Below are 144,179 nucleotides of genomic sequence, written 5' to 3'. Positions count from 1 at the left end.
CTGCCAAGTGGAAAGAAAAAAAGTAAAATAAAATTGTAAATAGGAAAGTCAATAATAAGGAAATAATTAAATTAAAAACTCCCAATAAAGATTTATTAGGAAACTTCTCTAAATTATAGTGGTGGATAGAGATTGAACCCAAAAAATACATTGAAACAAGAAACTCTTTAAAAGTAAAAGTTGTATCTTTCAAAGCTAGCTATTCTAATGTAAAAAAAAAAAAATTGAAAAACACTTTCCTTACTAACTTCATAAGATTTGAAATCTTACTAAGTGTTGTTAGGCCAACATGGATTATCACATTGGCAATCCAACACAACATCGTTCTAGATGTCATCGAAAAACATATATCCAAAATTAAAATTAAAATATATACTTTTAAGCTTGATCTAAGGTGTTGAAAATGAACAAATACTGAACTCCCAAAATTTAAAATTTAAATTTAACGGTGAAAAATAATATTATTATTTTTAAATCTTTTTTCCAAAAATTTTAGAATTTCATTCTCTAAAAGCCTATAATATCGGATCATGTTTTTGGATGCCAAGATGTGAGCGCACGAGCATTTTAGGATTTTAGTAGGTTTAGCAAATATTTGTTTGTAAAGTAAAATAACATTATATATCAAGACTTGAGAAAGAAATGCTAAGTTTATAAGAGTTGGGAGCAAATTTTACATTGGCTAAATTAAATTTAGAAACTAATTATAATACTATTCACACTTGAATTTCAATCTCTTATATATAAGCTTAACTCAAATGAATTTCAATTTCATAAAATATTTTAGTTTGCTTTCACTTTTTTATTCATTTTTTTTTTAAATATTCTCTCAAAAATTTATTTGTCTTATATGTTTTTTTTTATCTTTTCATATAATGTAGAAACCTCTAATGAGCTTTAACTTTTCTTTCAACATTATTACTATTTACCTTCTAAAGATTTAGGTGATGAGAAGTTGAAAACAATACACTTGCTTCGAAGGATTCAAAATAGGGGTGTCAATGGTTCATTTTTTGTTCGGTCCCTAAGGATCTTAGAACCATAACCATTATATTTATTTCAATTCCAGTTCCGGTTCCAATTCCAAAACAAATGGAACCAGAATTGGAATCAACAAAAAACACAAGTATCCATTTATTTTGATTATCAAGAATCGAATGAGAAAAAAACTATTTCATATCATTATAAAAAGAAATTTCTTTTAAAACATTAACATATTATCTACAAAATAATTAACTTAGTTATACTTCGTTATACTAAAGATACAAATTAATACATTTTTTCAAAAACAAAATTTTATCTTAGTTAAAATAAATTTTTTTTTTTTTGAAGAGAGAACTCATTTTAAGCTCCAATCAATAATCTATATGAAAAATTGAAGAATTTTATATAACATGCATTAATTTTGAAATAAAACAATAACTTAAAGCATCTATAGTATGAAGAGAAATGACAAAATAAATCGATTTGGGGTACCCATTGGATAGACTTTAACGGTTTCAATTCTGATTCCTATAGGTTTGGTTCCATTTTAGATCTACTTCTAATCGTTTCCAATAAAAAGGGAATTGGAATCAAGGTTTTCGACTCCAATTCCAATTAACACATTGAAACCCCTAACTCAAAACATACAACTTTGACGTCATGGATTCAAGTCCAACTTACCCATCATATATATATAATTATAGGTAGCGTTCGACAAACAACGCTAGAGAGATAACATAGAGAGACATCGTTTGTCCTATATGACTTAAATTTTTTGGATTGGGCTGATTTTTTTGTGAGGATGGTCTTTTTAGTGAGGAAATCATCATCACAAAAAATAGCCTAATATGAGACTTCTAACACCATAAAAAATGGTTTAAAATTGTGAATCGTCAATTTTTCATATTTAAGTTGTAAACTACTTTTGATGGGGTTAGAAGTTTTAGATGGGGCTGATTTTTTGTGAGGATGATCCACCCTCACAAAAAATCAGCCAAATCCTAAACTTTTAAGTCATATAAAAAATTTTATCTCCCAACATTATCCCCCAAACACTATCCTATATATATATATATATATATATATATATGGGTCACATTATTACGACCCCCTTTTGGACCCCCTTTGCGACACACCTTTTTGTCTTATATGGGCAAAAATGTTTGGAATGGGCTGATTTTTTGTGAGGATGATCTCTATGGTGAGGGGATCATCCTGGCAAAAAATCATCCCATTCCAAAACTTCTAGACCGTCCGATTTTTGTTGAAAAATTATAGACCGTCCAATTTTTGTAAATCAATTTTGATGGGGTTAGAAGTTTTGGAATGGGATGATTTTTTGCCAGGATGATCCCCTCACCATAGAGATCATCCTCACAAAAAATCAGCCCATTCCAAACATTTTTTCCCATATAAGACAAAAAGGTGTGTCGCAAAGGGGGTCCAAAAGGGGGTCGTAATAACGTATATATATATATATATATATATATATATATATATATAGGTTCAAGAGACAAAATTCTAGGCAAAGTTCTAGGCAAAGTGTTTTGTCCAATATGAGTTAAAAGTTTCAGAATGGACAGATTTTTTGTGAGGATGATCTTTATGGGGGGATCATCCTCACAAACAATCAGCCCATTCTGAAATTTCTAACCCCAATTCACAAGTTGAAGAATCGTGGATTTTTAATTTTTACCATTAGTTTTGAATCACTTTTCATGGGGTTAGAAGTTTTTGAAATGGGCTGATTTTTTTGTGAGGATAATCTCCTCATCATAAGGATCAGTCTCACAAAAAATCAACTCATTCTCGAAAAAAAAATTTCCATATGAAACAGAACTTTGTCTAGAATTTTGTCCATCAAACGTTGTCCATATATATAGGGAATTTTGGCTAATAATTTCTGAACTATTAAATCTGAGGAAAAAAAAGCATATTTTTAAATTAAATAGCAAATAGGCCATTTTGTACTATTCACAATTTTCTAAGATAAAATTGCCCTTACATTACAACTTAGAAGTTTGTGTCCCTCATATTAGGGGTGTTAATGGGTACCCATTTTCCCGGAACTGAACCGAAATCAAAATCGAAAACCCTGGTTCTGATTCCCTTTTTATTGGAACCGATTAGAGTCGGGTCTAATATGGAGCCGAATCGATAGGAACCAAAACCATTAGGTTCTATCCGATGGGTACCCGCGGGTACCCAAAACCGATTTGTTTTGTTATTTATTTTTACATTATACATGATTCAAGGTAATCCTATATTTTAAAATTAACATATATGATATAAAAATATAAACTAAATATTTGAGTTTAAGATGAGTTATTTCTTTTTTAAATTTATTACTTATAAAGGAAATACAGTTTAATATTTGAAAATAAAAGTCATTAAATCATCATTTTAGTGAAACAAATTATTATTAAGTTGATACTTTACAAATAGTATATTATTTTTTAGTAGGAATTTTTATTATAATGATTTTGAAATAATTTTTCTCATTCGATTCTTGATAATCGGAACCGACGAGTACTCGTGATTTTTTATGATTCCAATTCCGGTTCCACTTATTTTGAAATCGGAATCAATAAAATATAAAGGTTATGGTTCCAAATATCATAGGAACCGAACCGGAATGGACCCATTTACACCCCTACCTCATATAAATGGGTTGTCCATCTAATTCGTCAATCTCTTACCTTGCTGTTATTCACCGCAAAAAACAAATCGGAGTTCTCCAAATCCATCTCTTTCCCGCATTCGAAGACAAAACAAAACTCTTAAGGGAAAAAAAATTAATGTTCCAAATTGAAATGATTGGAGAGAAAATGGGAAATGAGGGAAAACAGCCCGTGTGGATACATGAACTAGAAGTACTTAGAATATAAATACTTCCATAAGTACTCTTTGAAGTACTGTTTGGAGTAGGTAGATAACTGTTGTGTGTTTGGATGTAGGTTCTAAGAAGTACTTTTGATAGAGTTTTGTATTTAGGAACTATTCTGGATTCTATTAAAATAATCAGAATGCCCTTATAAGTATCAGTTACTATTTTTAACATTTATGCTCCAAAAGAAATAAAAGTTATTGTTTTTATCAACACCCAACAATTATAAACAAATGGAAGATATTCTGAGCAAATATATACAACCACTAAAAGTATGAAGAAACTTTTACCACATCAATGGATAGTAAATTTGTGTGTAATTGTTCATATCAATCTTCTCAAAAGAAACTTTCAACCATGGTTGGAACCCTCATGGATAAATCATCGAGTGAATAATTGAGGGAGTTAGAAATCCAAATGCTATACTAAAAGGCTATCACCACGTCAATGGATAGTAATAAAATATTATTTAATTGCATTTTTGAGGGTATGCTTGTAGTTTTCAAAATTTATGGGGGCATACATGTCCCAAATGCTACACCAAAAGGCTACCACCATATCAATGGATAGTAATATAGTATTATTGCAATTAAATTTTGCGGGTATGCTTGTAATTTTCAAAATTTAAGAGGAGTATACTTGTCCCAAATGCTACACCAAAATTCTACCACCACATCAACGTATAGTAATATAATATTATTCCAATTGCCTTTTTTAGGGTAGGTTTGTAATTTTCAAAATTTATGAAGGGCATACTTGTCCCAATCCCGTCATTTTGACAATGTTTTGTGGCTCCACACAAGAGTAGTTTAAAGAAGTAGCACCATCGGTACTCCGTGAAAAAACACAAAAATAACTCTAAAGTAAAGTAGTTCTTTCCAGGAGTTATTTAGCCAAACAACTTTAAAGTGCTTCTGACTCCCCCACAAGAGTCAGAAGCACTTAGAAAAGTCAATCCACACAGGCCCAAGAAGTCTACACTCTTGAAGAAAGTTGAGGATCAGGAATGGGAAGTAGTAACGCTGTAGTTTCAACTTGATTCAGTGCATGCCGCCGAGAAAAACCAATTAGAATTGAAAATTGAGAAAAGTAATGGAGACACTTTAGAATACCAGAAGTCGATGGAAAGCTTAATCTAGAAGTTAGTAGACATGGTAGTGAATCGACAAAGAATGCAGGAAAGGCTCATGCAATGGAAGGATTGGAGCACTAGAGAGAATGCAAGGAGAGCATCTAAGATGATGATGATGATGAGGTTACGGGAACTTTGGATTATAGATAATAGAGTCGAAGGAGTGTGTCCATATGATGGGTATTCCTATTGTCTGATTTGTGATGACGAATATTCTAGTTCATGATCACCTTCTTCTTGCCATTATGTTCTACCAGATGTTATAGTTTTTTCTAACATATGCAGAGCAATGGATTCAACCACATAGATTTGATTACCTCGATGGACCCAAAGATTTACCAGTCGATCGAAATACTTCAAATAAATAATTATAGAAAATAATTCAAATATTAAATGAGAAGTCTGTATGTATTTATAGGAGTCCGTATAAGCCAAATTTTAGCCCCAACACCCTAAGTATAGTTTCAACTATAGAATCACACATTGATCAATTGTTTGTAGTCAGTCTTCCCAAAGAAGATTATTGAAAAGATTGTAACAAAATTTCAGGGGCAAATTAATGAAACAACACCACCAACACAACATGTGGTGACTTCATGGCTTCCAAGGTGGTGGTGGTGGAGGGGTCAATGGGTACAGTGGTGGGACTGCTGAATATATGGTATTTTTGTCGATGCCACCGCCACCACTACTCGTTAGCGATACCAATGCAGCGACTAGCCCTGCATTACCAGCCAATGTGGGCTCGGTGTAGTTGTAATTGGTGCGTACATCATAGAACTTGTCAAACTTGTCAGGCCCGCCAACCATTGCTCCTGTAATGGTGTTAGGGTTTGCATTAGGGCTGTCGCGCCACTTCCATCCTCCAGTACAAGAGTGTTTGGTTTTATCATTGGGAATGGATGCCCCACGATGGTGTACGTGCTTGGGGAATTTGGCACCGTACCCCACTAAGTAGCTCATCTTCATAGGGTTGGCTCCTAGTATGTAATTTATCTGTCACATTGGAATCAACAAAGAGAACAAAGTATTTTTAGTATGTACACATAGCAGTAAATCATACAATCGACAAGAGAAACCAACGCGCACACACACTCACAAAGAACAAAAAAACATAATATTTTATATAATAAAATACAATGGTGGATCCCACTCCAGCTAAACTACAATTATAGGGTATAAATGTCTCATATAGCTACAATAGAGTGGGGTCCACACTACCTCACTTTATTCCTTTATTTTTCACCTCCTTCAACTATATTGTATTTCCCCCTTCCTTTTTCCAATGACATCCTCCAATTTTTATTATCTTTCCTCTTTTATCCCTTTTTCAGTAGTTCTCCCTCTAACTTTACTATCTTTCCTCTTTTACCCCTTCAACCCCAAAGATGATGCCCATGCCTCTTTACTCCCTTTCTTAATAATACCTCTCCAACTTTATTATTTTTTCTCTTTTACCGTTTTAACCCCAAAGATTTTTAATAATAGCCCTCCAACTTTTTTTGTTTTTATCCCCTTAACCCCAAAGAGGATGCCCGTGCAGTGGGCACGGGAGAACTCTAGTATTAGTATACTTCCTATACATTTTGATACTTTTGTCAGATTGTTATCTGATTCTAAGTCTTCACTCATACAAAAGCATGTGTGCATTCTACGTCTAATGTACGTGTCTTCTCTCTTCAGACTCACATTTGTTTTCATTTAGTAATTCTGAAACACATACACAAGCATGCACGCGTAAATATATGAGGGTGAGAGGTAAGGAACCTGAGAGGTGGCAAAGCGGCGGAGAATATCTGATGATATATAGAATGGCCCACAGTTCCATCCCGGAACATTGGTTGCATTCAGATAATCAACATATAGAGAGGCTAAGAAGGCGGCATTCGCCACATACTGCAGAGGCTGGGGACGTCCATGATTCAATTGGATCATTCCTCCTGCAAAGATCAAATTCAACACCACTTTACAATTTTTTTCGTTTTTATATCATAAAATTTTAAGGCCCATGGCCATGGTTTCAGCACTTTTTTTTTTTGGGAGCCCCCTGACCCATGAATGGTTAGAAACCATCGATAAGGCTGATTTTGATGTATAGGTCTATCTAACAAAAAGGGTACAATGTTAAGGGATGATCGATGAAGAGAGAAAAATCCTCACCTTTAGTCCAGTTGAAGACATTAAATTGCTTAAGATAAGAGCACATGTTTAGACCAGTAACATTGTGATAGTTCTTCAACATCTCTTCATAAGGATAACCAGGATTCAAGAATATCCTCAATCTAGTTAACAAGAGTTGGGCTGCAGGCAACTTGTTGTCCCAACTCAGTACACTCAAATCCGGAATACCGAAGAATGCCCTAGCCTGCCGCGGTATGCCCGGGTTTGTTGCAAGTGACAAATAACTAGAATTTCCAGTCGCATAGTACATCCATGCCGCACCCCACATGTACTCGTCATAGTAGCCTGTCGAATTATAGAAGGATTCGATGTATTTGTTCCCACGACTATAAGGGGCCCGCTTGCCTGAGTCCCTTGCAAACTTGAAGAGGGCTGTAGCCCCATTGACGAGTTTCTGGGAGTAGTTGACATTGTCGCGGAAGACAATCGATGCAGATGCCAGGGCTGCAGCCATCTCCCCTGCTAGGTCAGGCCCTTGTACACAGGTTTGCACCGGCCGCGAATAGTTCATGTCTTCGGGCCTCTGCCAACAGTAGTGATCGTCTGGGTTGCTATTGTTCTGTGACCAACCCACCTGACCACATAAAGAGATCAACGTCATTGATCATTTTAACTACTGTAAGTGAATTAACTACAGTCCTTAAACCATAAAAAAAGTTTTGGTTAGAAGGAAAATGCAAATTAAAGATTTTAAGAGAAAGAGGGACCAAAACGGACCTTTGTTGAGGTAATTAGACTGGATATTAATATAATTCTCTTCATACAAAATTCAATGGAAACAATTGCATGTTTCCAAGTGTTACAGTTTACAATGTCAAGGGTTCTTTGTTTCTAAATAAATTTTAGTAGAATGAAGGGCCAAAATGGATAAAATTCAAATTTTGGGTCTGATGGTTTTGTAATTTATTGACATTGTTATCAAGGTATTAGAATAGATCAATGGTAAGGCAACTAGGAAAAACATGATCGAAATCAAGTACACTAAAGCAAATCCAAAATCAATAAGACATAAAACGAAACAATGTCAACTGACATGTACATGGGTTTCAAATGACCACTCTCAGTCTCTCTTTTGTGGGAATAAGAGCTTTGGTCCAAGTTGAACACTCCAAAAAGTGTTAGAAAGGCTGAAAATGATGTGGATTGAGGTAGTAAGAAGAAAAAACCAAAAATACACCCATTGCCCATATAGAGTTGAATGGAAGCAAAATAGGATTTGTGTCGCCATGCCAAAAAAACAAGGTAACTAAAACAGTGTTTAGAAATTTAAGTTACCTGGCTATAAATGTGGTTGATGGTAGGGGCACTAGAATTGAAGGTGAGGAGTAGGTAATCTGTTCCCCATTTGATCAAGTCCCTTACATTATCATACTCCCCTATGGCTTTGTATTTGTGACTATATTCTATTACACTCCAACTAAGCATAGTCATCGAAAAAGACATCGGAAAATGAAACTTTATATTGTCTCCAGCATCGTAGTATCCTCCAACAAGTTTTTGCTTCAAATCTGACAGATCAGACCCATCATTTAGGCCCGAACTTCCTCTCCATTGCACACTATAGTTCCTTGGCAACGGCCCAGCTATTCACCCACAACAATACTAGATCAAACAAGACCAATAAAAACTAAAATTGAAAAAATTTTAAGCCACTTGAAGATGAAAGAGAGAGCTTACACTTCTGTGCTTCGAAGAAGAGAAGGGCTTTGTGGAGGGCATTTGTGTAATTGTCAGGTGGAGGAGATTGGTATTTCTTCTTGGGCAAGCTTTTGGCAATGATGGTTGGAAGGGCGATCACAAGAAAAGCAATGACAATGGACCACAGAGTCCACTTCAAGGCCTTTCGGCTACAAACAATGCAGCCAAAGTCAACATACTTTTTCTTCGAGTTCTTGTCTTGGGGTCCTAAGAGCCAACTCTGTTGTGTCTCATCCAATTGTTGTGATAGGGCCGCTCGGTCCAAATCCGAGTTCCGGCTCCGATCATCATCTTCTATCAAGTTCCCTCCATTGATCTCGAAGGAACCTCCCCAATTGTTTGCCGAATACATGGTCTTTTTCGCGAAAAAGAATAACTAAAAGTTCATCCTAGGAATGAAAACAACCCGGCTCGATACTTGTGGTGGAAACATAATTGAGCACCCTGTCTGATTGTTTCGATCAACAATGGGATCTATGGAAGACAACCCATTTTAGATATTAATAAAATTCATTAAAAAAAACACCATAATTCAATTAAAACAGAGAATTAGAAAATATATAGGAATTTTCATTGCAGGTGCTTGATGAATGCTTCAATGACCAATATCAATGTTCTTTGAATCTGTTTTTCAAAGAAGACCCATTTTAGATATCAAAAGATTTCACATGTTATAAAATAGATAATTTTCAGATGTTTGATTCCAAATTGATAGAAATGATCAATTAGATATAAATGATCAAAGATGATCTTCTAAAGAATATAGATTAAAAAGTTTTAGAAGGAAAACAAGAACAAGTTGAAGAGAAAGATAGAGTTCACCTTTAACTTACATAGATAAAATCCCACTTTTGCAATCAAGAAAACATTCAAACAGATTCCAACTCTTGTAATTTACTCTCTCCTAACTCTTGTAATTTACTCTCTCCTCTCTTGTTGTTATTTTTCTTCTACTACAAATATAATTCTTCTAATATAGAGTGATACAGAGAAGACAGACACAGTTGACTTGGTTGGGGAGGTGAGGGATGTGATGTTGATGTTGTGTATGTGTGTGTGTGCGTGTGTGTGTTTTTTTTTTTTTTTTTTTTTTTTTTGGGGGGGGGGGGGGGGGTGTTTGAAAGAGATTTTCATGAAATTTATTTGGATTATAATGGAGAAGGAGAAGCGGTCTTCTCGGACACGCCAATGGAATTTTGCTGATTTTAATGAATAAAAACTGTTGCTTTCTCACATTCTTTGTATTTTTTTTTTTTTTTTTTCAGTCTAAAATTTAAATATAGTTGAGCTTAGCTATTTGAGTTGGCTTGCTTGGTTTTTCTTCTACTTCTTCAAAAAACTTAGACTAGCGTGCGCCATGGTGCCCTCCACCAAGATTTCATTAATAACAGAGGATCAAAGTTGTCCAAATTACATCTCTGGTTTAAAATCTAACCTTTTTGGGTTGCTTAATTTCAAAAATATAATAACAGAGGATCAAAAATGTCCAAATTACCTTTATCTCTGGTTTAAAATCTTACCGTTTTGGGTTTCTTAATTTTAAAAATGGGTCTTGTTAACTTGTGTCCCAAGGGCACACGTTTGTAATAAATACTCTTGAGAAATTGTATTTTGTACCGAAAATACTTTTAAAATATCTTTTTTTACCAAAATGTCTTTTGAAACTTATTACCAAATGTATTTTTTGCATTTTAAGGTGTGCTTTAAAATAAAATAAAATCTTCCTTATAATGGCATTTTATGCCTAATAATGCCACTTAGGTCAAAAGAATATATTATTTTTGTGCCTTTAGTTCCAAATAACCATTAAATGGTGGTCCAAATTTCAAATCTCTCACATATGCAATGAGCCGAGCCGAGCCAAGCCAAGCCTAACCTAGCCGAGTGTGGTCACTTGGGCAGGTAGCTTTTTTTTTTTTAATAAAATTATTTATATACATAATGAAAGGTTGAACTAAAAAGAGAGAATTTTCAGGCGCGTCGTATGCGTTGGAGGTCGAAGTCAACATTTAATTTATAATTTTGCACTCTCACAACTCTCCAACTAACGCAAAAGCATATAATAAGATATCAAGGCACGTAACGTCCTTGATGGTAGACTCTTTTACATGAATACACCTACAACCTAACACAGGTTACACACATAATCACTTCTCATTTAGAATAGCACTCTCAAAATCTTTTTTTTTTTTTTTCCAACTTGTTTCTAGATTATACTTTAATGTGGTTCTACAAAATATATTAATTATTAAATGACAGAATTACCCTTATTTGCAATAACTTGAGGTTAGGAGTGTCAATCGGTCGATTACACTTCGATCCAGAACCAATATATTTGTTCGATTTTGGTTCTTGTCGATACTTGTTTGGATTATAAAATAATTGGAATTGGAATCGCAGTCGCCAAAAAATGCAAGTACTCATCAGTTCCGATTCTCAACAATTGAATGAGAAAAAAAAAAGTGAAAAATACACTGACTTCCTTCGACATTGTGCTCGATACTGCATTGGTGTCAAGTAAAATATCTATGGATCTCTCAATACTACCATGTCAGCACAGTGTCGAAAGAAGTCAAGTTAGATGGACTTGAAAAAAATTCTTTCGAGTCATTTTAAAACTTTTCCTTTCAAAAATTTAATATATATTACTTACAAAAATATCAATTTAACTACAATTGTTCTACTAAAGATTGGAGTTAATGATTTTGTTTTTTCAAAATTCACAATTCATCTTCTTTACAGTGATAATTTTTTTAGGAAAAAAGGCCCCACTTTAAATTTTAATAAATAGCTATATGAAAAACTAAAGAACTTTATGTAAAATGCATTAGTTTTAAAATCTTAAATAATCTATAATATAAAAGATAAAAATAAAAAATGGTAAAACAAAGCAGTTTCAGGTACCCTTGGGTACCCATTGGATAAAAGCTAACAATTCCAATTCCAATTCCAATCGATCAGTCCCATTTTAGACCTGACTCTATAATCTGTTCCAATAAAAAAGGAACCAAAACCAAGGTTTTCGATTTTGATTAAATAGGTACCCATTGCCCCCTACTTGATTGAAAAGAGAGCCATTTGGATATACACTCCATATTTTGATAAAATATATTAATGAGGTATATGATGTGTTTTCAAAGAGGGGCATTTAGATCATTTTTACTGGTCAATTAGAGAAGCTTGAGGTCAAAGGATGCATGTCATCAACTTTAAACGAAAACATGAAGGAATATGTCTAAATAGCCCTTCTCTTAATTGGCATATCCAACAGTCCCTAAATCTTTCTTTTGAGTGATAAAATATCATTCCATCAACAACAACGTTTGGAGTTTATGTTAGACATTTAATTATCTGGGATGAGTTCTATAATTATCTTTATGAAATATAAAATACAACAATAATTTTAATAATTTATAAATTATACTAAATTTTAATGATGTTTGATGACAATAGTCTCAAAAATTACAACAATCGTAAAGAGACATAATTACCCTTCATGCCTAAATTGGTCTTTATGATAAATGTTGACTGGGGGGTATATTTGTCTTTATGATAAATGTTGATTTCTTTATGTCCTGACTTCACTGGCCCCACCAGTCCTTGGAGTTTTATTAATTTCCCATGGGCGATCGAGTTCCAATATTCAATATTCAAAGCCTTAGTTGTTGTTGTCACCAGTTGGAAGTTGGAACCAGTCAAAGAGAGATGATGTTAATGAAACAACAGCTTTAAAACTAAAGGGCATTTTGGTCGTTCATTGAAGAGGGCATATGGAATGTTCTTCACGTTTAGCTGTGCATTCCCATTAATCCCACCTCCAGCTGTACTTTCATTCTTTTCTATTGAAATAGAATAACTATTGTATTCAAACTTTACATTGGTTGACCAAAAATCCCATCACATATTTTGATATTGTGGAGGATAAAACATGCTCCTTCAACCCTTCTTTCTATAATCTTTCTTTCTGGTGCTTCTGGAATTTCTCTTTCAATCTTTGTGCACTTTTTTTCTTTTATAATCGGTATCAGCAGACCGGCCCGTATCTAGGCTTTGTCCAATTCACAGACGATAGACCATGGCCTTGTCCAAGGACTAGTCCTGGGCACATGCAATGCTCACACATCACACACACCAACTAAGTGAGGGTGCGCCCTCACGGGTGGCCCATGAGGAATAAATGCTCATACTGGGTATCGAACTCATGACCTACGGTCTTTAACCACTTATCAATCCAAAATTGCCATTGACCCAACCCCTCGGGGTTATCTTTGTGCATTCTCCTTCATGTACTTCTTCCAGATACCCCGTGGCTCCTCAACCGTTATGCATTTTTGGTAGGGTCCTTCGAGTGATCTCTTATAGAGTTGTCCTTCGATGAGCGAGTATCTTGCAGCTTTAGTCTTCAACAATTGTCTTTTTTTACAATCCTTGGGAAGAAACCCCTCCATGAGAAAAGTTTTAATTGGGTCCATCCAGCCTAGTGTTCCAGGTAGAACTGGGGCACTAGGGTCTCAGCATAACAAAAGCTCGGCTTTTCTTAGTATAAAACGGGGACACTTCTCCTTTGAATCTAACTAAAGTTGGAAGCCAAGCTTTTGAGTACATCTGCATCTTGGTTAAGGACCCATGACTTGTGTTTCAAAATCTCCTTTTTAAATTGGTCGAACAATGGTCTGGCCATTTCATGATATGCAATCATTCTCTTGTCTTTGGTTTGCAAGCCTCAATCATTTGCCTTACTACGAATTGTTAATCGCTAAAAATTGATAACTTGGTCACACCGAGACTTATTACCATTCTCATTCCAGATATCAATGCTTCATATTTTGCCTCATTATTTGTGGCATCAAACCCGAGATGTATGACTTGCTCTAGTATAGTATTTTCAAGAGTAATTAGTACTATTCATGCCTCGACCCGTTTGAGTTAGCTGCATCGTCTACATATAACCTCCAACCCTCTTCCAATTCTTGCTGACCTATCGGTGTATTCTCTCTTTCTTCAAGTTGAACCGTCTTCTCTCCCTTCATTTCTTCCACTGGAAAATCAGTCAGATCCTTTCCCTTTATTGATGTTTGTGGTATGAAACTGACGTCGATTTCATTCAGCACTATTGCCCATTTTGCCAATCTTCTAGATAGGTTGGGTTTACTCAGTATTTCCTTTAATGGATACTCTGTAATTATTTGAATGGTACGGGAATGGAAATAATGCCTTAATGTTTGAGTTGTGTGGATTAGAGCAAGTCCTATTTTCTCTATATTTGAATATCGCATTTCCACACCGAGAAGAGATTTGCTTGTGAAATAGATCAGCTTTTCAACCCCATCCTTACTCCTTATTAGCACTGAACTATTCACATACGTAGACACTACCAGGTATGCTTGAAGTACTTTGTGCGCTATACTTTTTCAATGATCGAAAGCCTATTCACATTCCTAGGTCCAATCCATCCCTTTATTTTTCCTGATCACCTGGAAGAAGGGATGACATATGTTAAAAGACTTTGATATGAACTGATTTAAAGTTGTTATCCTTCTCGTGATTCATTGTACATCTCATTTAGTTTTTGTGAAGGCATATCTATCAAAGCTCAGATTTGTTCTAGATTTGTTTCAATTCATTTTTTCGTTATTAGATATCCTAGGAATTTTCTGGACGAAACTCCGAACACACTTTGTCAGATTGAGCCTCATCCCATATTTCTTCAAGGTCGCGAATATTCGTTTTAAATGACCAAGATGGTCCCTCTTTTGAGACTTTTGATGATAACGTTGTCTACGTAGACTTCAATTGATTCCCCGATCTGTTCTTTAAGCATGACGGTTACAAGTCTTTAATAGGTTGCACAAGCATTTTTTAGTCCGAATGGCATGACTTGATATCAAAATATTCCTCTCTCCGTGACGAAAACGATTTTCTCCTCATCTTTAGGATTCATTTGAATTTGATTATACCCTGAGTAACTATCTATAAATGAGAGTAGCCAATGAGATGAGGTGGCATTAACTAATTAGTCGATCCTCGGGATGGGGTCTTTTGGGCAAGCTCAATTTAAACTCGTAAAATCTATACAAACACACATCTTCCCATTCTTTTTGGGTACCGTGATGACATTTGCCAACTAGAAGGGGTAGAATACTTCTCTGATGAGCCTTGCTTTGAGTAATCGATCAATTTCTTCATTCACTGCTTATCTTCTCGAAGGCCATAAAACGCCTTCTGTGTTTTATTGCCAACCAAGTCGGATCCATATGGAGATTATGGCATGAGACGTTCAAGTCGATTCCTAGCATGTCTTCCAAAGACCATGCGAATACCTCTACATTTTTCTATATAATAAAAAAAAAAAAAAATCAGCTCAGATCTTTCTTCAATGCTTAATTGTGTTCTTATAAAAACTTTACTTGACTTCATATTGGTACTAATATCAACTTTCTCAAGATCTTCCAAGGTTGGGGCTTCATTTTCGTCTTTTGATCCAGGTCCCATACTTTCTACTAAGCTATTCTTTAATTGTTATGCGTTGTGTTTATTATTTTCCTTACTTCCTTGAATCTCATGAATAAATTTTTGTTTCTTTTGTGGTGGTGGTAGTAAAGTAGTATCATATAGCATCTTCGTGCTAAGAGTTAATCCCCCTTGATTTCCCAAACTCCCTTTAAGGTTTGAAACCTTAAGAGTTAGTAGCATGATGAGGCTACAACTCTCATATGATGTAGCCACGATTATCCCAATATAATGTTATATGGAGAGGGGCTATCGATTATTATGAACCAAGTAAGTGTGGTTTTGGGTCCCACTATCACAGGGAGTATTATTTCTCCTATTGACCGTGTTGTTTCTTTACTAAAATCAACCAAACTACTGGTCTAGTTCTCAATCGCCTCAGTTTCCAATCTCATGTAAGCTAGTGGATCCTTAAAGAGGATGTCAATCAAACTTCCATTGTTGACCAACACTTCTTTTTTGTATGGTTTGCCACTTTTAGGGTAAATACTAAGGTGTTATTATAGGAACATTGCACCTTTATAAGGCCAAAATCTGACAATCTAACTTGATTTGAGGGCTGTACGGCAGGAATTCCACAACTTGGCAAGCTCGATGATTTATCTGAAAGATCTTTTTCATAAGTTTTGCTTTTTTTAGTTGGCTTCTCATCCCTGACTTTACTGATCCTTCAACAGATCCTAACGGCCCTCCATGGATAGTTGTGATGACGTTCTCTAGTTGCTCATTCCCTCCGTATAGTTCTTCTTGTTGGGGTGGCTCTTGTCTTTAAATCTCGATTTGCCCATCTTATCCTTCTAATCCTCAATCGATAAACTCTTTCAGATATCTGCACTTGATAAGGTCTTCCACAGCAAACTCTAAACTTCGACACTACACTGTATGATCGTGATCTTTATGAAAAGTGCAATATTTGTTATGATCTTTCTCGTTCGGATTTCCTTTTACAAAACTCAGCCACTTTAAAAATGGCACGTGGTGTGTAATCTCAAGGATTTTCTCTATAGTGGTATTAAGAGGAATGAGTTGCGAAAATGCTTCTAAAGGTGGGACGACTCTCGGGTTTACTAACAGAATCCTTTGTCCTCCATCCAATCTTCCTTCTCTAAAACTTTGTTGGGGCGCTCCTCTAAGTTTTGTCGTCGAGTTTGGCTGAGTTATTCAATCCGGTTGACTGCTATTATAAATCGGTATCAGTGTTTGTACTTGTACTATCAGAACCTTTGAATTGCTTCGGTGCACGTCGTCCAATCGTGAGTATTTTCGGTTTGAAACAATAACTCATTTATACTCTCAAGTTTTCTCTTAACAAGAGAATCAAAGAGCTTCAACGTTTGAGGGTGTTTCTTTTTTAACGCAACCATTGTCGTTCGGTCATCACAAATTTCGATCTGAATCATTTTCGATCGGAACCATTTTACAAATTCCCTTAATGGCTCTCATGCCCTCTTCTTTACATTGAACAGTGTGTCCGCATCTCGGATTATTCTCGTTTAACGTAGATCTAAGTTTCAAATCTTGAGAAAAAGTTAGGGCTGATATTTTGGTTGGAGAAAATAATAAGAAAAATTAGATTTTTCTTAAGAATTCAGATATTTATAACTTAAGTGGAACGTAAGTGTCATTTTGGGAATTATTTTTTCGAATGTCGATTCGAACATTCTTATACTCTATTTTGAATGATTTCTCGACACGAACCTAATGGTATGATTGGATTCCTCAAATTTCGTTTCTAAATTGTCATTTACCTACTTGATAATTATTTGATGTGAAACTCGAGGATTTGGTAATTTTTTCGATCGACTTCTGATTTAGGCGTGCTTAAAAGCTAAAGTATGTTTCTCGATCCTTCTAAATCTATTGGTGAGGTTAATTTTCCTCAAATATTGGAAAGTAAAAATCCATACTTTTAAATCAACATAAAAATTTAAAATTCTTTCCTTGAGATACATATTAAGATTTTTCAGATCATTACAATATCCTTTAGTTATGTGATGCTCAACCTTCTTTCCTTCAGCCACTCACAAGCAAGAATAGCTGGAAGACCTAGAAGTTTCACCATCTCCTCATCATCAACCCTTACGAAAGGTATAGGTAGTCATCCTATTCCAATCCCGATAATACCAACAAAATCAAAGGGTCGGATTCCAAGCTTTACATTAGGGATATGAACGGTATGAATTTGAAAAAACCATATCTCCATGAGTGCAATGGTCAGAGTTCTATCGACCATGAAGTCATAAATGTTGCAAAAAGTGTACTAGTTATCCTTGAACTATCCATCAAGTAGAGGTAATTTGATGCCGGCATGCATGCAAGCAAATATATAATGGCAAAAATTGAATAGCAGGGGAGTATCATATATTTGAGCAGCAATCTCAGAAGGTATGATCACCCGTAATCTCAGGTTCAAATGCTATTGGAGGAGGATCATGCATTACTTTGTACTCCTTTCCACTATCAGAGGGTACTAGAGGCATCGCCTCATCAGAACTGCTCGAAAAATTATCCTCAAGAGAAGTGACCTTCTTGTTTTTACCCTTACCAGAAGACTTCCCTCTCAAAACTTTGAAGATATTAAATCGACCCATCTGAGAAAAATATAAAGTATGATAAATGTCAGAAGCCAACCGAAAGTCATAACCAACAATCACAAAAAAATTTTAAAAATATGAAAATACCAAAATCCCATGCCTCTGCCAATTCAAACTCCAAGTTATTTTTCCCAAACCCATATCCACCCCGTTATAGCATTTTGCCAAGCACGTGGCGTGCTCAACATGAATTAACTATCCCAAGTCAATAAAAACCTCACCTAAACCATCCAAATCCCTACCTAAGCCTATCAAATACCTTACATATCCATAAACCTCATCATTTCTTCATCCCATTTCATTGAGGCATTTCATCAAACACGTGGAATACTGAAATGAAATAGCCTCTCATGCCATTAAATCATCCTCCAACCCATCCTAATCCATCAATCCAACTCCAATACACTTCCAACACCTATTAAATCCTGAAATTCAACCCAATTTAAAAAAGAATTCAACCCAATCCATAACCCAACTCGAAAACACCCAATCTCCATGCCAATCGACTCCAATATCATGAATTCAAGGAATTAAATGACCAATTTGAAGAAATTCATACATAATTACCACATACTTTATAAAGAAATTTGAGGTCCAAAGGCGAAGAATTAGATCAATTCGTTCGCAAGTAGTTGCGAATCTTCAAATCGTCGTGAATAGAATGTGGCAAATAAAATCAGACTGAGGCAACTCACCACGAGTCAAGTACACACCGTGGGTCAAGCACGAAAGTAAAAATCTAAAAATTCATGGGTCAAAATCCAAACAAACCAAGGAGCAAGAGAGGTTCATTCTTAGAGAAATTCGAGCCAACAATGCTCAATTTTAGTTCTTAAAAGTTGAGAAATGTTCTGGTATGGGGATGTCCTATGGCTAGGCAAAACAATTTAACCTGGTCAAACCTCACCCACGTCGAAGAAAAAATATATAATCAAAAATAAAATAAAAAATTCAAAAAAAACAAAAAAAAAAAAAATCAAATTCAAAAAGCTCAAAAAGTCATACAGACAAAAAAAAAAAAGCTAAAAAGTCAAAAAATGAAGCATAAAGAGTAAAAAGAGTTTTTACTTGGTTTAATGTAGGGACACGCAACTTAGGGAGAATGAAAAATATCCCGAGAAGCTGTTTCGAACCACACAAAGAGCAAAAGAACAATAGAATCAAAAATGAAAATTTCTTGAAGATGAATCGAGCATCATGTTGCACACCTAAGGTGTGGCGTAGTAATATTTAAGTGGGCGTAGTGGTAAGAGCTTGAGGTCTCCTAAGGGTGTGCATTCAAATCTAAGCCCGCCTAAGGTGTGGCGTAATGGTAAGAGCTTGAGGTTCCTTAGGGGGTATGCTTTCAAACTCAAGCCACCTTTTCAAGATTAAGATTCAAATAAAATTTTCTTCACCTTATAATCTATTTGTGGACGTTCAATCATCGAAAACACTCAAGTTAAACCCAGTCTTGAAAATTTTCATCAACTTCAAATGCAAAGTCAACTTTTACCAAAGTAAACACAGTTTGAAATTTTTTACTTAAAATCATTTATTTTATCAAACAGTTTCAAAAGTTCTATATCGTGTCACAAAACTTATTCTTTTCGAAAGCTTCGAGAATTATACATCGAGCCAAGAAGCCTAGAATTTTAGGTCTAATTCTTGTTAGACCTAGTACTTGGGAGGACAATAAATTCAATCTGAGATCACTAAAGTGATATGCAAACAAACAAGCAGGCTCGAGTTCGATCAGACAAAAAGGAGTTTGTATCTACGTCTTTGTGATTCGATGCACACAACTCTCTCAAAGAGGGGCAATTGTAGCCACTTCATTTTTACCTAGGTCAAGCCTGAGAACACCAAAAAATCTTCTAAGAAAGAGCTTGACCCAAGAAAATTCTCAAGAAGGTTCAAAAATCCTATTTTCAAAAAATCACAAGGCCTGAAGGCCATTTTGCAAGATTCTAGATTAAGCATGGCAATACCTAACCCTTGGCCAAGGATGACCCATGGCCATAAACATTTTTACTTAGTCTAAGGGTGACCCACAGTAAGGCTTAGTTTTGTTCACGTCTTGGTTCACCCAAGGCCAATTCTGTTAGGTAGTTACAAGCCCTCGTGAGTTCGAATTTTGTTAAGGATAATTACCATTTAACCCACTCCTCAATGACATTTCCCCCAAGAATATCTCTCTATTTTACTCTCTTGCCCTTTTTTTAACTTTCCAATAAATCTACCATTTTGGTCTTCTCATAATTCTACTATTCTTCTAATAAAGACTCTTAGTCAAATTGATCCCCACAGGAGTATAATTACTACCCTAACCTCATTTTGTTATAACTAAACTAAGGTAGATTACCCTTACCCCCCCCCCCCCAAGTCTATCTTAAATCTTAGAAGAGTTAATGTAATTAGACTAAGTTCAATAGGTTTTGACATTTTTTTCCAACCTATAGAATTCTCTAGAACTTGTGAGCAAAGACTAGATTAACCCTAGGTTGTCAAAGAGTTAACTAAGCTAGATGACCTTAATATCCAAAATCTCAATTTATATTTATATGCCATCTAGCCTAATTCTCTAGGATTTGACCCAAAACCAATGACCTAAGATTCTCAAAGATTTCTCTAAAAATTATGATCTTTTATTATCTTATCTTTTTGATCATCATGATTAGTGAGACCTATAGGTGAGTTAAAAACCATCAAGTCCAAGGAGATGAGATGTAATTTAGATTTTCTCTAAAGATTTTATTGAAAATATTGGGAACCATAAGATTTATGACAAGTTCATCAACAAGAATATTCCAAAATCCTATAAATAGGACCCTCATCCAAGGCAAACGAAAAGAGGAGAAGCTCAAGTGATCTAAAATTCTATCCAAGTCTCTCCTCAAAGCCCTCTAGCCTACCAAAATTCTGTCCAAATCCATTCCCAAATACCTAAAAAGCCATAACTAAGAAAAAGAATAAGAATAAGATATCCAGGTGGGGTTTAATTGTAATCTTTTAGATTTTTCCTATATAATTCCCTTCTAAACCTCCCTCTTCTATCTACTCCCCTCTTTATATTTAAGAAAATTTACTTTTAAGATTTCTTTATTTTAGCAATGCAGATCTTAGTTTACTTTAGATTAAGGCTTGGAAGTAGAGAGTAAAATCTCCTAGAGGTAATCTCTTCTTATAGACAATCAATACGCTCTCGAGAGCATTAGAATAATTATTTTTTTTACTTTCTTAGAAAGTTTTAAATTCCTATATTAATTGTTATTTACTTTCTTAGCAAACTTTAAATTCCTAGATTAGTTATTCTTTATTTTTCTTGCAAATTTAAATTCCTAAAATAGATTTTCTTTTTTTCTTTTCTGATGGCTTAAGAGGTAGAGAGCAATCCATCATTTGAGGTAATCTTTTCTTTCTAAGTCTATTACATGCATACACTATGTGCACACACATCACAATGTTTTCTCTCAAATGACTAAGGGTCAAATGTGGGATCTATCTAGATATACACTTAACTCTCTAAGCTAAAGAAAAATTGTCTCAAAGATGACACGTCTCATGCATAAAGTCTCTAGAATTTCCATGGTGGTGTCCAACTCATGAATACCTATTAAAGGTTAAACTAACAAAAAGATGCTCCCAAGTAAGCACATAACCCTCTAAAACAGTATTGGGATCCAAGAAGATGAAATCCATATAGATTACCACCAAAATCCTAGGCTCACAAAAAATTCTAACAAGCACTTTCTTTTGTTTTTAAATTGCTCATTGTCGTAATTTATTTATTTTCTACAACTAGACTATAGTTAATTTTTCTTAATTTTTCTCTATAATTTTCTTTATTTTAAAAATCCAAAAATAATTTTTTAATCTTCACCTATGGTCATATGTTGATGACCATCTTAGGATGAGATGGACATAATACCATGGTGCAAGGGGTAGACTTCTTGGACTTGACATTAGTACTTTGCCTAGATGACTTTTTTGACGGACCCAAAGTGGCATAGAAAGGGGTTTAGAACATCTAGGAGCAATTCTTACTTGAATGGAAATACACCAAAATTAACCATTGATTCTGAAGGTTTGACTCTTAACCACATGATTAAAATTTTGAAATTAACCCAAGTCTGGTGGGAAATATTAAATCCAAATGCACTATAAGTCTATAGTGACCAAGAAGGTGAGAAAGGTTAGAAATGGGTCTACCCCTGATTGGGATTGAGCCTTTGTTCAGACAAAATAATTTGACCCTAAGATAGAATCTTTTTTGTATAAAATAGTTTGAATCTTTGAAAGTAAAACCAATTGGTCCAACCAGTTTAGTATTGATCAGTTTGATGCATTTGTCGATTGGGCCAATTGATTTACATTTCACATATTAGGTTGGACCGATATTGCGGGTTTAGTTTGAACGGTCTAGACCGGTCCGCCCACTTACCTGTTGGTTTGATTGATCAGAACAATCCGGGAACACCTATAGTCGGTTCGGGTCTTAACCTATAGGAAGGTTCCTAAACTCTAGGTTTACTACATGTAATGCAATTTATCTGGCCACCCTTGCCCAAGTGCACATATATACCTCTCGAGCGTATTCAATCAGACGATACGTGATGAATTGGTTTGATATACTGTATAGGTGATAATCTAAGACTCCAACCCACATCTCTGAAGTCAAAAGTAGCCAATTTAATCCTCAGTTGAGAGGTGGCGCACGATGCTGAGCAAGGGCCCTCTTAAATAGCTCTCATCTAGAATAGATGTTGTCTATCCCCTTCGTACAGTAGGGTACAGCGGGGCAGGATCTCGCTTAGGCACTGATTTTAACCAAAAAGTGCAGCTAGTGAACTTAGATTAACTTTGATATACCATATATGTACGAGTCCAAGGTTGGCGATCGGGACATGTGACTTTGTGGCTTACAATATGACAAAAGGCTCAGGTCGCTCCAGCCTGGGTACATCGATATACCTTTCAGTGTTACCTGATCAAACGATACTAATGCCCCAGTTTTATATACCCTAAGGTACGTGACTGGAGTTGTGATTTTCATGAATAACGTCGCTTCTCCGAGGACACCGGGTCACACACTAGTGCCACGTTGGCTATAAGGGACATGCAAGCATGCAATGTAACAAAATAAACATGCTAGTGGTGTGTGCAAAATAGGGTGGGCTGTGCCCGGGGCGTTTTCAGATGAATGGGCCAGATCAAATTATTACAACATGGGTATCATAGAAATATCAAACAAGATAATACACAAACCCATCATATCAAGATCAAAATAAACATGTCAAACACATATCTCAATCAAGATTATGGCACGTCGAATAGGCAAAAATTATGGCACAAAAATAATCAATCATTGGCCAATCGATGAAATAGGCACAAAAATTTTTATTTTTTATTTTTTCAAAACGAAATAAAAAACAAAATGACTCTTTCTCTATAGTCTAATCAAGGGTTACTTTCGACGATCCAAAATAAATTGAGATTTTATTGAATATTGAATCAAAGATAGAATGATAATCGTTGAGATAAGGGGTGATGACTTTTTTTTTTTTTTTTAGAAACAAATTTTTTTTTTTTTTTTTTTTTTTTACGATTTTTATTGGAATCCTTTCCTCATCACGAACAACATTAAAAAAAGTAATTTTTTTATTTCTTAATGCATCACTCACAAATAATTTATTTGAGAAGAAGATGAAAAATAAAAATCGTTTTCTACTAACGGCACACCATGCATAGAATTTTTTTTTTTTTTTTACGATTTTTTATTGGAATCCTCTCCTCATCACGAACATTAAAAAAAGTAATTTTTTTGTTTCTTAGCGCATCACTCACAAATAATTTATTTGAGAAGAAGATGAAAAATAAAAAATCGTTTTCTTCTAACGGCACACCACACAGAAAAAAATATTTTTTTTTTATTTTTTTATTTTTTTATTTTTTTTTTGAAATTTTTTTCTAGGAATTCTCTCCTCATCACAAACAACATTAAAAAAAGAAATTGTTTTATTTCTTAGCACATCACTCACAAATAATTTATTTTCATAACTTATCACCCATGCATATTAACGTGCTAAAACAAAATTCATCCAATATTTTTTTTTTTAAATCCATAACTCTCATCCCAACCACCATCATTCTGTCCTCAATTCATATGTCAATTTGAATCTTTCATTATTTAGGGTCACCAAAAAGTAACCTTTAATTGGATTAAAAAAAACAAAAATATAATATCCAAAATCCAAGTAAATGATCCACAATTAAGCCATAAAAAAATAAATAAATAAAATAAATCGAACTAAATAATAATAAAAAACTAGGTCATCCTGGCAATGCTCCCATACTTAGGGTTTTTCAAGTTTGATCCTCAATAATCCCCAGTGGAGTCGCCACTGAAAACGCCCTCTATCCGCGGGGTGCGCAGATCCGCTTTTGATTTTTGAGGTTTGGGAGTCACCACCTAGTTATTACGCTCTAGAAATCAAATATTGACTCTAAAAGGCAAATAACACTAATCTACGAAAGAAAATACGAGTCCGGAGATCACGTTACGAGGTTGGAATGTGTTAAGCACCAACCCCGTTCGGCAAACGCCGGTCTCTACTTTTTTCAAATAAAACTACATTGCTAAAAGACCTAAATAAATAATAAAAAATATCTAGATGATCACAACGATAGTTTCCTCAAAGTTGACAGAGAGATTCCTTACTTCGTTTTCTTTACTGGATCCGCTTCGGATCTCCAAGATGAAGTATCTTCTCCTTAGATCTAAGTGTTTCCTAATTTTTTATGGATTTTTAGGTATTTTTAAAGGATTTGTGGGTGTTTTTTGAGCAAAAGTTGGGGGTTGGATGATAGGTAAGGGGTTAGAGCTTCAAAATTAGGATTTTGAGGAGGCTCTTTGACCTACTTTTTCTAGGATTTTCTCTTAGATACGAAAATAGGTTGTTATAGATTTTTTTAAGAGTTTTTTAGATAAAGTTAGAGTTAGATTATGTTTCTTTTAGATAGTTTTAGAGTTGAATTATGTTTCTTTTAAATAGTTTTAGAGTTTAATTAGAATTCTTTTAGATAGTTTTAGAGTTTAATTAGAATTATATTAGGGTTTTAGAGTTTAATTAAAATTTCATCAGGGTTAGGGTTTGACTTTAGTCTTATTAGATTGATTAGGATTTTGACTTAAGTCTCACTTGATTGACTAGAATTTAGGGTTTCGACTTAAGTCTTACTTGATTGACTAGATTTTAGGATTTTGACTTAAGTCTTACTTGATTGACTTTAATTTTAATTAGGATTTTACTCTAAATTAATTAATTTTTTAATTATTAATTTCAGAATTTTTTATTATTAAAATTATAAAATTACCATTTTGCCCTCGGAGAGGACTTTTTGTGTTTTAAGTCGTTTTTCAATGTTCCAAGATGTTTTGGAATCGATTTTTTGTAAGGAATTCAATGAGATTATTAGTTTGTGTCATTTATGAAATTTTTTGTGCAAAATGGTCGTGAACTTTATGAGGGGCATTTTCGTAATTTTGTCGAATTTTGTGAAAATTGGCGAAATGATTTATTTGATTTCGATTTGTTGTTTTATGTGTTTGAAAGAATTTTTTTAAGCATAATGTAGGCTCTAGGGATGTTTTGATGTTAGGGGTATTTTGATAATTTGATCATTTTTTAGTGATTTTTATCGTAAAGCTTCTTTTTATCTGAAAAATGATGATTTCTGTGTTTTTGGAGTTATATTTTCTTAGCGTAGCGTGGTTTCTACAGTTTTGTTAGTTTGAGATACCTCATCTGAATTTCTCAAACATATCTGGTAACAAACAAAGCATTGGAATAACCATCCATCATTGGGAATCGTCATGATCAGGTTGACGAGTTGATTAATCAAGCGAGTGCAAAAATGGGGTGTCTACAGATGAGCTCAAACCTCCCCAAAGGTTTCGAGTCCCACATATCTACATCAACCATTTCGCAATTTGACAACCACAGTCATGAGGTAAAAAATTTCAAAATTTTCCCACGAAAGATGCCAGAAGTGTGGAAAGGTTTTTTGAGCCTTACCACTCCTCGAGATATACCATAATGCGAATGGTTCAAATGATCTTGATCAGAATGATTTTCATTAAATCCTCCTTGTGTTTTTAGATGAAGGGTTGGAAACAGGATTAAGGCACTGGTGTAGTGCCTGCCAACATTCCTCCAAAGATTTTGGTAGTACTAAATTTCATAATAAAGAGTAGAAAATTTAAGTAAATAGGGAAGACGATGGATAGTATATTGTAGAACATCTTTTTTGATATTATCTCCTTTCGTTTTTCTCTTTTTCTCTTTCCCTTTTTTTTCAACCCCTTTCTTTCTCTTTCTTGCATTATTTTATAAACTTTACTCCTTGTACAGGTATCACTACAAGGCTTGCCCATATTATTCAATGGAGATTGATTGATTCTTGAGAATCGTGCAAATATCTTCATTAATGCCCTTCTCTAGCTTGATTCTCAATTTCTCAACCTTATTAATGTGAAGTTGCCATATATCTATCATTTTGGGGGTAGGTGAATCAAAAGAAATATCTAATAAATGCTCACGAAATCCTTGCTTTAATTGCAAGGATTCTTATGGAGAGAAATATATATTACATTTAATTCCTTGTCTTATTAGGGATCCATTTCTAGATTTGAGCTATGGTTATACTGACTTTCAGTGTGTCATTGTGCCTTGTATCACATTCTTTGGTTACTTCGATCTATCTCGGCTTAGTTAATGTCATTTATTTCCTCACGTATCAACATTGAGCCCTCATTCATCCTTTCCTATAATTGATCGTTCCCAACAACCAATTTCGTAAATCCTTGGTGTTATCCTACTTGGATTGAGACCAAGGCCTCGATCGTTTATTGTCATTTGTTTTGGTTCATTCACTTTTTCTCTTTCTTGTTTGCTTACGTCATTTCAGTGTGGCTAATATGGTCCCCACAGTGTCCATTCATATCTTAAACTTTTTAAATTGTAGAGACTTCTAAACCTATTGTAGATGAGATTTATACCTCTAAACTTTGACCAAAATATATCAGCTACACCTCTAATTAAAATTCTAAAGATCTTTGAAACTCTTTCCTTAAGATCTCCATGTATCTTCATATTTCCTTTACAAATACGTTCACGCGGTTGTATTCACCAAAGTGTTTTTCTTATGCCACATGTCACTCTGGATTTGTCCTTTTTTTTTTATCACGGAAGAGTAGGCATGCAGAGACTTCGGCTTAAATCACTAATCAACCGAGTCAATTCTTTTTGAGGATTGGACAACACGTGCCCGTTCTAATTCATCTTTTAGTTGCCGTGTCAATTACGAAGTCTTGTATTTGAATTTTGAAAAGGAAAGCAGTTGGCCTCTTGCCCATGGGTTCTCTTTGATTTGGTCTAAGAGTCATGATAATATGACTCGTCAGGTTGCATATTCAATCGACTCCCTAACATGGGTAAGTGAGGGAGCCGTAGATCTATATGCCTCGGGATACATGACTCCTTTGAGTTACACATTTTTTATAAAAAAATTACAATCATGTATCCCAAGCCATACAGATTTACGATTTCCAAACTTATGACATTAGAGAGTTAATTGAATATGCAACCTGTCAAGTCAGACTATCACGATTATTGGTCTAAAAATCGCAACAGTCGTCTCTTTTAATTTAAAGTCTTTGTATGGGTTTCTTTCTCAACAGATAAATGCACTGGTTCAAACGTAAGCCCTTAGATATATATATATATGGGAGCGGTTCGGCAGCCCTAAAGTTTGTCAAGTTTGGTGTCAAACATTTTTTGTAAATCACTTTTGATAGGGTTAGAAATTTTGGAATAGACTGATTTTGTGTGAGGATGATCTCTACGGTGAAGAGATCATCCTCACAAAAAATCAGTTCATTTTGAAATTTCTAACCCTATTTTATAAGTTGAAGAATTGTGGACCGTCCAATTTTTGTAAATCACTTTTGATGGGGCTAGAAGTTTTGGAATAGGCTAATTTTTGGTGAGGATGATCTCCTCATCATAGAGATCATCCTCACAAAAAATCAGCTCATTCCAAAGCTTCTGACCCATATTTTGAAAAATGTTTGACACCAAACTTGGCAAACTTTAGGGCTGTTGAACCGTCCCTATATATATATAAGTCAAAGCCTTAATACATTGAAAACATATTAGCAATCATATAAAACGTATTAGCAATCATATATTTTCTCAATTTACGTACTCTTTAATATCAGATTACAAGTGCAAATCGATTTAGCACTTCTATCTTGATTCACTATTTTCCTCTTTTTCTAATAATCCCTATTTTCCTCTTTCAAGATTGTCAAACTACTATTATAGAGGTGTAATTATATATGCACCTATTATACAATAAATAATTTTAAAAGTAATATAACATGACTTCTACTAGTAAACTGAGTATATGAGGTTCTAAAACTATGGTTCCAATCTTATATACATGTGAAGATAAAATATGGGAGCACAAGTCATCTACTCATCTTATTATTTATTTTATTCATTCAGGAATTGAGATTAAAAGCTTAACGACAAAAAATTAAGACATTTTATCTACCGTCTATTCTATCATATATATATTGTCATCTTCAACGTTCACACTGTAATCTTTACTATATATTATAATGAGAGGAGGCTAAGTATTGACACTTTCTTCCGTCAATGCTCCCACAAAATATTTAAACTTATTAATGGGATCTTTGGAATCATGATGCAAATCCACATTAGTTCATACTTTCTAAATTACACAAATATGTTTAAATTTTTATCTTTAATATTATAATGAAAGAAGGTTGAGTATTGAAAACCAAAACAATTCTTCAAAAATTGCTCCCACAATACATTTAAACTTACTAATTATTAGGATCTTTTTATCAAAACGAATAAAATTGCAAATGCATGTGATATGGGGGCATTGCACAACAAAAAAGAGAAGCAATGCCAACTAGTTTAGTTGGTGAAGTCTTTGGCTAATAATACTATAGACCTGGGTTCAAATCCTGTCAGCACCGAGTTACTAGACTCATTAAAAAAAATAGGTTTACCGATAAAAAAATATGCAAGTGCCAACTAGCTTAGTTGGCAAAGTCTTTGGGTGATGATACCAGAGACCTGGGTTCAAATCCCACCAACATCTAGTTATTGAACTCATTAAAAATAAGCTTACCAATAAATAAATAAATAATCCGAGGGAGTGCTCAATGGCAATTTCGGATCCAATAAGCAGTGAGAGTCCATAGATTGCATGTTCGATACCCAATATTAGCAATATTTCCCCACGGCCACCTGCGAGGGTGCTTCCTCGCTTACCTAGTGTGTTTGATGTGCGGGCATTGCACGTGACCGGGGGAGTGACCCATACACCTTGGCTCCAACCCTAGCTCATCCGGTCCCCCTAGTCGGACTTAAGTCCGGACCCCACCATTATCAAATAATAATAATTTGCACAAAGATCTCCAATGCATGAATGGGCCCATGCAGGTCTCATAGCCTATTTTAGGCCATTCAGTGATTAAGAAAAGGAAAATTTAGTAATACCTCCTGTAAAATTATCAATATTAGAGTTATCCTCTTACAAAATGCAAGATTTGGTCCAACCCCCTTGGTCAAAAGTAAGCATCGTTGACTGATGATGAATTGACAGGAAGTTTTGATTTTATTCAAAATATCCTCTCAAAGCAAAGTAAATTACTAAAAGGCCATTGGATATTTAAAATATTAAAATTAACCTAATTAAGGTGTAGTATTTGTCTTATTATTTAGGATTTTGTTCATCAGTTAAGAAGCTATTTCACCGATCATTCTTTAAGGTTTTCTCCACTAGAGAGGACTCTGTTGAAATCTTGAAGTAATGGTATGAAATTTGAACTTAAAAGCTCTCATTTCGTACGAGGGATAATTGTAATTCAAAATCTTCATTTCCTAACAAAAAATAAAATAAAATGAGTTAACATTTTAAGATCTGCTCCATGGGGAAGTAACGCTAATTTTAGATTTATACAAGAGGATAATACTAATTTTGTTTTCGATTTATGTTTTGAGAGTTTCACTAACAAAAAAATAAAATTAGTATAACCTTCCTTCATCCTACGTTGAACTAGAATCCCTACAAAAAAAAAATCTTGTTTATATAAATAATTAAATAAAGATTTTGAATTGGAAATATGTGTAGAAATTCATCCATTTAATCTTCATTCGAAAGTTTTTAAACTTGATTGCATGATTACATCAAGATGTCAATGGAAGTCAGTAATTACAAAAATACAAAGAGTTAGATAGGAGATGGAGGAGTAATGGATGAGATGATTCCTAATGAAAATATGGACAAGGAATGTATTTGATTCTATACAATCTAATGAAAAAAACCCTAATTGATGAAATTCGATGACGAAGAAAAGCTTGATTCAATCAAACGAATGCAATATCTCTTCATTTGATCAAACAAAGTAGATTTTTCAAGAATATATTTATCTTTTTTTATAATAATAAAAAAAATAGGTATAATATCATTTTAATAATTTAAGTTATTAGATGATATTTTGAATAAATCAAAACTCATTGTTAATTATTCACATGGTTTCAAATCTCGTCTAAGACTAAGACGATTCACATGATTTCAAATCTCATCTGAGACTGAGACGACTTTGCTAAGTCTTCCTGATATTATTATCTAAATAAAATATGATCTTGTGACTTATCACCTTCTAATCTATCTTATTTTATAAAATAAAATATTATTAAGATTTAAATATACATTAATAAATAATTGCAAATCGAGTTAAATGATTTATCTTGTTCGAAAGGAAAGGAGATGAGTCTTTCACAATTATTTCAGAGGATTTTGGCCACAATACATCTAATACATGCATGCATAATGTCATGAAAAATGAACACAGATTTTGTACACAATAGGTCTGAGAGTAGCTACCTTACCTTAGCCTAAAATGGTTGGACTCATATTTATTTATTAGTAATTAGTAACAATAATAACTTTCCTGGGTGATTTAGACATAAAAACCCCCCTACCCACTATGCGTTTTAAAACTGATGACATCCACCTTGACCTAGGTTTAATCTGAGAGACTGATATAAAACGGCCTAATTAAAAGCCCTCATTCTCAACTTTTGGCCAAAAACCCCTTTGATTTGTCAACCCAAAAAACTCATCTTCAACCTGTTAACCTCTATGATAAACTAAATTTAACGTATTCAAGCTAATGATAAACTGATTTTTTCAACCCCCTTTTTTTTATTTTCCTTTTTTTTTTCTTTTTTACAAATTATAAACACACAGAACATAAAAGATACTTGTTTTAACCAACCCTATAGAAACTAACACAATTACCCCACACCACCCTTTTCCCACATACCTACACACACACACACACACAAAACAGAAAAATGAAAAAAAAAAAACTAAAGTGACTTTTGGCATTGGCATACCCCTCCCCTCTAAAACACCTAATGGATGACAAAGACACCAGCATGGATAGACACATGGGAGCAAACATCTGTTATGTAAGAAGTCATCATGCACCATCAGTAGCGACTGGCTTTCCCCGGCCCATTTTGAAACCCCTTGTGCCATCGGGCATACGTGGCCTTGGAGGTTGCTTGGCAGGAGTACCTAAATGAGTGCCACGATTATTGTGGTACTGCCCATGCACATGGCCCTTACCACGGCCACGACCACGACCTCGACCTCTCCTCGGACTGCCCTCCTCACCCTATCCAAGCAGTGTTAGTTCCAAAGACTAGTAAATGCAGCATATACACTTAGTTACAAGCATACTTATCTCAGAATGAGGAATGCTTACCATGCTCTCATGCAATGTCACATTAGATGGTTGCTGGTGATAATCCAAGTGCTTATCAGTTGGAAGCTCCAATTTCAGCAAGCCGGCTCCCTCACAGTGCCTTTTGCATTCATCTCCAGCCTTTCTACCTTGTGCATGGACAAGTTTTGGCTGTAGCAACACAAATCAAAATGGGTCATCCAGCTCAACAAGTCAACTGAAGTATAGGAAATCAACTAAAATAAGAAATTCAAGTAATACCATGCACTTGAGCAGTATCCGCAGTCTTAGGCTACTTCTCCAATTCCCCTCATTATTTAGCTCAGAAACCTAATCCGCAACAAATGAGATATCGTCAGTCAAAACAGGTCAGTGTGAAAAACATATAACTTCAAAGACCAAAACACGTACTGCTTTCTCAGCTAGCTTAACAGTCTCATACTCCACATACGCATGCACCTGCAGGTGGAACAAAGAGTTGTCAATTTCAAGATAGAACTACTGAACTTATCAAATATACATAATCGTACACATGGTTAGCAACTCAGTAAGCAGTAGTTTTGTATTTCTCTTAATAGTCCATACTCCAACCTCTGTTTCCATATAACCCGTGTTAGGGTCAAACAAGACATCCCTCTGGAGGGCCTAAACTAGAAGATCAATATAGCACCAAAGATCACCTTTCATCAGTCGACCATAAACAAAGAGAGCTACTATTGGCACCCCAACTTTTACTTATTACACCGCATTTTCTTAAATTATTTATCACACCCCAATTAAAGATTAAAACACACTATTCAGATGTTACAAAGGTTTGGCTAAAATTATTTATCTCAACATTGTAACACTCGTTCAAACAATTTCAGTAGTTGTTTACAACTATGATTAGGCTCATATAAAATCCTAAACCCAAAAAAAAAAAAAAATTAACATTAAAAATGAGAGAGCTTCTATTGCCACCCCAACATTGTTGTTTTTCAACAACATTCTAGAGCTCTCTAAACCCTTCCTAAACTCTCTTAACATCCTCCTGATTTAGCAAAGGGGAAAATCCCATGTTGCAACCCAGTACCATGAAATTACCTTTAAAAAAAAAAAAAAAAGACCTAGCGTGCGATTCCTACCATTCTAGGTAAATCGCATTTCCTCGTATTGGAATAAAATGCTGAAGAAGTTAAGGCCCAATGGGTTTTTTTTCTTTGTCCTTTTTCTTCCAAAAGCTTGTTTGTGGCTCTCATGAAATGTGGAAATTGGAAGGTTTGGATGATAAGATGAAGATAGTTGGACAATCCCATTTGAATTGGGTGGAGCATTCAGAAAGATAGGAACAAGCATACCTTCAAAAAAAAAAAGGCTTAGCAACAAAGATTCGGTGGTTAAAAGGCTAAAACTTGTATTCTAATTCGGCCATCATCTTCAAGGAATTCACCATCATCTTCAAGGAATTCAATTCGGTATCTTTAAAGGATTTTGTAAATATTTGTAGGCCTTAGCTTTAGGCATTTAAGTATTATTAAGCCTTCTTTAGTTCTTTCTCTTTATTATTAATAGGCTAATAAGCTTGTCCTTTCTCTTCAACATATACACCCCTTACCCCTAAAAAGGAAAAACAAAAAAACCAAATAACAATTTGGTTATGTATTTAAATTATATCCCTATTTTCTCTACAACCTGCCTACGTGAGTTGGTAATTCATGGACACACCTGACAAGAAACAAAAGTTTGAGTACACAATGAATAACCACCTTACATTTCAACCATAACCAAACTCCACAACCTCAGAGAAATAAGATAAAACCTCAAGAAAGCAACTATTCCTAGGAGTGTCAATAGCTCCGACCCGGGCTGGCTGTTTTCATAATTTCTTATAAGTCCCAACCCAGTTTAAAATTCAAATTCAGATCTGCTGACCAGCGTGGAAGCATATACCTTGTTACCGAAAAGCAAGCTCTCCATTTTTGATAATCTGGATGCTGCAGAAACCCCACCATAAGAGCTCTGAGGTTGACAAGCGCGGATTGACTTCACACTAGCACAAAGAACCATTTCGCATAAGGCCCAATGATATTTGCTGGAAAAATATATATATATGAGAGATTCTATTGCCACACCAACTTTTTCAAATGCCACCCCAATTCATATGTAAATCACCAAAGAATTAGCACACATCTTGAGGTGGCGTTAGCAAAAGTTGGTGTGGCAATAGAAGCTCTAAAAAAATATAGTTCTTCAATTAACAATAAGCTCCCTACCACCCAACTGCAGAGAAAATCTTCATGAGGTTTGCATGGGAATGATCCTCAGGCAAATTTTCAGCAAGAACGATCCGTGACTGCATTCCAAGTACAGAAAAGGTAAATACATGGTCACAAAAATAGTTCTTTCTGTAAAATGTCCAGCAATTAGCATGAAATAAAGTCTGGTTTTAAATTCATTCAAAGCAAAAGTTACAAAATATTGGAGACATTAGACACAGAAGACTGATATTGTCAACTCAAGTGAGACAAACAAGGATGAAAATCAGAAAAGTAGTTCATAAAAACAACCTGCAACTCTTCTATAGCTGAATCAGTCAGTGGATGCTGTCGTCTGACCTTCTTCCCATCATGACTTACAACCTGTAGAATGCAGCATCGAAATAGGTAACACTAATAATAAAGAAAAATAAAATAAAATAGGAGGGCTATTGGTAGAACATAAGGATGGCCTGAAGAAAATTAAGAGTAGATAAAATGAACTCACAAGCTTTGATGAGTTCCTGAGAACAGTAGCAAGCTGAGGATCACTAGTGATGAGAGCTTTAATCTTCTTAAAAGAAGAAACAGCTGATAATGGCACTGTTCAATATAGCAGGGTCATGCCATTTATTAAATGATAACTCAAATGAATAATTGAATATAAAAGAACAAAGGAATGGGCTGAGAAAACAGGACAAGTCATTCAACTCTAATGCAAGATGAAACCCAAATCGGGATTTGTTAACTTAGATGTGAATCGGGCTAAGAGGAAGTCTATGCCAATCATAAGATTCTCAGAGCTCACATCATCTATAACAGGGAATATGCAGTTTTCAAGATTATGAGAAATATTATGTTAGCCTTATATAAATATGGTATGACAGAGATGCAGTTGGAATTCAATACACCACAATCCCTAGTGCTACTCTTGCAAAACTTTCTTCCCACATCAGCATACCAAGTGTTAACCCCTGCTCTTATTCATTAATCCTTGTTTATACTCCCACTTATGAGGCCCATATGGATAACATTTTGGATGTTCTATCTGTATATTGATAATCATTCTCCATATGATTATCAATGTCACCAAAATTGGTCTATTCTAGCATTACTACATCAAAAAAAATTCCTACAGAACAATCTCAATGAAAATACAGATTTTTCAAATTAATGTCAATTTTTCATGAGGTTTAAATTTTTAAGGATGATATCCAAGGTATGAAAAATTATTCACTATACAATTGGATTGTATAATATTAAATCTATATGGACCACGAATGAAGACACTAGATGTTGGGCATGGATCTGGAACAATTTATTTAAGGAGAGAACATTTTATTCTTCTTTGTGCGCTTGTTCCGACTGTTTCTCGGCCTCCATTGTGTGGGATTCAAAAGTTCCTTCTAAAAATGTCTGTTTTTCTTGACATCTTTCCCTTGAAAAAATCATAATCGTCAATCAGTTGATTACCAAAAATTGGACCATAGTCAAATTATCTTCCATGCATAAATGAATCCATGAATCATCTTCTACTCCATCAAACCTCTACACAAGATATCTGGAGCATCTTCTTCTCTTAGTTTAGCATGTATTGGATCATACTGAGATCTGTGCTCCACCTTCTCTTTTAGAGGTCATTGCCTACGGAATTTCTTGCCCATTGTAATTCTTTGGGAGATTTGGAAAGAAAGAAATAGGGGGTATTTGAGAGGTAGAAACAAGAGTCCAAGAGATTGTGTTGTCCATTGAAGGATATTGTATTAGTGGTCATTGACATTTTTAAAGTCTAGATTTAGAGGATTGTGTTTTGAAGATTATTTAGATAAAAGAGTATCGTTAAGGACGAAGAGTAATCTTCTTTTATTTCCCCAAGTAGGTCATCTCAACCACTTGGTAATACAGCTTTTTTTGTTCCTTTAATAAAATCCTTAACAAAAATTTATATAAGAAACATCAAATGGAAAAAAGTATACCTTACATGCAATGGTAAATGTTAATCAATATATTTTTTTTAATAAATAATTCTGATTAATGTCTTGCATGTAAGGAAAAAAAAACATAAATAATTCTAATTAATGTCTTCTTTTTTTGATAGGTAAGTTGGACTTGAACCACAACCTCAAATTTGCATTATAACATGTCAACCAATTGAGCTTTGGGTCTAAGCCCAATTATAATTAACGTCTTGTATGTATGGAAATTTAAAATAATAATAATAATAATAATAGTAAGGAAAGTAACCACCACAATCTATCGCATGTTGAAATCTAACCCAAATCAGGAATATTGCACAGGTACTTTGCCCGTATAGAAGAGTCCATGAAACATAGCTTGAAAATGATTCACTTTTTTCATTGCTAGTATCTCCCTTGGCAAAGGATTTTGTCCTTGTCTCACATTTATAGCTGCATTATCAAGAAGTTGTAAAAGTGACAACATTTGGTTGGTTTAGACTCCTCACATGATTTTAGAACTCGTCTGAGACTGAGAGGACTTGGGAAAGTTCTCTCGGTCCCAAAGGTAATCGAGTGAAAGATTCAATGTGAATCGTCCATCACACTAAATTGTCCGAGATCCAAGATGACTTGCCTGATATTTTGAAAATCTCAACCACGTGAATGAAAGCTTAGTCAAGTTGACCAGTTTGATGTTTTTCATATATAAAAATTGATAATTTAAATATTTATGATCTATATAAAATAAAATTTTATAATTGAATATCCATTAATCCTTCCTATAACAGAGAAGATAATTATTTTTTTAGATATTAATAAATATACATTAATAAAAAAGCATTTAAACAGATTTTGACGAGATGACTCATCCAAGTAAGTCAACTCGGTCTCCACAGGTGCCGAGACTAGAAGAGAAACAGGGTTGATATGTTATATCAAAACAACAAAGAATTTAAAATTTACTATGAATTAGGGAAGGTTCAGGATCCAGTCTTTTGCACTAAGGTTGCATGTCTGTAGCCCATGTCAAATCATCATCACCATCGAGAATCACAAAAACAACAATACACAACCATGGTAGAAAGAGTGCAAATCTTAAGAAATTTCTTTATATAAATCCCACTATGGAAGACTAGCACCACAACCTTTCTTAAAAAAATCAAGTTCTCAGAAACTATAATGCAAAACTATAGTAGAAAATAAGGGAAGGAAATCAAGGAGATATCACTGAGAAACAAAAAATAGCAAATCCATAGAGCATGCCATGTAGCAATTTAGCATAAAATGGAATATATCTTACCAAACCCTTCAGGATCTTTATTGATGAGCCTCATTAGATAGTCAGTAGTAGCCAGGTTGACGTCACTGAAATAGTACTCCACCTGCAAGAATTGAAAAAGATAAAAGAAAAGGAAGGTAAGTTACCACCTACAAGATTTTTAAAAGAAAAGTGTTTGGTTGCATGGTAACAAAGTAGACTACTTAAACTAACAGAACATGATGGCACAATGTGAACTCAAGGTCCAATTAGAGGCCCACAACCAAACTCACATCCCCCAATAGATTGTTTACTTGCAAATTGATTTTTGTCCCATCAAAACCCTTTCACAAATAGGTTCCTTGTTGTAAGAGTAGAATAATATTTTTATCCTTATTACAAAAATTGTTATTTTACTTTTGTCTTGGGGTAATATTGTCATCTCTAGTATCTTTTATTATAAATAAGAAAAGAGCCATGGAACATAACACACAATCTCTCTTTTTCTCTTCCATCTTTTCTTTTTTTTTTACTTCTCTTTTCATCTTCTATTTCTCTTTTTTTCTTCTCCAATCTTTACTTTTGTACTTGGTGTCAAAAACCCTAGAAGATCTAGAACCCCAAAAAACCCGAGCCAAAAACAAGAGAAATGTTAATATTATTATGCCCGTATAAGTCAATTATTATTTGAGACAATCTTTTTCATCCATTTGAACCACCTAAGGCTTGATCCCTATTTGAGTCCGTAAGGCAACCTTTTCAAAATGCAGCCCAAAATTATTAATATTGTGTATTATTGGTAACTAGTTTTGGACTCATAAAATATGAGAGTTTTCATCTTGAGGCAATATTGTAAGTGACTTTGGGCCATGATGGGTCTAGGAGGAAACCCAAATGCATCAGATCCTTACAAACCTCAAATTTTGACAAATATTATAAGGAATAAGTTTGGGACAACTCATTTTTCAAGGCCATGACATGTAGAACCGTGTAAAAGATCCTCTCAGTTTTCCCACTAGATCTATGATTAGTCAAATATATTTTGACTTCATTAAATGAGGCTTATGATGATCATTTTGGGTAAATCCACATTGATTCATTTACCTAAGAATTATATGAGATTCTATGAGTTTTAATTATGATCATTTGATTAATAAAAAGCTTGAGATTTTAATAAACCAATATACTAGGCATTTTCAGAAATGTAGATGAACTCATGAGAATGTCATAATGATGTCAATAAGAGATTTTATAGGATGGCCATACCATGTATTTCCACATCTTGAATCATTTTAATATTTGGAGAAACAAGTAAAATGCCAACCGGCGAGTATTGATCAAATAATTTTTTATCGAATATGTTTTAAATATTATACACACATATATTATATTTTGAAAATACATTTGAAATCTTTTATTTCATAGGATGCTTGAGTGATGCGAAAAGATCACGATGTGATTAAATGTTCGGTTGATTTTTTTTTTTCCAATAAACTCCATATCAGTTAAAGGGTGGAGCACGATGGCATTCTTATCAGCTCGCGTGGGAGTTTTCAAAAACGAATACAAGATGTTATAAGTTTATTAAATAGTATATTTGGACTTCATATTTAATTTAGCTTAAAAGCATTGTACAAAATAAAGCAAAAGATTTTTTTCCAATAAATTTGTAATACATAAGCATGTATTTGTGTGAGGGGAACCCCTCATTATAACCTGTGGCTTTTTTTAGAGAAAACAATACCATATGCATGTAATAAAAATAACTTAGGGATATTTTTTTCATATAAACATAACTACATGCATTCATTTAATAGAGGGTTTCCCAAAAAAATTGAAATTACATTATTTTGTGCATGCATATATATGGAGGGCCTCTTCATTAAACAAGACAATTTAAAATTCATTTCTTTTGTACATGCATTTAATCTTCCTATCAAACGAAAAAACTTATAAAAAATTCTATTATAAATATAAAACCTTGTGCATGCATTCATGCGAGTTCCTTACTAAACAAAACATTATTCGCTTATCTCATGCATGCATTTATGTGAGTCTCTCGTTAATGAAATCACATTTTCCATATGCTTGCATTTAACAAGTTTTCCTTATTAAACTAAATCTACTTCTGAAAAATGTAATATTGAGATTAACTTTACATCTCATGTATAGTATTAATAGAGAGCTTCCCTCTTCATAAACAACACTTGTTATGGTTCCTAGGCGGTTATCTTCAAAATGTATTCTAACAACGGCAAGAATGTTGCAAGCAATAACTACACTATAATTAAAATTGTTGTGGTGGCATTGACAATAACGTTCAACAGTGAAGTAATCGAAAGAAAGTGAGACTGCGTGAGTGGAGTGAGAAATTCTTCAAGATAATCTAACCTTCACTTCCATTCTTGTGAACACCCAAGACACAAAAAATAAATTCAATATGATCTTCCCTTCTTCTCATGACCATCCCAAGATAGCTAGGGCCATGTTGGATGGAACCCATCAATGCCTATCTAAAGGATGGGATTCTACCACAAAATTAAAAAGAAGGTCAAACTTAATTGCGACTTAATCTTTTTAAATAAATTGCAACTTTTGGTTTTAATCGCGACTTTACGAGTAAAAAGCGAATTTCGCATTCAAAATGAAAATGTCACCTCTTATGATTTTTTTTTAGTTTGAAAGAAAACCTAACCCTCCTTCTATCGCCCTTTGATCTATCTCTGGATTTTACCTCCCTCAATTTCAGCACTTGCTTCCCTTCTTTTTCAAGTCTTGGCCCCTAACCCTTTGTATCTCTCTCTTCGGTGAGAAAGGAAGAGGGGTGTTTATACAATATATACCTGGTTATTTTTTGTTCATGTATAAATGATATCGATGTGAGATTTGGTGTTTTATTATTGTAGTTTAATACTTTAATAATAAGAGTTGATATAATATGTGAATACCACATAGTAAGGAAAATTACACAATCCTAACCTTAGCAGGATTTTCTCCTTATTTTTCCGAACTTCCCGAATTTTTCCCTTTGTCCCAAATTTTCCCACTATCAAATTATGTCCAAACCCTGACTTGGTGACTATGCCTCTAATGGGTTGAAAATTTTAAGGAAAAAAATTGGGGATTCTCGGTTCATTCCCATTATTTATTTGACAACTTTATGGATACCTCTCAAAAAATCGAGAAGTCGTCATCACTCTCTTCAAACATGGGCATTATTATCTAGAAAAGACCCGGTGGCAAGAAAAACAAAGAAAAGTGGAGGCTAACATGACACTCAAAATCTAGGAGACATGACATGCATGCCAATATAGTATCTTGAGACCCCAAGATTCCCATCCTAAGCTCTGGAGATGGAATGATTGTGAAGAAAAATAATGAGTTAATCCCAAGCACACACATATCAACTTAGGATACATATACACATCATTTATGTATCCCTACCTAGGATTCGAGTCAATCCCCAAAATTGCATCGTCGGTATCTACCACGGAATAGGGCTGCAACTTGGGCAAACTGGCCAACCCGATTGATGGATGAGCCAGGGCCAAGTTGTATAGAAGATAAGGTGACCCTAGGTTAGAATATCTCAACCTGACCTCAATTTGGGTTGAGCTCAGGTTGAGGGTTTGGGCAACCCAACTCAACCCGAACCCAATGCTATATACTAATATATAAATATTTTTATATTAGTTATATTTTTTTAAAGTATTTTTTAATTATTTCTTCCTATAACTAAGGAAAAAAAAAGACTTTTCTTTCTATTTGAGTGCGTTGTTATAGATGTTTATACATGGATTTCTTAAAGATGAGGAGTCATTTTATTAATGTTATAGACATTAAGGACTAAGGAGTGAAGGGAATCATCATTGAGATTTTTTTTTTTTTCAATTTAGCTTTTTTATTTCATCTTATTATGGCTTGTGGACAATTGGATATTATTTATGTGTGCTTTGATATTTAAGGTTGTCCGACAAGCCCAACCCCCCCAAAATTACCTACCTCGGGCTAACCCGAACACAGAATGATTTTAGAAGCTCAAGCTCGGGTTAATGAACTCAGGCCTGATGGTAGTTGAGTTGAGCTCGGGTTGAGGGTTTTGTCCCTTGGGTTGAGCCTGGGTTTACCCTCCAACCCACCCAGGGTGCAGCCCTACCACAGAGCATGGATAAAAAAACAATATCTTAAGATAAAAAAAGTACTCTAGGAAATCTATAATCCGACAATCAAAGAAGACCCTGAAAAATCCAGGGACCACTAGCAAGGTTAGTTGATCCATGATTATCTATAAATATAAGTAAAGGAGAGGTAAGGATTTAGCCCTTGGGAAATACATTTGAGGGAAATTTGTGTTTTTTGCTTAATTTGGGAGTTGGAGAATCAGAATTCTTCCCCACCAAATACCAACTTCACTTTCGTGGACCTTAGTAGCCACAATGAGAAAACCATACAATTTGTATAAATAAATAAATAAACATTAAAATGTGACTGTAATCCCAAGCATTGAGTTCATTCAATTCATTTACTTCCCCATATACCAACACTTAAGCGTATCAAGAATCAATTTTTAGAAAGATGAAGTAAAAGATACAAGTCAAGTTCACTCTTCTACTACTACTACTACTACTTCATAAGCTGAAACTTGAATTTGATCCAAATAACAAGTCTGATTCAAAATTTCTGATGACTAGGAAAAATAAAAATAGAGAAATCAACATGCCTGATTCAAAATTTTCTGGAAATTTTCCTCAGATATGACATCTCTTTTCCACAGAACATGACCTTGATAAGCAACCTCGTCTTCTGCAAAACCACTGTAGCAGTTCTGATACGGAACATACAATGCAGAATTCGAAATGAGAGGAATGAATTCAGGAGCACTAGCATTGAGATGGCCAGATGAAACAATTCCTTTGAGAGATTGATCCGCAATTCGATCATTTGTTTCATGGATTGAAGATGATTCTAGTTTCTCTACAAGGGATTCTTGAGCCATTGTTTCTAGAGTTTCCAGATAGGGAGGGAGAAGATGAGGGGAGTTGTTGTTCGAATAAAAAGTCCATTAGGGCGGAAACAACGAAGTGAAGTTCTTCACTTTCAGTTTCAGATTCTTTCGAAATCAAGACAAGTGTTAAGTAAGTTCAGAGATGTTCTAAGGACAGTGGAGAAGTGTAGTTTCAACATTGTTTTCAGTCAGACTAACCTGACTCACTACTTGTAAGATTTCAAATCTGCTTAAGCCCACTTGGATTGTAGTTGATTATGGGCCGGACTCAACGTGTCGGATTGTGGGCCAAGCTATGGGAGGATATTAAAGCCCAACCCTGGATCTCCAAATCTCACTTCTAATCTTTCTATCTCTATTTATGTCTCCATATATGTATATTTCTAAGAATTATCCTCTAATTAAATGATGAAAATTCTTTAGAAATTATCATTAACTTCCTTACTTACAATTACAATTATTATCAACAAAATACTCATTCACTTACAATTATTCTAACAAATTAATTAAGAAAAATGTAAATCAACCCCAAGTACATACCAAATATGCAAGTACATTTTTACCCCATAACAATAAAGTCTCACCGATCTTGATCTATCAAAATGAACATCAAGGACCAACACCAGGGTTAGATCAACCTCCTCTGTGTCTTCTCTGACAAACTGATGAATGACATTGAGTCCATTTTGACCTTATAACAATGAGTTAATCAAACATAATGCTTTCAAGTTAGATTAAACTAATTATAAGAAAATGATTTATAAAGAAAGAAAGTTTGATGCATATTTGAAAAGAAAATATTTTTTGTTGGAGTTTGAGAACGTATGTTCTCAACTGTAAGAATGTGCAAAGTTGAACATCCAATGATTAGATGAAAATGTGATTTTTGGATCAATGTGCTATTGGAAAATGAAATTTGGTTGGAATTACAAGTTAAATAGGGATGATGTTGTAGTATGAAAAATTGGACATTTAACTCACACATGTGACACGGTTTTTTTCATAGATTATTTTATATAAATGAGATGGAGTTAAATGGATCGAAGGACTATCCATCTCGATGGACCACATGTCAATATGGTGCCACATGTATGTATAGCATAAAATTTTATGAACTCTCAAAAAAATAGAATTGAAAAAAAAGATTTTTTTCACCATTGAATTTAAATTTTAAATCTATGAGTTCAATGACCGTCCATTTTTAAACTCAAGATCCAACGCCCAAAAATACTTTTTTGAGAGGATTTTTTTCAAGTCCAATCTAAACGACAAACAAGAGGTTGAATTGTTATTTTGACCAATGAAACAGTCCAAGTGGCCCAAATGTGGATCTCGATCCATACTCTACATGGTCACTTAGTCCAAATGTGGACCTTGGTCCATGCTCTACATGGTTCATATATATACACATATACATATGGGAAAGGCGCCTAGATAGGAAAGCAGACACAAAAACGATGGATATAAGTCATTGGATTTCGAGTCATTAAACGATAGCGATCTACGTTTGCAATTAAAACACACTTTACAGTTGTGTCACACGTTTTGAGACTGAATGACAACATATTTAAGTCTATTTCGATCTTCATCCCTCTAAAACATGTGATTTAAAAATAAAATAAAAACAAAATAATTAATTTCTATTATGTCTAAAATCTAATATCATCCTCTACACACACAGACCTAGACGAAACACTTATCTCTTCTCCTCTTTCTTTTTCTCGGCAAAGTTGATTTTTTTTTTAACGATTTTCTCTCTCTCTCTCTCTCTCAATTAAGCATCAACTTCGAAACCCTAGAAGTTCATCTTCTCCAAAGCGTATTCTCCATTTCCATCGTTTTGCCTTAGCATCGTTACCTCGTCATTCTTTGTCTCTTGTGTAAGTTTCCATATTTTTATTTTTTATTTTGTTTGAGAAATTTATTTTCATGGATAGAGGGTTAGGGCTTCTCCAGTATGAATATTTTTCCCAATCAATTTCTTTACAATTTTTTATTCTTACTTTATTTATTAATTTTCAGATTAAGTATCTATTAGTTCCTTCTTGCTTTAGTTTGATTTATAATCAAGAAAAAATACATCAAGATTTGTTTTATCTTGCATTGTTTCCATGGGTTAATCATCAAGTCTAACTTTAGACAACCCTTACCCACTGTGGAAAATAACTAGAATTGATCTAGCTAGTTTGATTTAACTTAAGGTAGTGGGAATAGAACATAACAGATCATGTTCAACTCGGTTCGTGTTTTAAACCTGAATCTTAGGAATATTTTTGGCTCAACTCAAAATGGATAACCCTTGATTTTGAGATGTAATAATGATTCAATGGTCGTGAGGTCACATTTAAAGTGTTGATCTTTATATGCTTCGGATGGGAACAATACAACTCACAAGTTGAACTCATATTCAAAACAAAAGTTTATTATATTCTTTATATTTTATTTATGCATCCTTACTAACAAAATGTTGTTTGGCAAGGCAAGATCATTGTTGTTAGTCGCAAAGATCACTCACTTCTTAATGTAAGCCCAAAACAATGCTCATGGATTAATTCTGATAACCATATTTTACAATTAGTTCTAATATATATTTTTTCTATTTGATTGATTTGAACATCTACTTTCCTAGAATTGAAAACAATTATTTCATGGATAATATATTTTTTTAAGAAAATTACTTTTTTAGTATAAAATTTTATAAATAATCATTTAATGAGGGGAAATTGGAAGCTTGAGAAACAGGGTGGAAGTCAATATGATTGTTGATAAACTAACATTTTTTAAGGGATCTAATGACAATCTTTAAATCTGTTAAAAATTTCATATTATAATTTTATGAACACAGTTGTAACATATTTCAAACCATGGGCACCAAATTACAATATTTTAGTACTCAATTGACCAATAGAACATGAATTAAATCTTTTAACTGCATCTTAATTCATACTTATACTTTTCTTTTTAGCATTCAATAGTATTCCTTAGATTTTTCATTGATTTTGTGAAACCACTAACAATTGATTTTGTCAAATTTACTACCAAAATGAGCAAGTTTTATGTTGTATTCGTAGGGACAAAGACGAGTATTTTTTTTTTTTACTTAGGAAGAATGTCACCAATACATCAATGGCTACTCGTTAACATGTTACAAATCATTTTGATATAGTTGAAGATAAATTCCATGAAGTAGAGGATCAATTTCATAAAGATGATCAATACTATGACGGGAAACAAGAATTCCATAAAGTGGAACATGTGAAGTTCAAAAAAGAATCCAATGAATTGAAGAGACTGCATATAATTTTTATAGTTATTTTCATCTTGCCTTTATTTATGGGTATGTATTTACTTTTAACTTAATAGTTATTTTTAAGGGAATAATTGTATTTTTCCTAAGTTTTGACCTTATATGTATTTATTAGGTGATTTTGGACCTTGATGGGTGAATGATTTTTAGGGATGGTTTGGTTGACCATGATTGTTTATTTTGAAAGTTTCATTCCAAGAATATTACATGAACTAATGTTACATTTTTTTTTCATTCAATTTTGTTTAATTCTTTATTATTTAATTCAAATGCTTTTGAGTATTATATCAATAAGGTTAAAAGAGTCAAACTTATTAATTTGATATGGCTTTAATGTTCATCACTTGGCATTGAGAAGACTATGGGTGGTAGACATCTTTAAAAGTAGCTTAAATTTTATGTTTTAAAATGCAACTCGAGTTCGACTTTAGTATTTATTTGAGATATTTAATTTCAAAGAGTCAGACTTAATGATTTGTCGTAGTTTTAATTGCCTAAAATAACTTGGATGTCAATCTATTCCAATATGACAACTACATTGTCCATTTGAGCAAATCCCATAATTTTCTCAAACTGTGGGATAAGTACATTCACGTAAATTGCTTGTCAAGATGTTGTCAACAACATTAGCCAGATCATATTGATAAGCTCTTAGACACCCATCTAAATCTAACTTCATATACTAAAATTTATCATTTGTATTAGTGAAATAATTCACTGAAATTATATTGCGCGATTCTCTATCAATAATATAAAGTCTTACAATTTTGAAAGATGCAGATTTTTTACTAGGACGAAAGAATCTACCATACATTTGAGGGAGACTAAACTTTATAAAAGCATATAAACCATCATCCAAAAGGTCTCTTGAAAACACAACATATCTCATTTTAGTAATGGATATAAAAGTAGGTTCTTACTAGAAAATATCTCATTTTAGTGACTTAGTTAACTTGATAAAAACAAATTAATCTTGGAAGAAAAATTATATTTCCACATAAATTTTCCTTCATTACATAGTTATCATAAAGGCGTTGGCCCTTTCATGAGATGTTTCTCATAATTTTGTGCTTTGAAGTGTTACAAATAATTTTGATTCCAAGGGTCTCATACCTAGAACTAGAACCAATAAGAATTAAACTAAAATTTTATTTAATTCTCAATCCATCTAAACCCCTCAAGATTATCTTTTACATGGGAAAAATAAAGATATTAAATAGAACCAAATGTTAGATTACCATAATATAATTATTTTCAGGTAAAGTGTAGCTAAGTTACTTCACAGCTAATAAGAAAAAATAACTAAATATTACATACATAGAAGGGCTTGTTATTAGCAGTTGTACATACATATCACCACTTCTCATAGTCAAAAAAGAAAAAAAAGAAAAAAAAAAAAGAATAATTATGGTGAGACAAGTAAGATGGTTAGGGGCAAGACTCAATCACTCTCCTCTTCAACGTCTACCAATGGAATGACAAAAAATAATAATACAAAAATACATGTCAAATTGATGCATTAAAATCATCTAACATTGGAACCATTTATACAATAAGACTTAAAAAAAAAAGAGCAACTAAATCTATTTTTGACAATGCGAATTATTTGATATATTAAATAGGTACCCAATTGGTTGATGCACCTAAAAACAACATATCATCATTACTTAAAACACACCCTTGTCATATCTACTAAAATTGATGATTATGACCTATTTTTAACTCTGCCAAGTTCATCAAGAACTACATTGAAGATAAGTGTTTTATGTATATATAAAACTAAGCTATAATCAAGTGTTTGTCCTGGTTTTACTATTTGTTTATGATGAAGTTGTTCAGTGTAGTGCGACTAATCAACCCACTACTTTTTCTTTTAACTTCTACTCAATAGTAGTTTTTTCCTTGATAAAATAAGTTGATTAAAAACATAAGAATAGATAATGGAATTCCCCCAATGTAACTTACCGATGCACCACTTTAGCTAATAAGTCAACATCTCTGTTTGCAATCCATAACATTCTAAAAGAGTAAGCAAAAAACTAAAAAAGATGTGAGTTGAAATGATAAGAGAGAATACGAACATACTTGAATTATCAAAAGGCATGATTGTAGACAAAATTGAATGGTGAAATAGGATTTGAAAGCAAGTTCATTATAAAGTTTCAATCAAACAAAATATCTTTTGGTTCTCGGGTGATGAACAAAAAAGTAATATAATTTTATAATTTATTTCCTACATAACCTTGTATGAAAAACAATATCAAAATAAGAAAAATTGATAGTCTAATAGTAAGATTATGATCTAATAATCTTAATTACTATTTTGACAAGAATAAATTGAATTTTACAATAAGATTACGATCTAACAGTTCTCAGAAGAACTAACCATCTAGTCGTATTAAATAAATAATTTTATACTATTGGTGATTGATCACATTGTGAACCAAATAAACCAAACAATAAATATATATCAAACTTTCAAAATCAGGATCATACCGAGTACCATTCATCACACTACAAAATAAACGGTCTTTACCGGCGTTTCCAAATCGCCGCCATATGCTAGGAAAGCATCGGCATTACATATCAACGGCGGTTAGCCTTTAGCTGGCAATTATGGTGTCAAGGAAAGCTATAGCGGCGGTTATCGAACCGCCAGAAATAATATATTTTTTCCGACGGTTTTATGACCAACTACCGACTATTCTAAAATACCGAGACAACTCTTTTGAACACGTTTATTTTCTATTATTGGCGGTTATAAACAGCCGGCAATATATACTATAAACGGCGCTTTTGAAGAACCGCCACTGAAAAATGTATTAGCAGCACTATAAAAACTGCCGGTAATAATATTAACGGCATTTGGATAACTGCCATTAAATAAGGTATTAGAGGCGCTTAATAAACTGCCGGTAATATATAATTTTAACGGCATTTCCTAGAAAGCGCCGGTAAATCAGGCATTAGAGGCGGTTGATTAACCGCCGGTAATACATAACTTTAACGGCATTACTGAAAACCGCTGGTAAATAATTCATTAGTGGCGCTTTAGAAACCGTCGGTAATAAAATTACAATACAAAAAAAAAAAAAAAAAATCCCTATTAGAAAATTACTATAATTTTATTACATATATAATAAAATTACAGTTAACCTGAAATTAGAACTATGACTACACGCATTTAAAATCCATTGTAGTATTTTTCAACTCCTAGAGGTACAAGGGTACTTTCAATTCCCACCATGTAAGTCACCAATTTATATTGTTTTCTAGTTTTCATTATGTTTTCTTTGTAAAAAATCCAGCTTAAATTGGTTTGCTGAACTTGAAAATTTATTGTCTTGTATACAACATCTAATTAATTATTCAACTATGAAGACACTTAACTCAAAGGATAAAAAGGCCTGAAACAAATTGGAATGCGTAGAAAGATAAAAGTAAAATACGATAGAAGTTGGGTTCAAACATAAACAAATGAGTTCACAAGAATGCTGGACAAGGATCTTTTAGCATTAACAATTTGTTAAAAAATGAAAAAAAAAAAAAATCAACAAAGACCGTTGCTTAATGATGTTCAATAAATTAAACTCAATACCTCTTTAGGATCTCCCAACATCGAGACAATGGCAGTATCAATAGCATCTTGATTCTCCAATCTTGAAGCTCTAGCAGCCATCAGTACAACCATATCCTTGTCGACACCTTTTGCGAAAACCTGTGGCAACATAATAATTTCTTGCAACATAAGTTCTAATGCAATGGAGCTATGCAAGTAAAAAGGATTTTTATAAGAGTACAAAAATGGAACTATGTAAGAGCAGACAGGTATAAGGATTTTTATAGACAGGTATAAGTTTTAGTTTTCTGAAGTGTGACTCTTGCGGTATTTTCTGTCTATATAACTTTCACATGCATGCAAAAATGATAGAACATTTGAATTATAATCAGTAAAGAAGCAATCAGTTCCCGTAACAAAACATAATTATCATCTTTACCTTCAGTGTTATAAATGGGGTATTAGGAGCCCGAAAGCAAGCTGTGTGGAGGTCTCCACCACATAAACTACAATCTACCAAACATGCATTTACGAAATTAAAAAATAAAGTACGCATTCACGAATATTTTCACTATAAAAAAATAGGCAACTCTATGAATTATAAACAAAATAAGTAACTCAAACATTGATCAATAGTATTTTAAAACCTAATAATTTGTACATGAATATCATCTCTTCTAGTCCATATTTTCTACCTTAGCTACATTTCAAGTTGTTAAGTGGATTGTTCATGCATTAAAGAGTACTCAATGAAAATTCATTAATACACTACCTATAGTTATAAAAAAAAATTAAAAAAAAATTGGTAATGGTAATTTAATTTATTTTAAGGAAAAAAAAAAAAACAAATTACAGGTCACCTTGTAGATTTGCACTCTGAAGATTAGCTCCAGTTAAATTTGCTCCACGAAGATTTGCACCAGTAAATTCACACCTTCCCTAGGCAAGAAACAAATATTAACGAAGAACAAAATCCATAACGGGTATAATCTTACAAGTTACAACACAGAACAAACAATGCTACCACAAAGAAATTCACCACTTGAATAATTACTTTCCAAAACAAGTAATCTTCAACCTCCAATAAATTATTTTTAACTTCATCTTCGATCCTTCATTTTTCAACCTTCTCATACCCTCTTGTAGAAAACCTACCCAAAACCCATCATCTTCTACTTACCCTAAAATTATGTCTTATTATTGAGGTTGAGGTTTGAAGTAGCTAGAATCTCATGTATGAAGACGAGCGAGCAAGAGATTGAAATGACTTGTTTTGGGAAGAAAAATCAAGGAAATAAAATTTTCACCTCTAGAATGTCAACCTTTTGGAGGAAACATGGTGGAGTTTAGCTACAAGTTGAAGATGAGGCCATTTAGGTTATTTTTTGTGTCTCTCTAAAAAAGACCAAGGTATAGGGATTATATGTCATCAGCTTGAAAACACAATGGTATCTCAAATATTCACCAAAATGTGGAGAGGTATATCTAAATCACCCACAACTTTCACATTTTTACTGTCTATGTAATCTTGTCAATAACGCTCAAACCCCCAAAAAGTAAAATGCATCAAGAGAATAACAAAGTGTAGCAAAAACTTATAATAAGGCAGCTAAAATCAAGGTTCAGTCTGAAAACGCTCCAAATTGGCTGCCTCTACAAGGACAAACAGCTGTCTGATAGATTGTTTTTCAATTAGGTGTGACCCATTGAATGGTGGGTCAAGGTCCATATGGGTGCCATCTGTGTGGTTATGTCACTATAGTCCATGGTTACAATCAATAAGAATTGGATCGTGGATGATCATCTTTTGTGATACTCAATTTCATGGCCAACTTATGACTCGAATCTATCTAACCCAAGTCCACCTGAAACAAATAATAAGATTGAACTAAAAGTGCAGAGAAGAACACGAAACATTGATAAATGGGGTAATTACCGACGCCAAGATGGAGAGAACGGTACAACAAACCATTGAAGAAGCTAGAGGACCTCCTGTATGATATTTTCTGTAAGAGACTTGGGAAGCCCTATAACACTATCCGTTGCCCCTATCTGCATAGCAACATAAATCGGTTCATGAGCAGAAAAATACATGGGGAATGTGGAGTAACATGAAATTAAATCGTCACTCTTTTATGGAAATTCTGTCAGCCATCTCTTGTATGGGCCATAATCCCAAAACGATATCTATCGTGAGAAGAACCCATGCCTCGGATGTTAGGATCATCAGATTGAGAATTTTTGGGGTGATTGCCCAAGGGCCCCACCAATAGAATGGTCTAGATTGATCAATCAGTGGGCCATGCAAATCCATGATCCCTGACACCACCATGTTTTTTCTAATAAATATGCATTTGAAAATCATTAGTTACATAATCACATTGAGAAGAGTTAGAACTAACAACTATTTGAACAAAAGGCAATGTTGATGGATGTTCAAGTATTAAGCCCCCAGCAACATTGAGTACAAGTCCTCTTTATGAGATGCCTCAAAAAATGTGTTTTCGTGTAATAGTATGGTTCAGGAAGGAGTTTTGTAAACGAGAGCAGCTTGTGGGGAAATGAACCACAAATACAACTTTCTGGGTTCTTGGGTTCCAGCATGTCCACACAGGTCAGGTGCAAAGGGATAACGCATTGATTGTTCAATGATACCAAATCAGGCCAAAACTTGAGCATTATAGATGTGTGGCTGATCTTCTCAGGTGTAACAGGGCATGAGGGAGGCTTAGTTGTTATCAAGAGAGCAAATGCTAATATGGGGTGGCATAGCTGTTGCTCTTTGAGAGGCTTCCTCGGCCTCCTTGTACTTTGTTCTTCATTTTTTCATCAATATATTACACTTATCAAAAAAATATATATATATGGGGTGGCATAGCCAAATCTTTGGTGAACAAAGCACATGGAATAAAGCAAACTTCTGTGAGAGAAAATAGGTGTTGTCATCCAACATATATGCTGAACAAAGCACATGGAATAAAGTTTTTTTTTTTTGGGATAGGTAAATGCTTGATTAGTGGTCAGTGACAGGTAATATGGTTAGTGGTTAGCATGAGAAGTATGGGTTCAAGGGAGTTTGAACCTAAGACGTGGGAACAACTCTCCACACGTCTTACCACTTAGCTAACTAGCACACTGGTACTTTTTATAGCACATAGAATAAAGTTGAGAAGGTGAGAGTGATAATGAGGAGAAGAGTGTCCTAAAGGCACCAGGGCACAGTATGCTAGGACAAAATTTAAAGATGAAACTAATAAAGGAGCCTTTAATAATAAATGACCTATTTTGCTGTAATAGCACGATCACATAGTTACATGGAGAAAAAGAGGTGCATAAAAATGGAAAGCAATGAGATTATAAGATTAGGTGAAAGAACTATAAATCAAAAAGTATTCTTGATAACTAGCATGTAAGAATTTCAGCGTGTGTTGAATTGATGCATTTTGTTTGGGCTTGGGTTATGCAGAAAATCTCCTAATATGATCATTTGAAGAGGATGGGAAGAATCTTTTAGTTGGCCGAATGTTGATGAGACACACGGGATGGACCAAGCTCTACCTAAGCTTGGCTCGCAACATAAGTAGTTGGGACAAACACCATGCCACCCGTGATAGGCCTTAACCCGGTCCAAGCCTAGAAAAGATTGGGTATAGTGGGTGAGCATAAACTTCTATTTAAAAGTTAGGCCCAGGTCTGGCCAATTATCTAGCGGGCGTTAAAGCAAACCCAGGCCTGACCTAACAGACCAACAAGATGTAGCACAAGCTTATAGAAGGATGGGCCTTGAAGCCTATCATACCAACCCAGCCTATTAACACCCAACAAATTGATGAACATCTAGATCTTACGCATGGCATCCAAATGGCCTAATTAAAATCTTACTCAAATATAAACATGTTCTCTTTGTAATTTGCAGCATGACTGGAGGTTTCCCAGAGTTGCATATTGTACATGTTTGGTGTCAAAACCTGCCAAAGAGAACAAATGTGAGCGATTCAACTACTCAACATCACAAATTTTGAATGGCTTAGTTAACTAGAAATATAAATTCAACCTCTTCATAACCTCTCTCCCTAAATCCCTGAGAAGGATTCCACAATTTATACAATATGTAGTTCATATAATGAATAAAAGAAACAACATGATACTCCCACACTACACTAAAATGGTGCAATATGTATGTAGCACAAACGCTGCAAAAGAAGGCTGAGGAAAATGAAAAGAATGTAAATAAGGACACGACTACCACTCTGTCCAAATAGAATTTTTGCAAAGCTACCACTCCAAATTTTAGTTGGGCACATTTCAGATAGTTTGAATTATAGACTTTGTAGCTTGGTTAAACCTATGATTCAATTGAGAAAATCTTATAAGAGACTTATGGTTTCAAAAATAAACAAAAATACATATAAAACAGACCATCATTTTATCATATATTAAACTATTATATAGTACAACAATTTTATGACAAAATGTACTAATTACAAATGAATGAAATTTGATGTAACAATTAAGTTCCATTCAGCACAAACATAGGGACCAATCCTGAGATGAACATAAAGGCCTGCTTTCTTAACCAACTTAATAAACTGAACTAAATTATATCTCCCCTACTAAAAATATTAAAACAGAAGTATCCATATGGACAAAACTTCAACAAACAAAAATAATGCAGGAAACAAGATGATTAGAAATACCCATTTGTGAAAAATTTCAGAAAAAACAAAAAAATGCATAAAACAATAAAACAATAAAAACAGAGGTGGGTACCCCATTGACCAAAAACTTTAAAAAAAATGCAGAAAACAAGAAGATTAGAGATACCCACTTGCGAAATATTCCAGAAAAATAAAAAATTGCATAAAACCATTCAAGTGCTTTACTAGAAATAATTTAAATAATAGTTAAAGAAGTCTATAAGGCATCATAAGCTAGCATTGCACAAGACAGTGGAATCATTGCTTTAGTCTCCCATCAAACCAATAATAGATTTTAATCTTTCATTCTTGTTCAGTTCATCTTCACGATGTATTATGGAGTTTTCTATTCTTCATGATGGGTATACTAAAAAAATTTGTAGGTAAGTCCTATGGTTTTTCTCCCTTGATTTCTTTCCATGTATTGGCTTTATATTGGTTTGAGATTGGATATAATTATGGTGCTATATATGTGCAGATACTTTTATCCACTGGAGTTGCAATATCCACTGCCCTGGCGACCTCTCTGCCACTAAATAGAAACTGTGCAGTAGGTCTGTTTTGCTGATTTATGTGACATAAAAATTTCACATTTTTTTTCATGGTGTTTGCTTGAATTGACTTCCTTTGTAAAATTCAGATGCACTGAAGCATTTGGTTGTCTAGCTAAAGAAACTCTTTCTTCTATAAGTTGAATCTATGTAGTTTGTGCCTCATAAATTGCCATACATTTTGTGAATGCAAATGCTTTTACTTATTGAAAGGATCACCAAATGGTTTGCAGATTGGTAAAACAAAGGTTTTCTTAAGGGCTGGTCAGATGGCAGAGTTAGATGCACAAAGAGTAGAGGTGCTTAGCAATGCATTATCATTGTCCAGTCTTAAAAATGCCTTATCTTACAGCACTGTAACCTACATATCAATCAAGAAGGCATGGAAGAAAGCTTGTTCAATAACAAATGTTGTTACTTCACATGTGTTCATTTATGAGACCTATGTGTACAGTAACATAAAGTTATAAACAGAAAATAGTAAATCCATGTCAATATTTTGTATGAAAAATATCACTCATAAAGAAGCAAAGACCCTTAAAAGAGAGGAATCATCTAGATCTGGTTCTAGGGAACACTAAGGTATAAGCATTCAAAACAAAGTGCTCCTATTTTAAGCTAAGGTTATTTGGGTGGGAACACATTAAGGAACAATAAGTTGGTGAATTTCAAGGCCATGGAAAGGAAAACCAGCACCCAGCCATCTTATGAGAAACCCACAACTTAAATTTAAAATCCTTTCATCTGGGCTTACCTAGCATATGTTACATGGCAACCTCAAAATTGGTGGTGTATCCATATCAGATACGATTGTTTACAATGGGCTAATTTAATTAACATGTTATGTACCTTATATAACAATGCCATGATAGATCAAACAAAATATCTGTACACATGAAGCTGATGAAAAGTTAACCAGACATTGCAACAACATAAGCCAATTAGATCATTCATTCATTGAAAATCTAACAATGGTACAAAGCACCCTCAAACTTCAATGAGTGGATATCAACTTTGGAGCATACCTCAATTTAGCATTCATTGTCGCGCACCTTTTACACAACTATGTTTTGCTTAATTCATCATATTTCATTGATGAGAAAAGAAAAAACATTAGAAGTTCATCTAAACCAATATATAAGCACAAATATACATGTCAATCAAATTTAACACTCAAACCCATATATAATTAGGGCCTAACCTTTCTTGAGAAAAAGCTTTGAAGTAGATGACTTGAAAGAGTGGCCTTTGTACATGTCATCCTTCCGTGCTCTTGTGCACATTTGAGATACCCGTGTGTTTTTAAAATGTGTCCTGTCTCTTGACCTTTACTATTATTAAAATAGAAACGTAAAGACCTACTAAAACTCAATAAAACCCATGAAGGCAGCATTATTGGTTTTGATCCTGCATATGAGTCGGTTATTCTGAAGGTATTGTGTATTTCAGAACATGGACCTCCTTCATAGGTTTATGATATACTAAACTACTGAAAGTGTTTGTGTGTACTAACAATTTAAGAATATATTGTTATTAGGGTGCTGTTAATTTGTGCTCGGTACACGTTAAGGTGTATTAAATACACCTCCAAAATTTATGTTAGGAGCGGATGGAATTTGGATTTTCTACTTGTGGATTGGCATATACTATGTGAAAAAAGCCCATATTTGACGGTCTTAAAACAACAAAGAAGTCTAACATGAAAAAGGAGATTTAGAATATATATGCTATGCTGATAATTATAAAACTAGTAGTAAAGAAAGTGGAACAGAGTGGCTCATCAGCAACACAAACAAGATGTTGGCCAGCTTGAGTTAGGTGAAAGAGGGGTACTTACCTCAAGAAGTGGTTGGTCATGTTCAGCCTTAGGAAGAATAGATGAGAGTGATCATACGCACTAATGCCGCATCACCCTGCACAACGAATGAGACATTATTTTTCTAATTGTACAAGAAAATTATTGGCTAGCATGTTATTGTCAAACTTTCAGCTTAATTTGGGTTAAAAAAACAGCACCAGGTTCATTTTATCGATATGGGATGATGGACTATCCTTTGTTGCTATCAATCTTGTTCAATGTATTGGTCTTCTTATGAGTGAACTACAATCAGATTTGTGTGCTCTTCTTTACAGGTTTGTCTTGTAGTGGAGATAGCTTTGCCAAGGAAGGCAGCATTATTGGTTTTGATCCTGCATATGAACGCCATTGTTGGAACCTAGAGTAACAAAATCACAACAAAATCAACCCTCAAGAAGTAGATACAAGTTCACGCTATAATATAAACTAGTAAACAATAATACCCAATACAAGTTGGGTATCTTTATATATCAAATTACCATAAACAAAATAAATCCCATAAAACTTAACCCTTAATTATTAATAACAAACTAAAAAATTCCTCCATAAATTTCCTGAAACCAGTATAAGCATACCCAATTCAAGATTCTACACAAAATCCAGCATCGAAGTAACAATTTTACCAAAGAAATCCATAGTTCTATAAAGAAAAATGAACAAAAACTCCAAAATTCATGAAAAAAATTGGTTCAATAATACCCCATATAAGTTGGGTATCTTTAAAGATCAAATTACCAGAAACAAAATAAATCCCATAAAACTTAACCCTTAATTATTAATCAAAAACTAATAAATTCCTCCATAAATTTCCTGAAACCTGTATAAGCATACCCAATTCAAGATTCTACACCAAATCCAGCATCCAAGTAACAATTTTACCAAAGAAATCCATAATTCTATAAAAAAAATTAACAAAAACTCCAAAATTCATGAAAAAAAAAAATTGGTTCAATAATACCCCATATAAGTTGGGTATCTTTAAAGATCAAATTACCAGAAACACAACAAATGCCATAAAATTTAATCCTTAATTATTAACCAAAAATCAAAAAATTCCTCATAGATTTTCTGAAACCTGTATACAAAACCTAGCATTCAAGTAAAAAACATTTATAGTAAAAATTCCTCAAGATTCTACACAAAACCTAGCATTCAAGTAAAAATTTTACCAAAAACATTCATAGTTCTATGAAGAAAATGAACAAAAACTCAAAAATTCACAAAAAAAAGAATATTTAAGACGAAGTAAATGGGATTTATCATAGTAAATGAGGTTTAAAAAGCAAAATCTTTACAAACCTCAAATCTAGAGAGCCTTGGTAAAAAAAACCCAATAATGAGTTGAGCTTCTACGCCTTTCGTAGGGATAAAAACCGCAACAAAGATGAAGAGGGTGTGAGAAGGAGAGATTAGGAGTTAGGGCGAGAGAGTGAGATGGACAGAGAGAGTGCGTTATAGACAGAGAGAGTGCGAGAGGAAGATAGAATGAAAGAGGAAGATGTACAGTGTAAGAGGGAGAGAGGAATAAAATGAAATGTTGGCGCCAAAAATTCGTGATTCTTCGACGATTTCCCGCAAATTGCCGGCAGTGTTGCTGTGTTGGTGGCGATTCACAACCAAAACGCCTCTAAAAAAATAGATAATTCTCTGATTTACATATGAATTGGGTAGCGTTAGCAAAAGTTGGTGTTACAATAGAAACTCCCTTATTTACATATGAATTGGGTGGCATTAGCAAAAGTTGGTGTGACAATAGAAACTCTCTTTTTTTATCCCATTTAAATGAGTTGAGATTCAACTCAATGTAAGGCTGTCAATGGATGCTTATTGGTTCGGAGGTAGTAATATCCAAATCTGAAATTTTTATCTAATATCTGAATTTGAATTCGAATCAGATATTATTCGATATCTGAAAGGATAATATAATTATTTTCATTATTAAAAATAATTATTATTTATTATATTATTTATATAAAAAAATTAATCAAATAAAATAAAATAATATAATATATTATTTTGATTCGGATATTATCAGATTCGAAATGTTAATATCCGAATCCGTATCCGATAAGGATTCGAAATGTTAATATCCGAATCCGTATCCGATAAGGATTCGAATATATAAAACTATCCAAATATATTTAACATATAAGTATTTTTAAAATACATCTCCTAAACAATATATATAGTTGATTAAATTGGTTCAATTTCTAATCCAAGGTGGTTCATTTTTTGGATGACTCAGTCGAGATGAGGAGTTGAGTCAATTGATATGTCGAAAGAAAATTTTTGCCATTTATACCCAAACAAACTAAATGTGTTAACGACGAATCATTAATTACTACCATTCAAAATTGAATTACCGACATTTAAAAAACGATGTAAAACATATTTTATAAATTTAATTAATTAAAAAGAATGATCGGATTAAATTATCGGCGATTATTAAGAAAAAAACCGTTGTTTCATGTGTATTAGTGGCACATGAAGACTGTTCCCATTGCGGTCGGTGCTACTGCAGTTACCACTGCTACAGCACCATTAACCCAACGGTAATACACATTCCACTCAACAGCTCTCTTGTAGTTTTCTTCCCAGCCCTTTAATGAAAATCGATATAAAAGGAGATTGATTGAGTGCCCTATTAAAGAAGGCCGATTGGTAGACCCAATATCTATCAGTACTCGCGATCTGGGGAGTACCCAGGGAACTCATAAGTTAAATCTTTTTTATACATTAAAAATATTCGAGCGAATTAACGGCGTTTCCATAAACTGCCGTTATATTTTAAATATTACCGACGGTTTAATAGAAAAATGCCGTTGCTTCTTGTGTATTAGAGGCACTTTATGCTTGCCGTTAAATCTTTTAATAGATGTATATATAAAATATTCGATCAAATTAACGGCGGTTATAAACACACCGTTATTTATAAGTATTACCCGCAGTTCTATAAAACTGCCGTTGTTTCTTTAGTATTAACAGCACATCACAACCGTCGTTAACTCGTTTTTTATTCATTTAAAAATTAATCTATTTAATTAATGGCATTTGTATAGTTATTTGTTTAGTATTCCCAGCGGTTCTGTGGAAACTGCCATTGTTTCTTATGTATTAACGGATTAACAACATTTTTTAACGCAGTTATTTCTATTGTATTCCCAGCGGTTATTTAGCAACGGCCGTTGTTTCCTATCTATAGCGACACATAACAACCGCTGTTAAATCGTTTTAAATACATTTAAAAATTAATCAAATTAATTAACGGCGTTTGTATAAAACCGCCGTTATTTTGATGGTATTACCAGCGGTTATGTATAAACTGCCGTTGTTTCCTAAGTATTAGCAGCACATCATAACCGCCGCTAAATCATTTTTATAATTTAATAAATCAATCAAATTAATTAACGGCGTTTGTATAAAACCGCCGTTATTTTGATGGTATTACCAGCGGTTGTTTCATGCGTATTAGTGGCACATCATAACCGCCGCTAAATCGTTTTTATAATTTAATAAATTAATCAAATTAATTAACGGCGTTTCCAAAAAAATGCCGTTATTCTTATGGTATACCCAGCGGTTATGTTGAAAACGCCGCTAACGTTCTGCCGCAAAAAGACGCCGTTTTTGTAGTGTCATCAATATGAGGTCATTTAACATCTCATAAATTCAAGAAGAACAAGGGTATGTTTTATTTCTTGATAACTCATAAAATATCACCTAGTAAAACTCTTATATTTGAATGTAACAAACCAAAAGCATAAAAACTAGAAAAATACTCACATTATGAAAAATATAATGGCTCATGGTTGCTAACTGTGTCCTCATCTAATCCTTTTACTTCATCATTATCTGAAACTTTGTTTATAAAGGAAAAATATGATGTCATAATTTATATGATATCAATGCTTTAAAGAAATAATATATCTTACGAACATAAAATTATTTATCTTGGGTAGTAGATTCAACCTTCTTTCTAGTAGTGTTTGTGATAAATGCAAGGGGACCACGTGGTTATGGGGAGCGTTTTTTTTTTTTTTTTTTTGCTCAATGTGTCCCAATGGTGAAGACATCAATAGCGATGACATGCCCTCTCACTCTCATTGATAGCACGCACGACATCGTATCTGCATCATCTTCTACTTCAAACTTTGATTTTAGCCCTTTACAACTTTTTCAGTTCCATCCTTGAGTAGACAACGATGCGCTTGGTACGGTAAAGTGTCTGACCTTTCTTTCAAGATGTTGCTTGCAAATTAAATATAATTGGAAGGGGACGACAACTTTGACTACAACATGGTCTAGGTCGTGGCTTCCACTCGAAAAGGTTTGGGCACAACGTGTTTGATAAGGGTAAGGGTTTTGGTAACAGCTTCTTTGGAAGGAAAAATATAAAAGATAGATGGCGCCATACCCTATGTTCCACTAGATGACGTCATTTCCTCATCAAATGCAATTTACCTCCTTTTGCAATTGTCCGTCACCATAGATGCACGTTGTGCCTTTTGAAATCTTCCAAAGAAGAAGAGGGTATGAGCACACCATGGTTTTTGAGTACCACTAAGGAAAATAAATTTATTGCAGGTACCTTGAAGCTCGGTGATTCCTTTTTAGCAGAACTTAACCTTAAAAAAATAGATGTTTTATTTATTAATGTAATGAAGTTTTTCTTCTCTTTAAGTATACTTTGTATGACCTCGTATCACCAGGGTATGCCTTAAGTATTTTGTAAATTGCCTTGATTTTAATAAACAAAAATATTTACTTCTCAATTATCATATTTCCTCATCATGTTTTCTTTTATTTTTTATTTTTTGTTTATATTTGGACATTTTATATTTTTTTTTTCCTTTTAATGCTTAGAAAACTCTAGGTTGTTGTCATGTTGTAGTGGAGATATTCTTGGTTTACTTCAAGGATATTAGACTTTTTTCCCCTGAGCATTAAACATGGTATACTTTTGGGACTTCGGTTTTGTTTTATTTAGGGTTACACGTGCTTGTTTTGAGTGATATCTCAGTGTTTTTTTCGTTGCTCAGATTTGCCTTTCCTAGATTTTTTTTGCCTATAACAACATGAGTGTGTTATAAATGACCTTGGTGCAATGTTACTCGGATATTTCTTTTGGATATGTGAGTCTATTTTAAACGACCACGGTGTGTTACTATTATCGGGCTTGCCTTACTTAGAATCACACGAGTGTGTTTTAAACAACCTTAGTGTGTTGTCATTATTAGGTTTGTTTTACGTAGAATCACACTAGTGTGTTTTAAATGACCTCAGTGTGTTATTATAAATGAGTTTGCCTTACTTTGAATCACACCAATGTGTTTTAAACGACCTCAGTGTGTTGTTATTATCAGTTTTTTTTTCATAGAGTCACACGAATGTGTTTTAAACGACTTTGATGTGTTGTTATTACCAGTCCTACCTCTCTTAGAGTCACACGAGTGTGTTTTAAATGACCTCGTGTGATGCTATTATCAATCTTGCCTTTCTTAGAGTTGGACAATGCTTCAAGGGCGAGCTCGGTATTAATGTTACTCACAGATATATGAGTGTTGAAAACTACTCGGTATTAATGTTACTCACAGATATATGAGTGTTGAAAACTACTCGGTATTAATGTTACAACATACACATAAACACATTGTTGGAGTTTGAAAAATGAACTCGGTGATATTGCTTTTTCCGAGGGTGTATTTATTATTATGTCTAATTTGGTACATACCCATGTTAAAAATTTACGCAAAAATGTTTATTATCAATAAGACTTCCTGATAGGTATGAGTTGATGGCGCAATCTTGAGGTGGTATTATCGATAACTTCAATTGCATGTGCTTAGATATCGGGCCTTATCTTCCGAGTGGTGCATGCCAATGTTATCCCCATTCTTTTGATGCTTCGAGTACTTCATCATATTGACAGGACTAACTGATGAAGTAGATTAGTCTCTCAACACCACCTAACGTGCCTTACTATACTCATCATCAAGTTGTTTCATCATAACCTCATTGATATCTCCCGATGTAGCTTCAGGTATGATTGAAATATCATAATGATGAAGGCCTTTCTCCTCGAGTTTCATAAGGGAGTAATTCGGCTTGACCAAGCTTGATAAAAGTTCTGGGGTATATACCATATCCGATATTCTTTGTGCTACTGCTTCATCTACGTGGCTTATTGAGGGGAAAAGTTCCCTAGGCCCTAAATCTGTTGCCCATGCTTGGTACTGTGTTTTTGTTGCTGGTGTTCTTGTGGTTGGATACACTGTCTGTTGTTCTTGTAGCTGGTCGCTTGCTAAAGCTTCTAAATGTGCCCTTAGGTTGGTATTCTCCCGTTGCAAGTAGGTTATTTGATCTCCTTACTCTATTAGGTTGTACTGTGGTTCCTTAAGTTGAGTATGAAGACTGTGTGGTATCACCTTCCCACGAACAACGTCAAAAGTGTGGAGGCTTTTTAGGGCTTCCACACCTCGAGATGTGTGGGATTCTTGAAAAAGTTAATTAATCTACGATCCTCTGACTCTACTCTCGAGACTTTTGATCTCCTGACCTTTCTATATGGACGTCGTTGATAAGGTAGATTTCTTATCCTTGAAGGTTGAAAGAAGAAGGGTGAGGCTCACCAAAGTTTTTCTAAAGATTAAGTTAATAAAATATATGAAAAATAAAAGAAATGGTGGAGGTCTGAGATGGGGAAGATGATGAATAGTGGGTTGAAGAGTGATTATTTGTTTCAGGTGTGTGAGGAATTGATTTTTCTTAACCCTCCTTCAATCTTTGAGATAAGGTTTTATAGTTCTTGCCACGTGGGGTCTGAGATGGACGAGTGCTGCTGCTTCTGCCCTTGGTTGTTGTGCCTTATGCCTCATAAATGCTAGCATTCAACGTCGACAAGTAGTGTCTCAACGTATTAATTATTTAGTTGATTTGATTTCACTGTTTGTAGGGTTGGTAAGTCAGAGAATGTTACTGTCATTATTATTCTGATAACTACTTGTGGATATCACATTTAATGTGAAGATTTGACGCATGATCAAGCTTTGACTGTCATAAATTCTTTGTCTCATTATGACCGAGATTTACCCACCCTAACTAATGAAACTTCATTCTGAAATGCTCTCTCGGTTGATCAGACTTGCTGACCTCCGAACTATGATTTTTTACTTTGGCTCGGGTGACTTGATTTCGGGGATAATTATGTGGTTCTTTTGAGTTCGATAGTTTTCTCGACGGATGCTATACTATTCGTCCCATGACAATTTCAGATCCTAGAGTTAACTTCTAATATTTTGATCAGGCCCATTAGATCAAAAAGGACGTGTGTCCTTATCTCGGAGTGTGACAGAAATGGGCTTCACAAGGCCAACTAGGACGGGTCAAACTTGAACTTGATGGATTCAACCCGACTTTGGGTTAGGTTTGAGCACAATTAGCTAGGATTTGAGTTTGGGCAAATATCTTTTTGGCCGCAATAAATCGGGTAGGTTCGGGCATAGAAATTGGATTGCCTGGACTTAAACCTAATATGGTTATAATTAAAAAATATTTTTAAATATCTGTTTATCTTATTCACAATTCACATTTCAAGTTTTAGTTAATCATTATCATATTTTCATGGACAAATAATTGTAAAGTTTACATTTTTTCTACATACCACTTATTTTTAAATAAACCATCATTATTACTTAATTTATCTAATATTAATGAGGAATGAGCCGACCAATCTGATCAACCCCGCCAACCTCACGGGTTGGTGTTTGTCAAGTGTGGTTGGGCATCCCGCCCGAATTTGCAGTCCTAACTCCTAAGGCCAACCCTAGTCAAATTGAACACAGCCCGAGTGAATTAGGGTTTGAACCTGCTGACTCGTTGTAGTTCTAAGTTGGATCAACAGAGTTTTCATGTCCTTTGCCATTTGCCAAGCCCTCTCTCGCTCTCTCGCTCTCATTCAGACTCGAGAGACCCACAAGAAGTGAGAAGACTCCGAACGAACCATGCTCTTCTCTCCGTGTATCCGTACAGTTCGGAAGATGTGGTGTCTTGGTCGTCCCCTCCTCATCCATTCTCTTGTTCCCATTTCTGACCAAACCCTCACTCATTCTCACTCTCACTCTCACTCTCCCTATAAGTCTAGTACTAGTACCACCTCCTTGTACTGTACTTGTTCTTCTGTAACCAATACCAATAAGTTATTGGATAACAATAATAGTTCATTTCCACTTTCGGATAGTGAAGAAATTGTTGGATACACAAATGCGTATGCGGCCATTGAGTTGGCTCTGGACTCAGTGGTGAAGATATTCACGGTGTCAAGTAGTCCCAACTATTTCCTTCCATGGCAGAACAAGTCTCAGCGAGAAACTATGGGTTCTGGTTGTTTATATAATTAATCCTTAGATATTAATTATTCAATCCAACTTAGAATATGTCAACCCCTTTGGCATTTTTTTTTTTTTTTTTTTCTGACTTCATCATCAAATTGAATCCTTTAGACTCTCTCATGATGCATTTAGGTTTTTATTTTTATTTTTAAATAGTATAAATATAAAAATATCTACATCTTGCTCATCACAGATTCCCACATAAATATAAAAATCTTAAAAAATGAATCCTCCAAATTCTTGCACCAATAAAACAACAAACCAAATATGCTTTTGATGACCCAAGGTTTAAAATGTCGAATCGAATGGATGTTTTGGTCAATGAAAGAATATATAGCGAATCAGTAGATACATTTCAATACAATCCAATACATTCCCAAAACATTCAGTGTTTCACGGTCAATGTTTCCTATAAGTCTACCTCTGCAATTCCGACAGGCAACCAATAGTCACCAACCATTATAGGAATGAAGAAAATAGCACCCAACAACTCTAACCTGACTTTGGAATATGGACTTCACTATGAGTGTGTTGTTTGGTCTTGAAAACTTGATTTGCAACACTTTGTCCGGTTTTAGAAGCTGGACAAAGAACATTTTTTCTTGTCTGGTCTCGAAAAACCAGATACCTTGCGCCCAAGCTTGGAATGGCTATAAATAGCCCATTCATTCTCAAAGTTAAGGACTTTTTGAAAAAGTAAAGAAATTTTACCAAATTTCTGAAAACCTTTGATAAAGCAAAGAAAGCCTATTGAAATCTGTGCTCAGTGGTCCCAGTTGGGTAACTCGTTCACCAATTTTAAGCGGACCTTGTGGAGCTTGTCTCTTTTTGCTATAGTTTAGGGAATTTGGTTCGAGCTCTGGGAGAATCTTCGAAGATAAGGAGGGCACGGTGGAAGATACTATTAACTCGATTCTTTACTCTTTGTTCTTTTGGTGTAAATTTTTAAGGAAATGAGAGGGGTTTACTTTGAGGATTTTGTTCAATTGGGATAGAGTTTGTAAACTCACGTGGGAGGATTAGTGTAAGGCTTGCACTTGCATTTTCCCTCCCTTCTTCTATCTAATTCCCATCTTTAATTAGAATATGATTTTGATGTGAGCCGCCGGATTTCCTTACACCTACTTACCTAAATAACTTCGATTCCTCTTTGCGTGTTGCATGCATGTGAGGGTCTAGGCGGAAAGGTGAGGGACGGCACGTTTAGGTTTTAGAACCCATTTTACTTGATTTTGTACATTTCTAAACGCACCCCACCTCATGCTTCGTTCGGAAAAGGCTTGGATGAAGGTAGTGGCTCCAATAAGAGGTTGCACTTCTACTCTCATTTCACACACTTGCCTCACATGTACAATCAAAAAGGAAATTATTCATCTAGCATGGGTTAGTAGCTGATTTTTTTTCCTATTATCCTGCTGGGACAACACTCTTTTAAGATTAAGTTTTCTTAAAAGTTGACCTGTTTTAAGTTTTGGATTTTTCTGAAGGCATTCCTAAATTGGCAAAGTCTAAGGTTACAGTCGAAAGATAGAAAAGAGGAGGGGAGTGCCTAATACCTTCCCCTTCTTTAGGCAAGCCTTCTTACCTCAATCTTTTGGTTCAAGACCAAGTTGGCGTCACTTTCTTTTAAAAATGTTTTTTAAGGAAAAATCTTTTAAGGGTGACTATTCAAACTCAATTGACACTCATTTGAATTCATGAATGGTGGCAACTCCAAATGTAGTAGTCCGGATATGAAAATCCATGTGGCTACAAGGAGGAGAAACACTAACTAGACAAAGACTAATATAATGATTTGGTGATAAAGACTTCATACGAGTCCTGGTCCACACCCAAGCATCCTCATTCGATGGAGAATTTTTCATATCAGAAGTAGCTCTGATGTGTGTCCTCTTTTTTTGAAAACAATCTCATCCTAGTGCTGTCTTATTTAAACTCAATGCCTTTACAATGATTATGCAGGATTTGTTCTTGCTGGGAGAAGGATTCTTACAAATGCTCATGTAGTAGCTGATCATACATTTGTTCTTGTGAGAAAGCATGGTTCTCCTACCAAGTATAGAGCAGAAATTCTAGCTGTTGGACATGAATGTGATTTGGCTATTCTCATTGTTGAAAGTGAAGAGTTTTGGAAGGGAATGAACTTTTTGGAGCTTGGTGCCATTCCATTTTTGCAGGAAGCAGTAGCTGTTGTTGGATACCCTCAAGGTTTGGAATCTAACCTTGGATGAATGAATTCAAAGTTATTTTCAAGCAATGGGATTTCCCTTTTTTCCTCTCTCTTTTATTTATTTATTTATTCTTTTCGGTTCCTTTTCTATTTAGAGCAGGCCATGCTTCATTTAGAAGGTACATTTTATTTTTTGGTTCCAGGAAATGAAGTTGTTTGATCATCAAGGCTTTGCTATTATTTAGTCATTTCTTTATGGTTGAGTTTAGTAGAATCAAAGACACCTATTGTTGCTGTGGGAGATAAAACAAGAATCACATAGTGGCTTTGAGTTGTGACTAATATTTGATGGTAAATTATGTAAGAAATCAAAATGGTTTGGAACTGAATCAGATTGGTTGGTTCTTGTGATTCTTTTTAACCAGAAATAATATATTGATAATTGTACCAAGATCCCAAAAAAATAGGTAAATGATTTCCTTCCATTTCATACTTTATGCTATAAATAGCAACTAGCATTGACATAATGGATGAAATGGAGGAAAAAAATAAAAGAAAATATTGAAAACTGGAGGAATATATATATATATCTATATATATAGTGGTAAGTTGGTAAATTTGTGTGTGGTAATACTACAAGCCTGTGATCAAAACCCACCGCCACCCTTGCTTATCCAAAATAGAAAATGAAGAATGAAAAAGAAAAGGGGCAGTTGAAAAGCTTCACACATGATTAAAGACAATATGATACGATTACAACATTGGCCCTTGCACTTTGATACTTCAGGGCTTTAGGATCTTTAGAAATCTGGATTTCAGTAGAACTTCTGTACTTGGGGGCTTCAAGGGGTTAAAAGGGTATTTTAGTACTCTTTTAAAACTTGAGTAAATATTTAGGAATTTTCCACGGGTTGGGGGTTTGAAAAAAATTAGGATTTTTTTTGGTAATTTCTTAAAAATCTTATGGGTCTCTAAAAATTAATCAAACTTGGAGAGGATTGACTGTGATTGTGTCTTTTGAATTAAAAAGGGGGCTTTAATTTATAGAAGGTTGGGGAGGTGGAATTCTAATTCCTAGCTCCTGTGGGTCTAAAAACGAGCCATAGCAATGTAACTTTTGTGTTATTTACTTTTGGGTTATACTTCAATGTACACACATACCTCAAATCATACACCCTCCAAATTCGGCCCTCTAGGCATGCTTTGATTATGATTGTACTCATGTACTTCAAGGTTGTTGATGGGAGGAGTATGATTTTTTCCATATGCGGGTCAATTTGATAGTTAGATCCTGGTCAAATTCACATTTTAGCTTTCCACCTAAAATTCTAGTCTCTCAAAAAAGGGATTATTGCTTGAGTTTGTCAGAACTGGAATGCAGTTAGATCGTATGAACATTCTTTATATATTGGCATACCTGGATCTGATTTCCATTGCATGGGTGCAATGAACAAGAGGAAAAATTAGGTTCGTAGGTACAGGGATCAGCATATCAGGTGGGTAATTTGTACTCAGGGCTATGATGGAGGATCAATTGATGGAATCTAAAGACGCTACTTGATATATAGAGGTTTTTGACTGTTGGGAGAGTAAGATTTGTCGATCACATGAATATGTTATTCAAATGGTTCGGTGTTGCATGGATGCATTGTGTTTTTGATAGAGGGGAAAATGTAGCCTTTTGGATATGCAATTACGTAATTTGAGGTTTTGGGCCGATCTGGAGATGACGACAAAGTCCATTTGATCATCTGATGAGCAAATTTGGTTGTTCTGATAAAATGGATCCTGAGAAAGTCGGTTAGTAATACAATCGCGATCAGGATCTTGCCGTTCGAGATGAACATGGATACGTGAAGTATGATCCCAATCACCTAGGTATTTAATCACCCAGGTATTTGGGTTCTTAAGGTCTGGGTTATAGAGGTGGTTTTGCTTGAATTTTGGAATTAAAGCTGCACAATTCTAGGGTGTCCACCCTAATGACCACGAAACTGCTCCAACAAATTTGAAATAATCGAAATAGTCATAGTTTCCTTCTTTTTTCCCCAACCCTAAATTTTGAAATGATGATGAAACCCAATGTCGTTTAAATTGACTGGACATTTGATGATCTAGCGTGCATGCACAATCAATTTGTTGAAATGACAGTAGTTGATGGAAAAGGACATTCTCAACTAAAACAATTACCTAATGGATCTTGATCAAAGCTTATCATACATGAAGTTGCAACAAATGCCATTGCTCAAGGACATTTTCCTACGTCGCACCTATGACAAATGATAGTTTCCATATTGCTCTTTTGTTTTCTCTAACTTTGCATTACGCCAAATTGGGAGTCGTACATTTTCTTCTCAGTCTTTAGACTTATGGCATGTTCGCTTAGAACATGCTAATTTCTAGCATTTATGTTATTTATTTCTTGTTTTAAAAACATTCTTGTAGTGAACATAAGTTTCAGTGCTATGTATGTGAGTTTTCTAAACATACACGTACTTCATATATTCCTCGTATGCATTGATTTAATACAATGTTTGATTTGATTCATTCTGATGTGTGGGGACCTTCCCTTATTACTGTTTTTCTTGGTCATCAATATTATATTACATTTATAAATGATTATTCTCGTTGTATTTGGGTCTATTTAATGCGTGCTTCGGTCCGACAACGGAGGGGAATATATCATTGATGGGATTCGATCTCATCTTAATAAGCATGGTATGCTTCACCAGTTGACCTGTTCTTACAGTTTTGAGTAGAATGGGGTGGCGGAATGTAAGAATCGCCACCTTATGAACATTGTCCGTTGCCTTCTTCGAGGAATGCATATTCTTAAGTTAAATTGGAATATGGCGGTCCTCACCACGATTTTTCTTCTTAACTGCATTTTGAGTCGCACCTTAGGGAGTTAGGTACCTCTATATGTTCTCCGTCCTGATGCCACCCTCTTTCCTATTATACCCATAGTCTTTGGGTGCACTTATTTTGTTCAGGACAGGACCCCTCATCGTACGAAATTAGGTGACAAAGCCGTTCGGTGTGTTTTCTTAGGCCACTCCTCTATGTCGAAGGGTTATCGGTGTTACATTTTCTCGATGTAACCTATTTTGAAAATATTCCCTACTTCCTACCACTTCTTCTTTATAAAACTGTTTTTCTTTGCAGCATCCTTCTCATGTAGTGCTACCTTCTCTGGTCTTCTCTCCATCTTCACCAACGCTTCAGGTTTACTTTCGTCGCCCTCGCCCCTCTCTAACCTTGTCAACCCCCTCCTTGGACTCATGTATATTCTCTCCTACCCATGCTCCTGTTCCTTCTGTATCTTACTCTCTTATTGCACTTCGCAAAAGTAAGCGGGGGTAAGTTATTCATCATCCTATTACCTAGTTTGTTTCCTATCGCCCAGTTTGTTTCCTATCAGGAACTCTCATATTCTTATTAGGCCTACCTTGCTGCTACTGATTCTATTCGAGTTCTTCAATCTATTTTAGAGGCTTTACGAGATCCTTAGTGGACTGCTGTTATGACTGTTGAGATGAATGCTTTACAGAAAAACCATACTTGGGAGCTTGTTCCCATTCTCTCTGGGGAGCGAACTGTTGATTGTAAATGGATTTTCACTGTCATGTATTTTGTGGATGATACAGTTGATCAATACAAGGCCCGCCTTATTGTTAAGGGATTTACGTACTCTAGGAAAGGATTTGGTGCTACTTTTGCTCCTGTTGCTAAACTTTCTACTGTTTGCCTTCTTATCTCTTTAATTGCGTGTCACGCATGATCTCTTCACCAACTTTATGTGAATAATTCCTTTTTGAATGGTGAGTTGACTGAGGTTATCTATATGGACCTTCCTCCTAGGTTCCATCTTTAGGAGGAGTATTCTGGGAAGGTACGTCGCCTTCTCAAATTTCTGTATGGCCTGAAGCAATCCTCGCGAGTTTGGTTTCAATGCTTTTCTGAGGTCATTTTATCTATAGAGTTCTTTAGATGCCATTCATATCATACATGTTTATTCGTCGAAGATCAGATGATTGTATTATTGTTCTGGTTTATGTGGATGATATTATCTTGACTAGAGATGATGCTCAGTGGATTGAGAGGGTAAAGATGTTATTTGGTAGTGTTTTTGAGGTTAAGGACCTGGGTTCTCTCAAGTACTTTTTAAAGATAAAAGTAGTCCGCTCTCGTTGTGGTATTTCGCTATTTCAGCGTAAATATACATTGGGTTTTCTTCAGGATACTGTCATATTTGCTTGTCGTTCTGCTTTTTTTTCCTATGGATTAGAATCATCGCCTTCATGCCAAATCTGATGATCTATTATTTGATCATTCCTCCTACTTGAGACTCGTAAGCCGTCTGATTTATCTGATTTACACTAGATCAGATTTGATTTTTGCGGTTAGTGTGATTAGTCAGTTTATGCATGCTTTGCGTACTTCTCATCTTGATTCTGTTTATCGTATTCTTCGTTACTTGAAGTCGTGTCCAGGTCTTGAGCTCTTTTATTCATCCACTGTTCAACCTCATTTGTCATGATTCATTGATGCTGATTATGTTGGTTCTATTATAGATAAGAAATCTACCTCTGGTTTCTGTACTTTCTATGGTGTTAACCTGATCTCGTGGGAAAATAAGAAATAGAGTGTGGTTTTCGGTTCTTCTACTGAAACTGAGTATCGGGTTAGGCCCTTGGTATATGTGAACTCATTTGACTTCGATCTTTGCTGATAGAGCTTGGATTTCCTGTCTCTGGTTCTTCTATTTTGTTTTGTGACAATAAGTCTCCTATTATTCTTGCTTCTGACTCTGTCCTTTATGAAAGAACCAAGCATATAAATGTTGATGTTCACTTTCTTAGGGAGAAAGTTTGATCTGGTGTCATTCAGACAATATTCATATCTTTTTCAAATCAGCTTGTTAACATGCTTATGAAGTCTGTTAGTCCTTCTGTTACTAACTCTCATCTTGGCAAGTTGGGCTTAGTTGATATATTTGCTCTAGCTTGAGGGGGAGTATTGGAATATGTTATGATTAGGTTTTATATCTTTATGTTTAGTTTTTTTGTTTTTTTCCCTTTATAAGGGCATTTATGTCTTTTCACTCTTATTATTATTATTATTATTATTATTATATATACAATTTCCAGCCTTCATTGGGGTTGTACGATTCTCTTTCTATTACTCTTCTCTCTACACCATCTATCTTCTAAAAACGAACCTTGTCCCCTTTCCCAACCTTAAATCTTATTTCTTTATTGAACTCATGCAACACTATTAAGATTCCTTTCCAAACACTACACCCATATGCACCTTTAGCCTCCTCCCCATTCTCCCATATGCACCTTTAGCCTTCTCCCCATTTGGACGTGATTACCTTTCTCCACAAGCTCTCTCTTTCCTCCCCAAACCGCCAAAGTCCTTTTGGCCAAGAGGGCCCAAATGGTTCTTTTTAGAACTCTAATCCCCAAACCCCCATTTCTCTTGAGAGAACAAATAATTTTCCACTTGACCATATGGTACTTTCTATTGCTCCTTTTGTCATTCTAAAGAAAATCTCTCATTAACTTCTCCATCTTGCCTTCCATACCCCTTGGGGACACAAAATGATACTTTGAATCATGCCTAAGGCTAATGGCTAATGCACTACAAAGATCATAGTCCCCCCCACCCCACAAAAGAAAAAAAAAATCATCATCATCATCACCACTTAGCCCTGGAACATAGGATGGCCAAAAGTATTCCATCATCAATTTATGTGAAAGACAGTTATTTCTAAAATAATACAGACAAAAAACCTTAACTTGCTTCCTTTTCCGTGGTGCGTTTAGGCAGGGCATGCAAAATATTGGAATTGAGGGACCTCTGATCTGGATTACATCATGTTTGGTGTTTTCTTTTATAGTTGTCATTTTTATCTACTTGGACACAATTTAAAATTGATAAATCTTTAACTCAATTATTTTTAATAAGCAGATCAATTGTAATAAAAACGACTAGTTGGGATAACTAGCCATGGTATAACATTAGCAAACATTGCAAAATAAAAAACACTTAAGATAAAAATTAAAAAACAACTAATTATCACACATATCATCCCATCTAAATACGAAATCATCAAAGAACACCCGTTTAAAATTCGCCTCCAATTTGCTCCAAAAAACACATGAGGCCCAACACCTCCATGATAACATCTTGAAATATCGTCACCTTCCTATTGAAAACTCTTCTGTTCCTTTCTTGCCAAAACCTCCTAACACACAACAAAGGGGGTAATAGACCATAAGTACCTTTTCTTACCCACGAAAGGATTTTGGTTCCAAATTTGAAAAATAAATAAAACTGAGTTAGGAAACACCCTAGAACATTTGAACAGGTACAAGAAATAAATCCATACCCTTCGCCCCCATAGGGCAATGAATCAACTACTAAGAAATCGATTCCCCACTTTTTAAGCACAAAAAACAAACATTTGGACCCACAAATCCCCTAATCATAAGATTATCAAATGAGAGAATTTTACCCAATGCTGCCAACCAAATAAAGAAATATACCTTTTAAGGAACTTTGTGACCCCAAATGGCCCACTGGGAAAGAATGAACTCCTTGTTGTGAAATCGACTCGCAAAATGAACTTTCCAAAAAATTTCCATTCTTTGTACAAATCCATACCCTTTTATCATGCTTCGCCCTCTCCAATAAGGATTGGTCAAGCTTGAATATCAATACTGCCAACTCTTGAATTTCCAAATCATTTAAATTCCTTTTAAAGCCAAAATCCCAAGCACGCTCGTTCGTAGAGTTGTTCAGAAATTCGGCAATCACTTTCCCATTTTTTAGAGAGAACGCATATAGCCTTGGGAATTGTGTAGAGAGTAATGAATTACCACACTAGCTGTCCTCCCAAAAACGAATTCTCTCCCCTCTTCCCCATTTAAAAGCCACCATTTTCCACTTGAAAGCCCGACAACTCACCAATACTCCTTGCCCTTTTAACCATCCTCCCTAATACTTCTGTCACCAATACAAATAGACAAGGAGACAATGGATCCCCTTGCCTCAACCCCCGTGAGCTCTCGAAATGGCCCGCTGGGCTTCCATTTATAAGAATCGAGTAGGAAGGTGAAGTCACCCTTAACATTATCCATTCAATCTACCTTCCCTCGAAACCCATCCACTCCAAGATGTCTTAAGAAATGTCCAATTGACGTGATCTTAAGCTTTTTGGAGGTCTAATTTGCACACCAATCCTGGTTTACCCTCCTTTTGTCTTGAGTCCATGCACTTGTTTGCAAAGAGTATCCCATCCAATATCTGTCTACCTTTTACGAACGCCCCTTGTTCAGACCCAATAATATTTGGAATTCTTTAAGTCAATTGCTGTTAAATAAGGAATTATTTTTTATAGTTCAGATTTTTATATTGGAAACGGTTAAAGAATTGGAGGCATTTGGTTTATTCTGCAATTTGGAAGACAAATCTGTTTGGGTTCAGCTGTATATTAGGATTCACGAAGTTCTGCCATATGAACTTTCACAGAATTCTTTGAAACATGTGGCAGGGAGAAATGGTGTAAGGGGAAATGCTTTCCTACTATAATGATTAATTATTTCTCCTTCTAGATGACAAGATACCCTCACTGGTTGCAGGTGGAGACAATATATCTGTCACTAAAGGTGTCGTTTCCAGAGTTGAACCAACACAATATGTCCATGGTGCAACTCAACTCATGGCTATACAGATCGATGCTGCTATTAACCCAGGGAACAGTGGTGGCCCTGCAATCATGGGAAACAAGGTTGCCGGAGTAGCTTTTCAAAACCTTTCAGGTGCGGAGAATATTGGGTGAGTTTTAAAGTGAGTTGAGTTTCAGTTTTTTTTTTTTTTTTTTGACAATCAAGCAGGTTAGTGGTTAGGACTTAGTAGGTGAAGGTTGATTTCGAACCGAAGTTGTGGTATCAACACTCAAAAACTTCAACCACCATAGTTTGAACCTAAGAGATGAACCATTCAAACCGTTGATCTCGGATTTGAGTTTTATGTTTTATCGGCGTAAGGGGGCGTTAAGAAAGATTTTTTTACTGACTGGGTTGTTAAGATACTGCCCCAAAAGTCAGAGTGCATTTGGAAAGATGTCCCTATACCAGGGTCTGTTAATTAATTTTCCCGTTTATTTTATTTTAGTATATAATATAAATTTCATTTTACAACAAGGCCAATGCTGAAAACAACAAAGGAATGTTGAGGTGACATACCAAAGAAAAGAAAAGGAAATCTATTTCATTGCTGTCAAATACTCTACATTCTGTTCCTAAGTCCCTTGAAGATCGCAAGCGGACGCATTCTATAGTCTATACATATTCTTTCATCTACCGGATTAGTTGTGTGCCAAACCCTAAAAATTTCCTCTAAAGAGTCTTCTTGTTTGCTTTGATATAACTTTTTGTTTGAACACTATTTTTAGTTCAACAACCCCTTCCCCCCATAACAAAATAACCTGACGTGCTTCGGCCCTGACGGAACTACACTATCAATAAGTAGGCTGAAAGTAGCGCGCCAGTAGCAAGATACGGCCAGAACATGACGGAACTCCACCTGATATCAGTAGTGACGTCAGTTAAGCCGTAGTTAGCTAGTAGCCGCTTAACTGACTACACTTTCTCTTCGGCCCTGACGGAACTACACTAGAAAGGAGTAGGCTGAAAAGCCGTAGTGAATAACTTCTCCAATCATTTTGTTCTTACTGAATCTGTTCTTATATAAGTAAATATAAATATAAAAATTGCAGTTTGCATGTGTTGCACATGTTGCATATATTATATACCATTGTTTCAAAATTAGCTTTGAACAGTGGGATGTAAAAGTAATGTAATTATTGGGCCTTGTTACTATTTCTACATACAAGACAATTTTATATAGAAGTCGACCATCTCTGATTATCTTTTATTTCCGATAAGTCAGTTTAATTGATCTATTTTCTGACACAATGTTTTTTTGTCCCCTAAGAAATATAAATATCAAGTAGAAGAAAAAATTTATGAAACAAAATGAGAATTGCATGTAACAGATGAAGGTTAAAAAGCCAACTTGATCTTGATGATCCAAGCATCTAAACAAGAGGTCTAGTGCCATATCATCATGGAATCCTAGCTGATGCAAAAAATTGCAAGCTTATCAGCCAGGTTTTGCTTCATGATCTTTGTAACGAAGACATGTACCCATGCAGCGATGTTGGACACAGCTACGAAGTGTTCACACAGGGGCACTGATCCTTCAATAATTGACATAGTCAGCCATACCGCAGAACCAAGGTCAAAATCAATCTCTCGTTTTTCAAGGCTTTAACTTTTAGGCACATCAAGTCTTCAGTTCCATTCAACTCTGGCCAGTTCGTTACTGGACTCTGCTGGAATTTCTAAGAACTTCAACTCAGCCAACTTTTTTGTACAATTAGTCTCATATGTTCGAGAAATAAGTATATAATACAGGATGAAACTTTGTTTTTGGATAAGTTGATATAGATTAAAATCATACCAAGAATATAAAAGTAAAATGAAAATGAAGTGCTTTTATAAATTAATGATTTCTTGGTTAATTTGTGTTGTTGTGTGTCAGACACATGGGTACCAACAAAACATCTGAGACGATAAATTCTTGGTAAGCTGAGTGTTTTTGTTGCATGGCAAGCAATGAAAATATGAGTTATGCCTCACTGAGATGGACTCATGGATGTATTTCATCCCTCAAATTTGAAACAGAAGTGTCAAGGGAGTGAATTTTCCCTCTCCCTTCAATTGATTACAAGGGGTTCCCTCTAATTGGAGTGGTAAAACTGAAATGGTTATGAGCTTACCTGGTGTATGCGTATACAAACAATTCCCCCCATGAGTAGTGTTATTTGTGATATTTTGACTCTTGGTAGTACGAATATTCTACCTTGCTTGCTGCCCCCTCTTTGGAAATTCACTTCCGCTCTTCTTCCTATTGTAAAATAGTTTAATCTATAGTTTTTGATGATGCTCTTGCACCCAACATAGAGCCTAGTCCTAGCACTTTTTGGTAACTAGGTTTTAACTTAATACGGTTTCTTACATTTTATTTATCCAAATTTAGTTGCCTCTCCGCATAAGAGATATTATAATTAGTCATACCAAATAGTGAGTCCCAAACTCTTACACAAACATATGTTAGAAGCTTAGGGTTAAGGAGAGGAGGAAACTAGAGAAGAGATGAGTAGGTCATTCTTAATAGGGTTCGACCTCTCTTTTATATTAAAAACATGTGGTTGGTCGTGTGGGCTTAAGTATTGGGCCCACACAATATTAAATAACTCTTAACACTCCCCCTCAAGCTGGAGCATATAAATCTGACATGTCCAACTTGGTGCAAAAACTAAAAAAGGAACACCTAGACAATGGTTTTGTGAGAACATCTCTGAACTGATTTTCTGAAGTTCAAGTTTTTTTTATATAAAAAAACAGAGGGGACAAGATGACCCCAAAATACAAACTTATCAAAAAGAGACGAGGAAAACCCCTAGGCCCTCTAAATTACAAACCAAATCCCACCTAACAACAAAATCCTCAAAGAAGGTCCCTTTAAGTAAACTTTCCCCCCAAAAAATAATTACCCCAAAATGGACATTAAGAGATCTTTAATTGAAAGCTCCTTGTCTTCAAAAGTATGCCTATCACTATATCAAATTTTCTGACCTAATATAGGGAGTAGATATCTTCTTAGCCATTAGCATATCACGAATAAAGTGACAATCAATCTCAATGTGCTTGGTTCTCTCGTGGAATACTAGATTACTTGTTATATAACTAGTAACCCAGTTATCACAATACATAGGCATAGGAGTATGAACTTCAATCCCCATCTCTTTTAGAAGACTTTGAACCTGAAGCATCTCATATGCGGTATGTGCCATCTTCCTGTTTTTTGCTTCAACACTAGAATGAGCTACAACTTTCTATCTTTTACTCCACCAATTCACCAAATTACCTCCCTCAAAGGTACAATACCCAAAGTAGATTTATGATCAGTTTGGCTTCCCACCCAATCAATATCTGAGAAGCTAGTAATGGATATAAGAGGTGAATGTCAGTGTAACAATCTTTTGCTAAGTGAACCCTTTAGATACCTCAATATCCTAAACATAGAATCCTAATGAGTCTTCGCAAAGCATGCATAAATTGGTTAACTATTCCCACAACAAAGGTAATATCTAAGCGAGTGACAGTCAGGTAGATTAGCTTGCCAACTAACTTATGGTAAAGCTTTGCATCAAAGATAAATCTCCCCTTGTTTAGCATCAAGCTTAGTAGTGGGATCCATAGCCCATGGGAGTATCAGTTGGTTTAGAACCTAAAGTACCAATCTCAGATAATAAATCCAGAACATACTTCCTCTGAGACAAATTAATACCTTCTTTAGAACGAGCTACTTCAATACCCAAGAAGTAGCAAAGAAGACCAAAATCTTTAGTGTGAAACCGTTTAGCTAGATGAGTTTTCAAATCTGAGATACCACTAGGATCATTTCCAGTAATGATATCATCCACAAACTATCAACAGAATAATTCCACCAGAGGTGTGCCTCACAAACCTTGAATGATCAGAAGTAGATTTAGCCATAGTCACCAAAGTCAATGACTTTTTTCAAAAAGTTGTGATTAAATCTCGATTTTAAAGACAAGTGATTAAATCTCGAATAAATCACGATTTAAATGAAAGTTGCGATTTAATCACGAATAAATCGCGACTTTTTGAAAAAGTCACGCTTTAAACAAAAAAATGTAATTTAATCGTCCACTTTATAATGGCAGCACATTTATTCTTATAGTTTAACATAGGATTTGATGATATAAATGATAACACCACTTGGTAGAAAAAATTACATTGTCCTAACACTATTTCGATTTTTTTTTTTTCATTTTTTTGTCTTTTTTCCTTTACCAACTTATTTCTAAACCCCGATTTGGTGATTATGGACCTGGCAAATCCATAGGCGAGAACAACTGAGTTAAATTTATCAAACCGAGCTCTAGACGACTGTTTCAACCATAGATAGTCTTTCGTACGCGACACACTAGTCTAGTTTTACCAGAGGCAACATATCCAGGTGGTTGCTCCATATATACCTTATGTAACTCTCCATGTAGAAAGGCATTTTTATTATCCAATTAATACAGGGGCTAAACATAACACACTGCAACAAAAATAAGAAATCTAATAAAACCATTAGAGAGAAAGTCTCACTATAATCAACCCCATAAGTCTGTGCGTAATCCTTAGCTACAAGGCAAGCCTTCAACCTCTCAACAGATCCATCAGGAAGATACTTGACTATATATACCTATCTACACACCACAATCTGCTTCCCAGGTGGAAGTGGAGATAGATCCCAAGTATGATTATGATGAAGTGTTGCAATCTCCTAATCCATGGCTAGTTTTCACCTAGAGGAGGATAATGCCTACGTATAAGAAGTAAAAACATAAATAGCAGACAAGGAAAGTGCTAACTAACGAAGTGAAGGTGACATCCGATGAAAAGACCCAAAATTAGCAATTGGGTGCTTAGTGCAAGATCGAGTACCTTTCCTTAAGGCAATAGAAAGATCACTAGAGGTAGAAGTAGATGCTGATGGATGTGAAGGAATCTCAAGAGTAACTTATGATGGATCTGGGGATAGTAAAGAAGATGTTGGTGCTCGGAAACGAGTGCGTTGATATACTTGAAGAGGCACAGTGGAAAGGTCACTTACAGGAAGAATTGAAAGCACAAGAGATAAGGAAATTGTAAGAGATAACTCCCTCTGACGAGAAGACACAAAATTCAAATCAAATGAGGTAGCAATAAAAGAAAAATAAGATGTAAACTCTGTCGAAGATTAGATTAGGATTTAGAGAAGAGCATAATGGAGAAAATGGGAGGAGTCAAACTTGACTTTCTCACTATGAACCATGGTATATATAAAATTAGAAAATAAATGAAATTACACATAAGCCCTTATGGTACATATATAAAATATCGATATATCTAACATTCCCCCTCAAGTTGGAGAATATATATCATATAATCTCGGCATGTTATATAGAAAAGTAACCCTATCACTTCCCAACGATTTAGTAAACAGATTAATAAGTTGATCTTCAAACTTAACATACGTTGTGACAATTTCACCACTCAAAAGCTTCTCACGAATAAAATGATAGTCCACCTTGATATGTTTCTTCCACTCGTAAAACACTGGATTGGAAGCTATATGCATGACTGCCTGATTATCATATAAAAGACTCATAGGTGTTTCTACTGTGAGACCAATTTCCTGGAGAAAATGACTCAACCAAATAAGTTCACAAGAAGTATGAGACATGGCTTTATATTCAACTTCTGTACTTGATCTGGCCACTACTATTTGCTTATTGCTTTTCCTTGATATAAGATTACCTCTTATGAAGGTACAATAACTTGTGTTAGACCTCCTGTCTGAGGAAGAACCAGCTCAATCTGCATTTGTATATCTTTCAATCCAAGTATGTCCATTAGGCTTGTATAATAAACCACATCCTGGAGATCCCTTTAGGTACCTCATAATACGCTGAACAACTACCCAGTGTCGCATCCTAGGTGCTTGCCATAAACTGATTCACAATGTTAACATGATGTGAGATATATGGTCTTGTAATGGTGAGGTAATTCAACTTTCCAACTAACCTCTTGTATCTGCTGGGATCATCAAACACATCTCCCTGTTCAACTGTAAGTTTCAACTTCCTATTCATGGGGGTACTTACTGGTTTGGATCCAAGTAACCCTGTCTTTTCTAACAAATCTAGCACATACTTCCTCTAAGAGAGATGAATACCACGATTTGAAAAAAGCCACCCCAATACTAAGAAAATACCTCAATTTTCCTAAGTTCTTGGTATGAAATTGTTGTTGAAGATAAGATTTCAACCTTTGTATCCCATCAGCATCACTACTAGTCAAAATAATATCATCAACATAGACCATCAGCAACACATACCCGTTTTCAATTTTCTGATGGAAAATTGAATGATTTAGTTAACACCCATCATCCCAAATACAAGAATTGCATCATTGAACTTACCAAACCATGCCCGTGGAGATTGTTTAAAACATAGAATGTTTTCCAAAGCTTATACACTTTCCTAGTCTCCCCTTGAGCAACGAATTCAAGTGGTTGCTCTATATATACTCTCATGTAAATCATCATTTAGAAAGGCATTTTTAACATCTAATTGATACAAGGGCCAGTCAGACATAACAACTAATGCAATCAATACTCTAACTGAAGTAATTTTTGTAACTAGAGAGAGTTTCAGCATAGTCAATTCCATAAGTCTGTGTGTATCCCTTAGCAACTAACCTAACTTTCAATCTATAAATCTATCAACTGTGCCATCATTATGAAATTTAACAATTTAGATCCACCTACAACCAACAACATGCTTCTGAGGAGGAAGATAAACCAGAGATCAAGTATCATTATGATGTAGAGCATCTATCTCATCAACCATATTTGTCCTCTATCATGGGTGAGATAAGACATCTTGGAGATTCTTTTTTTTTTTTTGAAAAGTGATATCTAGGAGATTCTTAGGAATAGAAACAGAAGAGACGGTGGAGATAAAAGAAGACATTGAAGTAGACAACGAGACATAAGAAATAAAATTAGAGATAGGATGTCTAGTAATACAAGAACGGGTACCTTTGCGAATAGCGATAGGTAATTCACTCGAAGATGGAACAACATCCATTACCTAAGTAGAAGGAGGTACTAGTACAGGAGGTGGAGATGGGTCTTCAGACGTCAAAGAAGTTGGTGTTGGTGGTGTAGTAGTGGACTTCTGTGATAAGTTAGGGAGTATGATTGAGTTCAAAAATAGGAACATGAATAAGAACAGGTAAATGAATACTTTCTAATATAGCATCAACATATGACCTAGTAGAAAAACATTGTGTAGATTCGAAAAATGTAGCATCAACACAAACAAAGTGTTTGTGTAATGTGAGACTATAACACTGCTAACCCTTTTGGGTACGAGAATACCCAAGAAACACACATTTTAAACTCTTGGGATCTAACTTGTCACGACTAGGACCCAAATGATAAACAAAACAGACACCCAAAAACATGAAGATGAAAAATAGGGCGATCAGGAGATAAGATTTGATGTGGAGAGTACCATCAAGGACATTAGTAGGCATACGGTTGATGAGATGACAAGTAGTAAGCACAACTTCACTCCAATAATATTTGAGAACCTTTATTTGAAACATTAAGGCATGAGCAACCTTAAGAAGGAGGCAGTTTTTACATTTAGGTACCTTATTTTGTTGAGGGGTATGAACACAAGATGATTGATGAATGATATCGTGAGACTGCAAATAAGTAATATAACAATCAAGAAAAAATTATTTTGCATTATCAAAATATAAAATACATAAAGAAGTACTAAATTGGGTTCAAATTTCCATATGAAACTGTTGAAATATATTAATAACTCAGAACGATCCTTTATTAAAAATAACCAAGTCATTCTTGAATAGTAATCCACAAAAATAACAAAATATTTAAAACTTAAATAAGTGTGGGGCCATACATCAAAATGCACTAAACAAAAAGGACTGGACTCTCTACGACTCGCACTAAGTGGAAAAGACACTCGTTGGTGTTTGCTAAACTGACACGTTTCACAATTAAGTGTGAAGTCGTTATTTAAAGCAGGAACTAGACACTGTAAAACCTAAGGAGAAGGATGACCAAGTCGACAATGCCACTAAAAGGTCCTAGAAGATGAATGAAGAGTTATTGGAACTGGAGCATTGTCGAGAAGGTACGGACCATCTATTTCATGCCCACTACCAACCATCTTCTTCGTTTTTAGATCTTGAAACACATAGTGAGAAGAAAAAAATGACATTTAACAATTCAATTTTTTTTTTAAGTTGACTCACAGAAAGAAGACTAAGTGGAAATGTAGGAACATAAAATGTTGATGACAAAGAAAGACTGGGTTTGGGTTGTGAAGTTCCAAATCCAACAACTTTTGAAAATGATCTATTGGCTAATTTAATGTTTTGACAAGATGGAGAAAGAGATGATAATAGGTGAGAATTACCTGTTATATGATTTGATGCATCAGAATCAATGATCCAAGGGCTCGTAAATGATAATAAGCCAAGTGGATACCTTACCTGTTTCGACTAAAGTAGCAGTAGCTAATGAGTTAGAGATTAGCTTGTCATACTCCTCTCGAGAAAGGACAGCGAATTCCTTTCTATACTTTGATAATATGAAATAATAGGCTGCACAACAAATTGAGCTGAAGATAATAATGCTTGAGGGGTAACTAGTCTCCCATAAAGATCCCAACAAAAGTCAATAGTGTGCCCATCCTTACCACAATGGGTACACTTTCGGGTTTCATGGGCTCTCCTTGAATCTCTACTACTACCTCTACCTCCATGACCACCACCACGCCCCCCACGACTACCTTTATAACCATGTTCACCACAATCTCCAAATGTAGCTAAAGTAGAGCGATCACTTGTAGGTTGGCTACTATCTGATAGGGTGTTTTCTTTAGCATTGAGAAAACATCTGTCAAGGAAGGAAGATCAGGTCTTCCTAAAGTCTAAGATTTGACTGCATCATAATCTGATCGGAGGGATGAAAGAAGACGAAAACATCCATATCCTTTTTTTGTTTCTGCATTTGAAGGATATCACTAGATATAGGTCAATATTGATTTAGTTATTCACGCTTACACATCAATGAAGTGAAGGTCTGATCCAGAGTTTTATCATCTTGCTGTAAGGAGAAATACTACTAAGTGATCTCATAAATTCTTGTTATATTGTTGGATCCCAAATACATGTGCCTCACTCATTCCCCTATCTCCTTCGCAGTGTCCAAAAACATAAAGTTTACACTTATTTGTGGCTCCATATTGTTCCACAACTAAGTAAAAATCCGAGTATCTTTTTGTTCCCATACCTCAATGACTTTTTCATCAAGAGAATCAGACTTCATCTTGGTTAGATGAGATTTCTTATCTTCTATTAGTCATAAGGTTCTAAAACTCCTCCAGATAAAATTGCAAGGTTACAAAATCCTTTCTAGATAAATCACAGATCTCCAATATCTTTCAAGATGAAGTAGCAAGGTACCTTAAAGGCTAGAAATACAATCTGAAACCTAATCGCTGCACCACAACTAACCATTAATGACTAACGAAAATCCCTTGATCTATGATCACATTAGTGATATCTTCCAACCACAAAGATAAAATCCTCCAAATAGAGGATTTTAATCACCGCGTGGATAATAGGTACAAATCAGATAAGAAAAATCTGGTTTATACCAAGAGAGAAAAGAAGAAAAATATGCGGAAGCAGAGAGAAAATCAAAATCTGATCACCAGAGAAGCTCTGATACCATGTAGAAGATCATATTAGGGTTTAGAGAAGAAAATAATGGAGAAAATGGGAGGAATCGAACTTGACTCTCTCACTATGAACTGTGATATATGTATAACTAGAAAACAAATAAAATTACACATATGCCCTTATGACACATACAAAATATCGATATATCCAACAAACTCAAAGAATGTCACATCACCACTTACATAGTAGCCTTGAGTGATAAGACAATAACACCTACACCGTTTCGTGTACGAAAGTAACCCATAAAGACATTTGAATAATTTGATGGATTTTGGGGAAAGTTTATCCAACGTAGGCTCAAATGAGTAAATAAAGCAAACACAACCAAAGATTATAAGAGTAACAACAAAATGATGAACTTGAGATAAATTAAGAGAAAGGTGATTGACTATTTAAAATTGATGATGCATGCAATTAATGGGATGATGAGCTGTGAGGACATCATCATTCCAACAAGGTTGAGGTACATGCATCTGAAGCATAGTAGTGCGAGCAACATCAAGTAAATGACGATGTTTTCGCTCATCAACACCATTTTGTTGAGAAGTATTAACACAACTGGTCTAATGAATAATGCCATTATCTGAACAAAAAGACTAAATAGAAGATTGTATGTATTCTAAGGCATTATCAAAATGGATAATTTTCACAAGTTTGCCAAATTGGACTGAAATTTATTTATAAAAAGTAAGCAAAACATGAGGTAATTTAGTGCGGACTTTCAATAAGAAGAGCCATGTCATATATTAGAATAATCATCCACAAACTCCGTAAAGTAATGAAAATCAAATAAACTTTTTATTCTTGACGGACCCCAAATATCCATTTGAATTACATAAATAAGACTAGATTGATGACTCTCAGTACGACTAGGAAAAAAATTACGGTGATGCTTGTCTAATTGGCAAGCCTCACATTCTAAAACTGACACTGAACGCAATTTAGGAATAACATGACGTAAATTTGAGAAAAACGCAAGACCCAACTGATAGTGTCACTGAAGCACTTAAGGCAAAAGTAGGCGCATCACGCATTAAATAGCATAATATATCTTTTTCATGTCATAAACCATTCACCTTCCTCGTTTTGAGATCCTGAAAGACACAATAAGAAGGGAAGAAGGTTACGGAGTGTTGCAAAGATTTTGTAAGTTGACTACCGAAAAATAGATTAAAAGGAAAATCAGGGACCAAAAGAGTAAAAGATAAGGGAAGAGATGAGTTTGGAAAAACATCATCTTTCCCAACTACATTACGAGTGGACCCATCGGCTAGTACAATGTGAGAATTAAGAGAATGAAAATTAGAAAAGAGACGAGATATATTAGACATGTGCGCACTAGCTCCTGAATCGATGACCCAGGAGGGAGACTTGCCAACCATAAATGTGGGATTATCTGAAGTAGCCTTGGTAGTTGTGGGTGGAGTAAGTTTTGCAGTCAAGGTAATCAACTTCTGAAGAATTTCTCCTAACTGTGTGCTGATAAGGTTCTTCTTGAGCCTATTTAACCTAAGTAGGTTTACCCCATTTATCCCAACAAAAGTGCTCAGTGTTGCTAGTGTAGCTACAATAGGTACATTACAAATCACCACCATGGCCACCTCTACTACCACCATGGTCCCCCTTCTACCAGGGTCATGAGAAGAGTCGGATGAATCACTAGAAACCAATGCTGATAACTCTTTAGGACTTGTAGAAGAGACACTCCCAAGAGAAGCACGTTGAAGACGATAGAAGGCATTGGCAACAATTGGTAAAGACTCACTAGCAAGAATTGGACCCTCCAAAGAAGCACACTGGATTCAAGTTAGAGAGAAATAGTGCAACCTGAAAATCTTCTCGTTGACTTTTCCGGGTCTCAAGATTCTATAGTCAATGGATGATATTGTTGAAGTTTTTCCCACATACCTTGCAGGGAGCTATAATAGTCATTCAAGGATCTGTCTCCTTGTTTAGTAATGAATATGACCTTAAATGGATTATATACCCTAGAAACATTCTTTTCTTGAGAGTACATCTCTAGTATGGCTTGCCAGATATGTTTTGCTGTATCCAAATACATCACATTGGAGGAAATAGAGGGATTCCATATTATTTCACATCCATGTTATAACTAAGGAATTACCACTTTGCCAATCTTCATACCATTTGTCATGTCAGAGAGGTGGTCCTGCCCCCTTGTGCCTGCACCATGTGTGTGCCTACACAGTTTCTAGATCATAACTACTGTATGGAGTCTAAATCATTATCCTATGCATTAATTATTTAAAATCATGTTAAGAGTCCTTAACATTAACTATGTTGTTATCTCTTTTGCCTAACTTCGTGACTTGTCATCTACTCAATTCTGCAGGTATATCATACCAGTCCCTGTAATAAAGCATTTTATAGCTGGCGTGGAGGAAAGTGGAAAATATGTTGGATTTTGTTCGTTGGGTTTGTCATGCCAGCCTACTGAAAATGTACAACTAAGGGAACACTTCCGGATGCGTCCTGAAATGACTGGTGTCCTTGTGAGCAAAATTAATCCTCTTTCTGATGCCCATAGGATACTGAAAAAAGATGATATTGTCCTTGCATTTGATGACGTGCCTATAGCAAATGACGGAACAGGTAGATCATTAACGTATTTTAATTTCAATGTTGGACTAGAACTTCTTTGAATTTAATACTGGGCCTGCCCAGCTCAACCTTTCGAATTCAATGTGATATTTTCTTTCAATCGGAGGTGAAATCACAAAAATATTCATAAAAGAATTACTAAAAATGGCTAGATTTGTAATGTAAATTTAGAATGACTGATTTAAAGTATGATTTTGTTATCTATTATGGGGCCAACCAAGAAATAGATTCGATCAATGTGGTAATTAATACAATTTTCATAGAAATAATGGAAATATTGCAGAAATGATGAAAATATGAAGAAAATTTCAGTGAAACTATAGGAAACAATAAAATGGATGTAATTGAACTATAATGAACAACCATATGGAATGTGAAATAAAGATCAATAGTATTCTGCTTCACATTAGCATGGTTATCTAAGAGCCCAACATCCATAAACCATAATATTATACATGAAAGGAAAATAATTGTGACATTAACTTCATACATCTTAAAAAGTAACACAATTGGTTAAAATGCATTATTATAGGACAACTGATAAAGATAAAATTAGAAATGAATGCATTCATGAAATGTAAGAATGGCCCAATAGTTGTTAAACTAAGGTAAAGTCTATTGAAATGCTTTGATCATATGTGATGAAGGCTAATACAGCCTTAGTTAGAAGGAATATGCGAGTTGAAAATTCTAAAAAATGAAAAGAAGGCCAAGAAGAAGGTGGATTGATGTAGTAAGAGCGAATATGAATACATAAAATAAACGAGAGAGATGGCGTTCAATATATATAGGACAGCGTTCGTTAGACAAACTCGTAGACAACATTCCAGACAAAGTTTTGTCTTATATGGCTAAAAAGTTTTGGAATGAGCTGATTTTTTGTGAGGATGATCTCTATGGTGAGGAGATCACCCTCACAAAAAATCAGCCCATTCCGAAACTTCTCACCCCATGAAAAGTGGTTACAAACTAACGATAAAAATTGATGGTCCACGATTCTTCAACTTATAAACTAAGGTTAGAAATTTCAGAATGGGGTGATTTTTTGTGGAATAGGATTATCTGGAAATCACATACAAGTTATTTGAAGTCAACCCTCAATGTGATCCACATTGGGGATCTAATAGTTCAAATTCAACTGGATCTGATTATAGTGGTTGCCTATCTGTTTATCCTTTCTTGGCCTGCTTTGTTCTTTGGCTGGTTCTAATGTGATAGATTTGATGGTTGTGGCCATTTGATTGGGTTGACATTTGCAGTAGGAGTTCTCCTTAGTGGTCAGCTGGCTTATGTTCTAGGTTTGTCATTTGTAGATGGTGGTTACCCTCTGCAACTGATACTATGACACATACACACACACACTCACACACACACACACACACACACACACACACACACACATATATATATATTGCTAGGCATGTTCGTATAAGGATATAACATACTGGCCAAGTTATGTATCCTTGGTTTTATTGAAGCTCGGTACTGTCACCGTGTCTTATATGACTTTGACCATGTGTCATCGCATTGGTTGCTTTTTGCAATTTTGAACAATTTAAATTCTTGCCATTTTTTTAGCTTTATTCACTGCTCCTTTCTAGGTTTTGGGTTCTTTTGTTCGTTACTAAATCATAGCATGACGTTTGCAGTTCCTTTTCGGAATCGAGAGCGGATAACCTTCGATCATCTGGTCTCTATGAAGAAACCCAACGAAACAGCAAAAGTTAAAGTACTAAGAGGCGGTATAGAATATGAGTTCAACATTACCCTTCGACCTGTGAGTTTTGGTTTTACATGGTTTTTAAAATCTTATCTTGTAATTAGCTATAAGTTATGTATATTTTATTTGGGAGACAGCTAGCTCCCTTGGAAATACTAATTAAACATTCTATTTTTGTTCTCTTAACTTCGATAATAACAAGGGAATTTGGGGAGTCTAGTGTCTTACAATTCATAATTTTTTTTTATTTTCTTATAATGCTGTACCACTAGTCATAAGAGGCCTTTCTCATTGAATTATGGACTATAACAACAATATTAGTTTGATGATCAGAAACTGCGTCATTGATTAGCTATTAGAATATCTTTAATTAAAGGAAAACAAAAGGTTAATATATTAAACATGGCTCACTATAGAAGGAAGAAGTGATGGTATAGTAGGCCGTGCACCATCTATTTTTCTTAGAATTATCAAGTCTTGTGGTTCTGCACTATGCATAATCCCCGTTTATATTATATAAAGTGGATTGACAAACCCTGTTCTCTCTCTGTGATATATTTTTTTTTCTCTCTCGCTCCTACTTCCACGTGTTCTTTCTATATCAATTTTTATATTTCTGTACTGTTTCTAAGAATCTTAGGCCATAACACATACATATATGTGTTGACAGCCATTTACCCCAAAAGACCGATCTGATGGGGAAAGTGCAACAATGAATATAAGAGGTCATGGGTCGAATTGGGGCCCGATAAGTGAGCACGCTCGAGAGCGGAGGCGGATAACACAACACTCAACACTCCCCCCTCACCCACAAGGGTGGAAGGAGACTCGAACCCTTGACCTTTATGAGCCTAGCACTTTGATACCATGTTGACAATCATTTACTCCAGAAGACCGATCTGGTGGGGAAGGTGCAACAATGAATATAAGAAGGTAATAGGGCTTAACTGGGGTATGACTCACCCGAGAGTGGAGGAAAATATACACTCAACACTCCCCCTCACCCATAAGGATGGAAAGATTTGAACCCGTGACTTATACGAACCAACGCTCTGATACCATGTTAACCAACCAACTACTCCAATAGATCGATCTGTTGGAGAAGGGGAGAACTATAAATATAAGAGGATCACGAGGCTTAACTAGGGTATGACTCACCCGAGAGTGGAGGAAAATATACACTCAACACTCCCCCTCACCCATAAGGGTGGAAAGATTTGAGCCTATGACCTATACGAACCAACGCTCTGATTCCATGATAAATTTGAGGGTCCAACTCAAAACTAATTGGCAGTGTGTGGAGAGGCCCAAGAGCTTATCAAGAGAGAGACAAGACAATGAGTGACCAATGTGGGACTAAACTCACCTCGGCACGTGTGGGTCGGACTGGGCTAAAGCACGTGGAGATATAAATTGGGTGACATGGAGGAGAGAAAGGCCCACTTTGATATCATGATAAGTTTGGGGGTCCAACTCAAAACCAATTGGCAATAGTGGAGGCCCAGGAACTTATAAGGAGAGAGACAAGGCACTGAGTGTCCAATGTGGGACTAAACTCACGTCCCTGCACGTGTGGGTTGGATTGGGCCAAAACACGCGGGGATATGAACTGGGGGACATGGAGGAGAGAAAGGCTAGCTCTTATACTATGATAAATTTGGGGGTCCAACTTAAAACTAATTGGCAATGAGTAGAGAGGCCCAAGAGTTATAAGGAGAGAGACTAGGCAGTGAGTGTTCGATGTGGGACTAAACTCAACAATATGCTCTCTCAAGAACGTGTTATTGGTGAATTTTGTAATGTCCACTAGATTCTTATGCCTCTTTTTGAGAACTTGAAAGTAACAAAACATGTCTATTATGACAAGGAACTTTTATGGACCGGGGAGAAAACATAGGAAAAGAAATCCACCCATAGTAAAGAAAGTCTTCACAGGGTCCAACAGACTTGTCGCAACACTCAAACAATAGTCTTGTTGCTGTCGCAAGTCTCCACAGGATCCAACAGACCTATCACAACTCTCAAACAACTGTTTTGCTGTCGTCACAAATATCCACAGGGTCCAATAGACCTGTCACAACACTCAGTTGCCGCTCCTATAGGCTATTCACAGGCAAAAACTCAAACACGGGCAAAAATCAAATCAATAGACCCATGAAAGATAGAAACCCTTTCGTAGGGTAGAAGCATAGCCAAAAAATATTATCATAGCTTGTGAAAAACTTGATAGAATCCTTATCGCAACATGCAATCAAGGGAAGATGAGAAAAGAAAAAAAGCCGCTGAAGGGGGAGACCTAGTGAAATTGCGGCTAGGTTATTAGGTATCAAGATCTAGGGTTGTTGATGAAGGAAGGAAAAAAGAAGAAAGAATAGTAGAGGAGACTTCAAGATCCCACGAACCAAAGGGAGGTATTTGTAGAAAGGTAATTGTCAAGTCTCATAATGAGAGCTTGGCAAATATATATATATATATAGGAATGGACATAAATGCCCTTACATAGAAATAAACTACATTATTTCCAACACTCCCCCTCAAGCTGGGCAAATATATCGACTAAGTCCAGCTTGACAAGATGAGAGTTAGTGACAGAAGAACCAACATATTTCATAAGCATGTTGGAAAACTGATCTGAAAAAGATACAAAGATTGTTTGAAGAGTACCAGATCGAACTTTCTCTTTGAGAAAGTAAACATCAACCTCTATATACTTGGTTCTGTCGTGAAGAACTGAGTCAGAGGTAAGCATGATAGTAGACTTGTCACAAAACAAAGTGGAAGAACTAGAGATTGGAAATCCCAACTCTGTTAACAAGGATTGAAGCCAAATAAGCTCACATTTGCCCAGAGCCATAACACGATACTCTGCTTCAGTAGAAGAACGGGAAACCACATACTGTTTCTTAATTTTTCATGAGATCAAGTTACCACCATGAGAAGTACAAAAATCAGAGGTAGATCTCCTATTAGTAAGATAACCAACATAATCGGCATTAGTGAAGAAAGATAACTGACGTTGAGCAGTGACGAATAGAAAAGCCCAAGACTAGGATGTGACTTTAAGTAGTGAAGAATATAAAAAACATCAAGATGAGAAGTGCACGGAGGATGCATGAACTGACTAACCATACTAACCGCAAAGGTCAAATCCGGTCTAGTGTTAGTTAGGTAGAATAGATGTCCTACGAGTCTTTGGTAAGGAGAATGATCAGATAATAGATTACTAGATTCGACATGAAGACGATGATTCTGATTCATAGGAGAGGAAGCAGGAAGAAAATCAAGCATACCAATGTCTTGAAGAAGATCCAATGTGTATTTGCGCTGAGTCAACTAAATATCATGGTGAGAGTGGGCCATTTATATCCCCAAGAAGTATTTGAGGGGACCCATGTCCTTAATCTCTAAAGCACGACCCAATAACATCTTAACCCTGTCAATCCACTGTGTATCATCGCCAGTCAGGATAATATCATCCACATAAACCAGAACAATGGTGCAACGATCATCTAATCCTTGACGAACAAAGCAAGTATGTTATTAATGGCATCTAGAAAATCCCATAGATAAAATAATTTAGAGAAACGCTAAAATCAAGCTCGTGAAGATTGCTTTAGGCCATATAGAGATTTGAGAAGGCGACATACATTCCCAAAATACTACCCTTGAAGATGAAACCCAAGAGAGGGGTCCATATAAATAATTTCTGTCAAATCACCATTCAGAAAGGTGTTCTTTACATCAAGTTGTTGGAGAGGTCATGAGTGACAGGCTACTAAAGAAACAAGGAGGTGAATAGTGGAAAGTTTAGTTACATGGGCAAATGTAACACCAAAATCCTTTTCTGGAGTTTGCGTAAATTCCTTAGCAACTAGGCGTGCTATGTACCGGTCAATAGTGTCATCCACAAGATATTTGACAGTGAAAACCCATTTACAACCAACTATCCGCTCACCAGAGGGAAGAGAAACAAGCTTCCAAGTGTGATTCTTTTGCAAGGCATCCATCTCAATAGTCATAGCTCTAGTCCACTGAGGATCTCACAAAGCCTTTGATACAGACCAAAAAACTTGAATAGAATCAATGTCGACAACGTAGGTTTGATAGGAAAAAGAGTCCCTGATTGGAAACAAACTGAGCAATAGGTTGATCAGTAACGCAACTTTGCTTACCCTTATGAATTGCAATAGGCAAGTGAGAGTCAGAAATAGAAGGGATGGGAGTAGGTATAGAAGTGTATATACCTGATTCTAAGGAGGAGGTGGGCAAGGTTGGAGAGGAGCGATGGCGACGAGAATAAACCTGAAGCGATAGTGAAGATGGAAAGAAAATTAGAGATGGTAATATTATAGGAGAATGATCCTGCAAAGTAGAAGTGTCCTACAAAGAAAATGTGGCACGAAAGTAGGGAACATTTTCAAAAAAAGTGACATCCAGAGAGTGACACGATGTGAAATGGGATCATAGTAGCGATACCCCTTTTACAGAAACGAGTAACCTAAGAAGAAGCACCGAATGGCTTTGTCATCTAATTTAGTGCGTTGAGGGGTCTTGTCCTGAACAAAACAAGTGCACCAAAGATTCTGGGTGTAATAAAGAAGAGGGTGATTTTAGGGCGAAGAACATGAAGAGACACCTGTCCCCCTAAGGTGCAACTCGGGCCCGGTTAAGCATGAAGGCCATAGTAAGGAATGCCATATTCTAGTATAACTTAGGAACATACATTCTTTAAAGAAGGTAGCGGACAAGGTTCATCAGGTGGCGGTTTTTGCGTTCCGCCACCCCATTCTGCTCAAGAGTGTAAGGATAGGTAAACTGGTGAAACATACTATGCTCATGAAGGTGAGAACGAATCCCATTAGAAATATATTCCCCACTATTGTCAGACCTAAAAGATTTAACAGTGATGTTATCCTGAATCTGAATCATTTTAAGAAAATTAGCAAAAGTACCTCAAAACGAGAACGCATCAAATAAACCCAAGTACAATGAGAATAATCATCTATAAATGTAACATAATATCGATAACCAATAAAAGCAGTAATAGGAGAAGGTCCTCACACATCAGAGTAAATTAAATAAAACATTGCATTAAATCGATGCATACGAGGAATATATGAGGTACGTGTGTGCTTAGAAAGCTCACACGTAGAGCACTAAAATTTGTGTCCACTATAAGAATTTTTCAAAGGAAGAAATAAAGAACATAAATGCTGAAAATTATCATGTCCTAAGCGAGCATGCCACAAATCTAAAGTCCGAGAAGAAAAAACATGACTCCTAGAGAGGGAGCACAAAAGCCGAAGCAACAGTAGGCTGAGATCCAAACAAGTACAGCCCATCCTTCTCATATCCCTTATCAAAAATCCTCCTCGAAGTTAGATCTTGAAAAATACAATGAGCAGGAAAAAAGGTAATTGAACAATTTAGAGATTTTGTAATATTACTCATATACAAAAGGTCAAGAGATAGGTTATGAACATGAAACACATAATTAAGGGAAAAATCAGAGGATAAAGGGTTGGTACCTTTGCTGTGGATAGGTGTAAGGGATCCATCAGTAAGGCGAATCTCCCTATGAGTAGTAAGAACAATGGAAGAAGTAAAATGGCTAGACTCACCGGGGATGTGATCAGAGACACCAAAATCAATTACCTAAGTCAAGGGAGCAAAGCCAGACAGAGAGACATGAAATGTAGTGGATGTACTTGAGGCGTGGTAACTGAGGCCACAGTCGAGGATGAGTAAGTATGAGTCTAGATCTAATCTTGAACAATAGTGGCAATCTAAGTCTGGAGTTGTTGTAGATCAATAGTGCCAAGAGAAACATGGGGATCAATGGGATGAACTGGAGATGATTCCACAATAGTAGCATGGGGAACAGAATGCCCCAAAGAGGGAGTGACAGAAGATCAACAGATGAGGATAGTGAAAATTCCGGGTTTCGTACTGCGTCTAATCTTAGAGGGAGGGTGAATAGGATAATTAAAAATTTATTCAATTAATCTAATTTAAATTTAGATTGATAATTTGACAGTGTTCTAAGTTAATCACCTAACCTCGATTTTGCACTCATGTCACTAATTTGCATTTAAGGAAAATACACTTGAAATAAAAACATTCATTTTGTCATGTCATTCAATGGTCCATTCATATAAGATTTACCTATTCGGCATTCATGGCATCTCATGACATTCAAGACATTCAAGTGTAAATTGCGGAATCATAAAACATGCATGAGACATAAGACTATAATGATTCAACAATGTGCCTACATTCATTTTCACGGCTTATCTTTAGTTTGCAATGCAATTGAGATTTACTTAGAGTCTAAACATTCATAGTATGTCATACATAGCATAATATCCATTCATGGCATGCATTCATCTAAGTATAAATTGATAAAGACATTTCCACAAACACGAGACAATCAATTCTATAGTGCTTCGGCAATATGCCTGCATCCACTCCCAAGGTCACCTTCGCAAAGGTCTTGGTGCTCACTAATTAATGAGGTTTATGGTTCATCTCGAACCATACATAGAACTTTTTATACCTAGGTTAAATTCTAAAACTTTAAGATCAAGAGAAACGCATCCTTTCGAAATGTTGTGAGTTTTGTACCTCGAAAACTCACGAACCTCTACTCTTGTCAAAAATCCTCGATTCTAACAAGAGCTTGATTTTTTAGAGCTGAACCAAGTAATTACATACAAGGGTTTGGAAATGAAAAACCAAAATAACTAGGACTCACTCAACGCTTAATGTTTGCCAATGGCGATCTTGAGTTCTTCGAGTCTTTGAGCTCACAAGTGCATCTCGACGATTGGATCTTCCAATCAAGCTTATGAGTTTGTCTGCTCCTTGTGATCATTTCTTCCATCTACTCCCTTTTCTCCTTACTCCATGAATGTACCAATGTGTGTGCAAGAAAGGTTTGATGGTTGAAGTGGAATCAAATGAGAGATCAAGATAGGTTGAGGAAGGCTCACCTAATGCTAGACTCTCATGGAGATTGCTTATGTTGGGGGTGCATTCAACTAAGGCATGATCTTCCAATGTTGTAGTGAATGTTCTCTAACAAGGGAGAGGGGTGAGTATAAGTTCTCTACGGATTTATTCAACCCACAAATGAACTCAAGTGATAAGTTTTATACACATTTGGGGGTTTTTTCGAGACCTACCTGTGGCGCCATTGTCATTATCGGAGGCTCAACGGTTGAAAATATGACCGTGAGTGTGCTACTGGCGGCGTTGGTGGAACTAGGGTGCTTGCTGTCGGCGCCCCTGGTAGTGTTACCCGGTGGCGTCGATAAAACTATCAAAAGGCCCTTTTGGGTCATTTTAGGCCAGACCTTACTCTCAGAAGCTTTGATAAACAAACCGTTCGGGGTTTTTGTATATCTTATCAAGTAGAAGGTCCCCAAACTTTCACCAATAGGTGGGCCGGCCTAAGGGGGTAAAATTACCAAAATACCCTTTTAGCCATTTCGGGCCAAATTGAGCTCTCAAGAAGTCGGTGATTAAACAAATTCAGGGATTTAGTAGATCTTGCCTATATAAGATCCCCAAACACTCACCAAGGGGGGTATGGTCTAAGGGTTGTCAAATTACCAAAATACACTTTATGATCATTTTTTGCTCCCATAAGTTTCGATGAATGAATGAGTCAAGGAATAAGATTTTCTTATCAATATGAGTCAGCCTAACAATCATCTAGGTATTGGGGAATAGTCTTAGTGGTCTCATTACCTTTTAGGTTTTGTGCACACACATATGAGCGTTTTGTTGATGTGCTTCAGGTTGAGCAACTTTGTTGTAGTCTTCACATGTTTTCAAATGTAAACCGATCTGACAGTCAATTCAAGTCTCGGGATTGACAATATGGAACTAACAGATAGAGTTGAAAACATCGGGCCTTCTCATGGTCAATCTTCCCACAATGGCTATAAGACCACTTCCTTTACCACGACCATGGCCACGGCCACGACTCCCAGATCCCTAGGCACGAGAATTCGAAAAATCCGAATTTGTTGTTAAAGCCTTCTGATCTGTAGTTAGAGCAGAAAGAATACTAAGGGCCTGAGAGGGAACGACACGACAACGACGTGCATCACTATCAATGGTCGCAAATGTCTCAAAAAGAGAAGGTAAAGGGTTGGTGTTAAGAATCTGGGTCAGAAGTATCTCAAACTTAGGACGTAAACCCATGAGAAACTAATATGTTTGATGTCGAGAAATCCTCTTAACCACATACCCGGTTTTCTCTGTAGACAACTCAGTCATAGACTCATAACAAGATAGTTCCTCCCAACGAGACTGAAGAAACCCAAAGTAATCAACTACACTCCGAGTCCCATGGGTATCTTGAGTTATGATTTGATAAAGCTCATAAATACTTGAGTCCTTCTTGGCATGCACATATGACTGAGTGAGTGTTGATCATAAAGATGAGACAGTCTCATGGTATATAAACATGGTATAGATGCGTTGCTTTAATAGTGTAGTTGTCGATATCCCATTGTTCAAATTTGGGATCAGTGAGGGGTGGCTTAGTAATGGTGCTCAAAAGCCATCGAGTTTTCCCTCTACTACCCAAATAAAGACGCATAAACCGAGACCAGAACTGAAAATTCCGAGTATCTAATAGGCACTGGTGATATGTTGGGCTGAGAAATTTACCTCAAGAGTCGTGTTGGAATCCTTGGGCTATGAATTCATCGTGATTGCTTGCTAGGAAAGAAGTAACTTTGGTTTGGAGGGAGATCTTGCGTAGTATCAACCCAAGGTGGAATGAACCACATGTAGAACGGGCAGCCTTCTAGGGAATCAAAGTAATTCTATGGCAGTCAAAAGAAAAATAGTCCACAGCATAGCCAGCAGCACTGTTGCAGGGCTTTACACAGTCCACACAGCAGTCCTGCTGCTGTTATAAGTCTCCACAAAGCCCACACAACAGTTCTGGTGCTATCACAGGTCCCAAACAGCAGTCCTGCTGCTATCACAGGTCTCCACAACATACTAGCTGTTGTATGTTGCTATCGCAGGTCTCAACGTAGCCCACATTGCAGTCCTGCTACTATCGCAGATCTCTAAGCAGCCCAAACAGCAGTCCTACTGTTGTCGCAAGTATCCACATGGTCCAAAAGACTTGTCGCAACACTCAGTTGCTGTCGCAAGACCTTACACAGCCCACAAAACCTATCACAGGCAACCAGCAGCACTCCTACAGGCTATTTGCAAGCAGAAACCCTAACGTGGGCAAAAATCAAATCAACAGACCTATGAAAGATAGAAACCCTATCGTAGGGTAGAAGCACAGCACAGAAAATATTATCGCAGCATGTGAAAAACTTGATAGAATCCCAATCGCAACATGAGATCAAGGGAAGATGAGAAAAGAAGAAAGACCTAACAAAGGTTCTTCTAGCTTATTAGGTCTCAAGATCTAGGGTTGTTGATGAAGGAAAAAGAAGAGAGAAGAGGAGACGAGACTTCAAGATCCCACAAACCAGATAGGGGAACCCAAGGGGGGTCGATGGGTCCTCTAGGCTATGATACCAAAAAGAATGGTAGAAAGGTAATTGTCAAGTCTCATAATGAGACCTTGATATATATATATATCTTAATTAAAGTATGAACGGACGTAAATGCTCTTACATAGTAATAAACAGAAATAATAGAAAGCTAATAGTAAACTGCATTATTTCCAATACAAAATAGTTTGGTTATGATAGGTATCGTGTACTCATCTTATTCTTTCTTATCCCCGAAGGTAGGCAAGAAGGATGTTAATTCTTGAACCGAGAGCGGGATGATCTCTGTCATTCTTGGTGCTCCAGATGAGTTCTTATTTCTTTATTAGTGATCTTGTAAGAGTGTTGCCCCCACACTTTTTCATAGATCTTCCTCTTATCCGCCAACAGCTATTATGACTGAAATTCACATCTATTGCTATATATTAAAAAAAATCTTTGTGATAATAGATGAGAATCAGGAGAAAGATATCTTTTCACAAAACTTTAGTTGTTTATTTTACAAGGTTGTAGAAAATAAGACTAGAGAACCTGGGACAAATCTCAGATGAATAATGACTAATCTCGTATGTTTTGAGATTTTGTTGCCAAATTTGATAATAATATAAATCCAATACATCCCTACACACCCATGCTGGTAACAAACATTAATGGTAAATGGTGGATTGACAAGGCACTATCCGATTGAGCTACAATTCCAACCCAACTGAGGTCACCCTTTGATATGTTTTAATTTAATTATTATTTCTCTTTGTTATTCAAGATAAAGAAATAGGATTTATTTTTGGTATCACAAGAATTTATGATTTTTTTTCTTGTGGAATTCCTCCTATGCACGAGTATATGGTCGAGTCTTCTGTTTCATATTCTGTTTGTTTAGCTAGATTAATTTAGTATTTTGTTTTGTAGCTAACACATAATTTTGATGATTCTGCAGTTACAGTCTTTAGTCCCTGTTCATCAGTTTGATAAATTGCCTAGTTACTTCATTTTTGCTGGTCTTGTGTTTGTTCCATTGACCCAGCCATACCTCCATGAGTATGGGGAGGACTGGTACAATACATCACCCCGTCGATTGTGTGAACGTGCACTGAAGGAACTGCCTAATAAGGCTGGTGAACAACTTGTCATTCTTTCTCAGGTATTGCTTTTTTATTTTCATTTTTTTAGGTCCTTTTAAGTCATACTCCTTTAGATTTCAATATTTGAGAACTCCAAAATTTGCAGTTCAGCTTAGTTTCTTGTATCAAGTGTTGATTCTACTAGTGGGTGCTAGTATGCTTTTGACATATATTGATTGATGGGATGTATGGAGAACATCTTTAAATGATAACTAAAGAGGGAGTTGATACAGAAACTAGAACTCTTGGGTCTGAAGAGCTACTTTGGAACCCAATATAGAGTCATATGTAGTTCAGCTTTAATGAAGGGTCGGTAAGAATTGATATGCAGAAGTACCCCAAAATGACTGTTTTTATTACCTTGGTTATGTTATCAATATCAATAGATATTGAGATGCTGGATGTTTAAAGTGGAATGTGCTTTTAGATGGTATATGCTTTTGGAGTGTCATGTGTTTGGGAGTTGATGGAGGTCACATCTCTCCTTGATCTCCTTAATTCAATCCAATTCAAAGAGAATGAGCATGACAGGAGGGAATGATTTAAGCCTAAGGATAAGAGGTTTTCGGTCAAATCCCTCTATTATTGCTTGCTTCCGCTGTGTGAGGTATCTTTCTCTCCATTTATCATTTAGACCGCTCTTATTCCCTCCAAGGTATCCTTCTTTTTATGGCTTGCCTCTTTGGATAGAATCCTCACCTTGGATAATTTGATCACTCAAGGATGGATTAGCCCAAATTTTTGCTACCTTTGTTCGAGGGATGGGGAGTCCACCAACCACATTCTTATTCATTGTTCCTTCTCCCGTGTTATTTGGATGTTCTTATCTAGTTTCCAGGTGGATTGAATTTTTTAGTTTATCTTTTTTCGCGTTGTTGGAAGGTTGGAGTTACAATATCTTCTCTTCTAGAAAAATGTATCTTTTCTTCCGCAATTGCTTGGGGTCTCTAGAAAGAGTGCAATAACAGGGTGTTCCAGAGCAAGGAGAGCTCGTCTCACACGGTGATTCTGGGGTTTCTTTTCTTTTGGTTGAAGATAAAGTAAAGACTTTGCAAGAGTGTGCTTTCAAGATTTTGCTTTTAATTGAAAAACCATTTGCAATTTGTAGCCCCTCGTCGGGTGTGCATATTTTTTTTTCCTTTCTTTCTTGTTTTTGCCTCGTTGGTTTTTTCTGTTATGTTGTTTGGGGGCTATCACAGCCTCCTTTTCTCCTTTCTCATCAATGAAAAATTTTATATTTATAAAAAAAAAAGAAATACATACTAATCAAACCAAAAGGAAAAAAAGAAAGAAAAGAAGTATTATGTGACAAAATCCAACATATTTTCCCCCACTCTTCCTAAAGTAGAACAAACAACTCGAACCTAGGATTTGTTCTACTTTAGGAAGTGGGGGAAAATTAGATTTATTATATTCTAGTTTCGAGTTGTTTATTACATTCTAGATTGTCCTATATCACATCTTGTGAATGAACTTCCATCTATCATGTTTCCTTTTCTTAATGAGCTGCAATCAATTAAAAGTTTCAAACTTTTTATGTTGAAAATGGATGGTTCTTCCAGTGCAACACTGCTCTTTGTCAAAGCTATTTTGGAGAGGCCTTGATTGGACAAATTTTTTTCTCATAGGAAAGTCAATTCCAGATTTCACAGAATTCCAGATCGACCAATCGCACAAACCCAGATGTATTGAGGGCATCCCTAATTTACAAAACTACCACGTTAGGCTTCTTGCGATTGGTCAATCGGGAATATTATTCTGAAAAGGTGTGGCATGCTTCCAACACATCGACTATGGTGTCTGGCATGGCATAAGGAGTGGCCTAGTATGTTAAAATCTTGACCCCTAAAAAGACATACATGGATGTGCTTAAATTTTTTGTTTTAATCCAATGTACCTGAGCCCCTTGATCTGTTGCAGATGCTAATGGATGATATCAATGCTGGGTACGAGCGTCTTGCCGAATTACAGGTATTACTACTATGGTTTTGTCTTTGCAGCCTGTCTTTGTGGGATTAGGCTGTACTCTGGCAGTAATTATGGCATACAGTTTTTTTTTTTTTTTTGGGGGGGGGGGGGGGGAGGGTTCATGTCCCGCCTTTCAGCCTTTCAGCTGCAAGATCTCCTAGTAAAAGTCAACCTTGTCTGATTATCATAACCATTGATTTCCCATTGTTTCTTAGATGGTGAAACAGAAAAAAAGTTAATGAGTTATCTGGAAAGATAGTCAATTCATTTAATGGGTGCAATCATCAGATGAGGTTGACATCTGATGTAGGAGATCCGGGTTGGACCCATCAAAGTATCATATAAGTAGCTGATTTCTAACTCTCATGGCTACTGATTTGTGCATCCTAAAATGGTATTAAAGTGGCAGTACATTAAATTGTTTGCTTCCGCTGCTACATAGATATCTCTTTCCACTACTAAGAAAATTTCCCATACATTGGTCTAAAAAATCTGTACACATGTGGCGGACAGGTGAAGAAAGTTAATGGGGTGGAAGTTGAGAATCTGAAACATTTATGCCGGCTAGTAGAAGGTTGCACCGAAGAGAGCTTGAGATTTGATTTGGATGAAGAGAGAGTGGTGGTGTTGAATTATCAATTGGCCAAAGTTGCCACATCTCGAATATTAAAGCGCCACAGAATACCTTGTGCAATGTCCAGTGACCTGATGGACGAACAGAAAGCAGGTTCAGAGCTACAGATGCTCCATTAGATTAACAGAGCTTCTAAACCAGGCCTAATTCATCATATAATTTATTTATTGTTTACAAATGTCAAACAAAAATTTTTGTAGCAGTTTTTTGGTGGAGAAACTTATACAAGAAGAGCCATAATGAACCATCCAATCATACAGATTATATGATGAAAATTGTATTTTCCATCACAATCATACAGATTCTGAAAGGATAAAAAAGAAAAAAGAAAAAAAGCAAACAATGCATTGATGTTTCCCTTTTATAAATTAATGGGTAATCATATTTTAAAGATTGACATGTTGAATCATGTATCACACTTACTAGGAAATTTTTTAATTTCCCCAATCATCATGTATCTGAGTTCTTTAATCTTTATTAACTTTATCTAGAGAAACAATTTACAAGAGTCCAATTCGATTTTGGCCTCCCTTTCTCCCTTTTTCAATTCCCCACTTGCACCAAAGCTCTCCTCAACACCTCATTTCTTTTATAAAATCTTCTAATGAGTTCTCATGAACTGATTATATTTTACTTAATTTCCTAGAGGGATGTGCACTGCGTTTGGATAAAGCTTCTTGACGACTTCTGCTCTTGCGGGGAGCTAGCAAACGTTTGGATAGATTTTTGCTTTGGCGTGGAGAGGTTTTTGCTCTTGCGAGGAGAGGTTTTTTGCTCTTTGTGGAGAAGCTTCAAGGACCTGCTCTTCCGTAGAGAGGTTTTTTGCTCTTGCGGGGAGTGATTGAGCTTTTGCTCTTGCACGGAGAGGTGTATCCACACATGCCCGTGGTTTTTATTGTTTGTGGGAGAGAAATCTACCTAGGATACATCCCAACCACTTTTCTCATCTCTTTACCCCCTCTAACTTTATGATATTTTATTTTTCACTCTTTTGATCTATTCTATTGTTTTTTTAATCTTTTATCCCATAACCTCAACAAAAAAAAAAAAATTATAATACCCCCAACTTTATTTTTCCCACGTTTACCCTTTTAATTCCTCAAATTTATTGTCTTTAGGTCCTGCTTGTTTGCAACATAAATTACCATAAACACAAACTTTTGTGTTTGCAGAATTTTGTGTTTATTGAAATTTACATAGTTTTGTGATTAGAGTGTTTGGTTGTTTCCAATGGAAAATTTTACGTTTGCTTGATTATCACGTAAACATAAAAAAAAAAAAAAAAATTTATTTTTCTTTTTAAAATCTTGTTTGAAGTTAAATAAAAAAGGATAAATAGTTACATATTACTTTAGAACAAATCAAAAAATTATAGACAAAGCATTTTCATATAGATCATACGATAATACTCTTTAAACCAAGATTATAATAGAAATCCAAATTTTTTTTAATCACTTACAATTTACCTTAAACATCTACTACATGATACCAACTTCTACATGTTAATTTTTCATTTTGGAAAGAAACCCCATTGCTTCAAACATGTCAATATTAGCATTGATAGTGCCTAAACGTAACTTGCCCCAAACTCATTTTAATACCCTAAATCTAAAAAAAATAATTTTTTTTAAATTTATAAAAAATAAATATAAATTAACACAAGTAAGACTATTATCCCACAATTAAATTTTTTTTTAATTTAAAAAATAAATATAAATTAATGAGGTAGGATTCTATCACTCATTTTTCTTATATTTAAAAAAAAAAACGTTTTTTTTTTTTTTTTTTTTTGTTTTGCAATTTTACTAGTTCCAAGTAAGATTCTATCTCATGATTTTTTATTTAAATAATAATTATATTAACGTTGGGTAATATTTAAGAAATTGGGAAAAACCAGAGAGAACGAGGAGAGAGAGGTTTAAAAAGTTAGAGAGAGAGAGAGAGAGGAAAGTTTAATCTCCTAACTTCCCTTTTTCAATAAACCCCTCTAGTTTAACTATATTTCCTCTTTTATCCTTTCCATCCCAAAGTTTTTTTATTATAAATAAATACCCCTTTAATTTTATTATTTTTCCATTTTTACCCCCCTTAACCCCCAGCCTTATATTTGATCTATCCATACTATGTTGTTTATGCCAAGAAACTTTCCTCACATGTGTGGCAATTAATCTATTCATGAAAACCTACCCATACCAAGTTACCATTCCTACATAGAATGTCATTAATGATGTCAATGTATGGAACGTCTCACCTGATGTTTCATCTAAAATCTTTGCTCCAAACCTTTATTAGTATAATCACGGTCTTATAGGTTAAATGCGTGTCTCTAGTCATCAAAATGATCTTACACCTAATCAAATCCAAATTTGTCTAATCTCAAATGAATCTATTGTAACCCCAACAATCGACTTTTCAACGATAATACAATACGGATGTGGGTCTGTTTGGCTCTATAGTTTATCAATGAAGGAATTTTCTTCTTTTCTTGTATTTGTTCCTCTTCTCCTATCCATGCAACAGTCCCTCAAGTTACCATTAGTGTATTATGACTGGCTACGTCAATAGTACTTTATAGTCCTTTTCAAGAAAATACTAAAATCCATATTTTATTAACATTTCGGGGAATTAACAACGACAAAAAAAAAAGAATAATAAGTGAAAAACTGCACCCATTACCACCTCAATAAATCTATGTATCTATAACCTTTATCATTCCCAGTCAGGTTTTATCTATTATGGAGGGAAAGTTCTTTGAGATCCTCGTCCTGTCTTTTGGGCCATTACCCATTAATTTAAATATTAAATCCAAGCCTTGTCACAGCCAACATGGGCTGATACTAATGACTAGGGTTTTCAATGGATCAGATTGGTACCGTTTGACTTTGACCCAATTGGATCTTCCAGTTTAAAGTCTAAGCCCAATCTGATGTCTTGCTACAGATCTGATCCATCCAAAAAATGGAATCGATTTAATATATCTATAGACATAATGATATATCTAAATAATAAAAAATATAAGCACATCATTTGTACATTTGACACATTATTGGATCCGGTTTTGAAGATAATTGATAATAAAAATTAAAAAAACTGATCTAATAAGTTATTGGATGGGGTCCTTATTAAACCAAATCCTTGATCCAGTCTCGAGCCGTGGAGATAGAGGCGGAGTCTTGGCTGTAGTTAATGAAAGGACTAATAGTAGCTGTAGGAATAAGAATAGGAGAGCAGTAGAGAATAGAAAGCTCAATTACATCGACCCTTCTTAGGAGCTGGAGCAGGAACCAAGAATCTGGATAGGAAACACTAGCAGAGACATAGATTGGAGAAGAAGCTGGTCTGGAACTGGACAATCTCAACGCAGCTGAGACTGGACAATCTACAAAGGCCTACCGAGCTGGAAGAACCACGGGCTAAAGTCGATAAAATAGCGTAGGCCTTTTTTGGAGTATCTTTCCTTACTGGCGGCGCCTTATTCTTTGATAAGATTTTTTGTCATTTGCTGCTGGAAGATCCCTAGAAACAGGAAGAACTGCGTCTGGAACATCCGGAGCATCTGGAACACCTGTAGGATCACGATCATCAGTAACTGCATCACGATCACGAAGGTCGGAATCTTCATCTTCATCTCTCTAATCCAAATCATAATCTCTCTCTTGATCATCTCATATTACATTGACCCTTCGGATCCTGATGACTTAGTTTCATTCCGTTCCGTCAGGGTCATCTGAAGCTAGCTCTGATGCTGCTAGTTCAACAGGTGCTGCTGTTGGATTACTGGTATTAGAAGTGGCTGCTACTACTGGATAAGTTGCTACTGGATTTTCCAATATAGAGGTAGGGGCCGAAGGATATGAAACAACTGGATCTGCTTCTGCCGGTCCTTGCCTCTACTTTCGCTCCTTCGACTGCTTTAACGGCTGCTTGTGGTTCATGAACATCAACCATTGCTTCCACCTATGCTTCTGTTTACTACTCGGATGCTTCCTTTGCCTCTCGATCCCTTTTTTTTTTTCTTTATCTGCATCTGGATTTGGATCTAGAACTAGAAGGCATGTTGCTGGTGAAAGACCTAGTGAAATACCAAAGTCGTGGTGCATGAAGTCGGAACAGAGGCATATGTGAAAAATCTCTAAACACATTTTCAATGTGCATAAAGTGTCGGATGTGCTAATTGTTGATATATGCCCTTATGGCCCTTATAGGTGATGCCTCTGCTTTTTTAAGCGTGATACCTTTCATGCTTTTGGTGGAAATGCTATAGGATTGACTACTATAATATAGGTGGATCGGTTGCTTAAATTAGATATGCTACTAAAATGGGTACTGCAACCCTAGCTACTGGCTTTCCAACAACGGGCTCTGGATCTCGATCTCGATCTGACAACAGACATACCAAACTACCCCACCCGGATGGTGACCACTGCACCGCTATAGATACTATATACCACAGTCAGGGTGAGAACAACATTAGTCAGGGTAGTAACCTATGCATCGTATAATGAGACAAGCGCTCCCTCCGGAAATCAAAAGAAAAAACATAAGAAACGACTGCATGGCATGGCTTCATCAGTGGCTTAACCATACAGAATCCAGAGCGGAATCAACGGCATAATCTAACTCGTAAGCAACATAATCGACTGCGGAATCAACAGGATCCTATGCCTTTGTTGCCCCCGGCCACTTTAATGGGTTATTCAACGGGCAACGAGCTATCGAACTGCTGCTCCTGGAATTGCTCTCAGGTATGGAATTGCTCGCTTTGGCACTGTAACTGGATCAGTCAGTTAAACAATCGCTGCTGCTGGATTTTTCACGGAATCTACAACAACAAACACAGGAAAAACTTCTAGCGTAGCTACTGGCGCCTACTAAAATAAGGGGGATCCGCTGGGTCTCAAACTGCTTGCTTCGGTCGAGATCCAGATTCTTATAGTAGTGATCGAGAGCCTGATTCTGACGTTCGTGAGCGTGACCCTGCGAACTACAAGAGTGAGCCAACCGAAAACCATATACGCAATAAGCAAAGCAAGCACCAGTACGTCAGTCAGTTGTTCCAGATCGAGAACCAGCCCTAATAGCAACAGAGGCAAGGATGGCAAGAGCAAAGCAAGCAGTAGACCTAGCAGCTAATCCAGTGTTAGATCAAGACCCTGACGGAACGGAATTAAAAACAGAACCTGTAGTAGAGCATTAATACCAACAGCATTACCAGAGCTAGTCCTTTATCCAGTTGAAGAACGAAGAACCTGTTGACTAAGTTACAGTTTCTTAAGCATAACCAGTAGAGACCACAGATCCATATCCAGCAGATACGAGGGTGACAGTACGAGTACCAACAGTTGCATATCCAAGTACAGATCCTACTATACCTAAGGAAGAGGGCCCAAAGGTTCCAACGGACCTCGACCAACCCTTGGACCTTGACTATACTACACTTGACGGTACTACACTAGATATCAGAAGAAGACATAGCCTATTTTACCGATATTGCAAGCACTATGGCCACATTATTGATAAATGTTGGACACTTCCTCAGTACAATGTTGCTACCTCATCTACTCTTCCACATTTTTAGGATCATGGATCCCATAGACCAGAGTTGCAGGGTGATATGTTTCTTTTTCTTCTGATGTTCCTTCTAAGTCAGGTCCTCTGATTCTTCTGACTCTTAAGCCATTGATGTCTGTTATCACTCAAAAGATTGAATAGCTCGGGGCTTCTCATTCTGCAAACATGGCACTAAAGGTATCTGGATCTGTTACTTCCTCTTCTTCTCTTAGTGATTGGATTCTGGCTTCCGGGGCTACTAGTCACATGCCAGGTAATAGATCTCTTTTCCTATCTCTTTCTCCTTTACCTATCAATGATTCTGTTAACATTGCAGATGGCACTCTCTTACCTGTTTCACACTGTGGGTCTATGTCTCCATCCCTTATGATTCATGCTCTATTATATGTTCCTCAGCTGAGGACAAACTTGCTCTCCAAAGTCTTCTTCGTTCCTTGTGAATCTCCTTCACCTTACGGTAAAGATCTTGGCTTGTGCCTCAACCCAATTACATCAATCCTCTCTCTCTCTTCCTCTTCCTCTGTCTCTTCCTTCTTTCTTCTGATAAAGAAGGTAGCGGACAGAGACAAACTGAAAGGGAGTGAAAGTCCTCATCGATTCTCTCTTCTCCGGATCCTGATCCCTCTCTCTCTATCGCCTTTACTGCGGCTTGGCTTCCCCCTTCTTTTCCTGTTACTGCTACTTTGACTCGTACTGAACACGAACCACAGCCAGCTGCAGCTACAGGAAAAGATGGAACTCTTTCAGAAGCAAGAACTGGAGCTACTGCTTCACCTGCAACACCAAGAACTATAGCTATTTGAACAGCACGAACAACTTTGAAAAGTACTGTCTCACCAGCTACTGGATAAGCTGTCAAAGAAGCTACTGCTACTGGAACTTCAAGAAAAAGGATTTTGTTTCAATTCAATGCACCCTGGAAGAGGAATAGGATCAGTCTTTTGTGAAAGTGCCCCACCCACAGTCTGACCAAGAAAACCTCCTTTCTCGATTCCGATCTCAGCCCTAAACATCGTATCGATCGTTCAGCGGTCTTCAAATGGCCTATCCATTGTCTTTTGATTCAGAGCCTCATCAGATCTATTTTTCTACGCGCCCCAACTCTCGTAAACTCGGATTCCCCGCCCCGCTTGGCTGAATTTACATTCCGACTTCTTATAGTCCAAGTAAAGGATGAGGGGTGCCCTAAATGTGTGCGGTAGCACTCCTTATTTCCAGAAAATAGGAGTAGAATGAAAAGAGGCGCAAGCTTGTAATCTTCGATTTTCCGCCTTTGAAATGCACTTTTGCTCTTGTTTGATGTGACATCAGAAAAGCTCTTTGCCTCAGGTTTCTGTAACTAAAAAGGGGCAATCCAGTAAGTCAATGCAGTCAAGCCAGTAAGTAGGGAGGTCCAGCTTTGCAGTCTAGCGAGTCAAGGGATGAAAGCGAAGAAAGCGGTTTTTCCTCAATGGATAGGCTCAGGCTCAGTTCAGCTCACGAAGAAGACGAAGAGCTGTCCTCGCTGTCTTATCCCGGGCCTTACGGCACAAATGCCCATGTATATGTTGGGTGGTAGCTGTTTTCAAGAGTAAAAAAACTCTAGCAAAAGATCCTTTAGGAGTTGAGCGTCAGCTTGGGGGGTAAGATCCTATCGGAATGAGTAAGAGCTCGAACTTGAGAAATAGGTGTAAGGGAAGGACTAAAAGTAGGTGGAAAAGCTATAAGAAGTATGACTAAGAGCTATAACGAGAAGGAGTAAGTCATAATTTGTCTTAAGGAGTAAGAGCTATCACGAGAAGAATAGTGAAATTTGGAGTCTTAGAATGGATCCATGAACAGAGCTAGGGGAACCTGCGCACGCAAGAGAAGTGCTACGGCCAAGAACCAAAGGAGGCCAACGACTAAGGAGCAGCCCAAGCGAAATAGAACTACGACTCAGCATAGGGCGAAGAGATTCGCTCACAAAGGATGTGACGCACCCGTCGGCCTCAGATGGACGAGACAAAGAGCGCAACTCAGGGGGCGAGAACTCAAAGAGGTGGAGGTCCGGACAAGGCTAGAGCCAAGCAGAGGGATGGAGTAGGGGAGGACTAAGGGAAGACCGGTTGGTGAAAGTAGGCACGAGTGGAGAGGCAGGTGAGGAAGCGCAGGTGTGGAAGTCGAGTCTAGTATTGTTTTCGTAGGCGAGTAAGAAGCAAGCGAGAGTGCAGGCTCGCCCCGAAAGCGAGCCGGGAGCGATCAAAGGCGATAAACGCTTGATTGTATTCTTGACTGATTCAATTGATAACGAGAGATAATGGTACCCCGACCATGCCCAAAGGGGGGCGAAAGCGGTATCAAAGCGAGACATAAGCTCAATTACATCGACCCTCGCTTAGCTTAGAAAGCTATCACCGCTTTCGGATATGTGCATAGCACAGCGTCACTAGTGCGAGTCGAGTCCATATACAACGGGACCATTAGACAAGTCGAGTAAAGAAAGCAGTATCGAATAGAGCGGGCTCAAGTACACGAGCGAGGGAGCGATCTCCATGAGGGATGAACCACAATCCAGAGGGAAAGGGAAGAGCGGCCGATCCGCCAGCGGGTGATACGCGAGCGAGACTATCAGTAAAAGTTGATGAGCTTTTCCCTTTAAATAAGTCTTCGTATATACAGGGCGAGAGCGATCTACTCTGTACCTGAGTCGATCTAACATGAGAGAGTCAGTTGAGGGGCGTTCACTAGCGGAGGTAAACTATCATATCAGTCCTGTCCTTTAGGATTAGCTATTCCTGTCCTTGGCTTGGTAAGAAAGGTCTTCCTTCCCCCGACTTTCATTGAGTAATGGGGAGCAGGAAAGAGTTAGTAACAACCGGTAAGAGAAGAAGAGAAAGAGCTGCCAAAAAAGAAAAATACTCAAATCGATGCTTTTAATTTTCTTAATGAATGCAAGATGGGGTCAGTGTTCAGTATACTAAGGTGAGAAGACAATCATCGTCTACTAATTCAAGAGAGTATGAATTGGACATCATAACACGTCACTTACAAATTGTAGAGTATTCTGCACCACTTGCACTCCCATAGGAAGAGGGGTTCTCGTTCCAGCTTATTCTAATTCCAAGAAGAAAAAGTAACTCCCTCCTTTTGTACAGAATTCGACTTTTTAAGCTAGTTTTATGGGGTTTATTGAATTGTTTTCGGTTTGCCAAAAAAAAGAAATATATTCTAATTAGAATTATAATAGAATTATCATATCTAAATGGATTAAATTTCAGGTCTGATCCAATCCATTGATAGCCCCAATGATGACAATTTTTACCTAATAATTACATGATTCAATGAATAACTCTTCAATAAGCTTTGGGAACACTCAAGACCAAAAGCAAGACATAGAACACTCCTCGCCAGGGGGGTCTCAGATCAGATCACAAATAGTCAACATTGTGTAATGGGCCAAAACTTAAACCCAACCAAATGGATTTACGTCAAGGAAAATAATCTTATGCCACATTCGATGTGCAATATGATGAATCCATTCCATGCAAGTTAATGATACGCAGACACCCTTCAATTGCTAAGTATAATCAAGAAAGGAAACCTATTTTTCTTTCATTATCTCCATCATCACACCACCAAATTGAATCTTCTTCTTACTAATAGAACAGACTCATCAACAATCATCCCCTCTCTAAGAGTTAATGATGAGATCACATTTAGTTTGCCAATTGCTTCCAAAAATCACCCCCTCTATTTTAAGGAAAAGGTGTGGATGAACTCTTGATCCTAATCCATTATAACAAGTTTCCTTTACAAGTTTTCCATTGAGGCTGGCAATGGCTTGGATAATATTTGCTTACTTGATTCATCTAACCTGAGTTATTCGGGTATGGGTACTGTAGAGGTGATTTTTGTGATCACTTTGGAATCTAGGTTTCCCTGTGTGTTGAATTTCCTTCGGATCATCCATGTTCCCTAATACACAAAGCCTCTGATGCCTAAGTTAGATTTCATAGAAAATTCGATAAAGTTCTTATGTGGTCCAAAATTGAGTACCTGGTGGTATAACCTTTTTCCTCTACTAATAGTGGAGGAACTTCCCTTTTATACGTTTATAATCTTATCTCCCTTTATTTTAGATAGGAAATGTGGGATCTTTTGATAATAGAACATTTTCTAGTAAATCACACTGAAATCCTAAGAGTCCAGGGATTTGCGCGCCTTTTCTTTCGGGATCTCATTTCCTTTGACCATTCCCCGAGCCTTGATTCCTAAGATGGAAGCATAATTTACCCGATCCATACCTTGTACGGGTCGGTATTAAATGAACTTCTGCCCTACTTTGCTATCTCTGTGGCTAAGAGATTTATTCTTCCACAATGCCCCCTCTCAGAAGGTCACGAGCATCTTGTCCTTTCGAGAACTTCCGCAAACCTGTTCCGAGTAACACTTGAGCTTTAAGATTCCTGATCTCAGATACCTGGAATGGCACAAATTAAATAGGTTGTATGGTCCCAATGCACACATTTATTAATCATTACACATGTCACTTGCCGATAAGTTTGTAGTTATGAGCCGTCGCCTCATTATGAAGATGCATTAAGTGCTTGCATTTGACGTTCTGGGCAGTTGAGTTCCTTCCACGTGGCGTTCTTACATTGGCCTGACACAGGGCGCAATATGTTCAGTCACCTCGTGTTTGGGGCATAAGGATGGCTACGACAACCCATAATGTGCTATCTTCCCTAGGCAATTCTGACCCTTGGATTGAACGTGAATCTTGAGGATACTCCCTTTATAAATAGGCCTCTTTTCTTCTTCATTTCCATTTTTCTCTGTTTCTTTTTTGTAGTAGACTTTATATTAATGAGAGTTAGTTTCGCTATGTCTTATGGACTTGTCTATTTCTATATCAACAAACAATGACCCCCTTTCCTTATCAATTTATAATAGCCTTTTTTGCTACTTCCCTTGTTGTAAAGTTCGGCTAGTTCCAAATCGGCCTTATTGCCATGTCCAAAAATTGTACCACGTACCTCATAGAGTGATGCTTGGGTCCAAGAGGAACCAACCTTATAGAAATTTTGCATCACTTACCTCATAGAGTAGTGCTCGGGTGCAAAAGGAACCGACCTTATTGAGTTTCGCATCATTCACCTCATAAAGTGATGCTCAAGTTCAAAAGGAACTGACTTTATTGCCTTTTCAACAATTCGATCAATAGATGGGCAACTTTTATAAAGAAATTTAGATAAGAAATAGCATTGTGGAATTCCTCGAAACTTATACAAAAACTTAAAAGACTGGAATTTTAAATTAAGTTATTCTAAACGACACACTTTAAAAAAAAAAAAAAAAACTCTACTTAATCAGCAAATCGTACCTCTATTGAAAATACTTCTTAAGGTTGAATGGATTCCATAATGACTGAAGTGAATCTCCAGCCATCGTCTTCAAGTAATACGCCCCTATTTGTCCGAGCTTGTCTATCACGTATGGTCATTCCCAATTCTCCCCAAGTTTTCCCCTGTTCGGTACTTGTGTATTCTGAAAAACTTTCTTTAACACAAGATCTCCTGGCCTAAACACTCTTTTGCGCGTCTTTTGATCGTAAAACCTCTTTAGCTCCTGGTGGTATGTTCTGAGCCTTTCTAACACTCTCTCTTGTTTCATCCATCTAGTCCAAGTTCTGTGCCAGTATGAGTGGTACCTGAATCTCTGTTGGGATTATAACTTATGTTCCGTAAGTCAGAGTGAAAGGAGACATTCCCGTGCCACTACGCGCAGTAATTCGGTATGCCCATAGCACGTTGTGCAGTTCATCTTCCCATCAACCTTTCTTTTCATCCAACCTCTTTTCCAAGTTTCCGAGTATTGCCTATTGGATGCCTCTACTTGTCTATTCCCCTGAGGATACCTCGGAGTTGAATTCAATCTTCAAATTCCATACTCTTGATAGTAAGTGAGGATCTACTTACCCTTGAATTGCTTTCCGTAGTTAGTTATGATGGCGTATGGTATTCCGAACCTGGTTATGATGTGCTTCCATAGGAACTTTACAACTTCTTCTTCTTGGATCTGGGCCAAAGGGACGGCTTCTATCCACTTAGTGAAATAATATGTTCCAACAAGCAAAAAATCCCTTTTCACAGTTATTCGTGAGAATGGTCCTTAATATCTAGTCCTTAGATGGTGAAAGACCAAGGACTGAGGATCAGATGGAGTTTTTTCGAGGGTTGGCATATCATGCGAGCATGTCTTTGGCACTTATCACATTTGTGGACGTATCTCTTAGCGTCCTCCTACATGTAGGGCCAATAATATCCTTGTGAAATGGCCTTGTAAGCCAACAACCTTCCTTCAGAGTGGTTTTGACATACCCCTTCGTGTATTTTCCCGAGGATCAACTGCGTTTCATCTAAACTTATGCACTTTAGGTGTGGTCCCCCATAGGACATCCAGAAGAGCCTTCATTTAATGATAACATACCGTCCCGCTTTCTGTTTTACTTTCCAAGCTGTTTTCTTGTCTTCTGGTAGTATTCCTAACCCGAGATAACTTATTCTTTCATGTCTCCAACTTGGACGTGGGTCTACTTACATATACTCTTTCTCCTCTTCTAGATAAGTGCTTGCGCAAGCCTGAAATTGTACGAGAATGGTCCAGACCTCTATATCCCCGAGCATTAAGGCTACGTATGCCAACGAGTTTGCATGGCGATTGTCGTCTCTGAATATTCACTTTTTCAAACTTGGCATTTTCCTCTCGGACAAGCTCCACATACTTGGCCATCCTTCAATCCTTAACTTGGTATGTTCCTTTGCATTGTCCGACAACGAGCTGGGAGTCTGAGTAAACTTGTAACTCCTGAATCTTTAAATCCTGAGCCATTATTAATCCACCGAGCACTATTTAGTATACCGCTTCATTGTTCGATTCTTCAAACCCAAGCTTCACTATCTTTTTTAAACAATCGTTGTTGGGAGTAACCAGTACCATGCCTACACCTAACCCATGGAAGTTAGCCGACCCATTAGTGAACAACTTTCAGCCTATCTCAGGATTCATTGGGTCAGGTATATCTTCTTCTGACGAGTTCGCATCTTCTTCTTCCTCTTAGTAGGGATCTTCCATAGGGAAATTCGCCAGAAGATTAGCAACTACTTGACATTTTTGCGCATTCCTTGACTCGAAAATAAGGTCGAACTCTTCCAACGTAACAACCCATTTTGCTATCTTCCGGGATTTTTCAGCTCTGTGCAATATTTCCCTTAACGGGTAATCTGTAATGACACTGACTCTGTGAGCTTGAACATACGGTTTGAGATTTTGGTTCGAATAAACTAGGACGAGCCTGATTTTCTCTGTTTGGCTGTACCTTTCTTCCAAGGCCCCCAACGTCTTGCTCACGAAATAAACAAGCAGTTCCTTCTTCTCCTCCGTTTTGAACAAGATGAAACTGATCGCCGTAGGCGTAGCTGCCAAGTATATGCCCAAGGTTTCCTTGTCCACTGGCTTACTCAAGAGGAGGGGAGCCCTAAGGTAAGCTTTAAGATTTAGGAATGCCTTCTCACATTCTTCCGACCATACGAACCCCATCCCCCTTCTTTAGCAAGGTGAATAAGGGTCGACATTTATCTGAAGACCTTGACACAAGCTTGTTGAGTGCAATTATCCAACCCGCCAGCTTATGTACTTGTTTTACATTGGTTGGTGAAAGCATTTTTGTCAAGGCCCTTATCTGGTCTGGGTTAGCTTCTATTCCTCTTCTCGTCACAATGTACCCCAGGAAATTTCCTAAGGATACCTTGAATGTGCACTTCTTAAGGTTGAGGTGCATCTTGTACTCTCTCAGACGAGTGAAAGTGTCTTCTAGATGGGCCATATGGTCTTTTGATTACTTGCTCTTTACCAGTATGTCGTCAATGTAAACCTCCATAGTGTCCTCGAGCTTGTCCTCAAACATCTTCATGACCAGCCTCTGGTATGTAGCCCCCGCATTCCTTAGTCCGAACGGCATCACTGTGTAGCAAAAAGCCTTTGTTATGTGATAAAGGCGGTTTTCTTTTGGTCTTTGGGATCTAACGAGATCTAGTTATAACCCGAGTATTCGTCCATGAAGGAGAGTCTTTAATACCTCACTGTGGCATCTACCAACTGGTCAATTCTTATAAGCGAGAATCCATCCTTTGGGCATGCTCTATTGAGATTGGTGAAATCAATGCAGATCCTCGCTCAACCATCCTTTTTTGGTATAGCCACGATGTTCGCGATCCATGTTGGAAATTGTACTCTCTTATGAACCCGACCTTCAATAACTTTGCCATCTCTTCATTAATTGCTTGCCTTAACCTTGGTGCCAATCTTTGTGGCTTCTAACATAGGTTGGAATCCAGGATCTACGTGCAATTGATGGCTCGCTACCTAAGGATCGATACCGGGCATGTCTTCTAACAACCAGGCAAAGACGTCCTTGTTCTTCTTTAAGAATTTGATTATCTTAACTGGCTCATCCTTTCCCATCTTCGACCCAACGAAGGTTCGATATATACCATCCCCTTCTAACCTCTTCTAAGTCTACCTCCATCCACCTAGCAACAAGCAACAATGCGTCCTATAATTACTATTACTCTCCCGAACCAAACGGGCTTGCCTTTATTTCCTCGATCTTTTCCCGATACTCCATCTTTCTTACTTCCTTTACTATGCAGGAGAAACACTGCCAAGCCATTGTTTGGTCCCCTCATATCTCCATCGGGCCTTGTCGGGTTGGGAAGCATACAACCTAGTGGAACGTGGAGGGTACGACTTGCATGGAATGGATCCATTTTCATCCCAGAATGGCATTGTACACCGAGCTAACGTTGACCACAACAAACCTGGTCATGACGACCTTAGGACTGGTCGCCACGGAAATGGTAATCTCTCATGCAGGTGCCACTGGACTTCTATTAAACCTGTAAATATTGACATCCGATCGTTCTAATCCTCTAAACACACCCATACGCTCGACAGCTGATAGGAACAAAATGTTGACTACACTCCCAACATCAATAAGTATCCTTCTCAAATCTACTGGGCCCACTTCTAAGGTAACGACAAGAGCGTCGTTGTGGGGGCTTGACACCCTTTTCAAGTCAAGGGTAAAAACCGTCTCTTTGCTTCCCCAAATCGATTCTGGTACTCGAGCCACTACTACTCCTTTTGCAACCTGATAGACTTCTCGTTCATACTACGACTTCCTGACCTTAAAGCAGTATGAGATCTCAAGAACCGTGTCAAATCCTAATTCAGCCACTATCATATTCACCACCCTCCAACCTTTGTCCTCCTAAACTGGAAGGTCTCATGGTGATGGGGGTGGCAAATCCCGTCTCCTCGGTTCTTCTGTGGTTGTTGCCACATATCTCCTAAGCTTACCTTGATCAATCATGTCTTGAATGACATGCTTCAATCTCCAGTGAACTGTCTGTCAGATGATCATTCGCTTTGTGATACTTGCAATAAGGCATACATGGTCATCTCTTATAATTCGATGGGGCTAGCAGAAAGCTCAAATCATCTTTGATGTGCCTTAATATCTCGGAAGGCTTCATAGTCAACGGTGTGAGGATTCGCTTTGAATTCCATGAATTTCGATTCACCGACTCTCTCACATTCTTCCTTTCTGACCCTTTGCCTACTTCTTTTCTCTTATTACCTTGACTTATGCTGATCAGGGGTGCAGTGCTTGCCATAGCTACCGTTTCTCGAGATTTGTTCTTAAGAGTTTCTTCTAGTGTAATAAACTTCTCAGCCACCACGTAAAGGTCCTCCATTCTCTTAGAGGATTCGTGATCAACTCTTCATGTAGTCTGGTACCTGGTATGACCACGTTGACGTACGCCTGAACCACCATGCTGTCATCTAGGTTTTCGATTGAGAGAAATTGCGACCAGAACCGAGCCATGAAATTTGGAACATTCTCCTTCTACTATTGTCGTAAATAAAATAAAACGTTGACTTTGACTTTCCTTCGCCTGTTAGGAATGTATTGGGCCACGAAGAGTTTTTCCAATTGTTGGAAATTTTCGACCGACCCAAGCGAAAGACCCTGGAACCAGGAATGGGCTCCTGACATAAGGGTGGACGGGAATAGCTTGCAGATCAGTGAATCATCTCCCTGGTGCAAGATCATCATGCTCCTGTAGTGCATCACATGCTCTACAAGATCCCTTGTTTCATCTAAGGAGTCGAACTTTGGCATGTGGAACTTCCTTGGCAGCTTTGCATTCCGAATTGCTACAATAAACGGGAAGGTCCTCAAATCTCTGATGACCGACCGGGCGAGTCGACCGACATGTTCTCCTTTCACAACATCCTCCTCTCTACACCTCAAAAGATCTTCCACTTCCCCTAAGGTAAGGGGATTCGACAGTACATACTGTTCCGTACTATCCCAATTTCCCTCACTCATTCCCTTTGGATCGTGATTTTCAGAACATTGACCCCCATCTCTATCAGTTCTTCCATGGTTCTCTGACTTTTCCCCTCTCTGCTGCCTTAGACGCTCATTCTCCCTCCCAAGTGTTTGGACTTCTTTCGACTAACGCTCCATGTTTTGCTACAGATTTACTCTGATTTGCGCCAATGCCCAAAGCAGACCAATTTCTTTGCCCGCCTTGGCCTCCATTGGTTTGTTCCTCCACTGATGCCTCAAAATCGACGATCTCCATTACTACTACCTGTGGTCCTCTTGCCAGTGTTTCTGGTATTTGCCATGTGTATGTCGTGTTTTTTTTTTTTTTGTTCCCATGAATGACGCCAATTGTAAAGGCGATTTTTGTGATCACCTCGGAATCTGGATTTCCCTGTGTGCTGAATCTCTTCCGAATCGTCCATGTTCTCTGATGCACAGAACCTCCGATGCCCAAGTTAGATCTCTTAGAAAATTCGATAGAGTTCTTATGAGGTCCAAAATTACGTACCTGACAGTATGACCCTTTTCCTCTACTTATAGTGGAGGCGATTTTTGTGATCACCTCGGCATCTGGATTTCCCTGTGTGTTGAATCTCCTCCGAATCGTCCATGTTCTCTGAAAAACAGAACCTCCAATGCCCAACTTGGATCTCTTAGAAAATTCGATAGAGTTCTTATGAGGTCCAAAATTGCGTACCTGACGGTATGACCCTTTTCCTCTACTTATAGTAGAGGAACTTCCCTTTTCTATGTTTCTAATCTTATCTCCTTCTATTTTGGATAGGAAACGTGGGATCTTTTGATTATAGAACCTTTCCTAGTATTTCGCATTGAAATCCTAAGAATTCAAGGATTTGCGCGCCTTTTCTTCCGGGATCTCCTTCTCTTTGAACGATTACTAAGATGAAAACAAGACCTACCCGATCTATACCTTTTACAAGTCGGTATCAAATGGACTTCCACCCTACTTCGCTACCTCTATGGCTAAGAGATTTATTCCTTCGTAGATACATAATTTTTTCTGATTAAGAAATCGGATAAAATTATCTGTAATTATTATATCCGAAATTTTTTTAAGGTCAAATACAGATATGTGTCACATCCAGCCCAAATTTCTGTTTATCCAGTTTTAAGACAGTAAATTCACAATGACGTATATATTATAGACTCAGACATCCACTTGAAATTCGGGTATGGATGCAGATATCCTTTAAAGTCGGAATGTAAATCCTGGACAAATAGGATTATCAGATATGGATACAGCCGTATGCTTCACCGACCTGTTGCCAGCCCCATTTGCCACAAAGGCACACACACCTTCATCAAAACCAAGGTTGACAGGTGCTTGTTGCTGAACTCCATGACCTTTCAAGGAGGGGCCGAGGCCGCGATTGACTGTTCTGATAAAGATCCGTGAATGATTTACTTATTAGCTGGTTGACCTGGTTGACTGCCTCTTCATAAAGTTCTTCCACATCTAACTATGCGAGGCTCAGCATTCTAAGAACACTTGATCATGCTTCAACTCTCACCTGTCGCATTTTTCTCTCCATAATCTGAGACGTCTATACAAAACAACTGGCTCATAAACTTGTTTAACTTCCTGTCTGGATAAATTTGGAAGTAACATTCATCAATCTGCCAGGATCCATATCCTCTGAAACATCATCGGTCCCAGAGACCATAAGCTCACATGTTTGCTTCTTGGAAGAACTAGAAGTTGATAGGGACGTTTGTATTGATCCCATAGCAACGATCCGACATATGCCATTGTCATTCACTGACACCTCGATCACATCATCAGGACAAGATTCTTCTGCAATAGCACATTGATCCCCATATTCTATGAAAGCAGGACCAGCAGAGGAAAAGTTCTTAATCAGGTCTGACTTACAGTTTGAAGATCACTCTTTCCATTCTCTAAGATGTTATCAGTAGATTCAATCGCAACAATTGCAGCCTCCACGGGTGATGAGGGCTTATGGGTCGGTTTTCGATCCACATCCATCATTCTGCCAACAATGGTTTCCTCCAAAGCATCACCACAAACACCATTGCAAATTATCTTTTCTTGACAGTGTTCATTTGAGAAATCATCTTGATCCCCAGCTTTACTGTTGGAAGAAAAATTCTCCTTCCCTTTTTCTAAGATGCATGGAATCTCATTACAAGGCAATAATGGATCAACATCCATCTCACTGCAAGCCATCATTTGCTCTCCATCTTGAGCCTCATATCCAACTCGAGAGGTATTCTCAACAGATGATATTATGTTCTCGTTTAAACATTGGCTCTCATTTACTATATCTCCATCTCTATTAGCAGAAAATCCCCCAATACTTTGTTCACCAACAGTCCCCCTACTTTCTAGACCAATTAATGCATTTAGTTGCATCTGCACATATACAGCCAAAGAAACTGCGTGATCACGAAGCAAAGAATCATTAGGTGGGCAGTGCAGCATATCATTCAAAATCCGGTTATACTTGATGAGGCTCATAGATGGTACAGAAACCCCTTTGTTCCGACAGACTCTGCTCACTTTTATCACGTGCTTACAAAGATTGCCCATTCCCGACCAATTGCAATCACATAATGCAAACTCGGAGCCAGGGTTCCACACAACATGAGACTTCTCTTGAACGTGTTGACTAATTACTCTTGCATATCTACCTTCCAGGACAACATCTGAGTCTGGAATCTCCAATGCTCGGCGCCAAGATGTTAAACCACTCATCCACTCATCTTTCCTGTATCGAGCAAAATCATCCTTCCCTGAATATGCATCAAGCCAGAAGTAGGAATGAACTTTGGTAGACAACTTATCGACTAGCCAATCACTGCGTTGATAAACATTTGGGTCCTTCTCATTTAACAATCTGAGCTTGAGTTGATGATGGTAACACTCCATGGCTGCACAAGTCTCCTGACTAGCAAGAGGAAGAGTCTGCAATATAGTGGTCCACATACCTAAGGCACGATGAAATTTGATTAGATAGAGATAAATAAATTATCTTATCAGAATATAAAACTTTAACCATAGAAAAGTTTATGATTAACAGTCAGGAAATTTTTTTCAAATTTCATAGGTTGGCATTCCAATTGGTATATTTCGGGTCATCTGGTCAACATTTGAGTCAGCACACCAGTCCAACAGTCACATATGAATGTTCAGAGGGGGTTGATGGCATGGAGTGAAGCACAAGAAAGTTTTTTTATCTAAGAAAAGAAAATTCCCTTGATTAAAAAGATGAGATTCAACCTATTCTTGGAACCCAAATCGCCTTAAAGTAGTCCAAAAACTCTGAGCAGTCAACGAAATCTTCCATGAAATTCTCAAACAATTGCGCATCGCCATTTCCTTTGCAGATGCTATATACTGTCTGCCCGAGCTGTCTTAACATCTCCAAACGCATCTCAGTTTCTGGACATTTCTCTATCAAGTTTTTATGCCAAGCATGACGAACGCGCCAAAAGCATATTAGTAAAGGGCACTGAAACACTTCCCTGAGTAAAATAGAGAAAGATTTATCACTCATTTGCAAATGAGGTCATCCATAAACGGGAGATTATGACCCTAAGTTATTCTGTTGGGTGATATGGTCTGGTCTCTCCTACAAATGTTGTGTGCACCCTCCTTGATCCCTTTTCTACCATCCAATTAATGACCCATCTCTTGGATTATTAGACCAACTATATATCCCTCAACATCTGTTCTTAAATGGTCATTAAGGCTTGCCCATATTTTGGAACAAAAAGACTAATCTCATGCTTTTATCACAAAATTGAAGATATTTAGAGCCAGATATAACACGAGATGGTGCAAAGTCAGACCTGATGGTAAGAAGGTCAGCTGCAGGATCGTCCACTATGAAGCCAGCCAACTTCCATGTGGGATCTTTTGATCGGACTCTATCGTAAAGAACCCTAATCCATTTATATGCATCCCCACTTGCAGATTGTGGTGTTATTATCCAGGCTACTGGGACAGCCTTCTTGTCCGAGTCAAACACGAAGAGACTGTGAACATTATACTAAAAAATTGCACAAAAAAGAACATTAAATTTCGAAATGTTCAACAAACTTGAAAAGAAATAAAGGAAAATGCTGACATAACACTGAAATTGACAACGTTTCAGACATTGTTGACATGGATGTTTCTGTAGAACCATAGATGCTTTTCATCGAGAAATGAGTGAGAAGCATCTATGGTTCTGTGCACACCAATGTCCCAAACGATGTCAATTTCAATGTTACGACTCAAAAATAAAATATAAGGTGAAAAAAACGGACCTTCAATTTGTTTGTTCCGAATTTAGAATCAGATGCTAAGAGACTGCGATTGCCAAATTGAATCATTTGTTGCAACTGCCACTCCGTTTGAATCCCCACAATGAAAGGATCTGAATCAGAGTAGTCCTCATAAAAGAAAAGGTGACTCCGGTGACTTTCACACCACATTCGAATACTAATGGCATCATCTGTGTCCAATTCATAACTGGAACGTCGGATACTCCTCTCCAGTCTCCGCACATATCTATGAGTGAGAAGGTCATCACGGTTAGACGGCCCCCCTCGTTTCTCTACTGATTCATTATGTCTCTGCATTATGGTTTCCACCGATACCCCTACATAAAGTAGCGACAAGACTCGGAGACGGAGCTCATCTGAGATATAAGGAGCGAACATGGCCTGTGTACCAACAGCCTTCTTGTCTTGTGGGCCATGGCAAGGAAGCCCTTTCTTGTCTATATGTTTATCTTGGCTATATATGATAAGTGCAACTGATGGCTTGGCAATTAAACGTTTAACGATAAAATGACATGTGCAACCTCTCTTAGTATTTGGACGTCCAGCAGATTTCTTCTTGGGGACATAAGTGTTCCTGCTGGGCCGTATAATGCCACCCTTTCTGTGATCATCCGGGCCAAAGGAGCACCAATACCTATACATTCAACTACGTCTCTAAACCATAATGCATGATAGGTGGAGCCATTAGAAGAAGAAAAAAATAGTAGGAGACTTACAGAATATATTCAAGAATGCCATCGACCTTTGGCTTGTAAGGCATCCCAGGAGGCCTTCTTCTCCTCGCTTCGACATGAAATCTAGTGGGGCATTCTTTGTTGGAAGATTCACCCCTGACAAAGTCAGCAACCCTAGTGAAGGGAATGAGAGAAACTTTATCCATCTTGTCACGCCAACCTTCCACCTTGGACCATACCAGATCGGAAGAAGAGAACTCTAAAGTTGGAGGATTTTGCACTGGGAGGGAAAAAATCTCATCCCATCTGGCCATCTGCAATAGACTCAAACAATAATTATACGACCAGCACAAGGTTTAAAATCTCATCTTGAAGCAATGAATTGATCAAGAGTTGATCGATTTTGTCTCCAACAAAAAAAAAAAAAAAAATCCAATACGTTATGAAACATTCCTAAACCATTCAATGTTTCATATAGGTCTTCGCTGATACATTCCAATATTTTGAACCATGGTTACACAAACAATTCAATTGTTCTTCTCCGTTTTGGGGAATGGAATAATAAATAATTAAAATCTGGCTTATTTATTTAGAAAAACCTTAAATTCAGATAGAATAGAAAACCCAATTTCAAAGAAATGTAAAATTAAAATCTTTCAGTACTTCCAAATTGTTATTCCATTAAAAACATGTTTTACGTGCCTAAATGGATAAAGGCTAAAATTTGATGCATTCCAACAGTTCTAGGCAGTTTGGTGTATTGATTTTGGTTCTTAACATTTGGTATCAGAGCCATACACACCTCGAGTTCCGAGTCACAGAAAAGGTTACTTGGAGGAGCTATGGGCCACAAGGAAAACCATGAGAAAAGCCCCGAGAAGTGTCAAGCTCAGAGTGAAAGCTGTTGGCTGTGGAGCGCAGTGGTTAGTTAACGTGCCTAAGTGGATAAGGGCTTAAATTTGATGCATTCCAACAGGTTTAGACCTTTTGGTGTATTGGTTTAGGTTCTTAACAACATAACAAAAAAAAATCATGAAATGATTAAACTGCTATAGGGTTTACTTATTAAAAAAAAAAAAATACTGATCTAGGGTTTAATTATGATTTGGTGAAGAACAAAATCCTAAATAACGATCAATCAAAACCAAAGAGGAAGGACGAAAACACTTCAATTCTTATTATAACCGACGAGTTCAGAGAAACTAAATAGGAGAAAAATAAATATCTCTCAATAGTCCAGAGCTTCCATTTTCATTTCTTTCAAGCCCCAAATGTCTAACCTGAAAACCAAGAATGAGAGATGAAGAAGAACCAAACAAATATAATAATATTAATGTTTAATGATCTGCAAAAAAAACATAAGCAGAACTGCAAAGATAGGATTTATTCAATCCATTAGAACGCATGAAAGATCCTCGAAATCGAATGGAAACAACGATTTCGAAAATTGAAACGCGTTTTGGTCTAAAACCGAAGATAATCCGTACTTTGATTTTTGAAAGAAAACTTAGAACTGAAATAGAATTGAAGAATGGAAATATGAGAGAGAGAGAGAGAGTGAAGGAACCTTCAGTGTTTGGTTGTTAGTTGTTAATTGCTAAAGCGAAGCAACGAACAGAGAATGAGGAGACTGTAGAGTGTAGAGCTGCATAAAAGGAAACAAAACCCTTCCCCGCCTTACGTTTGATCATATTAAAAATAAGAGGTTCTATTGGCACCTCAACTTTTACTTAGCAGAGGAACTCCAGTGGCAATGTTACATTTGACACTCAATTTCATTTAAAAAAATGTTGAAAAAAAGGACTCTCATAGAGGAACTTATTTCTAGATATTTCCTAAGTTTTGGGCGGTCTCTTAACAAGACATTTAGTAAATTTTTCATTTCTATATAGTCCCTCAACCTCATTCCCCCCTCCTTTCAGTAACCAAAATTCCAAAATTACCTACACTCACCACTTTCATCAGAGAAACCCCAATTTTCGGCATTCATTCAGTATGTAAGAGCCACCATTTTCATTGGAGAAGATCGAAAAAACTTGATAAAGGTTTTTTCGAGGATATTTTCATTCAATTTGAAGAGGTATGTAAAATTTAGGATTTCTTTGAGTTTTTTTAATTGTTTTATCATAAAAATCCAATCTTTATGGTTCATTTGGTTTGAAAATGAAAATAGATGTTCATTTTGGTTTTTTTTTTTTTTTTCCCCCCGGCATTTTTTAGTTGGAGAAAGACGATTCAGCTTGATTTTTACAGTGTCAAGTTCAATTTTTATTACCATCGAACTTCGTACTAATTAATATAATGAACTTGACGGTAATGGAATACCACTTTTTTTTATCAATGTAAGTGTTGAATATGATATATATATATATATATTTATGTATTACTTGTTGTTTATTTATTTTTTAATTCAAATATCATATATTTTATTTTTCTTGTTGCTTATTTATTTTTATGAACATTGTAGGGGAAAGGAACACTACTATCAAGTACTGTGAACCTTATAAAATTTTTGGATGGTTTAATAAAAGCATAGACCAAAGCATTTAAAGATACGTGCTTCGGAAAACTATTAGATATTAGCTTATATTAGGATTCAAATGTGTAGAAAATGAGGTATGTGAAGAGTAAAAAAAAGCATAAGAAAAATATATTTCCCCATGTCTCAAAAGATCCTTATGAAGGATGTTGCTACAACACTAGAGACTCTGGGAATAGAAAGTAATGATTTCTTGAAGCTTAGTCTTCTTTATGTCATTGATATTTTTTTGCTTATAACTAACAAGGACACTATTTTACCAAAATATGTTGAGCTTATGAACAATTTGACAACCTTCAACAATTATCCATAGGAGTTGGTTGTGTATAAAAATCTAGCACATGTCATGATAATAGTTGGAGAAGTGGTGGAGAGGGCTACATATAATATCTATGGATGGACATATCTCCTACTGATAATGAATTTTACCATTGTTTTTTTTTTTAAATGATTTCACTCGTTAATTCAAAATCTTATATTTACTTTGTATTGTGGGCATATAAACACATTGTAACCCCAAAAGATAGACAAGTTGGTTATGAAGGAAGCATGGCCCATATGCTTGAAATGGGAACCCACAACTTTCATTTGGAATAAGACTGCGTAGGGCAGTTTAAAAGAATGCAAGGTAAAAAAAAAAACTATGACAATATGATTGTTTTGTATAAATGTTTAATGGAAAATTTTTCACACAGGTTCTAAGATATTTGGAATTGAAAAAGAATGAGAAGAAAGAAAAAATTGTTGTGGATGCTATGTATTTGGATACATCACAAATTGATTAAGAATTTGTTAAAAAGTATGACCCTCTAAAACATATAAATACCTACCAGGTAAGTAAGAGTATAAAAGATTAGTTCAACTCGTTTAAATTAAGTTGTTCATCATATATTTTAACAATTCATTATATTTTTATATTTACAGAAACCACAAGGGAAGGAGGATGAACCAAAATTGGTGAAGAAATTAAAATTTTCCGTAGATGGAACATCCATCCATATATGAGAAAAGGATAAGTAGAAGAAAAGCAAAGGGAAAGAAAATGAAGTTGAGGAGAGGAGTGGGAGTGAAAGTGAGAGGGAGAGGGGAAGGGGAAGGGGTAGGGGAAGGAGTTTGAATATTGTTGATGAGGAGATGAAGGTTGTTGAAGAGGATGTAAATTTAAATTATAGCCAAGTTGAAATACTATCGAGATCGACATTTTTAAAATATAAGCATTGTTGAGTTCAAAAAAAAATAAAAAATTGAACTTAACGCTGCAACTCAGTTTTTGCGATTTTGGTTCCAACGCAATTTCTTCATAAAAATGACAAACAAAACATAATGGATGAACCGTAAACCCTATTAACTTGGAAGTTTCATGAAATCAAACCCTAAATCTTTTATATTTATAGAAAACTAGTAAATAATGTTAAAAACTCAGCTCTTGTGCCAGTTTTGTCGTATAGAAGATTGAAAAGATGAAATTGAGAAAATGAGAACAAGATTGATCTATTAGAAGGGTTTCCAAGGCTTCACATCATTATGAAATAATGAAAGGGTAATTTCAGGATTTCACTCACTGGAAATGGGGGGAATGAGGTTGAGGGACTATTTAGAAAAGAAAAGTTTACAAAATGTCATGTTAAGGGATCGCTCAAAACTTAGGGATTATTTAAAAAGAAGTCCTTTGGCCAGGGTCCTTTAAGTAAAATTATTTTATTTGGCACATGCCTCTACGATTCTACCATCTCAAAAAAATGCAATTGGTATGACTTCGAATGGCAATTTAGTTAAACAAAATAATTCATAACACACTTATTTATGCTTTGGATGGCATTTTGATAAAATAAAATAATCCGAAAGGCAATTTTTCTAACCCAAAAGATTTTTTATTCTATATTTTGAGATATATTAAATCCAATGCCAAATTTATCATAGGATATACCGTATTTCATATTTAAGACAACTTTTAACACATGCATTGGATCATGTTTTTTGGTTGGTCATATCAAAATTTTGACGTCACTAACCTCAAATAGCTTGTCATTGGAGAGGGAGTGGATCCTTTGTAGTTCTTTTTTCCTGTAGTTTCTTATATCACTCTCTCCACCACAAACAGAGAGAGAGAGAGAGGCCTATGTTCAAGAAAAATAACATGTGCCTGTAGTGCTCATGACCTAGATTTTTTTTTTTTTTTTTTTGATAACGAAGGGTATCTGCGTTAGTTTGCACGCATCAGATTAGTCCCTACACCCCGCACCCAGGCTTTACCCCACTTAAGTAAAACAATGCGTGACCACCAAGGTTTTTATGGGTTGTGGGATTCGAACTTGAGACCAAAGAAGGAATAGACTCCTTTACCCCAAGTCGGTACCATTCAGATAAAATAAATTTGATTTTGATAAAATAAATTTTTGACCCGATCCAAGACTTTAAAATTTTTAGCCAATCACGTTATAGAGGATTTGAAATTTAAAAGAAAAATATTAAATGAATTGAGAGGTTGAAGTAAACAAAGTACAAATAGCAAAAAGTGAAAAACAGTACATCAACGTCAAGAGGTTGAAGTAAACAATTATTGATCATCAGGTGTGCACCTCTCTCTCTCTCTTGGGAGTGAATATTGGAGAGAGAGATGATCTTTAAAATTGGCTTTTATAAACAATTTAAGTAATTGGGACGTAATAACCAAAAGTTCGGGTGAGTAGAAAGCTTTCCATTAAAAAAAAAAAAAGTTGGGTATAATTTCAAAGTTCAAACCATTGTTTTAGTACTCTTCCAAGACCGAGATGACTTATCTGTAATTTCGAAGCATGATTTTTAAACTCGTTCAAGACTAAGATGATTCGGGCAAGTCCCCTCAGTCCCTAAGGCGGTCAAGCAAGATAGTCAATGTGAATCGCCCATAACATTGTCTCCGAAATCCAAACCATCCTGTCCAAAAATTTTGAAAATCTTGGACCGAGTCTTTTTTTTTTGAAATTGTAATGGTATCTAAGCCTCTTAGAGCACTTAACTAATCCTTGGGCTCGTATAGTTCTCTCTCCTCACATGCACCAGATAATTTAAGGGATAAATCCAAAAGGGTGACACCTAAGAGGGGATTTGAACTTAAATAGAGTTGTGGGATCTCTTTCATAAATCATGTTTTATTACTGCAATTAGCATGGTTTTATCTCAATAAGAAAAAAGGGTTAGGATTTTGATAATCTTTTTGTCATATTAAGCATTATTGAAGTTTTATTGCCTTGTATACTAAATCATTCAATCTAGTAAAAATATTCAAATAGATTGGGGGTTAAGATATAAACTTCGACTAGTGTAAATTTATAGTTGATTGAATTTCAAACTCTCAAATTCAACACTCTAATGCTTCCAGTTTAAATCTTTGCCAAACCTACATCTTGCATTAACAAAAGTGTTTTTCTTCCTAAAGGAAGGTATGATTGGTGCTATGCTGAGAAAAGATAACACCGCATCCCTCTTGGGTTCATGTCTTAGATTAGGTTTAGAAGAAAAATTCAAAATAAAAAAATAAAAAACAATAATCTTTTTTTACTGATCAAGGATTTGAAAAATTAACAATCAATGAGTTCTCAAATTTCAACAACTTGATTTTGTTGATGCGATGCTCTCTTAATAGTTAAAAAATGTCGTAGCGATCTATAGGGAAAAAGAATTAAAAAATAATCTATTCCCTCTACCAAGGTGGATCATCTTACTAATCAATGCAAGATATACCCTTCATGGAGTCCTTCTTTATCTTTACTATTATAATGAGAGAGAGAGAAGGTGGAGTAAAAATGGTTCGACACCAAAATTTGGAATCCCACAATTGCCCCTCACCTTTATATCTAAACTTAATATAAGGGTCATTTTCGTTATAAAAAAAATGACTAATGATTTTAAACTCAGCCTAACAGCTGGACTCAAAACCTCACTAACGAGTCATGCGCAAAGAACCGTAGGGATACACAATTGCAGATGGTAGGTTGGTCAGATCGATTGTATATCTTGAGGGACAGAATCTACAGTTCTTTGCCCATGCCACATCGATGAGGTTTGAGTCCCTGTCAGGTTGAGTTAAAAAAAATCCCTATAATCATGTTAGTCTTCTAAGTCTCATATTTTTAAATTAAAGAGAAGTCACAAAATAAAGCATGTGCATTTGCACATGTCACCTACTAGTATCTATAAAAAGAAAAAATTACAAATCTTATAAAAGAGACCATAGACCAAATTAAAAAGCAATTTTGGACTATAAACCAAACTCTTTTAAATTAGGGATGAGGAGACATTTCTCTCTATAGAGACTAATATATATATATATATATATATATGGGTAGCGTTCAATGGCCAACAGTTTGGCAAACACATTTTTCAAAACATGGGTTAGAGGTCTTGGAATGGGCTGATTTTTGGTAAGGATGATCTCTACGGTGAGGAGATCATCATCACCAAAAATCAGCCCATTCCAAAACTTCTAACCTCATCAAAAATGGTTTACAAAAAATGGACGGTTCACGATTTTTCAACTTGTAAACTGGGGCTAGAAGTTTTGGAATGAGCTGATTTTTGGTGAGGATGATCTCCTCACCGTAGAGATCATCCTCACCAAAAATCAGCCCATTCCAAGACCTCTAACCCATGTTTTGAAATAGTGTTTGCCAAAATGTTGGCCATTGAACGGGACCCTATATATATATATATATATATATATATATATATATATATATATATATGGGAAATGTTCAACACCCTAAGTTTTACCCTACACTTTAACAAATGTGTTTTGTCCTACATGGGTTAGAAGTTTTGGAATGGGCTGATTTTTGGTGAGGATGATCTTTATGATTAGAAGATCATCCTCCCCAAAAATCAGCCCATTCCAAAATGTTTAGCCCCATGTTTACAAGTTGAAAAATTGGACCATCCATTTTTTATAAACCATTTTTGATGGGTTAAAAGTTTTGGAATGAGCTGATTTTCGGTGAGGATAATCTCCTCACCATAGAGATCATCCTCACCAAAAATCAGTCTATTTCAAAACTTTTAACCCATGTAAGACAAAACACGTTTGTTAAAGTGTAGGGTAAAGTTTAGGGTGGGGAACGGGACCCTATATATATACCACATGTCTGAGTTAGAACATGATAACCACTAACCCATTAATTTTGATTATGGATTCTCTATTGGATTATTTATAGATTGATTTTGACAATTTACAATTCAGTAATTGAATTTTCTAATTAAACCATGTATGTGTCATGTGTTTAGGCCACATAAATAAAACATTTAAATTAAAAACTATTCCACCAAATGTTCTACTTTGTCCTTTGTAAACAAGCCAAAATGTTATTTGGACTTTTCTGGCCTCAACAGCTGAGGCTGGAGAAGATATAATAATTTTTCCCTGAAATGGGATTCCAGTTTCTATGTTTTTGCAGTTATGTTAAGAAGAGTCTGACTAGCCTTACTAACATAGTGAGGAAAAAAGGCCTCAGTAAAAAACGCATCCACCATCCAAAAGATCAAAAAGACTTTGAGATTTGTAAAACAAGTCCTTGATATTTATAAAAAAATCTCAAGGTATTGTTAACGCATCTCCTCGAGATCTTTTTTCCTACCTTAGTAAGGAAATGGTTTCTCTTATGTTTACCCACAATTTTAATTATTACTAAAGAAACGGGTGAAACAAACTTAAAGTTACCCATTAAAAAAACGACTTGTGAAACAAAAACTTAAACTGTCATAGGGTAGAAAAGTTTATACCGCCTAGTAATAAACATAGCCCAAAGGATTATTTGTACAACTTCCCTAGGGATCCAATTCTAGGAAATCCCAAACTCAAAATAGGGTCTAGAAAATGTATATATAAATGGCAAATAGAGGATCACAACTGTTTTATTTGTTTGAAAAACAGCGGGATTGCTGAATTTCACTACTAAATAGAACTTCACATAATACTCAAAATGCATATATAATAATATTAAAATGGACAACCAGATTAAAAGTTAACAAGATATGGTTGGATTTCACCGATTTAAACATACACACAAAAACAAACAAACAAACAAACAAAAAGTAAGAAAGCGAACTCACCACTTGACATTGAAGAAAGCAGTGGACTTGCTGCATTTCACAAAATAATATTTGGTGATTCAACATCCGAAAATGAAGACTCCTTAGTTCATTCGAGATAAAACACACAAAAAAAAAATACATATATATATATATATTATGAGCTTGAATGGAAACAATTTGCAAACCACCATAAAAGAAAAAAGATTGTGTCCTTACAGACATGAATTAATAAGATTACATGAAAGCTGATTCCTCAATGATAGTATAAAGAAGCTTACAGCAATGTGGTTGGTGATATTATCACAATTGATAATCTAACATAACCATTGCATTGATGTACTTTTTACGTTTGTAGAGTCTGCCAACAGCCACATTGTTAGGAGTTCATGAGCCGTTCCATTACCAACTCCACCACCGCAGGAGCATCCACAGTCACTGCCACTTTCACTGTGGGTTTATTAGACCATTCAGTGACTTCACCAAACCTGATTCATTTTACTACGTCAAAACATTTATAACCGATTTAAGGATACAAATAAATCTTTCCTATTTTAATGAGAGAGGGCAGAGTAGAAGTGGTTCAACACCAAAACTTGGATTCTATAAATGCCCCCACCTTAACAATTAAACTTAATATAATAAGGGTCATTTTGGTCAAAAACCAATAAAATTCCAATCACAAATCCCTAACTTCACATTGGTTATTTTTCAAAATTACAAAAATATCCTTTTTTACTATGCAATTCATCGAAATCGCCCTTTGATTAATATTTTAAATTACAAATAAGCCCTTCAAATTCATGTGTGTTTGCACATGCCACCCACAAGTATATATAAAGGCAAATCTAAATTACATGATTATAGGTTAGAATATGTAAAATGTGCATAAACTACTATTTCCTGATGGACCCAGTGAATCAATTATAACCTCATGCACATGTGCCAAAATACAATGGGGTTTGTTCTTCACATCAAGATTGGAAAAAAAAAATCCTCAACTATATTTGTTATCCAAGAGAACAAAAATAGTCTCACCTTTTCATTGTGTTATAAAAAATTGTCAAGCCCCTCGTTATTCCATTTGTCTGGACTCTTACAACACCTTCAGTGTAAGTCATCAATGAAGGATTTACTGCCGCAAGAATAGTTGTTGGATCATGAAGGTAAACACCTGCAACAAATCCAACACTTCCATCATCAACATATTATAAAATAAAGATGAATGTATCGCTTCGATGGGCCCCATCCACTGACCTTTTGTATTATATGCATGGTGGTGATATGAGAAATAGACCTCTAAGATCTTGCATAAGTATTGAGCAAATTTCCCCTTGGACTGTGCAAGTTTGTCCCGATCAGTATCTGCAATGTGCAGGACAGAGGTTACAAAATTAATATTAAAAAAAATAAAAATTGAAAACGAAAAAAACTAGTTTTAGGTTTTTTTCTTTCAACCATGTTGCTGTGTTAGAACCAATGTTGTGACTTGTGAAAGTAAAATGTTATCATGGAATGTAATCATCAATTAGGTCACCTTAATATCTTTCATTTGTTTTCTTCTTCCTCATGTGTAAACTCTTGCTTATTTGTTACTTCATGTTATAAACAAAATCTATTTGAATTTGTGTATCACATTGTTCAGACATGTATCCACGGCATGTTAGTTTTTATAATGTTTCTTTTTTTTTTTTTTTGATTGGCCGTTAGTTATAACGTTGGAGGAGATTTGTCAAGAAAAAATTGCTAGTATATAAATCCTCACAATAATTTCTCAGTAGCTTTGTTCCATACTTCATTGAGCATAGGTGAAACGCCTAATGGAAAACCACTTTTGTCACCTTTTTTGAAAAATTAACACATAAATAAGAAAAGGAATTTGATAAGAAAATTTACATTTGTTTTCGACTTGAATCAAGGAATTTGATAAGATTTGAGATTCTAATCATAAATCATAAGAAATGATGAACATTTTAAGACTATTCTCGATAAGATATTGGTGGAGGCAAACAAGGTCGTGAAGGAATTCTGATGATGGTTGACAATGATGAGAACAAGAGACAAATATATGGGAGTGGGACCTAGAGCAAGACCTCTAAAGCTGGAGCAACACCTTCGACAAAAGGTTCAGCAAGACATGCCATCACAAACTATTCTGTCAATGAATAAAACTAACTGTGATCAAGAAGTGTAAGAGCTTCATGGAGAAAATGGGGCTCAGAGAAATAAAAAAGCTTCCCAGGACATGCCATCACAAACTGTTCTATCAACCATGAATCCCATGCCCATTCATTGTGAGCAATCGAGTTGATATTTAACATTATTATCTGTATTACTATATGTTTTCATGTCTACACAAGTACTGAAAGTAAAAAATATATGAAATAGCTAAACCAAGCATGATTAATAAACTGGGCAACATGTGATTGTAAAAGGGGTACCTGTCAAAACAACTTGATGGGTAACATTTATTCCGATTGCTAAAATGTCTGCCCCACTTGTGAACACAAGATCAGCAGCATCCGGATCGCCAAAGATCTGATTATCCCAATCCACATTCCAAAAATAATGGTAAGATAAACCATCCATAATATAAAATGACAAAAAATAAACCCAAATTCAAGAAACTCGAGATCATATTAGTTAATAGGATCGTAATATTTTCTAGTAGAAACTCTACAGGGGAAGCTCAATCAGAAAGCCAGAAAGAACTTGATTCAAGAGAGCTCTCTAAGACAGAACCACACAACTGATAACCATCAGAAATGATTCTGTAGACCACTAAAATAAGGAAAAAGTAATGCTGGGGCACAATTGAGTACAAAATAGCCTTTTGTGTTGATACTGAAGTCCATGGCAATGAATAAGAACAGTCTATTCATGGGTTTCACATTATCTACCTTTGTGTTAACTCTATGTTCGACAAGTTATTGCATGACAAAAATTGGGGTGCCAGAAGTGCATGAATACCCCAAAGTAAAAATGAAGAAAAAATATGTAAAGATAATGACAAAGGAGAAAGATTAGTCACCTAATTGGAATATACAAACCAAAGATGTATATAATGGAGAAACACATTTTGGATTAACCTCCAACTCCAAATGCTAACAACAATCTCATGTCATGGGTAGTGGATCGGAATGAAGTAACCCATGCTGCTAGCTTCTTTTTGTACATTGTATTTAGATCTGCTATTGCCCGATTTATATATGGTTTGATTTAGACAGAAGGATGATCCCTCTAGAGCTTCATTATTTATTAGATTTTTTAAGCAGTTTATCTTAATGTACAAAGATTTATATAAAACTACTGATTATTAGGATGTTAGTGGAATCCCTGCTGAGCTTAGTAAACTCCAAAGCAATTCGATACTTGAATGATTTATCCAGGTGTCCAAGAGTCTGATTGTTGATTGGGTCAAGTCTTTGAGTGCTTTTCTCACACCATGTGAGTTTATCGACTTTTCTTTATAGAAGTCAATTAGGAGGTACACCTAAACCCGGCTTACCCTCCAACCGAGAAAAAAAAAGAAACCAAAGAGACAAACCTCACTGTCGTATACACTCATATGGCATACATAAATACACGCAATTTCTGAAATTGACAAGAAAGATAATGCAATATTTTAACTCATTCAATCTTTCATGAGTCCCTCTTCGCTTGCAGCATAAACCTCTGGTGACTCATGTCTACAATAAAATCTTCATGTTAGCTCCCTCTGGTTGTGTGTTCAAAAATGGGTGGCCTATCAACTTGCTGTGTAACCTGTTGGGAAACTTCCATGGGATCAGGATGTGAGACCGTAGGGACTAGTCCCATCCCAATATAATAATAATAATATACAATCAACTTATTTCAAAACATTGGACTCCGACACAAGATCTTTCTGAATGATTTTGACTTTTTTTCATTAATTCCTTCTTCTTCATTATTCTATATCTCACACCTACTAAAATTTTAAGAGTCTAGCAGGATTAAACTATCATGGATTTATTATGTTGAAGTAGAAACTAGGAATGAGTACAAAAGGCCAAAGGATCTCAAGTTGCATACGTTGGCCTCAGCTGCAGGATTTACATTCCCATTTACTGCAAAAGCACCACCAAGAAGAACAATCTGCCCAATCTTTTTCGAAAATTCAGGATCTGCTTGCATGGCCTGCACCAATAAGTAATCTAGTTAGCAATCATGAACTGGATTTTATAAAAAGCATGTGTGGAAAGGTTAAGAATCTAACCAAGGCAATATTTGTAAGTGGACCCAGTGCAACCACAGTAACTTTTCCAGGGTATAAATTTGCCTGCTGAATGAGAAAATCAGTAGCTGACTGTTCAATTGGCTTCCCTTTTGGTGGAGGGAAGTTCTGGTTTCCAAGCCCGTCCGTTCCATGAACAAAATCAGCAATACGGAGCTTTGTACCTTTCTTTACAAGAATAGAAGAAAAATGGAATCAGGTACAAAGTAACTGTAATTAATGAATAAATTATGTCATTGCATGCGTGTGAGAACTGTGTCCTATTTTACTAATGGTGGAAAGAACTACAAAAAAGAATATCTTTGAGATGTAAGCAAACAATTGAAAGATGTGAATCAGATAAACTTGAAAATTTGATCAACAACTTTGCCTTGAATGTCCAAAGTGGGCAGTGTAAAACATTTCAAGTTTACGGTTGGGGGGAAGAACCAACTAGTTAACATGTAAGACGTGTAGAGTGTTGTTCCCAGCTCCTAGGTTCAAACCCCACTTGAACCCAACTTCACCTTGCTAACCATTAACTCTTTACCCAAAAAAAAAAAAAAATTTATCAGCACTATAACCCATTTTACTAATAATGGAACGAAACTATAAAAAGAATATATTTGAGATGTAAGCAAACAATTGAAATATGTGAATCAGGTAAACTTGACAAATTAACTAGAAACGTGCATGGAATATCCTAAGTGGGCATTGTAAGACATTTCAAGATTATGTGTAAAAGGCATATACAATTTAAAATGTGTATCAAAAAATAAAAAAAATCATAGAAGGAAGTAGGTAAAAATACAAAAAGAAATAAGCGCTCCATGGCATCAAGAGGTAACAATGATTACGTACGGTGATTGTTACATGAGATCCTTCAGCCACTGGAATATCAGTCCTACCTGCAACCTCCAACTAAACAAGAAGTAAAAATATTTCAATCAGTTAAAAAGATAAACTAAGCCAATGTCAAATCTAGACAAATGCCATTATAAATCATGGTTTTAAAACTCGGTTTTGCGTCTCGTCTCGTCCTGGCCTGATACCGAGTCGTCTCGGACAAGTTTTCTGATACGTTTGAGACGTCTTGTTCAAAAAATCAAAAAACTGAACTGAGGTATTAAATCTCAGTCAAAAAAGTGACTTGTGAGTTGGTCACGTTCAGCTCCGATACCGAGTTAACTCGGGTGATATGTCTCAGTCTTAGATGAGTTTTAAAAGCATGTTACAAATACAATCAACAAATTACCAATTTAAAATGTATAATACAATACCAAATGCAAAGCATTCCTTGTGGCTAGCGTTGTATAAACATTCCCATAAATCGTTGTGAGTCCAATAACCTCCACTTCAGGCGATTGGAGTGCTAAAAATATTGCCATGGCATCATCTGTGTGCATCATCAATAGATTTTAAAAAAATTAAATTAAATAAAAACCCTAAAAGTTTCTACCTTAAACCAAAATTATAAATTAAGCTAATATTTAAGCATGGTTTCAAATCTCATCTCTCAGTTTCATTCAAAAACAGATTATTAAATGCAAATCGTCTCTCACATTATCTTGTTTGATAACCGAGATGACTTGGGCAATATTTAGAAAATAAGGGCTAAGTCAGTAAAACTCAACTGGGTTTATGTATATATTTTAATTATGAGTATCCTCCAATCCACCTTATTTTATATATAAAAATAATAATTATTGTTTCATATAAATGAATATTAATAAATAATGATTGTATGTAGACCGAGTTAAATGATTTATGTCATCTGTGAGACGAGATGACTAGGACGAGTCAACTTGATATCCGGGGCGAGACGAGACCGGACAAGACGAGTTACCGAGTTTTGAAACCATGAATTGAAGTAAGAAAAACTAAAACATAATTTGTGTGGGGGGCGGTTCATGGGACATATGTAAAAACATATGAAAAAACAATGGTTGTTCAAAATATGGGTTAGAGGTTTTGGATTGAACTGATTTTTTGCGAGGATGGTCACTATGATGAGAAGATCATCCTCACAAAAAATCAGCTCAATCTGAAACTTCTAAATCCATCAAAAGTGATTTACAAATTATTGGCAAAAGTTGGCAAAAAAATCGAGCGTCCACATTCTAAATCACTTTTAATGGGGTTAGAAGTTTCAGATTGGACTGATTTTTTTTTTTCAGATGATCTTCTCATCATAGAGATCATCCTCACAAAAACTCAATCCCAAACTTCTAACCCATATTTTAAAAATTTATTAATGTTACATGGTTTTTACATATGTTTTTTCATATGTCCCTTGATCCGTTCACATTTGTGTGTAATGAGTTTCTGACGCCCCCGCCCCCATCCTTTTAATCACAGAGAACCGTAGATCGGTTGCCTCGGGATACGTATAATCATAAAATTTTCTTGAGTATCCCGAGGCAACTGATCTACGGTTCTGTGATGGAGGCGTCATATTATCATTGACTCTTAAGTAATTCATTTTTCCTGTATGGTCATAGAAAGAATCTTGAAATCGTTAGATCTTTCAAATATAGAAGAAAATGTTGAATAATTTAAAGCTAATAATATTAGGGTTTTTTTTTTTAAAAAAAAATTTGAAATGAAACGATATTAAACATAAAATCGAAGAGAAATCTTACCGATTCCAGGATCTGTGTCAATGATGATCTTCTTCGGTTCTCCCATGGCGTCGATTTCACCAAATCAAATCCAAATCCGAAGAGATTGAAAAGAGAGTATCAGTGTTTCTGTTTAATAAAATAACCCTTACGCACTGGGGCGCAGGCTAATATAATATTTGTTTTGTGCTGGAGGCGTGGAGCATCCGTCATTAGTATAATAAGTAATAGAGAACTGCTATTGCCACACCAACTTTTACTAATCCCACATCAATTCCTATGAAATTCACCAAAGAAATTGCATATAGATACAGTTGGTGTGGCAATAGTAACTCTGTAATAATAATAATAAAACTCGGAAAATTACTTAATGGACCCTGAATAAGTAACTTCTTTCTAAATACCCTTAATTTTTGGGTAGTAATTTAATAATCTAATTAGAATAAAATTTCTTTTCAAACACCCCCTCAGCCCCATCTCCCTTGTAAATTGTAATATGATAACATGACTAACTCGGCACAAGCATCTTCTCTGAGGTTAAGGGAATAGAAGATAAAAGGCAAAAAAGTTTAAGGAGTATTATTGGAAAAGATAAGTGGAGGAAAGTCAATAAAATAAAATTATGTCAAATTATAGGGGTTCAAAGTGTAATTTACCCTTTAATATATGAAAAATAAAAAAGTGAGCTATTAAACATAACCTCAACACTTGAGGCAATGTTGCTTCATCACTAAATCATTGCCCAACTCAATGATATTATTGTTTTAAAATCGTGTTATCAAATATGCAATAAGTTGTTGTTGTTGTGATTGTTGACCCATTGCATTACTTGATTTGCCCTCAAAATCTCGATTGTTAATAGGGAATTTTCTTGTAATGGGGGTAAACTATGGTTAGTTTTATAGTTAAAGAACTTGAAGATGAATGGTTTTGAGGAGAAATTCAAAAAAAATTTGTTAGAAGTTGAAGAAAAGGATATTTAGGTCATTTTCAATTAATATATGAGAAGTCCCAATCAAGAGGCAATATCATCAACAAAAAATTGAAGGGTGAAGGACAAAAATCGGAGGGAAGTGATGATGTGGGGGCAAATGGGGAGAGAAATGGGGGAGTGGGGACAAATGGGGTATGTAATTAGTTAAAAATAGAGGGGTATCTCAAGTTTTGTGGGGACAATTGCCCCACCAGGTCTTTACTAGCTCCGCCCCTGATTGTTAAGGTGGAATTACATAGGGACTAGGGGCTGTGGCCCCATGAAATTTTAATTTTTTATAATATTATATCATGCATATTTATAACCAGTGGATGGAATTACATGGAGAGAAGGAGTTGTGACACCCACAAAAGTTTTATTTATTTATTATTATACATACCATAAGGTGGCATTTGCAAACATAAATGCATTAAAAAGACTTATTTATAATTTATAAATATTAATTAAAGGTGTTTCTAAAATTACATAGTAAAAAAAAGATATTTTTGTTATCTTAGAAAGAACGTCATTACAATTCCGTGGGATTGCAATTTTATTGGTTTTTACCAAAATGATAATGGTAAAGATGATCCATTGTTTTATATAAAAATACAAAAAGTCTCAACTCTCATTGGCTTACACCTATTTTAACTTTTAATTATGGCTTTTAAAATAGAGCTACGTCGACTTCCTACAGCATAACAACACCACCTTCAATACTAAGTTTACATAGAAAACCATCAATTTCCTCGAATGTGCAACACTCGTATCTCGAGGGAATAAATCTATGTTTTCTATGCACATCACCACGTCAACGACAGTATTGTAGGAGGTCACTTTAGCATTTTTCTTTAAAGTGAAGTTGAAAAAGAAAAGAAAAAAAAAAACCCAAGATTGAAGAAATTGAAACTTCGCTTTCCATTTAAAAAGCAAGATTGAAGAAATTGAAAGTTCGTTTTCCATTAGTTCATCAAAATTTCAAAAAAAAAAAAAAAAAATCTTGGTTGATTTGATCTTCTCCTTGTACAGTTCTTAAAAAAAATTGATAACTTCAACTTCAAAGATTTAAGGAGAGAAAGAAGATTTACAAGTTTTTTCTATTCCTTTAGTTTGTTCTTCTTCTAATCATCTTTGATCTCATCGTGGGTTTTGATGGCCTCCAATAAACATAGGTCATGATGTGGAGATATGAGTAAAAGAATAAATTTGTGTAATTTTTGTAAGGTTTTGATGCTTACCATCAAACATGCCAGTGGGATGTGGGAAAACATAATATGATTTGTTTTTTTTACAGGAATTTTCATGTTATACATGTGGGGGTGGGGGCTTATGGTTTCCATCACAGATGTGAGTGAGATGTGGGATAAACAATTTGAGATTTTTCAATACATTCTTATCCTCATCAAGTTTTTGATTGGTTAGTGTAGTGGGTAAAAACTACAACGCATCTGGACCTTACATGTGCCTAGATATAAGCAGAGTAGAAAGACTGAGTAGAGCAGTTCTGTTATGTTCAATGTGGTATCTAAGTCAACCTAACCCAGACAAAGGGCAAGGAAGAGCATCTAACTTGTTTTGCACAGAAAAAAAAGTAGGGCAGGGTTACATATAAACACCAGGGCCCCCCAGACTTCTTGATTTCATGGGAGATCCCAAGAATCTTAGAGGACGATAATACGACCAACATGGACTCCTTCCAAATTAGGTAACTTCCTCAAAAAATAAAAGTTCCCCTATGAAGATCCCTGAAAATCAGGGATCATGGAAAAACTTTTATTTTGAGAAGGTTTTTGGGGAACACGATAAATAGAGGAGAAGACCCAAGGTAAAGGGGTCGATCATTTTTTAGGGAGCTTGGGAGTTCATTATTATTTCTTGAGGAACTAACTTAATCGTTGGAGGATTTTGGCAAGTACCACACTGTGCCACCATTCCATCGTAGGAGCAAGGATCATTCAATGGAACATCGAAGCTGAGTTGTCAGAGGTAACCATAAATCACATCTACATCTTTGGAGTCGTCTATGGGAAAAAAAATTAAAAAATTGATTCGATTTTATTTTCTTGTCAAAGAGAGAGAAAGATAGAATTGTGAGATCAATTCGTTCTGGTAACGACTAACCACAAGCCCCTCCTGCAATTCCCATCACTGAAAACCAGTTGGTAACTCAAATGAATGAAGTGATGCAGAAAGAGATGCAACAAAAGATAAATGCTTTGGCCAATGAGAATATAGATCTTACTCAATAGATCTTACTCAACGTTGGGAGGCTCAATAGAATGACAATCACGAAGAAAACCAGCGTCAGACTACATATGTTGATGATAATGTCTCCTTGAATAGCAATGGCTTAAGGCCTACCTGTGAGTAGGATGATGCAAACGATGTGGTTCCACTAGTCGTTCAAACATGAGCTCCAACAATTCAAACGGGAGTCCCAACACCTTTAACTAGAGAAGAAGTCAGGGATTTTATCAGAAGAGAGAAAAAAGTCATCAAAAGTGACAAAATTAGCTTGACAGCTACGTAGGCCATCAAAGGTACATCGGGATTTCTATTCACTGTTGAGATCCTAACCACCGAGCTATTTAAGAAGTTCATTGCACCAAGATTCACACCATTCATTGGAATGAAAGATTTGATAGAGCATTTGTATCACTTTAAACAACTCTTAACATTGTGGGGGAACAATGAAGCCCTATTGTGTAGGCTTTTTCCTATTAGCTTACAAGGAAACATGTTAACATGGTTCCACAAGATACTTAGTGGGATCATAGCTTCATTCGAGGAGCTTTGCTTGGTGTTTATTAAGCATTATATTGGCAATAAGAAGCTAGATGAAGACGTCGATATTCTACTCAGCATAAGAATGAACCCAGTAAAAAGTTTCTAAGATTTCACCAAAAGATTTAGAGAGGAGGCTATGTCAATGGAAAGTTATGAAGGGAATATAGTAGTAGTGGCATTAGAATGCTCTGCCTCTGAAATCTAACATGTCCAAATCTATATTGAAGAAGAAACCTTCGACGTTGGTCGAGCTGGTAGAGAAATACATCAGAGTCAAAGATGATCCAAGGAAGATAGCTAGCAAAAGGAAAATTGTCCACGCAATAGTGAAAATCAAGAAATAACAAGAATAGAAGAAAATGATACAAGAGCACTCGAGCAAAAAAGTAGAATAAAAAAGAAAGAGCACTTACTTCTTAATTTCCCCAAGCGAGATTCTACCAGTTATCCAAAACGAACAATACTTTGAGTAACCAAGAGCATTGTCAGGGACGTAAATCAAGGCGAATGAGGATTACTATGAGTATCATAAGGTCCGAGCTCAAATGACAAACAAGTGCCAAGCACTCAGGGTTTCCTTCAAGGTTTGGCTAATCAAGGTCTCCTCGGAGATTTCACAGGAAAGATGAAACTAAAGAGAATGCTTGAGAGGCCACATAAGGAAAAGCAGTGCCGAAAACTCGAATGGGAAGGCGAGTAGGGTGGAAGATTAGTTGTAATCCACGTTGTAATCAAGAAAGACAAAAAAAAATCATAAGAAGAATAACACAGACAAAAGGTTAAAAGTGTGTAGAGCAAAACATATAAAACATGTCTACTCTACTCAAAATGGATTAACAGACAAAAACTTTGTGGAAAGTGAGTTAACAGTGGCCTTCTCTGAGAAGTATTTGGAAGAGTAGTTTATCTATACTATGATGCAGTCATAGTTACTCTCCAGGTCGGCACCTTTACGTTGAAGAGGATATTGGTTGATAGTGGGAGCTCAATGGACATTTTGTACTCATCTGCTTTAAAAAATATGGGTCTAACTAAAATCATGCTCAACCTTGTCAGGGAGCCTCTGGTCGGATTGGATGGGATATCAAAACAACCCTAAAGAAGATAGTCATGCCTATCCAAGCAAGACCAATAACATTGATGGTGAAGTTCACGGTGGTGGACGCTTCCTTCCCCTACAACGTGATCTTAGGTAGGTAGTGGACTCATGAGATTAAGGTAGTCCCCTCGACTTACTATCAAGTCTTAAGATTCCCAACCTCTCAAGGGATATGGGCATTTGAGGTGACCAAGCAATTGTGCAGATCTGCTACCCACATGATGATCAATATCAAATACAATGGTGGTTGGTCGAGGAGAGTAGCCCCCTAGTCTGGACGACGTCCAGATGGTGGATATTGGAGATGGAAGACAGATAGGGATCATATTCGAGCTATAATTATAGGATAAGGAAGAATTGGTAAGATGAACAAATACGTCTTTGCATGGTCATTAGAAGATATGCCTAGGATAAGCCTAGAGGTCATTAGCCACCATCTGAATGTATCAAATTAGATGAGGCCAGTCAAACAGAATCCTAGAAGACTAGCACCACAACTTAAAGGGACTGTCAACGAGGAACTCAATAAAGTGATTAGGTTGGGTTCATTAGAGAAGTTCAATTCCTTAACTGGATAACTAACATTGTGACAGTACCAAAGAAAAATGGGAAAGTCAAAGCCTACATAAACTTCACAAACCTAAACAAAGCCTACCCAAAAGACAACTTCCCAATGCCACACATCGATCAATTAGTGAACACAACAACAGGGCATGAGAGGCTATCCTTTACAGATGGTTACTCTGCTTATAACCAGATCTAGCTCAATAAAGGAGATCGAGAAGAAACAACATTCATAACTGAACAAAGCTTGTGTTGTCACAAAGTTATGTCGTTCGGAGTAAGAATGCAAAGGCAATTAGAGGCTAGTGACATACCTATTCAAAGATCTACTCGAAAAGAATATTGAGGTAAACATCAACAATCTAATGGTAAAAAACAAAATAAAGAAATAACACATAGGAGATGTGGAGGAGGTGTTTGCTCAGATCAAAT

The 144,179-nt window shown here is 36.0% G+C and overlaps 5 protein-coding genes and 2 long non-coding RNA genes across 11 annotated transcripts; 2 read left to right on the top strand and 5 right to left on the bottom strand.

The window, feature by feature from the left end:
* Positions 1-5,392: 5,392 nt before the first annotated feature.
* LOC147396540 (endoglucanase 12-like) lies at positions 5,393-9,794 on the bottom strand. 2 transcript variants are annotated; one of them, XM_086451554.1, is made up of 6 exons: positions 9,716-9,794; positions 8,862-9,356; positions 8,460-8,767; positions 7,164-7,758; positions 6,771-6,943; positions 5,393-5,999 (listed from the first exon to the last, which is right to left on the bottom strand). In XM_086451554.1, exons 2-6 carry the CDS (start codon positions 9,232-9,234, stop codon positions 5,598-5,600), a joined length of 1,851 nt encoding a protein of 616 aa, XP_086307680.1. In that variant the 5' UTR covers positions 9,235-9,356; positions 9,716-9,794; the 3' UTR covers positions 5,393-5,597. The 2 variants fall into 2 exon arrangements, with proteins under 2 accessions (XP_086307680.1, XP_086307679.1); XM_086451553.1 differs by having other exon boundaries at positions 9,705-9,793.
* A 21,579-nt stretch (positions 9,795-31,373) lies between these two features.
* Positions 31,374-42,446, bottom strand: LOC147396539 (la-related protein 6B-like). Its single transcript, XM_086451514.1, has 10 exons — positions 41,994-42,446; positions 37,316-37,397; positions 34,566-34,660; positions 34,370-34,441; positions 34,076-34,155; positions 33,753-33,852; positions 32,235-32,282; positions 32,085-32,153; positions 31,845-31,994; positions 31,374-31,754 (listed from the first exon to the last, which is right to left on the bottom strand). The coding sequence occupies exons 1-10, from the start codon at positions 42,267-42,269 to the stop codon at positions 31,557-31,559; spliced, it is 1,170 nt and encodes a 389-aa protein (XP_086307640.1). The 5' UTR covers positions 42,270-42,446; the 3' UTR covers positions 31,374-31,556.
* A 1,520-nt stretch (positions 42,447-43,966) lies between these two features.
* Positions 43,967-61,022, top strand: LOC147396537 (uncharacterized). Its single transcript, XR_015180751.1, has 2 exons — positions 43,967-44,158; positions 60,431-61,022. It is a non-coding gene; the product is annotated as an uncharacterized LOC147396537 (long non-coding RNA).
* Positions 54,451-57,839, bottom strand: LOC147396538 (uncharacterized). Its single transcript, XR_015180854.1, has 3 exons — positions 57,550-57,839; positions 56,409-56,608; positions 54,451-56,305 (listed from the first exon to the last, which is right to left on the bottom strand). It is a non-coding gene; the product is annotated as an uncharacterized LOC147396538 (long non-coding RNA).
* Positions 61,023-63,999: 2,977 nt separating the features above from the next.
* Positions 64,000-102,282, top strand: LOC147396536 (protease Do-like 10, mitochondrial). 2 transcript variants are annotated; one of them, XR_015180758.1, is made up of 9 exons: positions 64,000-64,629; positions 66,600-66,845; positions 74,457-74,652; positions 86,644-86,903; positions 88,562-88,689; positions 99,106-99,309; positions 100,918-101,114; positions 101,210-101,260; positions 101,771-101,862. XR_015180758.1 is itself a non-coding variant. In XM_086451299.1 (8 exons), the coding sequence occupies exons 1-8, from the start codon at positions 64,251-64,253 to the stop codon at positions 102,008-102,010; spliced, it is 1,704 nt and encodes a 567-aa protein (XP_086307425.1). In that variant the 5' UTR covers positions 64,004-64,250; the 3' UTR covers positions 102,011-102,282. The 2 variants fall into 2 exon arrangements, 1 of the variants encoding a protein (XP_086307425.1); XM_086451299.1 differs by lacking the exon at positions 100,918-101,114 and having other exon boundaries at positions 64,004-64,629; positions 101,771-102,282.
* Positions 102,283-119,025: 16,743 nt separating this feature from the next.
* Positions 119,026-124,594, bottom strand: LOC147396535 (uncharacterized). 3 transcript variants are annotated; one of them, XM_086451297.1, is made up of 7 exons: positions 124,435-124,583; positions 123,670-124,147; positions 122,910-123,181; positions 122,176-122,827; positions 121,717-121,916; positions 121,145-121,389; positions 119,026-120,852 (listed from the first exon to the last, which is right to left on the bottom strand). In XM_086451297.1, the coding sequence occupies exons 3-7, from the start codon at positions 123,179-123,181 to the stop codon at positions 119,762-119,764; spliced, it is 2,460 nt and encodes an 819-aa protein (XP_086307423.1). In that variant the 5' UTR covers positions 123,670-124,147; positions 124,435-124,583; the 3' UTR covers positions 119,026-119,761. The 3 variants fall into 3 exon arrangements, with proteins under 3 accessions (XP_086307423.1, XP_086307422.1, XP_086307421.1); XM_086451296.1 differs by lacking the exon at positions 123,670-124,147 and having other exon boundaries at positions 124,435-124,594; XM_086451295.1 differs by having other exon boundaries at positions 122,910-124,147.
* Positions 124,595-131,641: 7,047 nt separating this feature from the next.
* LOC147396534 (putative uridine nucleosidase 2) lies at positions 131,642-138,509 on the bottom strand. The gene is made up of 9 exons (XM_086451294.1): positions 138,346-138,509; positions 136,984-137,099; positions 136,565-136,624; positions 135,707-135,892; positions 135,523-135,627; positions 133,911-134,007; positions 132,727-132,834; positions 132,508-132,643; positions 131,642-131,957 (listed from the first exon to the last, which is right to left on the bottom strand). The coding sequence occupies exons 1-9, from the start codon at positions 138,389-138,391 to the stop codon at positions 131,849-131,851; spliced, it is 963 nt and encodes a 320-aa protein (XP_086307420.1). The 5' UTR covers positions 138,392-138,509; the 3' UTR covers positions 131,642-131,848.
* Between the last annotated feature and the right edge of the window lie 5,670 nt (positions 138,510-144,179).

Source organism: Akebia trifoliata, chromosome 8, assembly GCF_017979445.1.
Source record: "Akebia trifoliata isolate Shusen 1 chromosome 8, ASM1797944v1, whole genome shotgun sequence".
Taxonomy (NCBI): Eukaryota; Viridiplantae; Streptophyta; class Magnoliopsida; order Ranunculales; family Lardizabalaceae; genus Akebia; species Akebia trifoliata.
The sequence above is the reverse complement of the archived record's forward strand: the minus strand, read 5'-3'. Positions and strand labels throughout refer to the sequence as shown.

Excerpts from the sequence above, each read along its gene's own strand:
- LOC147396540 (XM_086451554.1), bottom strand. The coding sequence starts at position 9,234 with ATGTATTCGGCAAACAATTGGGGAGGTTCCTTCGAGATCAATGGAGGG. Across the intron at positions 7,759-8,459 it reads TCAACCACATTTATAGCCAG|GTGGGTTGGTCACAGAACAA; the intron begins GTAACTTAAATT and ends TTATGTGGTCAG. Across the intron at positions 6,944-7,163 it reads TGTCTTCAACTGGACTAAAG|GAGGAATGATCCAATTGAAT; the intron begins GTGAGGATTTTT and ends TGATCTTTGCAG.
- LOC147396539 (XM_086451514.1), bottom strand. The coding sequence starts at position 42,269 with ATGGCTCAAGAATCCCTTGTAGAGAAACTAGAATCATCTTCAATCCAT. Across the intron at positions 34,442-34,565 it reads TCAGGAACTCATCAAAGCTT|GTTGTAAGTCATGATGGGAA; the intron begins GTGAGTTCATTT and ends TGCATTCTACAG. Across the intron at positions 32,154-32,234 it reads TTAAGCTAGCTGAGAAAGCA|GTTTCTGAGCTAAATAATGA; the intron begins GTACGTGTTTTG and ends GTTGCGGATTAG.
- LOC147396536 (XM_086451299.1), top strand. The coding sequence starts at position 64,251 with ATGCTCTTCTCTCCGTGTATCCGTACAGTTCGGAAGATGTGGTGTCTT. Across the intron at positions 64,630-66,599 it reads GCGAGAAACTATGGGTTCTG|GATTTGTTCTTGCTGGGAGA; the intron begins GTTGTTTATATA and ends ATGATTATGCAG. Across the intron at positions 66,846-74,456 it reads TGTTGTTGGATACCCTCAAG|GTGGAGACAATATATCTGTC; the intron begins GTTTGGAATCTA and ends CACTGGTTGCAG.
- LOC147396535 (XM_086451296.1), bottom strand. The coding sequence starts at position 123,181 with ATGGCCAGATGGGATGAGATTTTTTCCCTCCCAGTGCAAAATCCTCCA. Across the intron at positions 121,917-122,175 it reads TCGGAACAAACAAATTGAAG|TATAATGTTCACAGTCTCTT; the intron begins GTCCGTTTTTTT and ends GCAATTTTTTAG. Across the intron at positions 120,853-121,144 it reads GATTTGGGTTCCAAGAATAG|GTATGTGGACCACTATATTG; the intron begins GTTGAATCTCAT and ends ATCGTGCCTTAG.
- LOC147396534 (XM_086451294.1), bottom strand. The coding sequence starts at position 138,391 with ATGGGAGAACCGAAGAAGATCATCATTGACACAGATCCTGGAATCG. Across the intron at positions 135,628-135,706 it reads CACTTACAAATATTGCCTTG|GCCATGCAAGCAGATCCTGA; the intron begins GTTAGATTCTTA and ends TTATTGGTGCAG. Across the intron at positions 134,008-135,522 it reads ATCCTGCAGCTGAGGCCAAC|ATCTTTGGCGATCCGGATGC; the intron begins GTATGCAACTTG and ends TGGGATAATCAG.